The sequence below is a fragment of the Lygodium microphyllum genome, chromosome 29 (genome assembly GCF_053477565.2).
Source record: "Lygodium microphyllum isolate KBCC chromosome 29, Lygodium_microphyllum_v1.1.10, whole genome shotgun sequence".
In the NCBI taxonomy this organism is placed as follows: domain Eukaryota; kingdom Viridiplantae; phylum Streptophyta; class Polypodiopsida; order Schizaeales; family Lygodiaceae; genus Lygodium; species Lygodium microphyllum.
Genome location: NC_141163.1, coordinates 57,196,182 through 57,340,360, shown reverse-complemented (window position 1 = coordinate 57,340,360; position 144,179 = coordinate 57,196,182). Strand labels below are relative to the sequence as shown.

Below are 144,179 nucleotides of genomic sequence, written 5' to 3'. Positions count from 1 at the left end.
ATATCATGTGTGGTTTTTTCAAGTACACTGGTCACTGAGATCAGAGGGATGAGTGTCATTGTACTTTCATTGGAGTCATAAAAAAAAATCATTGAAATCATAGACCGTGTCCAACCTAAGATTCATCCACTAAGCCATACCACAAGCAGGAGCTCGAAGTCTAGTCTAGGTTCACATCATTAAATCCTAAAAAGACCATTAAATCTCGGAAGAAGATTGCACATAACAAAGGACCACCAACGTCACATTTTGAAATATTACATATGTATGATTTTCAGCCATTCTCATCATTACAACTTTGATATCAATTGTTTAATTTCCTTCTGCATTCAATGGAAAGGTTGTAAGGGACTAGACACTACCCTTGTTCTAACAAGTGGTAAGACCTTCCCAATGGCCACAACATATGCTGGTGCCCATCCTCAAATTTGGAAATTTAATGGAAAAGATTTCCATGCTTGGCAAGTTTTGGTCAAATACAAAATGATGGAAAGAGGATACTAGCCCTTGACAAAAGGGACCAAAGTAATTGACCCATCCAATCCCCTTGATGTAGAAGATGATGAATGGCCTCAAGCCATTATCATGCTTCATTTAGATGAATCTTCAATTCATCACATTGACCAACTCTCAACTGCAAAAGAAAAGTGGGAAGAGCTCGAAAGGCTCTACGGTGCTATAGGGAAGAACTCCAAGATATTTCTCAAGATTGAGTCTTTTAGCTCGGAATACAAACAGAGAGAAGATTTAAGCAAGTTCATTTCACATATGAAGGGGCTTATGGCACACCTTGCCTCCATTCAAGCACCTATCCATGATGAAGATGCCATTTCCATCCTGCTAAAGTCTGTGAAGAAGGTCTTTCCAACCCTTGTGACTACCCTAACTAATATCCCGAATCCAACTTTAGCAAGTACCATCCAATCATGCCTGGATGAAGAGAAGAGAAACAATACTGAAGGGTCTTCAGCATTTACTTCCCATGAGCAAGTGTTAGTCCATACAACTTCCACTAAGTGCTCCTTCTGTCACAAAAAGGAGCATATTATGAGCAATTGCTACAAGAAATATTAAATAAAAAAGACGTGCAATAAATGCTACAAGAAATATCCTAACAAAATGAAGTGCAAAAAAATCAAAAAGACCGGGCATATCACTAGTAAGTGTCCCGGTGTTCTAGAAGTACCTAAGGAATTGGAGGTTAACTTTGCCTCCCAATCCACAAGTGACCGACTCTTTTGAGTCTTGTAACACTCTTTACCTATAACCTTTTCTTGTAGCCTGATTTATAAAGGCATCTCATTGAGAGTTAAGGGGAGGCATCCTATTATGTTTTATCCAATGCCACTTGGCATTGAAGGGGGATGTTGAAAGATAAGCATAGGATTTCTCCTTACACTAGAGAGGATAAGGGTAGCTAGGTGTAAATGGACTAGAGGACAAGGGAAACCCTAACCCTAACTCCTCTAGTGGCTATATAAACAGCCTAAACGACACACTCAAAGTAGAGGAGAGTGTACTTGTTGTACTTTGAGCAACTGAATAAACAAGGTCTTCTTCTTGTACTTGAGCTCTCTCTCTCCTTTTTGTGCACACTCTCTCATGCTTTCAACTCTAATTTGCAACAAGTAAGCTCAAGGGTAGGTTCATAAATATAAAGATCTAGGTATTATCAAAAGTAGTACAAGTAACTCCCATTGGAATAAAATAGTATGTGAAATGAGCAATACAAGCGGAAAACATCAAATACATGGCATCTGAGTATGCAGGATATTGGAAGTATAATCCAGAAGCTTAAAACCTAGTAGATTATCCAACTTCTTATGCCGAGTTTGCTATTCAACAATAATAGCTTTGACAAGGAGACTCATGCTTTAGATGGTTTGGAGGCTAGTGTTTCTTGATATGAATGCCATTGAAGTGTCTAGTACTTTCCCCTTCTAGATTTTTGAGTTTTACATTCATTAATATAATGATTACATAGAAATTATATGGTTTGAGGCCTTTCTGTTTTATCTTTTGTTTGTGGCCCTTGATTGAATATAGTAGCACTCGATTGCCTCTTCCAAAGTTTCTCTATTGCAAATGCTTATCATAACAAGGCTTTTGTCTATCCTTTTCAATGATCTAGGTGTGTATAGCCAAGAGATAAGTCTCAATTAATCATTCAAGCTATGTTATAAGTGGTGGTTCCTCAACAAGTATCATTGCATCTATTCCATACATCAATGGGGATGGATTTTGGCACATTAAGGTCTTGCACAAAGCTAGTGGGTCTTATAAAATTGATACGCCTATTTTCAACGTTCGATGGGCTGTGACTAGTGTGTTAAGTTTTCTTTTTTGTGTTTGGATTTTCACTTTTCTATGCTAGCACTTGTCATAGTGCTTGACAAGCCTAGATGCATCTTTATATAGCATAGCACACCATGGCTAGGATTTAAACACTTTTCTTGTAGTTGTGTTAATGTTTCCTTCTCACTTGCTCTAATGGATCCGATTTCCCTTAATCATCTGATAGTGTTAGGTATTAACCAATAGATGGGTGAGTCTTGCCTTCTTGATTGGGCATTTAGTCTTTTCTCAATAATTTGCACAATGTCTTCTCTCAAATAATGTGTGATGTTAGCTTTGAAAGATGCATCTGTTGGTTTGATTCTAAGTTATGTAAATTGTTATCAACAAGAGTAGCATTTTCTCTATTAAACAAGGTATGTGAGCAGCCATATGATATTGCTTTCCCTTGTACATAATTGCTTGAAGTCAATTTCAAACATAAGTGTTAAATACAAACCCAAATGGGAAATTGGCATAAAGAAATTGGCAAAAAACTATAAATGACAAAGGGAAAAAAAGGTAGAAATGGCAAAAGAAAAATGGTACATAAAAGTATAACCCTAACAAAGATACAAAGTACCACGAATATTTTAGACATTAATCCATTTAGACCAATTATGGCATCCGTGCAATATTTTTGGGTTAATGACATAACATTGTAATCATTTGTAATATTATTTTGAGAGCTAAGCTTAATGCGTATGGAAGTTGTAATATTCTTTGATGTTGGACATGAAAATCTACAACTCAACCCTCTCTTTTCAGCCCTCTCTTTCTATTCACTTTCAAAAAATTAACCAATGTAAACTCAACCCTCTCTTTCTATTCACTTTCAAAAAATCTACAACTCAGCCCTCTCTTTCTATTCACTTTCAAAAAATTAACCAATGTAAACTAAATATGTGTGCAAGGAGCAAGAAAGATTGGCCAAGAGCCAAGAAGGAGAGATAGATGCACAACTTTAAGTGAAAGCCTCAAACCCAAAATCCTATATAGAAAAGCCAAAAAGTGAATGGATAAGCTCATTCTAGTGTAGTGTACAAACTAAGGAAATTCCCAAACTCAAAACCCTATGTAGTATAAAAGCCACAAAGTGAATGGATAAGCTCATTCTAGTGGTGTGGAAACTTGAGAGCTCTCTTCTTTTCCTTCTTGGTTTTAATCAATCTTCTTGTACATCATCTTGAGAGTGAGGAAGAGTGAAGTGTAAGAGTAAGGGAGTTGGTCAGTGAACCTTGTCTCTTGCTTCATTCTTCTCTTTTTTCCCTTCTTCTAAGGTAAGAGGTTGAGTGGATAAGAAGTTTGGTTTCCTTTTCTATTCTCTACATTTCCTCTTGAAGCTCGAGCACTCATGAATCCAATTAAAAGCTATGGAGTAGCAAAGGTGGATTGAGAAGCACCACTCCAATCCTAAAGCCTCTTGTGAGTCTTCAAGTCATGGTGTCAATATGAAGTTAAAGAGATGAGCTCACTATGTCTTTTATTGGTTTGTGCATTGTTTCTTTCATGGAGATTAAGAGAAGTGAGCTCACTGCACATTTTGTCAATGTACACATTCTTAATTCCATAGAGATTGAGAGAGGTGTGAATAGATCAGTGAAAGATAGAGATATATTGGTCAGGTGAGAGATAGCCATGGTTAATGTAAGTGAAGCTCTTGAGAAAAATAAGAGATCCATCAAGTCCCACCCTATCTGCATAGTTTTAGCAAAGGTGGCAACATTTTGGTTCTGTTCAGGAACTTGACAAAATTGATCGTTATAGCATATATACTATTCACGGTACAACAAAATAAAAGTGCATGATCCAAAGCAAAATAGGAGTTGCACTCTAAAACAAAATAGATGTGCGAACTTCAAAACTTAGCACATTTTAGCTAGAAAAAAATGGTAAGAGAGGAGGTTAATGTGATGTTTTTGTGACTTGATTGCTTTTCTAGGTGCGTACTCCATTTATTGTTGCTAGTGTTGTAAATGATGGTTCATTGAGAGGAGCAATTGTTTTTAATGACTTGGGGAGACATGATCCATTGATTCAGTTATCTATTTTTACCTACATTCACTTGGTGAAGATTTGAGAGGACATGTAGTTGAGATACCTTGAATGATAAAAAAGTGTTCAAATCATAGAATCACCACTTATCTAGATCTAGTTGAATGGATATTGGCTCCTGTTGTGTCAACTTGATAGACATGGCTTATATGGGGTGTGTGGGGTTTTTCTTGCTTAATTTTATTTGTGAGACAATCATTGAAAATTGTAGTTTATTTGTGTACACATTTATATAGTATAGTTCTATGTCACTCCTCCAAGGTGGTAAAATCCACTTTTAGAAGTCAAAATTATACTCAAGTGTGGCACAAACATCAAGGAGTCATGAAAATTTTACCAACAAGGATAAACATTATGCAACATCAAGTAGTATTATTCCTCACCCAAGTCTTCTTGCAACATGTAGCTCTTCCTTTGTAAGGATTTTATCAGCACAAGGGATATTCTAAGATTGGTCCAACTAAGTCCATACCTCACACAATAGCAAGTATGCAAAAGGAGATAGGGACTACATACACCAGGTCTCTTTGAGACTATCACATTGCCTGTCTCTCCTCCTAAATAGTCATTTGCTAACCTCTAAGCTCAACACCATTCAAGCTTGATTATTGCATCATGTCTCTTAAATTGGCCTTGTCCTTCTATCTATTGTTTTATCTCTTACAAAGTACATGGAATGTGGAAGTTAACTAGTTTTCCTCAGCTTTTTCATCTAACATGTGTGACATGAGGTCATCTCCAAGCTCACCATAGTGTTCATTGAGATGTTATTTCTCCTCCCATGTTAATTCATCATGCTCCTTTGGTAATGTCCACATGTTAGCATGGTATAAACATGTGGAAATAACCTCAATCTAGTGTTAAATTCCATGAGATGCTCCATGTTAACCCTCAAATGAACAAGAAGGAAAAACCAAAAAATCTAAAGTAGAAAACGAGGCCAATGCAAAAGTGAAACAGAAGATGAAGGCTCACCAAGAAGAATCTGGAAACACAAGAAGTGCAGAAAAGTCCTAAATCAAGGAAAAAGGTGCACGAGAAAAAGCGTGAGTCTATACTTTTATAAAAAAAAGTGTAAGGTGTACCATTATATATTTTAAAAGTGCCAGGCTCTCACCCGTGCAAATTGCAAAGGTATATGAGTGGTGGAAAGGAAGCTAGGAAGATAAGAGAACAATGAGAAAAAGGGCCAGCCATGTAAAAAAGGGGATAAGGGGATGACTGCCCAAAATGGATGTAGAGTTTTATATATAAAGTTGAAAAGTGAATGAGAAGCTCATTCTTGTGTGTGGCCAAAAGTAGCTCTCCTCTTCTTCTTCTTCTTCTTCTTGATTGCTTGCTTGAGCTTGTGCTTGAGAGAGGGAGTGTGAGAGTGTGAGGGAGTGAGTGTGTAAGGGTGAGGGACCGGGGTGGAGAAGCTCTCATTATTCTCCTCTCTTCTTCTCTTCTCTTCTCTTATCTTATCTTGCTCACGGCGATGGAGCTTGGAGCGTGGAGCTTGAGAATGGAGCTTTCTTGAAGCTTGCACTTGGATTTTGGATCTACCGGAGTGCTCGAGAGAGGAGGTAACTTGATCGGACATGGAGGTAACCTCACTACACTCGTAGGGATGGATAGCGTGTCGGCTATGTAAGAGGTAGCCATTAGTGCTCGGCTTGGAATGTTGAAGCAATAAGCGGTCTGTGGGTCTTAACGGTTGATCGTCTTTACAGAACCAATTCTAGCTAATGCGCTATCCATCCCTACAAGTTTAGTGAGCTTACCTCTATGTCCAATCAAGTTACCTCCTCTCCTGAGCACTCTGGTATCTCCATGATCCAAGTGCAAGCTTCAAGGTAGCTCCATCCTCCTCAAGCTCCATGCTCCAAGCTCCATTGCCGCGAGCAAGAGAAGAGAAGAGAAGAGAAGAAGAAGAGCTTCTCCACCCCGATCCCTCACCCTCACACACTCACTTCCTCACACTCTCACACTCCCTCTCTCAAGCACAAGCTTAAGTAAGCAAGAAGAAGAAGAAGAAGAAGAAGAAGAAGAAGAAGAAGAAGAAGAAGAAGAAGAAGAAGAGGAGGAGGAGGAGGAGAACTACTTTTGGCTACATGCAAGAATAAGCTTCTCATTCACTTTTCAACTTTATATACAAAATCCTAGATCCCTTTTGGGCAGTCATCCCCTTATCCCCTTTTTTATATGGCCGGCCATGGCCTAGGCCCTTTTTTTCATTGTCCTCTTATCTTCCAAGCTTCCTTTCCACCACCCATCTACCTTTACAATTTGCACGGTATTGTAGCGCGTAGGGTTGAAGGTCACCTCAGGGGTTTGGCAAGAGAAGAATGTATGGGGTTTCAAGAGCTTAGACTTCAGAGATGGTAGAGATAAGAGAAGGATTGAAGGTTTCAAGCCAAGTTCTTGAAGATAAGAGACAGCAGGGTGAAGGTAGATTTAGGAAGAGGAGTAGACGGAAGAGAAGGGGTTCGAAGAAATTGAAGACATAGAAGAATACTAAAAAAAAAAGAATTAGAAAATGTAGAAGAATACTAACAGAGATTAAGCCTGTCAGTCTCTTTCAGCTTTATGAGAAGATATAACTCTAATAGACAAAAATGTATACAAAATGATACCTTCCTCTATGCTACTCAGATTGCCTATCTGATGCCTCTATTAGCTTCGAAAGGGGGATTAAATAGTAGGACACCTAGCCAAAATTCAGCCAGATCACTCCTTCATCTCCCACTTCGGAGTGTTGTTCATTGCCTGAAAATAGTGATCGTGCATTGTGCAATTTTTTCAATCTCTCTTTTTATATAAAATCCTCTTAAATTGGCTGAAAGCTACATGCTTTCTTTTACTGTCATCCTAATCTAGAAGTTATCTATAGTTTTATGGATTTTTTTACAAGGGATAATATCTAGAATATGAAAAATTGACTAAAAACTTGTCCAAAAAAATCTAATATTTTGAACCATGGACATTAACACTAATGCCTAAAGTGGGATTGGCTCTCTAAACCTAAAAGGAAGCCACACTCTAGATTTTTTTACAGGGTGTGCACTTAGCGGCACAATAACTCTTAAAATACATCATGGTGCACCTTGCGCTTTTTTACAAAAGTATACACTCGTGCTTTTTCTTGTGCGTCTTTTTCCTTAATTTAGAACTTCAAATTTAGATTTTTTGGCTTTTTCACCTTGTTCGTTTGAGGGTTAACATTACCCCCCTCCTAGATGAGTACTAGCACTCATCGTCGTAGGTATCAAGCTTTAGCATGCACTGAAGACGTGGTTGGCAGGGACATCTGTGGTGGTTGGCTTGGAGGAGTTCTGGTGGTGGGGTGGATGAAAGACGTTGGGGCCACATTATTAGCATGGGTGGCTGGTGGTAGGGTGGTTGGAGTTAGGGATAGAGTTATTCATTGTTGGGAATTGCATTGGGGGCTGGCATAGGTGGTGGTTTGTGGGGATTCTACACAGGACGATTCTTTGGTGGGCTTGCATGATGGGAATGGTCAAGAGATCAGAATGGACTGATAATGAAGAGATGACAACACATTTTATGGAGTCTTCAGCGCCTACGATTGAAAACCTCGCATATGTGGTCTCTCCATGGGGGTAGTGCTAGTCTTCTTATCATGCACAAGATGTAGTTTGATTAGTTTGGGAGACAGGTGGAACTCCAAGCAATATTGAGAGTAATGTCCTTCACTTAAGGACCTAAATTGTGTATGGGTTGTGGTTCAGATATTATGTGTGTGCATGTGCATACTTAAATATTACGTAGTTAGAAGACTATTGATCGAGTGCCTCGCAGCAACGTGTGGATGAAGCAAGGGGTCAGTGGGGTGGAAAAAGTTATCAAGGTTGAGGACAAGTACACATGAAGGCGTATGAGACTTAATTTGTGATGTGATAACACAATGTAGCATGGTTGAGCTTATCGGCACCTTACTTTGGTAGCGGGTAGCTACTTGTATTGCTTGACGAGCACAATGTACTTTCCATGGCGGTTCATGCGTTGCTTACCACGATCGATTGCAATGGTAGTGAGGCGGAGTGCAAAAAGGAATCGTGCAAATGGGTCAAGGTGAAAGGTCTAAACATAGGCAAGACAAGCTTCCTAGGTATGTCTTGCCCTTGATGTGCCCTGAACAATTGTGGGGGATGTGTAGAAGGCCAGGGGACTGTGGACAGAGCTACTTGACCAACATCACTAGGCATACCTAATTTGAGGAACCCTAGTTGTCGTGATGTGATTGTGGATTCTTTTTTCTTGTTTCTTTCTTTCTTTTATTTTATTTTTTTTAAAGAATAACATGAGTACAACCATTGCAATACGTTGAGGCTATCAGTCTTTCAATTGGATTGGGAAATATCAAGATTTGAAGGCTACGAACATGGATATTATATCGATGATTGTGTCCTAGCCTCGTTTCTAGAGAAACTGTTGTTGAGATGGGGAGATACACTGGAGGTTTCACGAAACCTCTTTCTAACGTGTGATGTTTGTACAATTGAGGTAATAGCTACCGTGAGTGCTAGATGTAGAGTTTGACCCAGAAAGTGAGAGAGTGGCTTTGGGCCATGCAATGTGGGCGATTGGAAAGGGTGATTTTTGCTTTCGGCAGTGAGGCTTCCGTCATGGCTCTTTGTGAGGTTGGTGGTCTTGCAAACTTGGGCCTTGAACACTTTCCTACAAAGGCATGTGTCATCCTACATCCACTTGATGCTTCGTGAGAGTATATGCAAGTCACATGCATCAATTATGATGAGTAGATGCAACGCAAAAAGATATTACTTCATCTAAATCCTATGGTGTTGACTGTGATGCATCTCATCGACGCTTGTTAAAGACGTGACTTGTATTAGTAATAAGTAAGGAAGGTTTGTACAATTGGGGGACTTGCCCCTTTAACCACTTAAGGACAAAAAGTTATGGCAAGATGGCCTTTGTTAAGCAACTTATACAACATAGGGGCTATTCTATTTGTATTACGTGGGGTGAGTTCAGGTGATTGGGCGACTGGAGTTGTATCAGTGAGAGGGGTTCTTATCAGGTCACGGGGCAAGGAATATATCAATTGGGACCTGAATGGTGTAGTCCCTGGCCACTGCTATTTCAAGAATGATTTTAAATAATTCATCAAATTTCCTCTTGTTTCTAGCTTCTTTTTCCTCTTTCAAGAACTTGGTGCCCTAGCATCTGGGGAGGGCCTACAGTATAACGTGCATGCTCCTCAAATCGCATGACATGTCTTAGCAGTCCAGCGAGAGATATATCTAGAAGATGCCACCCGGCACTCCCAAGGAATGACACGGGGTTTTCCAACTAGGGTCTCTCTATCAAGATTGTGGGAGAGAAGGAAGGAGTCTCACTTGTAGCTTTCTTGCTTGCACAATGGGGGAATACACACAAAGATGGAGGCTAAAAACAGTTTTCCTCTTCTTAGTTGTGTAAGCCAAAAATAACTCTAGTACATAGAAATAGAATAACCCTATATATGGGTCTCAAACCAAACTCAACTAACTAAGGTGGTATACTAACTGAGCCACGAACTAGAGTAGATAAGGATAGCTGTCATCTAGCTATTATTCATGGGTGGTGTACCAACCGCATCTACAACTAACAAGTCAATGACATAAATGCACAACGGTCACCCTGGCATATCATGAGTGGAGCTCGATATCTCAACACTCTCGAGTCTGCCTCACAACGGAACTTATCCGGCCGTTCTCACTAGGATCGACCTGAAGTCCGAATTCCTTGTAGTCAGGTCTTCCTAACAGCCGTTTAGTGTCGGTCTGCACAACTGCTCCACTTGTGCAGATACAACTGGACCAAAGTAGACTCATACTGCACTTGGTTCAAAGAGAATGGGAAATGAGAGGGATGCATCGCTCGACCTCTCTGCCCTAAGGCATAGCCCCATTCCGGTCCCCTAAAACCGCATGAATCAAGTTTTTAACTTACAAGTTCTAAGGTCCTTGTCTATCTAATGTTTGCATCAAATAAATTCCATTGAGGAAAGCTCTCGGCTAACCGAGACCACCCTTCCGTAGGATAGACCCATTGGTCACATCCACCACGCTTTCCTCGGGGGTTGTTTTAGTTATCTAATTATCTACCACATTATGTTTGACACATAAAAGTAGCTTCCTTAATTAAGATGTTAATCACAGGTTTATTTACATAATTTAGGGCACAGACAGGAAGACAAGATAAAACAAGATCAAATACTTCCTTAACTTATCTTCAGATTAATGTTTGTCTCCCGCCCAAACAGGAGAATTAAGTGTCCCTTTCTACCTCCACAGAAAAATCCTTTCGTCTCCCGGCAATAAAAACCCAAAGGTTTATCCTACCAAGATTCTGCCTTGTAACTAGTATCAAGGCCTCGAGATCCCATCTCGAGTCACATAGAACACTTGTGTAGGGTTTGGAGGCATTGGGATTTACCCCCCTGGCACCCAAGAGTCCTCCTACGCCAAGTAATTTCCACGAAGAGACCTCTCATGGCGGGTTTGGTCCACATTCCCGATGCAGATTCATAACCCCCTTGGTTAGGGTTTGGCGTTTCGTGGGGGTAGCTAGCACCATCCTTCCTTAATTATCCCTTTAGGAAATCATCCACAGTTGAAGCAACCAGCCTAATAACATTTACTATATTCCAGCTAGTAGCAAATGTTTGCTCACTCCCAGTTGCATAGACTGGTTGTGATGGAATGGGGTAGGGCTCATCCCCAAAAGGATGGATCAGAAATGGGGAAAAGCCTGTAGAAGGGAATGGTTCCCTGTGTACACCCCCAGAGCTATTGGTCAGGGGTTCCCATGGCGGCCATGACGACTACATGCCCTCTACCCGAAGGTGAGAATGGTCACATGACTTCTAGACATGTGGTGAGAGAAGGACCCTATAGGAGCTCAGCCTGTCAAACCCAAACTTTTCTCCCTACGCTTGACTATCATTGCTTGTGTGTGTTCTTGCTTTGCTTTTTTTTTTGTATTGTTTATACACAGTCACAAAATACATTGTTCATTTATTTACAATTTATGCATCCATGTCACTTCATGAGGATAAAAACCAATTGTAGAACGAAGTACTCGTGGCAGCTTACTCAATAACAATAGATATTTTACAACATTGAGTAGCATGGTACCTTGTCCAAGTCTACTTGCAACATGTAGCTCCTCCTCAGTGAGAATCTTATCAATGAGAGCATTTTCTTGGCTAGTTTCGACTAAGTCCATACCCCTAATGCCAGTTAGGATTCAAAAGGAAGTTGGCACCACATACGGTGGGTCTCTTGGAGTCTGCCATTTAGCCAATCGCTCCTCTGAGACTATCATAATCTAGGCTCCCAGTTTGGCCATTGTAACATGGTTTTCAAACCAACGTTTTTTGAATTGACTTTGACCCTCTGATTATCGCTGTAGATGCTCTATCTCTAAGAGATTTGATTTGCAAAGCACATCTTGAATGTCACAGTTAAGCGTAAGTCATTGGTCAATGCAAGTTCTATTGTCGGTAGATTGAGTGTTGCAAGCAACCATTGATGGTAATGGTTGCTTTGACTTCTCAGAACACATGGATGCATCTGAGGTTTCACCGCTGCTAGGAGAGATGGTAATGGGCTCATTGGTGGATGGACTCGATGCTTTATTCCTTAGCTCTTCAGCACTCTTGGCCTCAATGTGCTCTATATCTTTGGCCACTAGTAGCTGCCATTGTTTTCATTGTTTTATCCTCTTTTCTTGGGAATTTGTGGTGTATCCTTTAAGGACTCAAGACCCTGAAATAGGCGTTGATGTGCTTGGTTGGGCCTCAGTGTTCTCTTTCTCTAGTGTGTCCTTATGGGGCATGGCTACGGCCTACTAAATAGCCTCGCTAGGTTGTGAGGGTACAAGCTGTGATTCCTTATTGGAAATAGTAGTGGCTAGTTCAGTGGACTGGCCACTATTGATAGATTGCGGTGTCAAGTCCTTAAGAAGAACAGAAGTGGTCGTGTCTTTTTGTTGCCCGCTGAGTATTCACTTGTGCAGGTTGATCATTACTTGAGCTAGTCACAATGGATTTCACAGGCATATCCTTAGGCTAAGAGCTAAGGATGGTGTCATGTCCCACCTCTTGGACATTCGCAAGCTTTAATAGAGATAGAGATTGGAATTGAGTAGCCGCATTTGATGGCTCCTATTGTGCTTCTTGTGTCCATTTAGGGAAAGAGGGTGTAGGAGACTTGGGACTCCTAAGTGGCTTTGACACTGACTGGAGGGTTTGCTCATGGCTGTTGGATAATTTTGCCATTTGCTTTGTTGATGAGCAATTAGCCTTACCATGAGCCACGTTGTGCCTATGATGTTTGTTATCCTCTTGGGAGATCAAAGGCTCCTCGAGCACTAGTGGCTTTTTCGTACCCTCAACGATTATATCTAATATTTTCTTGTCAAGCACGCTAGGCTAAGGATCTACCCTTCAAATAGTCTCGTTTAGTTTCTTGCTTTCAATCGTGAGGGGCTCGTTCACTCCAACGTTTTTGACTTGAGACTTAGTTTTTCATTTAGCGGTGTTGTGCTAGCTCTCCATCGATACCTTCATCTATATGGCTTGGGCTTCTTTCGTGGCCTTCTACGATATTTATGAGTCCAAAACCTATCATTGGCATTGTCTCCTGACCTTCTTGTTTCAAGCATGGCCTTGCTCATTGGTTCTCTCTGTTCAACATGTGCTTGTATCAACTCTTCCAGCAAGTCCTTGCTCTCAGTAGGCTTGCTTGTTGTGTCAACACATTCCTTGTCTTTCCCTCGAGGTTGGATGAGGTCACCCTTGCTAAAGGTTATGACTATCCTCACAACCATTAGTGTCAAGTGTATCCTCTATGCTACGTAATCAGCCTCACACTTTGTCATCCTTTTAAAGGGTCTTCCTAGGAGCGTTTCTTTTCCACAATTAGCACTATTTGAAGGAACATGGAAGAGGATAGGCAAGCTTTGTATTTCAATAGTTACAAGGATTTTGCACTTTCCTATAAGTGCTTGTGAGTATCCCCCATAAGGACTAAGAGTTGCATTAGTCAATGTGAACTCTAGTTGGCCTAGTAGGGTCCATGCATCATAGGTCAAGATATTAAAATCAGCTCCTTCAGCAATGAGAGCATCGACAGTGTGCTCTCTTTTCGCAGTGAGTTCAACACTAAGATAAGCAGGTGGTACTATGTCTTCATCTTCTAGGTCTTGGCTTGTAAATTTAAGCCTTATGATGCATACCTTTGAGTCCCCAACTACACGACCAGATGTGGATTCCCCACTGATGTATTGGGTCATTTGTGTAGTGACATTCAAGGTGCATCTATCGTCAAGACCATCAAGTCTAGTCATCCTCGCAATTGTAGCTTGATGTTGTTCTATCCGCTTTGACTAGATGCAGTCTGAATGCGACCTATACATGTTTTTGTGGTGTGGCCTTTTTGCCCTTGTTGGCTAGATTGGCCCATTGAGGTTCTAGGGTTTCTTGCTGCATCATCTTACTCATTTTAGGTTCATTACTGGGTCTATGACTCCATTGGTAGCCATTAAGGTGTCGACTCTCTCAACAACCTACTCAAGTTGGTAAACAGCTGCGTCTTACAAATTTGCCTATCCCTTATGCCAGAATCAAGTTCTGACACAAGTGTCGTGATGGCTCACAAAAGTTTGCACGATTGAAATCTAGCTAGTTCTAGTGCAATCTTCCAAAGAATTTGCAAAAATCTGACTCGGCCCAACTCATCCAAATTGCAGGGGTCAAGTGGCGAGTAGGAATGTGACCAAATTTGCGGCTCAGACAGCTGAATGGATGTGGTTGATGGCAGATTCATGTCAATGGGCCGAGTCGATCGTTCGGACGAGCCGAGTCAAAAAGAGCCAAGTGGTTTGGGCTAAATCAAGTTAGAATCCAAACATAGCCGAATGGTATGTTCAAATGGGGTCAAGCTACGAGGGACAAGGGCCGAATTTAAAGGTGTTGGCTGAGTTGTCCATTCGAACGGGCCGAATTGGCCAAATGCAAGAGGGCCAAGGGCCAATTCTGGGACTTGGCCCAGAACCAAGTCACTTGGACGAGCCAAGTCGTACACGACTACGGCAGCGCCGAGGATAATTCTGTTAAATCCAGTGTTCCAAGCAATCACAAGGCACACAAACTTCTAGATCACAATAAGGACGTAGGAGGAAGGGTTTGATATACGTGACGCATGCGAAGAACTCCCTGATGGCAAGATCGAATCGAATCACCAATGGAAGCTCTCTCTCTCTCTCTCTCTCTCAATGCTAGGGTGAAAAATGAGCTCTTCTATGGTCTACTGGCTCTTAAACCCCTACCGGGGCAAGGCCTTGCTATCCCCAATCACTCACTTGTCGACATTAACCATTTCAAACACTCTTTTTTTCTCGTTTACCACAATTCGTGCCCTGTTTTGCCCTCTTTTATAGCTAATAAATCCTACTCTTTTCCAATCCAATTTTTTAATCCTAACATAGGCTAAATGCAATAATAATTAAAAGAAAATAACTTAAATGTTTTCCCCTTCTTTTCCAATCATCAAACAACCAAAATACTTACTTGTATCGAAGATCAAAAAACCCAAACTTCCTACCTATCTCAATCTCCATTTCGAGGATGAATCCCTTACTTCGATGCTCGATATGAGGCACGCAAGTGCTCAAGCTTGAATCCGTTGGTCCCGGCAACAATGGAACCAAAATGTAGAGGTGGTCAAGACCCATGGACCGATTATTGCTTCAAGTGTTCCAAGCCCAGCACTAATAGCTACCTCTCACATAGCTGATGTATTATCCATCCTTACGAGTATAGTGAGCTTACCTCCATGCCCCCGATCGAGTTAACCCCCTCTCCCAATCACTCCAGTAGCTTCACGATCCAAGTGCAAGCTTCAAGCAAGCTCCATCCTCAAGCTCCATGATCCAAGCTCCATTGCTATGAGCAAGAGAATATAAGAGAAGAGAAGAGAAGAATAAAAGTTAGTTGGTTAGTTTGAAAGTTTGTTAGTCAATTAGTAAGTTAGTAAGATTACTAACTAAAGATTAACTAAAGAAAAAAAACTAATGTTAATAATTAAAGATTTTTATTTAATTAAAATATATGTTTAAAAATTGAGAGTTGTAAATCTGATATTTTTCTCAAATTGACAAGGATCGTAGCCATCCTTCACGTAAGTTACAACATGAACGAGACTTATGAGCTATATTAATCACTAATATTAATGTATATAGTTTGGATAGTCCAAAAATATTAGATTTTGGGCAAAACTAGCATATTCTAGATATTTTAGATATTATCTAAAAAGATATGGAGATGTCTAGAACTGGATGTCATTTAAAAGAAAAGACAAGTGATGTTTTAGTTAGTTTTTGATATTTTATAAAAAGAAAAAAAAAAGAGATTTACGAAATTGTGTGCGCCGTGATCGCAGTCTACAGGCAAAAAATAACACTTTGAACATTGAAAAGAAGGAGTGAACTAAGAGCTTTCTAATCAAGTGTCTTGGAGTTTTACCCCCCCCAATGGAACCATCATATTTATGATCTGAGCATCAGATCACTGATCTTTCCAAGATCCCCCTCCACAAAGAACTCCACTTCTCAACCACAAGCCCTCTTCTCTAATTCACTATAAATATGAGGCATGGGGAGGCACAAGAGAGCATAAGGAGACCTCGAGAGGCTGCAAGAGAGAGGTAGAGAAGAGAGATAGAAGGATACCCCTTCAAGAGGCTGCGAGAAGAAGCTAGAGAGAGAGAGAGAGAGAGAGAGAGAGAGAGAGAGAGAGAGAGAGAGAGGAAGAGAGTTAGCTCAATTCCCTTGTCTCGATCTTTAACTGAGCCATATTCTCTTACGCTCTCTCATCTCAAATCTATTCCACCTTCCCTATCTCTTGAACCACTCTTGGACGATGGTTCCAAAGCGACGAAGTGGAAAAACCATGGGGACCAACACAACTGGTCAAGCAATGAGTATTGCCAATGATACGAGAGTGCCCGAGGTTGCAGGAGTTGCCACTACCAATGGAACATCGGGTGTGGCTAATGCAAGTGCGAGTAAAGACAAAATTCCTAATGTCGTCATGCTGTCAAACCAAGTTATTCATACTAGATTATTATATGATATAATTATATAAGATATTAGCTTCCAGATTCTTCACTTACACAAATTGATAACTCATCTAGAAAACTTATTAGTACAAGCATAAACAATTAATTGCTATGTTTTGCAGCTAGGTTAATTGAGTTTCTAATTCATAGAATCGTGTTAGAATTAATTGCCAAAGGTTATTGTACATATGTCTTTATGCGCATTCGATATAGTTATGGTCAAAGGCGACAAGGTTAAGAGTTGACTAGAGATAGTTATAGAAATTGATTGTCTATTTGAGAGTCCTATAGGTCATCTCGTTGAGTTATTGGCACAATATATTTCTTTAAGAAATTTCTCTTATGTTGGGTAAGATAACCCAAATGGGAAATTCATGCCGCTTAGCATGTTATAAGAGATGTACTCAACACTTCTTTATGGGGAGGAGAATCCTCATTAGAATGTAAGTTTACCTTAGGATAAGGTCTACCTTGGCTATGTGAAGTTGTGAATTGCATGATGGGGTGATTGTCATTGCATTATTTGATATACATTTGAAAGGACCGTTTGTGTTTGCTAGAATCTAGATCTCTGATTGAAATTATTGTCAAATAGAATAAAACGAAGGATCGCACAAGGCTACTCCCAAGCTAGCGGCGAGACCCTACTCCAAGGGGGTCATGATTATCACTAAGAGAGGCTTGGACCAGCTTTGTAGGCGAAAGGTCTATCAATAGGGATAGTCTCGAACAGTAGGAAATGTAGGTGCCAAAGGGGGCTCTGGTTGTAAATCTTGCATTGTTCCTAGAATCTGACGAGCCCCTTTATGACCCAGGATGGGATCTTGGAACCCTAAATACTAGTTACAAGGGTGGAATCTTGGTGGGAAAAATACCCTCCTAGAATTCTATGTATCTTCTGCTGCGTCGGAAAGATATGGAATTGTGGTGCCATGTGATTTGGACCAGTTACTTTTGTTGGACAGAAGGGATACATAATTTCTCCTGTATGGGTGGGAGACAAAGATTAACTTGAAGATAAGTTAAGTAACTTTTTTGAACTTGTTTATCGATAGATTACTTTACTCTATTTTGGTGTCTGTGCTATAAGTTATGCAAATGAACCATGTTCCCTAAAAGGCTTAATTAATGAAACCGACTTTAAGTGTCACACATAAATGTGATAGGACCTAATTAGAAAACTAAAGCTATTAAGGAAAGCGGATGGGTGGAACCCCCGACGGGTCCGTCCTATGGCAAGGTGATCCTAGAGAACTAGGAGGCTTCTCACAAGGTTTATCGTCTTTGACCTTAGGAATTGTTAGGATAGAATCCCGATGCATGCCATTTTAGGGGACTGGAATGGGACTATGCCCTACGGGCAGAGAGGTTGATCTCGCATCCATCTCGTTTCCCGTTCTCTTTAAACCAAGTGCGGTATGGATTTGCTTTGGATTGGGTATCTTTGTGTAAAGTAGGATATCCAAAACCCGACGCTAGAATATTGTCAAGAGACCTTGATAGCTAGGAACCTAAATTTCAAGTCGATCCTAGTGGGTTCGGCCGTGAACATTCCATTGCGAGGTGGATTCAGAAAACCCTAGGCAAAAAAACTTAGAATATTCCGTGGGAGTGCCGGGCAGCAATGCTTAGATTTATTTCTCGATAGACTGCTAAAAGTGTGCCTGGACAGCCGATGGGCAGGCACCTCACACTCCACCCCTGTCCCTCGCCCTCACACGCTCACTCCCTCATAGTCTCACACTCCCTCCCTCAAGCACAAGCTCAAGCAAGCAAGAACAAGAAGAAGAAGAAGAATAGGAGATCTACTTTTGGCCACACACAAGAATGAGCTTCTCATTCACTTTTCAACTTTATATACAAAACCCTAAATCCCTTTTGGGCGGTCATCCCCTTATCCCCTTTTTTACATGGCCGAGGCCCTTTTTCCCATTGTCCTCTTATCTTCCTAGCTTCCTTTCCACTGCCCATCTACCTTTACAATTTGCATGGGTGAGAGCCCAGGCACTCTTAAAATACATCATGGTGCACCTTGCACTTTTTTACAAAAGTATAGATGCGCTTTTTCTCGTGCGTCTTTTTCCTTGATTTAGGAATTTTTTGCACTTCTTGTGTTTCCAAATTCTTCTTGGCACGTCTTCATCTTCTGTTTCACTTTTGCCTCGGTCTTGTCTTCTACTTTGGATTTTCTGGCTTTTCCACCTTGTTCGTTTGAGGATTAACACTCCACAAGGTTTCTATTCTCCATTAAATCTTGATCCACTACCATTTCATTAAGAGTTTCAACCACTAATTTGGGCTTAAGTTTAGCTAGAGGTTTGGGCCCAAATGAGCACGATTAGTAGGGTGCCTATCCTAAGGCACTATTCTTATTCCTTATTGGATATGACAAGTGTACTTGAAACTTGTGGTTGTAACTACTTTGAGTCCACTCTTGATTGGGCACTAGGGGCTTCCTTTTTGGTGTAATGAGTATTGTCAGTAGTTGTTGAAGGTAATTGTTTCTTTGAACCTTTACAATCTTTGGAAATATTTTTAGTCTTATTGTTCTTGGGGAGATTAAGTGTGGAACTATTCATATTTTGGCTTTGTGACAAGTTCACCATCTTACCCATGTGCTTCATTTTGGTGCCTTCTATTTCGCTTGCAACCACTACTCCTTCCTTTTCTCCTCTCTCTTTCTTTTGGATAATGAAGGTTTGAACTTAGGATATTTGGAACCCTCCACAAACTTAGTTGAGTCACTCAATTGCTCGTTAATGGTTTTTTTTCTCTTGCATCTCTTCATGGGGCATCTCTAGGTAACATTAAGGGACATTGCTAGGCTACGATGACTCACATACCTCTTGATTTGGAGATTCTAGTTTTTCAACCATTTCTCTTCCATTAGGTGCTTTGTCCATTGGTGATTTCTCTTACTTTCTTGCAGGCTCTAGGGTGGCTTTCTCTCAATGGATTGGGTTTTGTTTATCTTCATCTGTCTCAATCTATGTTGTTGTCCTCATTGGTTCACTTTTTATCTAAACCAACTCTTCTTTTTTGTTTGGTTCCTCTTTATTCGGGGACCATTTGGGCTCTCATGAGGTACAATGGAGGCTAGAGATCAAGCCAATATTGGCCAAGCCTTGAATTATGGAGTCTCGAACTAAATGATAAGAGCACCCCTACCTTGAATGACAATATGGTTTAGGTAAACCAACTAGATTGTTGGTAATAGTAATTAAAAAGGATTTTTTAATTCTATTTAAAACCTAAGGTGATGGGCGGAGGCAAGTAGTAATAGGTTTCCTTCTATTAATAGAGAGCTCAAGGGACATGGTGGTTAATGGAGGGCATGAGATGATTGAACCATCTTGGATCTACTATGCTCACTTGATGTGTGTCAAAGGAGAAAGGGGCTAGATTGAGCAAGGTCACATCAATAGAGATGGTGGGGAAGAGGGGGAGATGCTCAAGGAGGAATGAACAAACATAGGGTGGAGGCCAAGAGACTAAGCACTCTATCTAAGTGAAGGGCCTAAGTGTATGTGCAACATTAGAGACTTCTTTGTTGAACCCATATTGTTGCTTCTCCTCCTCCTTCTCTTCTTATTGAGCTCCCCACTTCTTTGGAGCCCTCCCTACCCTTTCCTCAACATAACCAAGAATAAGCACACTCTTCTTTTTCTCTCCATAACTCTTCAAAAAGCAATTTAAAACAAAGTTCCTTGCACTCTCTCTTTTTCCCACACTAGAAAAAAGAAAAACTAGAAAAAAGTGACTCCTTTCTTGTCTTTCCTCTCAAGGAACCAAGAGTGACACAAGGATGTCAAACAGATAACTAAAAGATTAAAATTCTTTTGTGTTTTATAAGGTTGAAGATTGTTTCTAAGGTTTGTTTCTTTCTTCCTTTTTTTTCTTTGATTTCATTCTTCAACCAAGACTTAGACTTCCAAGAGCATAATCTACAAAGTCCATCCTCCAAATGCAAGCATAAGCATGCCTATTAGCTACTTTTTCTTTCCACAATGAATGCCTAAATCCAATATGCAGACAACACTTCATCAACAACAAAGATTCTTCCTCGACAACTAGGTTTCAATCTGCAAGGTACCCAAACTCTTGTCCTAAGAAATAGAAAATCAATGCCTCTTCAAGATTGGCCAATGTTATTCTTTATTAGATTCATGAAGTCAGAAAACCCTCTTGTACTACATTGTAAATCAAAAAAATGGAAAGAAAACACCACATCTAGGGGTGCTCAAGTTAGGTATGTCCAATGGCCTTAGTCAATCAGCTTCATCGTAACCCCTTTCCCCCCTTAGAATTGACAATACTTTCCATCCTTTCCCTATCAATTGATGCTTTACCTCATCAACTTTTGATTAAGAGGAAACCATAATATTGTCTTCTAACTATGTAATAGCCTATGTAAGCACATGCACTCACTTAATAATGCACCATAACCTATACATGAATTGGATCCTCAAATGTAGAATAACACTTCAAGATTTCTTGGAGTTCAACCCATCCCCCAATCCATCAAAATTTTTTGTAAAAAGAAACCAAACTAGCACACCCATAGGGAGAGAATGCACAAGAGTTTTCCCTTGCAACAAGTACTTGCAAGTACAAGTGAATATGGCGGCTCACAACTTCTTTCCAAAACTAAAATCTTTCATCAGTGACCAACTTCAACCATTACAACCAATCTCATGACAACCCATTAATGCCAATCACCACTTCTACTTGATATGTGACAAGGAAACTCCAATAACAACATCGAGCCTACTCTCCTCACAATGACAACACCACTATCCCAACATTCCTCGTCCACAATTTTTGGGTGTTGGATAATGTGCCAAGCACTAGATGGACAAAAGGGTTGCAATGTATGTGTTGGATAATGTGCCAAGCACTAGATGGAGAAAAGGGTTGCAATGTATGTGTTGGACCTACAAGGAAAATGGAGATTGCACAATGATGGAGAGAGAGAGAAAGAGAGAGAGAAGATGATATGTCTATGGTGCCTCTGATAACTATGTTATGAGCAGCATCTTGTTGTATGATTACACATAAAATAAAGAATAAGTGTGGACCTATGAGGAGAATGGAGATTGCACAATGATGGTGGAGAGAGAGAATATTCTATGTTTGTGGTGCCTCTGATAATTTGCTTATGAGCAGCATCTTGTTGTATTATTACACAAAGAATAAAGCATGAGTGTATACATAACTCTTGTGAGTAGCACCTTATTATCTTATCACTTAAAGAATAAAGAATGAGTATATAGATATATGGTTAGATTAGTGAGTAAAATTAAAAAAATGGCCACACTGACCTTTAACCTAACCCCCCACTTAATGGCCAATGTGACATTAAGGGAAACAAAGAATGAGAGAATGTGTGAGGTATAATATATGCAAATTACCCTTACCCAATACCCATCAACTCCCTACGATGTATAAACTTTTTGGAGGGTTGACTCTTGGTGAGAAAGCTTATAGGGTTATCATCAATGTAAAACTTTGATAAGCCCAACTCTCTTGTCCTCAAACACTTCATCAATTAAGGGATACCTTACTACGTGCTTGTTTTTCGCATGAAACACAAGATTTTTTGCCAACATGATTGCATCTACTCTATCACAATGCAATAATGGTATGTCTTTGTTGAGGCCCAATGTAAGTGCCCGCCCATTGGCTGTCTAGGCACACTTTTAGTGGTCTATCGAGAAAAGAATCTCAGTGTCACTGCCCGGCACTCGCATAGAATGTTCCGAGTTTTTCCACCTAGGGTTTCCCAAATCCACCTCGCAACAAAATGTTCGCGGTCGAACCCACTAGGATCGACCTGAAATTGGGCTCCTAGTGGCCAAGGTCTCCTAACAGCATTCTAGCGTTGGATCCTGGACATCGTACTTTACGCAGAGATACCCAAGCCAAAGTAGACCCATGCCGCACTTCTTTCAAAGAGAATGGGAAATGAGAGGGATGCGTCACTCAACCTCTCTGCCTGTAGGGCATAGTCCCATTCCAGTCCCCTAAAATGGCATGAATCGGGTTCTAACCTAACAATACCTAAAGATCGAATGACGGTAAAATCTTGTAAGAAGCCTCCCAGTTCTCTGGGACCACCCTGCCATAGGATAGACCCTGTTGTATTTGATATATCCGAGTCTTGATTACAATATAAAATTTGTTGTAGTTACATCTCATGGATATCTTCTGGGTGTTGAGCTTGTACAACTTCATTCCTCATAAGCTCGTTCTCTTCAAATTTTGTTGGAACAATTGATGTAGTTATATCCAATGTTGTGGCACTCGGAGCATTGGTGTTTAGGGTGCTTTGGACATTCCCTTTTGAAATGACCTAGCTCCCTGCAATAGAAATATCACAAAACTTTATCACTTGTGGTCACAAGATTCTTGGTTGTCCTTGGTAGGATTTTCTTCTTTAGACCAAATTGTCCTAGGATCCATTTAGTGGATTGGAGTGGTCCTTTATCTTGGAGACTATGTTCCCAGATTGTCCTCTTCTTAGTTCGGGACTGAGCTCCATGGACAATGGGCTTTGCTTGTAATACTAAAGAATACTTCCAAGCTTCGACATTTTGATGAGACCCAATCTATATTAGTTGAGAATGAACGACTAAATAAAAATTCATTGCAATTTATAACTATCATTCCTTGCCAGTGTATCTCTAATCATTTACAAGTTCTAGGCTCAAATTAGATGCAACTCATATTACTCAGGTTAACTGTAGTTACAAGAGTAAAATTTTTTCCAATACAAGTTGTATTTCATATCGACAAAATTTCTAGGATTTCTAGTCATCCTAAAGAGGTGTTGTTGGTTCTAAGTCTTTGTCTTCATCTGATTCCTCTATATATCCATAGACTGCACCTGTGTAGCTTCGTTTTCTTAGAGACTCAATGTCTTCTGGACTTAGATCAAGGTAGTCTGCTTGGATGTGTCCTAGCTCATTGCAATTGAAGCATTGACGGTAGAGACATGTCCTACAGATGTGCCCTATCTCTCCACACATATGGCATCTCTTACCCAGATCTTGGGAGTCATCTTTACTACAATTGCCCGATTTAAGTTCTTGGACGATTGGATTTGCTTGGAGTAATGCATCTTGCAAGTCCATTGGACGCATTGCTTTAAGACGGTGGTTTAGAGGAGTGTTTAGGCCATGGAAAAACTTGGATACTTGCTGCGCAATATCCATTGGTGATGCATATTTTAGTAGGGTTACAAACTTTGAGTAGTAAGCTTCCAAGTTTAATTGCAACTGTTTGAGATTGAAAAATTCATTCATCCTCAAAGTCTAGTAGGTTTGCGAAAGGTATTGTCCACATATAGCATCTTTCAGCTGAGCCCAAGTGACAGCAGCTTCAAAAATACCGTGATCCTTGCACCCTTGCTTCCACCATAACCGAGCCTTGCCAACTAGCTTAAGTTTGGCTATCATTGCTTGATTCATGGAGGCAGTTCTTGAAGCAGAGAAATAATCATCCATCAACTCAATCCATATCTCTGCCTCTGCTGCGACGTCTATTCCTTCTCCATCAAACTCGGGTGCCTTGATTTACTTAAAAATAAATTTTGTCTTTTGCATATCAGCATTTGTGGGTGCAAGAGGTGCCTAGCAATCAAGCCATATCATTTAGGTTATTCTATTTAGGATATGTCTTTGAACCATACATTAATCAATCATGCATCATTATGAAGTTAGGCTTTGATACAAATTGTAAGGTGCCCACCCATTGGTTGTCTAGGAACGCTTTTAGCGGACTATTGAGAAACGAATCTAAGTGTCACTGCTTAGCACTACCATGGAATGTTCTGAGTTTTTCTGCCTAGGGTTTTCCGAATCTGCCTCGCAACGAAACATTCATGGTTGAGCCCACTAGGATCGACCTGAAATTTGGGCTCCTAGTGGCCAAGGTCACCTAACAACATTCTAGCGTCGAATCTTGGATATCCTACTTTACACAGAGATACCCAAGCCGAAGCAGACCCATGCCATACTTGGTTCAAAGAGAATGGAAAACGAGAGGGATGCGCCACTCAACCTCTCTACCCGTAGGGCATAGTCCCATTCTGGTCCCCTAAAACGGCATGAATCGGATTCTAACCTAACAATACCTAAAGGTCGAATGATGGTAAAATCTTGTGAGAAGCCTCCCAATTCTCTGGGACCACCCTATCGTAGGATGGACTCATCAAGGGTTCCGCCCACCGGCTTCCCTTAATAGCTTTAGTTTTCTAATTAGGTCCTACCACATTTATGTGTGACACTTAAAGTCAGCTTCATTAATTAAGCCTTTTAGGAAATAGGGTTTGTTCGCATAACTTACATCACACACACGAAAACAAAGTAAAGCAATCTGTTGACAAACAAGTTCAAACAAGTTCCTTAACTTATCTTCAAGTTAATCTTTGTCTCCCGCCCATACAGGAGAAATTACGTATCCCTTCTATCCAACAGAAGTATCCCTTATGCCCTACAGAAGTAACTAGTCCAAATCACATGGCACCACAAACTCAATCCTTTATCTAGAATAGGATCTCCCAACATACCCAGACGTTGGGGGCCACGGGTGTCCAGAACTCCAACTAACTCGCAAGCTGTCTAGGAGCAAAACATCATTCCCGTGGTTGGCCTTTTCAGCACTCGACCTTCAGCCCATGAATCGAGCAATGCCATCTTTGGGTTAATCCGCAGTGCGATCGTGGAGGTGATTCGCCCATGCAAAATATCCTTCCTTATTTAAATCCTTTAAGAATCAAGCACAAACAAGGCATTCAACCCTAATATCATTTTCCAAGAAAACATTCCTTTATTCCCATGGCGACTTGTCATCACAGACCCTTGCCATGCATTTACCATAAATCACAAGCACTTAGAATAATCATCCAAACAACAACTAACAACCAGTTGAATGTAAAAGCATTTAGCATGTTGTTTGATCAACCAACAAAACCAATTGCATTCTTCCCAAACAATGCAAGAATAGTCACGATAACATTTCCATCGCATATCTGCTCTCCCCCTTAGGATCAATGAGCAATTCTATATAAAATTTACTTAACACTTGTATGCAAAATTTTTAATGTCATGATTATGCCATTCATAACCCTTGACCAATTCTTCCTTCTAATTGCTCTATCAATGAATAAGCCATATGTAACTAGGTGCAATTAACTTTCCTTAATGCATGCACTTTGCAAGCTCAATCTTTTGAATATGTGAGATAAAATTTATCCCTTCCGATGACCTATACTCATGCATCATAGTATGGGGCCTAACGTATCTCATACAAGAATCAAAAAAAGCATCTATCAATTTGGAAATACATTACTTATGATCGGTACCGCAATTTGGATTAACGGTGATGCCTTTATCTAAAGCTTCATTGCCGGTTGTGGGAGTGCCATCCGCATGCAACATTCTTCACTTAGAGGCCATCGTCCACAAATAGACTCAAGAGATTAAGAAGGCGAATAGATTCAAGGTGGGAGAGTGTAGGAGAAGATGGCTAAGTTGAGGATCGAGATAGAGGGAATTGTGCAACCTCTTGGGGTAACTCCTCTCTCTCTCTCTCTCTCTCTCTCTCTCTCTCTCTCTCTCTCTCTCTCTCTCTCTCTCTCTCTCTCTCTCTCTCTCTCTCTCTCTCTCTCTCTCTCTCTCTCTCTCTTGGAGGGTATCCTTCTCTCTACCTCTCTCTCGCAGCCTCTCGGGGTCTCCTTATGTTTTATTGTGCCTCCCCATGCCTCATATTTATAGTGAATTAGAGAAGAGGGCTTGTGGCTGAGAAGTGGAGCTTTTTGTGGAGAGGGATCTTGAAAAGATCAGTGATCTGATGCTCAGATCATAAATCTAATGGTTCCATTTGCTCAAAAAGGGGGGGTAAAACCCAAGACACTTGACACTTGCTTAGAAAGCTGTTAGTTCACTCCTTCTTTTCTCTATTCAAAGTGTTGTTTTCTGTCTATAGATTGAGATCGCGGCACACGCGATTTTGCAAATCCCTCTTGTTATTTTTTCATTTTTATAAAATCTCCAAAACTAACTAAAACATCACTTGTCTTTTCTTTTAAATGACATCCAGTTCTAAAAATATCCATATCTTTTTAGGATAATATCTAAAATATCTAAAATATACTAGTTTTGCCCAAAATCTAATATTTTTTTACCATCTAAACTATACACATTAATATAAGTGATTAATATAGCTCATAAGTCTCGTTCACGTTGTAATTTACGTGTCGTGAAGGGTGGCTACGATCCTTGTCAATCCGAGAAAAATATCAAATTTACGACTCTTGATTTTTTTAACATATCTTTTTAATTAAATAAAATCCATTAGTTATTAATGTTAGTTAGTTTTTACCTTAGTTAGCCTTTAGTTAGTAACCTTACTATCTTATTAATTGATTAACTAACTTTCAAACTAACCAACTAACTTTTATTGTGTGGAAATATTACACCCAAGTCTCCCACTAGATGAGTAAGCCATATGGCTTCTTTGCACACTTTTATGGATGCAATATACTTAGCTTTACTAGTATATAAGGGCACATTTTTGCAAGCGATAAATCCATGAGATTGCACCTTTATAAAGATAAAAATATATCTTGTGGTTGGTGTTGTGTTATCTATAGTTCTTGCATACTCTACATCTGTGGACCAAAGTATAGCACTGTTACTTCTCCCAAAGCATATGCACATGTCTCTTGGGCCACTCAAGTACCTCAACATTCCTTCCATTGACTCCTAATGCTTCTTTACAAGATTTGACATGTACCTACTCACTATTCTCATTGCAAATGTATTGTGCAAGGGAGTAGCAATCATAGCATATATCAGATTACCCACACATGATGAATATGGAACCTTGGCTATGTTAGTCTTCTCCTCATCAGATTTGGGACAATCATTAGCACTAAGTCTTACTTATGGAAACAATGGAGTAGTAATTTATTTTCCCCTCCATGGTAAACCAGTTCGTTGACATAATCCTTTTGGGACAAATAGAGTAATCTATTTGTCCTATCCCTAATTATGCACATGCCAAGAATCTAATTTGCATCTCCCAAATCCTTCATCTCAAAGGTTTCAATTAAATTTTTCTTCAAGGCATCAATCTCACACTTTTTTTTCACAACTATCAACATATCATCCATGTAAAGGATCAACACTATCAAGCTACCATCTTTAGCCTTTCTAGTGTATAAGGAGTAGTTTTTACACCTTACTTCTCTTCTAGCCATGAGACTTATGAAAGGCATCAAAGTTATTGTGCCATTTTGGTAGGTCCTACTTTAATCCATAAAGACGCATGCAAAAAAGTTTTTCTTTGTCATGTTCCATAAAACCCTATGGCTACTACATGTAGATCTCATCATAAAGATCGCCATGTAAAAATATTTTTTACATCCAATTGTATAAGGTCCATGTCATTCTTAGACACCAAGGCAAGCACAATGCAAAGAGTACTTGATTTCACCACAGGAAAAAGACCTCATCAAAATCCACATCTTTTTCTTACTTTAAAACTTTTGTGTGGATCACTTGTAGCCTTCAACATATAGATCCACTTAGATAGCAAAGTAGATTGAGGCAAAGGAACCAACTCCCAAGTCCAATGCTTAATAATGGAATCCATTTCAAACCACATAGCTAGCTCCCACTTAAGCTTATCATCATGATTCATTGCCTTTTATAATAAGATGCCTCCCCACAATCTACCAACATCACATAGTCAACCCCAAGCTAAATATACAATAGTCACCATTGCTTCAACCCAAAATTCTTGGACTAGCATTAGACAACATACTCAACATCCTTTCATCTATTATCCCATATTCATACACTGTATAAGACCATTTTGGGTAGGATTTTCAGGTATTGCTAGTTCCCTTTTCATCCCATGTGCTTCACTAAAATTTAAAAACTCATGAGAGATGTATTCTCGACCATTATCAATTCTAAGACACTTAAATCTCTTATCAAACTACTTTTCTACAAGTCCCAAAATTTTTAAAAAACAAGACAAATCCTCATTTTTTCTACCCATAGTAAAATCCCACACTTTTCTAGTTGCATTAGCAATGGATGAGATAAAATAGGATCCCCCCCCCCCCCCCCAATACACTTTATAGGCATATCTCCACATATATCACTAAGCACTAAGTCAAGCAGCTCACTCCTTTTCTTATTTAAGTTTTTCTTTTGGGTTCAACAATTCTCACAAATAGAAATATTTTAGAAAATCAAGAGAAAGCAAATAATACAAATGAGGTAGCATTTCCATTCATTTGTTATACATATGTCTCGATGCACTATGCCACCACAAAGATATATTTGATCGCTCAGTTACTATAATTATATTATTTTTGACCAAATATATATGGAGGGTATATAAAGTGCCATATTTGGCTCCTTTAGCAACAACAAATGATTCCTTGTGGAATTTTCCACGACTGACTTCCAAAAGTAGTAGAGTATCCCATGTCATCCAACTGATTGATAGATATCAAGCTCTTAGTAAGCTTTATGTACATGGTATATATTTCAAAGAGTAAAGGTTGATCCATTCCAAAACCAAAGTACACTAGCTATATCATATACAGGATCATTACCAAGATGGACTAATCCATTCCTACTATTTTCATAACTAGCATATGTGTAGGAAGAGTACAAGTAAATAGCACCTCACCATCATCATTATGCATAATCATGGCATTGATTTCTTCAATATTTACCCTTCCTTTATCTTCTTTCTTGTGAGTACCCTTATCCTTCTTCTTCTTATCCTTTTTCTCTTACTTTCATTTGTAACAGTTCTGAATATGACGTGTTTTACCACAATGGAAATATTCAATGTCTTTTGTTGACCAAGATTTGCTATGTGACCATCCATGGTTTTGCTTCTTGCCTTCGTACTATTTTCTACCTATTTCCTCTTGAGTTTCCAATGTGTGAATATTTATGCCTTGGTCCATGGATTCTAACGTACCTCTTTATCTAATAAACTATCCAGAATATCATTAAGCTTCAACTCACCATCTAGTGTCTCATGATGTAGGCAAGAAGCACAACAAAAAGATTGCCTTAACCTCATCTTCGAACTTCAACTTTTAAGCATGCATATGATAAATATAATATTGAATTCATTAAGGGGGAAAGCAATACTAGAGCCCCCCTTTATCTGCAACTCAAACAATTTTTTCATGAGATATGCCTTATTAAGGCAATTTCTCTCTCATAAGTAACACAAAGCTTCTTCCACGAGTCATGTGTAGTGATCTTATTCACAATTGTAAAATACAAAAAATTTTATAGCCTAATAGTGGATTTGGCCAATGCATCTATCCTTAACAAGTTATCTTGAGACATATACGTTGATTTTTCATCTATGCCTCTTATGGGATTTAACTGCTTCTTCTAAATAAGAATATCTTGGATCTACTCCCTCCACAAACAAAATTTGATACCATCAAACTTCCTAATATTATACATTTCCCTATCCATTATAGATGATAAAGCCATTTGTGCGAAATAGTAGCAAACTATCAAGCAATAGCAATCAAAAAGTCAACAAACTATGCCACATAGGTAGCAAATTTTTCGTAACACCTACTCAGTATAGCTAGAATAAGAGAAGATGGAAAATGATCCACTACTCAATAATAATATATATACAACATTAAAATACTATGAAAATAATTGCATATAGTTAAAGCATGGTATTACAACATTGAGTCCTCACAAATATAGCAGCATAACAACATTTAATTGTTCAAAACTACATTAGAAGATTGATCTCTCTCAAACCTTTGCAATACATTAAAGAAGAGTGTTCTTGCTCACACACAAGTACATATGCATGGATAGTATGGCAATATATGTAGCTCAAGAATTGCTACAGCATGTACTTCAAAATCTCTACTCCTGTAACACTTATTGCATACAATAACAACCAACAACAACCTTCAAAACTCTGAAATTTCCAATATATAGCAAATGTTAAACAACTTGCAACTTGAAATTACTTGTTTCTAATAGTCTATTTCTAGTTCTACTACTCAATAAGCTATATACAATGTGCCTACAATGGACGATGTAAGCTTTGACTTGCTTTGCAATTTCAAAATAACCCATGTAGAATTGCAAAAAAAGATGTAGTAGCATTTGCAACACTTACAAGTTGAAAATGGAGCTAGAAATAGCCCCAAATTTAAAAAGGGAGGCAAACAAGTCATTATGGGATTAACCCAAGGATTTATTCACTTCTTTGCACATGTTGAATCTCATCCAAAATAGAGATCGTGAAGATTTCTACTTTTGGCATTGGCTAGAGACTCCCTCCTACTTTGATACCAGTTGTTGGAGCTATAAGGAGAATAGAGATTGCATAGAGAGAGAGAGAGAGAGAGAGAGAGAGAGAGAGAGAGAGAGAGAGAGAGAGAGAGAGAGAGAGAGAGAGAGAGAGAAGAAGAAGAAGAAGAAGAAGAAGAAGAAGAAGAAGAAGAAGAAGAAGAAGAAGCAAAAGCTAAGCAGCACCTTATTGTATTATCACTCAAAGAATACAGAATGAGTGTATACATATATAGTTAGGGTTAGTGAGTAAGATGAGCGGCCCGCCATGTTGGCCTTTACCCCAACAATATGGTCAATAGTCATGTATCAAAAGATGTACCTTTTTGGGTTTACCAATTGGGCAGTATAGCTATAAACCACAGATGTACTTCTATATATTCACAATTATCATATGTCATGTATGCAATGCTAATAAATGTATTTTAAGGCTTAAATAAGGGCAACTTTCATTCTATCTTATTTCTATATTTAGCATTTTGTACTTGTCCTCGTTGTATACTATATTGCATTGTACGATTCATTATAAATGTGTATTATTCTTCATTTGTCAAGTTTAGATATGTGATTGTGCTATTTAATGGTTATATTTGTACTCAATAACACTACACAAAGCTTGATGCAAATACTTGTCCTAGTCCTTGGGATGGTCCTTCACCACTTTAAATAGAACCTTCTACAAAATCCTATTAAATGCTTGAACTAGCCCATTATACTAAGGGCAATAAGGGATAACAAACCTATATTTCAAATCCAACTTCATTGTAATTTCTTTACTAGCTTATTCTTGAAATCAATATCATAATATGTTACTATCTCCGATGGTATCCCAAGGCTACAGCATATATCCTTCATTAGAAATTGGATTACATTCTCTTTCTTATATTCTTGAAATCAAGATCATAATATGTTACTATCTCCAATGGTATCCCAAATCTATAGCATATATCCTTCATAAAAAAGTGGATTACATCCTCTTTCCTAGATTTCCTAGTAGCCTTAACTTCAGGCCATTTGATAATGTAATTTGTTAGGGCTTGAATTCCACCATATATTAAATGTTATTTCATACCTTATTGTTTGTGTGTATGTAGTCATGTGAGATTAGTTTATGTAAAAATGACCTTACATGTCATATGATATTTTTACATGAAATACATCATTGCATCTGTCTTGAATTCGGGCAGTTGTATCTTTTGATATCATATGAATAAAACTGAAAATGCAAGATGGCAATGCCACGCTTTTGCTAGTCGTTGATGGTTGATCTTTATTGTCATGTTTTGTTTCCCTGAGTATTGAAGTTGTTGATTATGAATTCTTATGTTTCAACAAATCTATATGTTCTTGTATTTTTTGTTATGGTTCTGAATGTCCTAAACACTTTGGTGAGCTTGCCAATTTCATGAAAATAATTTTTCTAAATTAGGCATCATGCCTAGAACCAACTCCCATAAGTTCAAGTGGCAAGATCAGGCTACAAGAGTGTTGATGGAAGTGAGGGCATATCATGTGCCTTTTATGGGCAACATTTATGTTAGACGACTACCCTTATCCTTGCAGTCCTATCCTTACCAGGAGTAGATCCCAAAAATTTAGGGAAGCCGTGGCAACATAGGAACATCTAGCTATATGTTTGGATGATAGAAGTGGAGCATAGGGATTAAGCAGGCTGGATGAAGAGCTGTTTACTCATGCAATATAAAAGCCACTTGGAGTGCATACCTGTGCTAGTACTTCAACGACCTATCACTCTCCTGTCACTTCTACAAAATCCCCTCCAATGCCTTCAAATAAACTTACTTTGTCAGATGATGATGAAATTGTATTACCAACTAACTATCATGATACTCCTCCTAGTCAAGCATTTGAAAGATTGTAAATATAGTGTTAGGGAGAAAATTCCTTTTGCATAGTGCAATGATTCCAGCTAGAACATCTTTGTTGCACAAAGAAGGAGAATCCTAACTATCATGTTGCTCAGTTTGAAACTAGATGGACAGCTAGTGGATTTAATCACATGTATGGAGATCATGTTAAGTGGTAGTAATTTGTAGCCACTCTATAGGTAAAATCAATGGATTGGTTTTCCAGCTATGGCATGGCAACACTTAATACATATGATGGCTTAAGGATTGCATTTTTTGGTGGGTTGCGAAAGGATAAAACACCTAGAGATATATTGAGAAAGATCAAGAATATAAAGCAGAAGAGTATGCTGGTTGAAGACTATGCCCAGAATTTTAGGAACCTACTAAATAGGTTGAATGTTGCTAATGCACCATTAATGGAGATGCAAATAAATTATTTTATTAAGGGCTTGAGGGGTAAAATCAAGAACCCCATTGCTAATGTGGAATTAGGTCCAAATGGTACATTGGATACTATGAGGGTTGAGAGAAGGTTGCTATGAGGGTTGAGAGAAGGTTGGGTACTTCACGATCAAGGAATCATAAGGATGATGATTCTTTCGGGTCAAATTTTGATATAGATGCAGATTCCAAATCATAAAGTGATACGAATGTTAGGATAGTCATTATAGTTCAGACTCAAATGATGATTCCACTAATTCAAATGATGAGTCTAGTAGAGGAAAGCATAGGAGGAAGGAAAAGAAATCAGTTTCAGACAAATCTAAGAAGAAGAAATCACAAAATAAATTAAAGAAGAGGATGGTACAAGAGAGAAAATTGAATAAGAAGATGAAACAAAAGTTGAAGGATTTAGGTCTTTCTGATGCCAAGAGAAAAGAAAAGTACTACGAGATATGACAAAGAAACGTCCATGAAACCAGGACTTGTTGGTACAATCCTAATGTTAGGATGGCCCAATAGATACCAATGATACAACCTAGACCAAGATCTCTATTTAGCCAGTTGCAATCAACCAGGTTATTATTGACACAATTCCTCAGAGGCCCTTCAAGGGACCTAGAAGAATGCAAGCAAGATAGCCTTGGGGAAATGTTCATCCACAGCAGCAAACTACCCAAATGGGAGCATGCCTTTATTGTGGAAGTCAAGGACATCTTGTCATCCCAAACTATGAACTTTGGGCAAGGCATAGGATTGAGAGAGGAATGCCAGTAGTAAGGACCTACAATGACAAAAGACCTATGGGAGCACCTCATCCACATCATCACCTACCCCAATTGTAGCAGTCCTTATAGAATTACTTGACCAACATGATCAAATGCAATTTCCTACTGGTACATGTGTTGCTAGTTATGAAGAAATTTAATGAGAATAGTTTCAAGAAAGCAGTGAGAAGGTGTCATGTAATTTGAATATTGTAAGTATGAATGCTGAATGTGATTGTTCTAATTGTATTAAAGTTTAGGATTGTCTAGATGAACTTATGGTATTAGCTATTACTAGAATTTAAGCAGGTCCGAAGTTTGATTGGCGGGAACAAGAGAAGACAGCAGGGAAAAAGGCATCAAAGCAAGTTAGGAAGTTGCAAAATCTTGCTAAAAAGCCACAATTTAGTCAACTTGATGATGTAGGGAATTCATGTATTCAGAAGCCTAAACTACATGAGAATCTTCATTAACAAGGGTAGTTTCTTGAACATCAAAATCAATTCTCTAATCAATAGAAATAGTTCCTTGATAGTGCAATTTGTGGAAAGTTACAACAATGAGGTTCAGAAGAGCTATTTCAAGCTCTAGCAAAGTGCTCTCTACAATTAATCCTAGAGTAGATCTTGGATTCAATATGAGGGTTTAAGGAAAAGTTACTCTTGAAGATCAAGCAAAAGCAACATGAAGTCCTTCAATGTATAGCAGTTGAGGATCAAGCAGTTCTTGACTACCATGCAATTATACCAACCCAACAAGAAGTTATGGATTATCAAGTGCCTACCATTCAACTTGACTATTCAAGAAGAAACCGTGATGATGTCCTATTTGATGGGGATTTAAGAGTTAATATACTTCTTAAACACACATATTTGGTAATCAAGCAAGAGGAGGTACTACTAGCTCCATTTTAGGTCAGGATGGCAGATCAAAGGAGATTACAGCCCTTGGGTATCGTTAGGAATCAACAAATTACAGTAGTTGGCCTGAATTTCAAAGTGAGTTTTGTGTGTTAAGAATGTCAAAAATTGGGGATGCTTATACAATGTGTTCGGGTAGACCATGGTTTAAATTGGCCAAAATTGAAGCAAGACGGGGAATCATTATGTATGTATCCCTAGAGGACTCAAGGAAATCAAATTCTCAAGAGTTAATAAGGTAATATCAAAGAGCTCCTCTAGACCTATAGTAGCTTAGACTATTAACCTTGCAGATGAAGTGGAAGATGATGAGGAGGAATTATTTCTTCACGAAAATCCTTCTGTGGTTCCAGTCTTTGAAATAGATGTTGAGAATATTATTCACGAGTACCAAGATCATTCTATGAATGCAAGAAATGAAGTTCTTGAAACATCAAGTTGTTCAAATCGCAGTCCAAAACCAGTCAGGAGGATAGAATCTTGAAAGCTTTCCTAAAGGTCAAGAGCAACCTAAATTTTAGGACAGGTCAGGGAATGAGTAGTATAAAATTATTCAAGACTGAGGAATTGGTCATCCTTAAGATTCTTAGCAAGAAACACCTAAAAATCAACAAAACGGTGTGGAAAATTCTATGGACAGTTTTGATGTATTAGATGTAGAAGGGCATGAAGCCATTATTCAAGCTGAGCTTAGATATGAGCATACAATGAGAAGATCTGCAAGCGCAATTGAAGATGAGGTTCAAGAGGTTAATTTGAATATGGAAGGGGAGGCCAAACCCACTAAGATCAGTATTTTTTTCGAAGAAAACTTCAAGCAAGATCTTATTAAGCTATGCAAAAAGTTTCATGACATTTTTGCTTGGGATTATATGGACATGAAAGGATTTGATCTAGCTATGTGTCAAGACAATATAAATGTAAAGAAATATGCTAAGCCAATCATTCAAAAAAGATATAGAAAGAACCCTAACTATGCCAAACATGTCAAGGAAGAAATTGACAAGCTTTTGACAGTTGGGTTCATCAAACTGGTTAATGAAGTTACTTGGTTATCCCCTATAGTGTTGGTGCCCAGTAAGAATGGGTAGACTAGAGTCTGTGTGGATTATAGGAAATTAAATGCAACTACCATTATTGATCCCTTCCTAATTCCCTTTATCAACTCTCTCCTATGTACAGTTTATTGGATGGGTTTTCAAGATATAATCAAATTAGGATGCAACCAAAAGATATGGATAAGATAGCCTTTATCATTGACTAGGAAGCATATGTTAGCACAGTCATGAACTTTGGATTGAAGAATGGATCTCCTAATTTTGAGAGAGCTGCTCATAAGACATTTAAGCCATACCTAACAACTTTTATGAGGGTATTTATTGATGATTTATGTGTTTTTGGCAGTAGCATAAGAGAGTGAGAGATGCAGAAGATTTGGCATGCCCTCAAACCCTTTCAAGTCAATGTTTGCAGCAAAAAGGGGTGTGCTTTTAGGCCACATCTTTTCTAAAGAAGGCATGAGCATAGATCCAAGAAATATTTTAGTTTTTCAAAAAGCTAAGGATCCAGCTAATGTGCAAGAAATTATGAGGTTTATGGGGCAAGTGAACTGGCATAGTAGGTATCTAAGGTACCTATCACATATTTGTTCTCCTTTTACAACTTTAACCAAGAAAGGGGTGCAGTTTATTTGGAGGAAAGATTAGGAGAGAGCCTTCAATATTCTCAAGAAGATGTTAGCTATAGCTCAAATACTACAACCTCCGACATGGAATTTACATTTCCATGTCTTTGTTGACACTTCTAACCTAGTTGTGGGAGCTGTACTTATACAAGATAAGGTATCTAGCTCGTATAGACCAATTTATTATGCAAGCATGAGATTGAGTGTTGCTGAAAAGAATTATTTAATCACAGAAAGAGAAGCACTTGGGACGGTATTCTTTGTGCAAAAAATTAGGCATTATTTATTGGGTAACCAAGTAATCTTTCATGTGGATCATCATGCACTTTTGTTTCTAATTAACAAATCTCAGTTAGGTTGGCTAGGTGGATGTTGTTGTTGCAAGAGTTTGATTTCAAGGTTATTCACAGTCCTGGTAAAGAACATGCAATGGATAATTATTTAAGTAGATTGGAGAATAATGAAGTTGAAGTAGGAGTTTCAGATCAACTTCCTTATGTTGAACTCTTTGAAGTTTAGGTTCTTGATCAGGATTCATGTTATGATCAGTTGTTGCATTTCTTGAAGGAAGGGTTTATGCCAGCACACCTTACAACTAACAAAACATGGAAGTTGACATTGAAGAGCAGATCATTTCAAGTTATTATGAATACTTTGTATAGAAGGGAAGTAGATAATGTCTTGAGAAGGTGTATTCCTGAATATAAGCAACCAATGGTTTTTCATGAAGCTCATTCTGGATTGTCAGGTACTCATTTTTTTGGTGAGATTACAGGTAGGAAAATATTGCATGCAAGTTTGTGGTGGGCTACTGTGTTGAAAAATCACATCAGTATGCTAAAGAGTGTTTGCAATGATTGAAAGAAGGTCAACCTCTTGACAGGGATAGGATGTAGGATTATCTTGTGCTTCCACTTGAGCCATTTCAGAGGTGGGGGATTGATTTTGTTGGGCCAATTAAATGGGAAACTAAAAGGATAGGTAACATATATATTTTGGTTTGTACATGTTATTGTATCGAATGGGTAGAAGCTCAAGCACTAAAGGATAATAAAGAAGTTATCGTGCCCAAATTTCTATATTCTAACATTATGACTGGGTTTGGATGCCCTATAGAGTCAAGGAAAGCATTTCTTAAATCAGGTTATCCAGGAACTAACTATCAAGCATCTTATTTTACATAAGAAGTCTACCCCCCCCCCCCATATCATACTCAGGGCTAATGGACAAGTAGAGAGCTCTAATAAGATTTTACTTTGGATTTTTAAAGAAGATTATTGAGGATAACAGGGAATATTAGGATGCTAAACTTGATTCAGCACTGTGGGCTTTTAGGACAGCATATAAGGTTACAATAGGGCTTACACCCTTTAGACTGGTATATGGATTATAGGCTATGGTGCCTATGGAATTTTTGGTACCAAGCTTGAGAGTTGTTGTTACACATCAGTTACATCCTGAGAAATCGATGTAATGTATTTTTGAACAACTCCTAAAGTTAGAGGAGGATAGGGTGGTAACTGCCTACATTTCAGGAGTTACACAGCAATGGAGGCAGTCTTGGGCAAATAGGCATATTAAAAACAATTTTTTTAAGGAAGGATATTGGGTGGCTTTTTTATAGTTCTTGACTTTGAAAATAACCTGGACAATTAAAGCTTCGGTATGCAGGCCCATTTGTAATCTTCAAGGATCTTGGTTAGGGCACGTTTTCATTAAAGGATTTACACATGAATTTTTTTAAGCCTACAATTAATGGGTTTAGGATGAAAAGGCTTATGCAACCTTATTATTCAAATATTAATTTAATTGTACCTTGGTATACAAACTTATCAATGACAAGTAGTGATGACAAGGAGTGGTTTTCTATTTCTCATGGTGATGGGACAAGTGGCACAAAGAGTCCTCAACACAAAGAAAACTTCTACTTGTGGGTTCAAATGGAGAAGATGATTATTTCATTTGTTTCTTCTTCTTTTTCACCATCGTGTTCTATGAAGAGGTCGGTTGTCATGCCATGACTCATACATGCTGCAGCTCTGCTCGACAATTGTCTATGTAGAAGCGCACTAGATCGAATGATGAAAATGATGATGATTTTGACCCGTCTAAAGAGGAGCAGTCTGAGCAGTAGCATAACATCAATGCATTACCAAAAGTTCCACCTCAAGTATACAGCCCTAGTTTTGTGCAAACACCATTTGTTGAATTGGCATTGGTGCCTGATGTTGAGCATGCTACCAATAAAGCATGGCTGGAAAAGATTGGTCTATATGATTTTGCATGCTTGCCTTGGGCTAAGTGGGTAGCCAATGTGCATGCCTCAGTTCAATTGGACATTTTGAGGCAATCTGAAGGCAAAATAGAAAGTCGAATTGAGCTTACTACAACAATAGTAAGCTGTCTGTTTGCATTACCAATGAATGTGAATCCCACGTTGTGGCAATGTTTTGAAGATCAAATGATTCAAGCTTTTGGGGATTCCATATGTCCACATAATGTCTATGTTTTGAAGAGGATTGACACAGCCAACAAGATGCAACTCTCAGATGGTTCATGAAATGCTTCATGATGTTTATTAAAACCGATTGCATTGCTCGAGAGACATATGGTCCCATATACTATGGTGAAAGTTTGGATATACCTAATTGGGCTAGTATAATGCATGATAAGCTCACGCCTGAGATTAAAGTGCTAAAAACAAAGAAGGTGTTTCACAAGTCTCATATGGGATGCTTTTTAGCTGCTCTATATGAGTATCCTAGATTGCATTTTCCTAATTTGACTACGGATAGCTTGTTTAAATGGACCCTTGATTCTATGTCAGCTAATGTGGGTGATGCAAATACTATTACTAAGGGTAATATCCATGGTAAAGATAGTGAGGATATTAATGCTCTTCTTGGGGGTGATAAAGAGAAGTATACAATCTATAAGGATTTGATTTAGGTTGGGTATCAAGAGGCCTATGATAGGTAGGTCGCTTTGGAATTTGTTAAAGAGCATGGGAAGCATGTGGGTTTTGATCATGTGGTGGATGTGGAAAAGAAGGATAAAACAAATGCTTTGTGGTCTTTGGATCATGTAACTCCAATGAGGAAGAAGCAAAAGGATGGAAGAATTTGGCTTTGTAGTAGTAGGCCTCAGTCCGAGTATAAACCACCACATGTTTTTGATGATGCTTATGTTTCTATGAGGAGTCCATTGAGGGGAGACCTTGGGACAAATCATATGTCTGATGTTCCATTAGCTTTGGTTCAGGTAGGGGTAGATGGGTTTATGGTTAGTAATATGGCATATGTTATGATTGTGATACAAAAGGTTATGATGTACTTTAAGCAATATGAGCAGGTTGATTTAAGAAATGCAGCAAAAGCTACAAAATTGCAGGATCGGTTGTTGCAGGAGGTTGAGAAGATAAAGTCTGAGGTGTTGTCTCAGTAGTTGTAGTAGAAATAGGTTGTTTATGATGCATTATTGTCACAATATTATGCTAAGGTTGCAAAGTTGCAATAGGTTATATATCATAGTAATATTTCTATGCTTTTGTTTGAAAAATGGACTAAAGAGCTTATGTCAAAGTGTTTGGATGAATTGCAGCAATTTATGGATATGCATGTCAAGTTGCAGGTTGATCATCAATTATTATCGAAAAGATTTAATCCTTTGAAAGTGTTTGAACAGCAGGTATTGCAAAATTTGGAGGCGGAACAAGCATGGAAAAAGGTGGCATAGAATTTGGATATCTTGGTTTGTAGACCTTATACTATGTTTAAATATGTCTTTGTGCTAGAACAACAGGATGTTCATTGTCATGAGAAAGAAGCATTGGTTCAAAAGGTGTCTATGTTGGAGGTTAAGCATCAATAGTTGGAATTGAAGTTGTAGAACGCTTTGGAAGCAAAGAGGCATAGTGAAGATTATGTAACCACTTTACTGTAGAGCAAAAGAATTTTCATGTAGTTGATGATAGTGATGTAGTCCAAGACGTGGTTAATAAAGTTCATGAAGAGTTTCATGTTGTCGAAAATGATTTAAATGCAAATCATACTAGCTAGCATTCAAGAGTTTAGATGTCTTCGTGCAAAGACATCATTGTTTATGTTCCTATCTCATTTTATTTTGTTATACTTGTCAATTCTTTTTTGGTTCTTAACAATTACTATATCTTTTTTTGATTGGCACTTAGAATTGGTTATGCAACTGCATGAGAGGGCTCTGAGTATCCTAGAAGGGCTCTACTCATTATTTCTCGGTGTGGCTTGTTAAGGGGTGAAAGGCCTCTGGCAAGGCATACCTATGTTCTTCGGGTCATGTTGCATGTTACTTAGTTGCTTGTGGTTTCGGTGCTAACTATCCCAGACATCCACTAGGCTGTGCCAGGTGTTAGGGCTTGAATTCGACCATATATTTAATGCTATTCCATACCTTAGTCTTTGGATGTATGTAGTCATGTGAGATCAGCCTATGTAAAAATAACCTTATATGTCATATGATGTCTTTACCTTAAATACAGGCGTCTTCGGGCAGTTCTATCTTTTGATATCAGACGAATGAAACTGAAAATGCAAGATCACATCGCCATGCTTTTGATGGTTGACACTGTCATGTTTTGTTTCCCCGATTATTGAAGTTGTTGATTATGAATTCTTGCATTTCAATAAATCTGTATGTTCTTGTATTTTGTGTTATGGTTCTAAATGTCCAAAACATAATTCACTATAGTGAAAATATAAGATTTCCTTGTTGAAAAGATCTAATGAAATTCAAATCCTACTCCTTGAATGGTCTGTAAGTAATTATAGCTTTAGCAGTTCCAAAATCAAAACCCTCTTAGCAAATGACTAACTAACATGACAACTTTTACACCATTGAGCAACATCAACATTCAAACTAGGCCAAGTAAGCCCTACTAACATGATGTCTCTTTTAGTTAACTCAAAAAAAAAAAGACCACATCCTTCCTCGTGATAGAAACACAAAGAAGCAAGAACTTTAGAGATGTTTAGGATCCATCTAAGTACACATTGTGAGCCTCTCTCATATATATTATTAGTAAGCATGTATGACCTAGACTTTCTAATAATTATATGTCTTCTGTATTTATCAATCAAGATCTCAACTCACCAATTTTAAGAAATTTTTTTATCAAATAAGGCTTTCTCTACCCTTATATGCAGAAATGTCTACCCTCATGGCAACAATATAACTTGAAAGAGCAATTTAGTCTAGCTCATGAAATCTACTATTATTGTTTCTATCAAGATGCCAAATTTCAAACATCTATAGCTTCTTAATCAACCCCTTTGTCTTGAACAACCAACCCCTCGAAACTTCCTTGTTAACTTTCTAGATATTATGGGCCCCTTTTGGGATTTTTTGACTATTAATATAGCACCTCCTTTTATAACTATATTTTTATAATCGAAATAAATCAGCATATAGACTTGCATATTGAGCCTCATTCTTACTTTATATCTCCTTGATTTTTATACTTCCAGAAAAGAATTCATGACCTTCAACATTCAAAATGGCACATTTTCAACTTTCTTCTTTGTGGTTTCCACCAAAAAACAAAGTGGCATCTTTATCATTCATGTCCTCATGGATCTAAGGAGGTGAAATCAACTTTCTTTTTAAGATAGTAACACTCTCAATAGGTTCTCTATAGTTCAAGATGTCGACCAAATTATCTCTCACAATATCCTCTTTTAAATGTGTAAATTCAAATTCTTGCAGGGCCAACAACCATTTAGACAATTAGATGTGTGTTGTGTGAGTACATGGACCATTTTCAAGTGACACCAACAAATATGTTTTTGCTCATCCCATGTCAACAGCCATTCTAGGAACTTATTCTTCAACCCAAATTTTTAGATTGGTGTGAACAATCACATATATAAGGAATTGCATTTCATTATCAAGTTGCTTGTGGCACTCCATTACCAATCGATTCTCATTTTGCACCTTGTTTTTTCCATTTTCATTATACATATTTTTATGGGTCTAGGCCTCAAGTGTGCTAGAGGTTTTGATAGAGAGAAGAAATTTATAGTAAGAGTTGAATTGATGGTACTTTAAAAGTAGTGCATGTGTCCCATTCCATTGTAGCACTAGGGCTTATTCCCTAATAGAGTTTATTAGTTCAATCATCACTAGCAGTTGTGACTTTGGATTAAAAGGTAGTAGGGATAGGGTTAGTGGACTTGATTGTATTGGCAATTGAGGGAATTTTCTTATTGGGTATTGGGTATCAGGCCATTTCAGAGGTATTCTTGGGCTCAATGGTTTTGGGAGTGCATGTGATAGTGCTTTTCACTTTCTTCTATTATGTGTATAATGGGTTGTTATCTTTCTCCTTAGGACCTATATTAGTGGATTGGCCAACAACACAAGGTTATTGTTTTGTTTCTTGTTTTGGTGATGAAATTTGTTTAAACTTAGAAGACTTGGGATGTCTTAGTAGATTAGCAACTATCTGTGGTTTTTATTTCTCAACACTTGACTGTTCTCTCATCTCTTGCCTTTGATTACTTAGCATTGTGAAAATGTTGTTGCTCTATTCTCTTTTCTGAGTAGGAATTTCTTTAGACACCTCCAATTTCTCTTACAAATTGGCACAACTACTTGAGCTAATTGCACTTTGATCATCATACATTCTAATGTCTCTTTCCAACCAATAGATAAGCACTGGTTTTTCAAAGACTAACTTGGCTAGTTTGGGTTCCATTGTTGACTTAGCTTTTGATCGAGGTTAGTTCTAGTTGGCTTTCTTTTTAAAGTTTTGCATTTGTATTAATCAATGGAGATGGTTCTGTGAATGGTTTATCCAACCAAAACCATTGATTTTCCACATAGTACCCTTAAATAGACAAGAGGATTTTGGGGACCAATCACCATTTTGTGCTAGCTCTCAATCAATGGTTGCAATTATTACATCTATGTCTCCTTCTTCATTTGATTGATGTCTTTTAATGTTTGATCATGGCAACACCCGATGTTATTGTGTGCCCTTAGCAGTGTTAGTTGTCATGTCTATTCTAGAAGGAGTCATGCTACCAAGTGGTTCTAGTTTTTCATCTTGCACTTAGGCAACTCCTTGAGCAATTTCTCACATGCCACCCTATGTTTTGCATGTGATTCAAAGACTTGTCTTTTTCCCTTTTCTTGGAAATTGGAAATATTACCATTATTAAAAGCTATAACTATCTTGACTTTTGGTAACAACAAGTGTATCCATTTTGCTTTATAATCAACATTGCATTTAGTTGCATACTTTCAAAGATCTCCTAAATAGAACTTTTTTTTGTTCTTATGATTGGCCAACATGTAAGATACAATTAGCAAGCTTTCAGTTTCAATGGTCTGAGATTTTATTACCTAGGAGAAAATTTGGAGATCCTTTGTAAAAGGACTGATTGTCGCATTTTTCGGCTCTAGCTATTCAATTTCAATCCATGAGTTGTAGGTTAGCATGTTAAAGTCTACTCCTCCAAAATGAGAGAATTTGTGATGTTCCCTAGGACTTTATCTTTGATGTCAATATTTACAAGCATGGCCTTTCAAATGCTAGGCCTCGTAGTTCAAGTGGGATACCACTATATGCATTTCGTCTATGACAAACGTGATACATATGAGAGATATTGCACTCAATGCATCTTAGCTCAACCACATTGAATTTGTCTATTACCATCATGTTCACTAGCTCTCCATGTGTTTCTAGTGTTGCTAGTTCCTTCATTTTGTATTTTTGTGGCTTTCCCCTCTCCAAAAGTTCATTTTGACTTATTATTTGAAGTGTCATGACCTCTTTATTTGATTAGATTTGCATACACTGAAACTTCCATATTCTATAATTGTCGGTATGGGATTTCCTCAACTCTTTGTCTAACTATACCAATGATTTTATGAGAACTTGATTTCCACCTCAATCGTTTCCACAACTTGATGGAATTCAATGTGGCTAACTTTGTGTGAGGACAATTTATTTAACATGTCTAGCTTTCTTGGCTCTAGCTCATGTGATCACAAGTAAGCTCTCATGCACAACAATTATTTTCAAGTTGGGACTTCACATTGACTTAGCTACTACTCTTTGCATAGCCACATGGTCTTAATGCTCCCTAAAATCTGATCATATTGACATAATGTTTTTGGCAACCTTCAGTACAATGCTTTTGGCAATTCAATCATCCTATTTCTTGCAATAGACTCACTATAATGATGTGTACAAATAAAACTACTAAGATGTGTGCCCAAATACACAAGTGTGTGTCTATGTGCATTGTTTCTCACAATAGACTCACTAGTGATGTGTACAAGTGGAACTCCTATGGTGTCTTCTTGAGTACGCAAGCGTGAATCTACATGCACAATGGCTTGTGGGTGCAACTACCTAAATGTGAGTACAATTAGTGTTCATAGCACATGTGCACGTGAGCGAAAACCATGTGTGCCTTGCATGGACAAATGTGATTACTACGTGTAAGGATGTAAGTGTTAGCATTTGAATGGATATCCCCCATGCCAGATGCCCTTTTAGGGTTTGATTTAAGGAAAGAAAGGTCAATTTTGGAAGCTCGTAAGCATTATGTTTTATGGGAGTCATGAACTTGGCCCCCTCTCTTTCACGATGGGAGTCAAGAATTTGGCATAGAATCTAGTTGTGATATTGCGTTCAAGACGAGGGCCATCAAGTGGCTAGATTGGGGTTCAAGTCTATCGTTGTGGTCAAGCAATAAGAATTGGGTTGGTTGTGATTCTTAATGGTTGGTTTGGTCGTATGGATGATTGGTGGGAGGATATTTAGATAAGTTGTGAAAATGACAATGAAAGTTGGGCAAGTACAATGAGCTATGTGCTCAATCACGTAGCTTTAGTGTACTCAATGGCTTATAGACTCTTGCACTTTGAGTGCTAGTGTGCAATTACACTCGAGTTAGCACAGCTTGAGTGCTTTGTATCTTCTTTCCTTGCTCTTTACTCATAATCTTGAAGTGGTTCTGACATTAATTGAGGCATTGTTCAACTAAATTCTTCTAAGAAGATTTTACATTTTCTTAGCCATTAATAGGTTAGAGGCTAGATGCAATTATGACTCTCAACATGAATGTTTAACCCCTCCCCAAGAGTTAATGCAAGTATTCTATTTTTTTTTCACTTGCACATGTTGCACATATTAAGTCTCTTAGAAATTTCTTTTCTCCTCTATTCAATTTTCACTCAAATGCTTTGTGACTCTCTCTACCCCTTTCTCACTTACCTTGCACTCGACTACTTACAAAGGGTGGTTATCCAAATAGTTATTTTGCCTCTCTTTCTCTCTCATAAGCCAATCTAATTATCTTTCCAAGACACATAATAACATTTGAAAAAGTGATTCATTATGAAGCACAACCAATCTAGTGAAACATTTGTTAATTGTGTGTAAACATAATTAGTACTAAAAAAGAGTAGTGGATTATATTTTTCTTGTGCTTTCCTAAAGGTTTGTTTTTTTCTATTTGATCTATAATCTATTCTATTCTAACAAATCAAAACACAAAATTTGAATTAGTTCCTCATCAATCCGATCTCTTACTCTAGCCTATTCTGTTGAGATATTTGCAATCACATCTATTGTAGCCTCTTTATATGAGGCAATTTAGGCTTAGGACATGCAGGCAGCCTAAATCCCATATGCACAGAGAGGGAAAACTGCTACCCATCCAGCAACTATAAAACATTATACATGACTACCACTTTTCATATGGAATGAATACAATGTCATGATGCTTTGTACTTTCAGTTAGGTGTCTTGTCTTTGTCAATCCTACACAAGATTGTGTTTATGAGTCCAATCTGCCATCTTGGAACATAATTCACTTGTGTAATAGTTTGTCTCTACTTGTCTATGTCATCATGAGTTTGGTCTTCATCTTCCATACGCCATAGATTCTTGCCATGCTCTAGATCCGCGTCTTTTGGCATGGTATCAAGAGCCCAGTTAGGCATGGCACTGCTTTTTCAGCTCTCTTTCAATGTCATGTAGCTTGGCTTGAGCTCAATCCCCAGCTCAGGACCTCATCTCCCACTTCTTCTCCTCACTTTACCTACTTGGCAGCCATAGCCAAGCAGCTTGGAGATTTCATCTCTCTCCACAATCAATATTTTTTTATACCTTCTTCTAGGCATATCTTTTGTGACTCAAGGCGCCTCTCTCTATTATGTTTCAGTAGGACAGAGCTCAACATTGTCAACTCTTACAACTTTTGCCCTGTGTGTGTCTGCTGCCATAGCCAGACCCTGCCAGCTTTGAGAAGCTAGATCTTACAATAGAGGGCATAACTCTTCATGGTTTCTTCTACATAGTTGTTCTCTTCTCAAGGCGCTTCAGTGTGGCACAAAAATTGACTTGATTAATGTAGAATAAGCCCATCATTGTGACTGTATCAGAATCAAGTGCATTTTGGTTACAGTAGTAGGTCGTACAGCATCGCCATCATTTTGCGACGAATTTCATGCTACAACCCTAGGGGTTTTTAAGATCATGACCTAAGCTTCATCCCCATGAAATTTTATGGCAAATGGTTCAGTATATATGAGCTACTACAATTGTTTTATTAGGCCCCTGTCAAAGCCTAACATAAGAACATCATAGCCATTTCACTTCAAGCTTTTCTCTCACTTCATTTTCTCTCTTTTGACACTCAAACCAACCTACTACCACTCTGATTCACTGACGTACTCAGTGACAAACATCAAGGAGAAGAAATTTGTGAAGTATTTGGAAGACTTGGAATATTCAATAAAATGTCATCATCAAGCTCCTCTTCTATCTCACTTCATTGGAAGGTTTTTCCACTCTGATCTGAGCTCCCAGCTCAATTTCCAACAAGAATTCAAGTGTTACCAGCAAGATTTGTCCATCACACTAGCAAGGAGGAGACTCAAGCAACCGGTTTATCAAGCAAAGCAACAACAAGCATCAAGAATCGTCATCTTCAAACCATAGTATCTCTTGATACTAATTCAGTGCTTCTTGGCACTTTTGCTCTTTAGCACATTCAAGATCAACTCTTTACTAGTCATTTGGAGCTGATACCCTATCATCCAAATGTCAAATAAGTATATTTTTATATGGATACCTCCCATGAAGAGTAACACATCTCTTGTTGCTCATTTCAACCACATAGAAGATGTGCTTGTCTTATTTGCACGGAATGATGGAGTTGTGAGCCTTCAAGTGCTATCACTATTTCCATTTGAAGAAATGCCTTCTACCTTGGAGATTGTGCAAGATTTTGCAGTCATTTATGTTCCCTCAAATATAATTATATCTTTGCTTGAGGAGAACATGAATACTAGTGCAAGCAAAGAAGACCGTGAAGATCAAGAGGACCAAAAGATCAAAGAGAAAAAGAAAAGGTAGTAGTAGTAGAAAAATCATGAAGACTCTAAAGCTGCCAAGCAAAGTGAAGAACAAGTACAAGATCAAAAAGAGTAAGCTGGACTACATTGACAAGAAGACTTGTAATAAATTGAATAAAAGAAATGCTCAAAACTGCAAGGGCCTGACGGTCCCTGGCCCAATTTTTTACTAGACTTTTTTAGTCTTGTAATGCCTAGCCCTAATGCTTCTGACATAAGCTTGTAAACTCCAATTGTAGCCTTGTACTATAGCCTCTCTATACTTTGTGAAGCCCATGTTATAGCCTTTGGATGACCATCATATTTGTGGTACCCACACTTAGCCTTTTCTGTGATAGTCCCTTGTTTTTTGCCATATTTATGGTGTGCCCACACTTTGCAGGTGTTGCTCTCACTAAAGCCTCTACACACTTTGTACTTTCCGATTGTTGTGATTGAGGAGGGGTGTTGAGATATTTGCAATCACACCTATTGTAGCCTCTTTGTATGAGGCAATTTAGGCTTAGGACATGCAGGAAGACTGAATCCCATATGCACAAAGAGGGAAGACTGCTACCCATCCTACAACTATAAAACATTGTACTTGACTACTACTTTTCATAAGGAATGAATACAATGTCATGATGCTTTGTACATTCAGTTAGGTGTCTTGTCTTTGTCAATCCTACACAAGATTGTGTTTATGAGTCCAAGCTGCCATCTTGGAACCTAATTCACTTGTGTAATAGTTTGTCTCTACTTATCTATGTCATCATGAGTTTGGTAAAAGATCTTCCATCCTCCATAGCTCCCTACCATGCTCTAGATCCACATCTTTTGACATATTCTAGCCAAATAAGTTTCAAATTAAGGAAGCCACAAAAATGGAAGATTATTTTTTCACATCTTTATTCCTTTGTCAAGCATGTTAGCCTTCTATTCTATCATCAACAAGAATGCAATAATCGTTGAGCAATTGATTTTTCTCTTTTTCTTGACAATGAAACTAAAATTTTTCAGCTATGTTCACAATAGTTAGACATTGGATGGACTCTTCATGTTTTAAGAGCTTCAATGCTCTTCAACTCAACCATCTATCACATGGTTGGCTCATGTTCCAATATCATAGCCATTGGCTCTCTCCTCAATATCATAAGCAAGCAAGAAACTAAAGATAAGGTGTTCGTAGTAGACTCACCTTCATGCATTGTAGTCTAAATGCCTTCAAAGGTTTGTCAATAGCCTTACAATTCAAACATTGCCCTTCTATGTGCTCTACCACTCCATTGGGACTAATCCAATCCACAAGTACTCCAACAAAAAGAGAAAATTATAGAGAATAAGAGAAATGCTAACCTTGAATCTCACTCTTTGCCTCTCACACTCCAAGCTATAGAAGAAGAATAAGAAGAAGTGAAGAAATTCAATAAGAGAGAAGAGCTTCACACTTTAAGTTCCTCCCTCATACTCATACTCTCTCTCTCTCTCTCTCTCTCTCTCTCTCTCTCTCTCTCTCTCTCTCTCTCTCTCTCTCTCTCTCTCTCCCTCTCCCTCTCCCTCTCTCTCTCTCTCTCTCTCTCTCTCTCTCAGCAAGGTGGACACATAGAGAAGGATTGCTCTCAAAGTTGCATACACAACAATGACCTGCTCTATTCACATTTTGAAGTTTATACATAGGGTTAAGATTAGGATTCCATCTTATAAGTTGGACACCCTACCTAATTTTTGGGTTCTTATGCGAACCTTTTTAGTATATGGATACACCTTATGTTAATTGGATCAATCCTACCAAAAGTGAATAGAAACTTAGTACCCACAACCTCACATAGTTGTGGACCTTCTTATTTGATTTTGAGATATTTACAATTTACAAAGGAGCGAGATGAGCCCTGGGATTAATATTACAAAATAGTAAGATAATCAAATTTAATGCTCATTGCATATGATGGCACCTAAAATACTATAATGTAATCTAAGTTTATACGTTCCAAAAGAATTCCAACACTTTGTATTTGCATGCTTCTACCTTGACTTTGCATCCTTCTTCACTCATGAGGTTAACACCTTGCTAAGGTAAAGAAAGTTTATTAGCAAAATCATAAGAAAATGGACTTGGTCAATGTAATAAGCAAATTCTCTTTCTATAGAAGTCAAAGAAAAGTCACTAGATGTACTTGCTTGGACTTAAAGAGAATTCGTAAATGTGTTTGCTTAGGCTTATCAAGGTATAAAAAGAGTTCCTTTGAATATTTGAAATGAGATAAAGCATATAAAATGTGTGTCCAATAATGACCATTTATTGAATGTGACAAAATCAATCAAAGCAAGTTTCATAAACAAGGAAGAGCATGCAAAATAGGTATCAACAAACTGTTGTGATACAATTTACAAAGGCAATGTACATGTATGTATGGAATTAAGATGTATGCATCTACTATCAAAAATCAGTTACCTAATGCATTTTAGTGCAAATCACAATAATGGACCTTGCAACTTCTTTGATCAATTCTCATAATACCAACTTTGCGACCAAAATGCATATTTGCAAACACTATTGTGCCATTTGGCTTTAACAACACCCTAGCAACATTCCAAAACTCCTGCACATAAGCTTTGTATATACTTGAGAGACTAGAAGTCGTTCAATAATCTTAGTACTCATTCAACATAAGAAGGATATCTAAATTATCCTTTAAAAATGTTCTAAAAACGACACCTAGAATTATTTTCAAAGAGTGTTCTTAAATTTAGAAGCATCAGAGCTCCCAATTACCACCCAATGGTATTAATATGGGAAACTAATATGGGACATGTTTCAAAGAATGGCATATCAAATTATGAGAGCAAGTCCCAAGTCTCCTTTAAAAGTGGAAACCCAACAAAGAAGAAAAGGAAAGAGCATTGCCATAAAGCTTGTTTAAATGTCAAAAACAAAAGACACAACAATAAGTGAAGAAGGAAGGGGGATGGTGAGAGACCTATCCCTTACATCGCAATCAATAGGCATGCATTAGATAGCAAGTGACGTGTAAAAATGGAAATATAACATGATTCATAGCATTATTGTAATTGATGAAACATAACAAGTTGACACAAGGGCATTGCTAATTGTCCTATTTGAGCTGAGGTTTTTCAACCACCATCAAATTAGAGTATACATTATGATGGCCTTTCTTGTACTCTTATGTTGATTTTGATGATTGATAAGGGACATAATCAAACCATTAAATAGGAAAAAATATACATTCTCAAATCATTTTATTGTGGATTTTTAATTGCTTTTGTATTGAAAAGAGGCTACATTCCTCTTATCCCTCATTCAATAATATACTTTTCCATGAATCCCTCCATCTAAAATGTAAATTTTACCATTCTTCATTTTGTTTTCAAAATGTCATTTTTGACAACAGTCTTGTGGTGCCTACAATGGCATCCTTCCTTTTTTATTTATGACTCTTTTGTGTATACATAAGCATTTGATGATTAATTGTAAGTTATACACATAAAAAAATATTTGTACAAGTTTATGTCCCCCTTTATCTCCAAGAGATGTATTCCCATACTAATGTGTTGAGAACACATACCCCATCTCCAAAATTTATAAGTATATCATGGAACTAAAGGACCAATAGGTATCAAAAGCTCATATAAATATCAAATATTAGTGAGCTCCCATTCATGAAAAGGGGCATACAAACAAGCACACATTAGGTCCCTAAGGATGAAGACTCCACCTCACAAATTCACTAGCAATCCTAATAAGAATTTGCAAAATATATAGTAAGAAGAGCATTGAAACACTCTTCAAATCGCGCAATTCAATGCCAAAGGTGGAGCATCCTTTCAAACACTTAGAAGACAATATAATAATCTGTACTTGCATATATCTTATCACAAAAATGTGCACAAGTGCAGTACATGTAATAATATATGCAATAGGGAAAATTCAAAAAACCTTCCCAAATGCTAAGAAAACTACATAGCAGAGTCATCGCTCCAAACCTCTTCATTACAACTATTCTCACTACACTACTAAGAGTTAAATTTTAGAGCTGAATTTGAAGTGCAAAAGTAGCCTAAGATCCATAAGAGAGGCGGTTTTGGCAAAAAATGTGTTGATCACGAATCAAGGAGCTGGAGTCTTTCTAGGTGCATTTCAAAGCTGGGAATCCAATGCAAGTATCAGTTCATCAAGATCGGAGTCGACCCCCCATTTAATGGTCGCAAGGTTTGGAATTATGAAGCAACTACTAGATCCGGAAGCTGAAAAGTGTGTGACAAAGGCCAGCATAATAGATTTCGATGTTAAAAAGTTGCTCATCTAGTTGGATCGCAAATCCGAGGTCATTTACCCTTCCATTCGACCCAAAACCACTTGCGAGAGAGTATGAACTCAAGAACATGAACCATTTATTTTAAAGGTTAAGTGTTAATTAGAATTAAAAGAGACAAAAACTAACAAAAAAATATCGTGATGAGGTAAGGGACGTAAAAAAATTTGCACCCCATTTTTTATGCATTTTTTGAAGATTCACAACCAATGAAATCATGCCTTCTCCTGAGGCTAAGATTCTTAATTTCTTCGCTCCATATCACAAAAAACAGCAAGAGATTTTATGCAGTGTATGAAAAGTTCAAATTTTAGTCTTTCTTTTTCATCTTTCTCTCGCCATAATTGTTGTTCATATACGTTAAGAGCATGAGGGAGAATGCATACCATTTCATGACAAGATGTAAGGAATGGAACAAGAAAGTGCAATGGTAAGAATCAATGGCTCCATCTTTCTGAAATACGTGTGGCGTATGTGGTTTATAGAGTAAGCGATCTTTTATTGAATTTTATAATGAATCTTTCCTTCTTAATATGAAAAATGATTAAAATTTATTTGAATATACTTGAATATCTCAAAAATCATAGAATAATCAATCATTTCGAGCAATTCACATACTGAAAATCAAAACCATAAAACTTGTAATGCAAGATTTAGTAGAAAAATGATAATTACATAGATTATTATGGTCGAAATGGTATTCTTATGGAGTTATATTGAATATAATGCCAAATCATAATCCACATAAGCTTGATAAATCTGAAAATTAAAAAACTAGTAATTAATATTAAAATAAATAATAATTATTTATTTAAATGAATTTTTCATAAAAATACTTTTTATGCATAAAATTTTACTATAAATTAGGTATATGTATGTGGATGTATAATGAAGGTAGAACATGGGGATTTGCCTACCTCCATCTTTATGTACAAGTGTGTATTTACCACTTTTCTACATTGAAAAAATAACACTAAACCAATGTACAATTGCAAAATCTAAACAACAGTAGGGGAAAGGGGTTGTGAAAAGTTATCAATTAAATTATGATTTCCATGTATATCATGACATGTAAGACTCGCTTCATTTAAGTTTGAAGGGACAACAACACGAATTAGTCCGATGTTGTTTCTGAGCAATGAAGCAATATGTTAGAAAGAAGATCATTGAAAGAATGGTTTTTCACACATGTTGGCTGATTTGTGGATATTTTATTTGAGCACTATATGGCATACACCTTGCATTTTCATTCTTATATATGGTATCAAGAAAGATGAAGTTTCTTAGATGCATTGCAAGAGCATCGTAGTGGGGGACTTCGAGACTGATGCCGAGGAATTTTCGGAGGTCAATTCAGAGGCCGGACGCGGGAGATAGGCCAGACGGGACGCCAAGGGCCAAAAGAGCCAAGTGTAAAAGGGACTTAAGCCCAAAAGATGTAACCTTTCGGGCCTCCCTTTGGGGAGGCCTAACTAAATTGATTTCATGGTGTGGGGCGGGGGGGGGGGGGGGGGGGGGGGGGGGGCGTTTTTCTCGACAGATGTTGCAAGAAATGGCGCCTTCTTCACGATGATTTTGATGAGGGGGGTTGGAGAGCTTAAAAGCAACCCCCCCAACTGATTAGATGTCATATCTACATCTTATCTACGCTTCCTATCGCTGCCTTTGGCCTCTGAAATGACTGCCCGGTTGCTAAGTTTCAAAATCATACTTTCTCTCTCCTCCATCTCTCTCTTACAAGAGGCAATTCGTGGGAAGAATCAAGAAGAGAACCAGTTGAAGGATACTTGTCCATGGTACCGGATCACTCTCGGATTGATGGAGGGCTAGAGTTGGCTGTTCAGAGGTGGGCTAAGCCTTGAATGAGAGCTGATCTGCAGCCCCGCATCAGATTTTAAAACCCGCAAAGAAGGAAAAACTCAGTAATTCTATTTTACAAAGGAAATTTGCTTGTTTTTTACATTTGATTGAGCCAATGTTGTTCTTATGGAGTGAAAATTGGTAGACATGTTGTTTACTATTTGTTCTATACTTGCATGATGAAAAAATCAGAAAACATAAAGTTAAAATGCTAAAAATATTTTTTTAAAACCCGTAAAGCATAGTTTTTATGAGAAAAATGAGATTTTTGGTATTTTCGAGTGGGATAAACCAATACACATAGGATAAAAAGCTAATAAAATCTATATTTCTGCTGTTCTAAGAATCAAAAGTCACAGCTCTGAAAATATATCAATTTTTTATTGGAAAAATAGAGAAAATTTAAAAAAATACGAAAAAAAATAGGTATATGCCTTAGAAAACTTTGGCCTCAGCTTGCCCTATTTTTTTTGTCACTATGTGTGCTTTATTGCTCTCCATATATTAAACCATGGCAAAACAACCTCTATACACCTATGCAACGAAGCAAAACTTAAACAGTGAGGGGGAGTAGGATTTTGTGCAATAGTTTGAGGACTGAAATAATATAAATTCTAATTGGCTTTTTCTATACATAGCATTTAGGAAACTACCTATTTGGAAATAAGGGATCTATTAGCACAAGGTTCGCCTTAGTGCTAGATTCTTGCAACGAAGTATATACGTATTAGTTGGAATTCATGGAAAGACTGTTTGCGTAATTCTTGCAACGAAGTATATACGTATTAGTTGGAATTCATGGAAAGATTGTTTGTGTACTAGCACATAGGCTGATTTCAAAACATAACTGTTTGTGCACAATGAGGCATCCACTATTGCATTGATCATACATGTGGTATCAACTCCTGAAAATGCATACCAATTGTTTGAATTATAGTTGACCCACGCTTGAGAGGGTGAGATTCCCCTTTCCATAGGTTAGCCGTTGGTTTCTTGAGGGAAATCAATGGTGAGAAAACATGTATCTCATGGATCTTGCTAACAAAGAGAGGAGTCTTGTGCGAATGTGTTTATATGAAAAAGCAGCGCATCTAGGGGCTAATCCCCAAGATGTAGGAGAGCTACACTCGAACCACGGCAATCAGCCGGTGGGGTGCCTCCTATGACTATGATACGTGGTACTTATTGCCAATATGTGTGGGATACCCCCTTTGAAGGGTTTTGGGGAAGGTGCCATTGGACTCTTATCCAACTACAAACGCAATCTTAGATGTATATAGTGTGCATTTAGTTATTACAGACGCTCCTGGCCTGTGAGGCCATGTGGTGGTGGAGTTGTATGTTGTATGCATAAGGTCCGGCTAGTGCTATAGGCAGTGTTGGTCCATTTTTGGTCCCATCGGTGGTATGTCTGTCAAGAGCCAGCTTAAAGTGGCGATTTTTGAATCTAGGGTCTCTTGGGACCTACTTGTTAGTTGATGTTCTTTGAAAATATCCGTTAAGCCAAACTCCAAAAACATGAGAGACCCGAGAGGGCTAGACGGAGGGCTGACATCAATAGGCATTATTCTCCTAAAAGGAGTAGTCCTGAACCTATTCAAGAGTGGGGTCTTAGTAACCTTAGCCTGAAATCAAAGTCTGTCAGGAGGTGAAAGTTCTAGTACTTCCCCCCTCCCAATTAATCTGCTCACTTCCAGTGGTGTGACAACTTTTCATGTCCTCAACAAGCAAATCCGATCATTGCCATGGTGCAGCCTATTGCAATTCCTGCAGGAATGGCGAATTTGCCAACCTTAGGTTTTTCCCTACCTATTTTTAATGGGTTAGTGGAAGAGGATGCAGAGCTTCATATAAGGGAGTTCCAAAAGCTGATGTTTAACTACCGCATCCAAGAGGAAGGGCATGTAATTATGTTCTTCAAAATGACCCTGAAGGGAAGGGCAAGCTATATGGTATCATGGCCTTGAGGTCAAAACCATAACCACCGTGGACTTACTTTATGAAGCCTTCCGAAGCGAGTTCGCCCCTGAGAGGGGTGGCCAATATTGGTTGCGCGTGTTGAATTTGACACGCCAAGAACCACATGAAGATATACGAGCATATGCCAAGAAGATTAAAGAGGTTTTTCGTAAATTGGATGCATCTATCCCTATCCCACCTATTTCCCAATTACAATACTTCTTTCATAGTCTTGATTTTAACATCCAAGTGCCGCTGAGTAGTGTCACCTTGGCGGATATAGACACTGCCATTAGACGAGCGCAAGAAATAGAGTCTCGTCTGCAAGCGGCCTATGCTTCTTGAACAAATCCCAATATGGGACTAGCATCAAGAAATAGTTTGCAACTAATCAATGGCAGTAGAAGCAAAGGGATAGGGATGGCCAACCCTAACACAAGAGGGAATGGGGTGGCGAATGTGCCTTTATTGCCAGATGCACCTAGTGTGACTATGCCTATGGCTAGTTAAATGCCTCTAAATGTAGGAGGCCAAGAAACAAACCCTAACATCATTCATGTGGGTCAGCAACCAATGCCTAATCAAATTGTGCGGCCAAGGGACCGACGGGTAGACGATCAGGGCTATGAGTCGAGTTTGTCAAATGTCCTTAGCGAAGTCAAGGACATGATGAAGCACTACACGGCTATGTGCTTTGAACAATATCGGCAAATAGTCGTCGACGCCCCGAAGAGGGTGCACCCTCTAGGTTCAGCTGCAAATGGTGTGGTGGGCAACATTATCCACGTAATTGCCCAAATATCAAGTGCGACATTTGTGAGAAATTCGACCATTTAGTAGCCACCTGTTGGAGCAAGATCAGTTACCTCCAACAAGGCAATCGTCGGCTACTAAATGGCTACTAAATGGCTACTAAATGGCCATTTAGTAGCCACCTCCAACAAGGCAATCGTCGGCAACTAGGGCCTATTAATCATTGTGCGCAAGGAAACAATCTTCAGTAGAATGATGGGCCGAAACAAATGTTCCAAAGGGGTAAGGCTATTTTCAAAGAACTTCCAGGCGGCAGTGGGGTAGTGAGCCTCATCGAGGCTATGCAGGTTAATAGCACTAAAGCTTCTAGCCTACATGTCGTAACAAGAGGCCAAAAACATAGAGAAGGCGACAAAGATAATGTAAAACCTGTCGACGGAAACCCTAGGCAGGATGATAAAGGAACACAAGTTCTAAATCCTGACAAGGAAGGGGGACCTTTGAAGCTCGTAGAGGATAAGGCTAACGCCAAGAGAGATAAAGAGGTATCGAGAAAGAATGTGAGAATTAAAAAAGAGGCAATAAAGCCTACGCAACGTCCTAAAGAACTGATGGTTTGGCACGAGAAACGAGCTTTAGTGAATTATCATGAATTTAATTTAGCTAGCTCTCTTTGCAATGTCAAACCAAACGTGAATCTCTTGCAACTAATCAAGCTGTCACTAGGAGTACACAAAGAATTTAAAAATATCTTGCATACTTGTTATATTATAGAACCCTTGGAAATAGCTCGAGTAGGGGATGATTGGTTTGAACATGCTGAAAAACAATGCCCAAGGGTTGCAGCCTATATTGATGGGATTCTAATGGATAATGCTATCGTCGACACAGAATCCTTGGTTAATATTATGAGTTCTGAATTGATGGAGAGGTTGGGTCTTGTGATTTAGAAAGATGCCTCCACAATCCTTAGAATGGCTGATGATAATCTAAGACAATCGGAGGGCTGCATTACTAAACTCCACATGACAGTTGCGAACGTAGAATGCATGTTGGACTTTATGGTAATCCAATTTTGAAGGCATCCGAGTTACCAAGTATTGCTTGGTCGACCTTTGATTTTGCAAGCAGACTGTCAAGTAGATATACCCACTGGTAGATTGATATTTGGCAGAGGTGCTAGACGTGTGGTAGTCGATGCATATCCTAAATCACCTCAAAGTGAGCAAGCTCCCTTGTCTTCTACAGAGTTAGAGACAATGGAAGATGTGTCTAAAAGTGAGACGTCGTCGACAAACGAATCCAGAGGGATCGACCACAGAAGACATCTATCAAGTAACGTTGAACGAGCTATTAGAAGCTCAAGATAGAATAAGAGACGCTGATGTTATCGAGCTAGACCTTGGTATGTGAGACGATGAGCAGCCAATAAAGCTAGGGTCCATGTATAGTGCCGAGGAATGGGAGGATTATGTCACTCTGATCTAAGAGTTCCGTGATATTTTCACTTGGAGTTACAATGAACTTAGGGGCATTCCTCCCAACCTCGCTGTCCATACAATTCCATTGAAGAAAAGAAGCCATCTTATGTGACAGAAAGTCAGGCGTATGCCGTTTGAGTTGCGGGATGGGTTGTTCGAGGAGTTATAGAAATTAAGAAAAGCGGGTTTGATCTTCCCTGTGTAATACACTGAATGGTATTCACCAGTTGTGATCAGGAAGAAGAAAATAATCAAATCCGGCTATGTGTGGACTTTTGAGAGTTGAATAAGCAAACAGTTAAGGATTACTACCCACTACCATTTATTGACCAGATTCTGGATCAATTGGTGGATAGGAAGATATATTCATTCATGGATTGTTTTGCAGGCTATAATCAGATGGCAATCGCAAAAGAGGATAAGCTCAAAATGACATTCATAAGAGTCTTCGAGACCTTTGCATATCATGTGATGGTATTTGGTCTATGCAATGCCCCTGGTTCTTGGTAACGAACTGTCGATAAGACCTTTGGTGACATTTTCCCTAAGGAGATGAAGGTATTTATTGATGATTTAGGGGCAACCACCGTGAGAGAAAGGCAGTTGATTATTTTATGAAAATGTTTTGAGCGATACATACAATTTTTCATAGCTCTCAATTCGAGAAAGTGCGTTTTTGGCATACCTTATGGGCTCCTGCTAGGCCATGTATTTAGCTCGGTAGGGATTGCGATGGATCCTGAAAAGATCAAAGCTATAGTCGCCATGAGTCCACCATGCACCCCCAAATAGGTCCACAACTTTCTGTCATCAGTTGGATATTATCAACCGTTCATAAATGCTTTGGCAGAAAGAACGTTACCATTGACAAATTTGTTGTCCTTCAACTATTTGTTTATGTGGAGTTTCCCTTGCAAGGTGGCTTTCAAGGATGGATAGCAGGAACTCGTAAGAGCACCTATGCTAAAAGCACCGAAGAGGAGCGAAATTTTTTATATCTTTTCAACAACTACCATGCATAGCATTAGTTGTTTAGCGTAGATGTGGGAAGAGAAGGGGTATCACCCAATTGCTTTTGCCAGTCGGAAGCTGGGTGTATCCAAAATTAATTATACTTATATGGAAAAGTTGTACCTTGCGATGGTCTTTGCGACTAGAAAGTACAAGCAGTACATCCTTATGAGAAGGTTGTCCTTTATACAAAGACAGAAGGGCTATGACTACTAATGAATAAGCTACAACCGCCCGACCGTTTAGCAAAGTGGTTAATCACTTTGCAGGAGTTTGATTATGAGATTAAGAGCAAGCCACCCAGGTTGCAGGGTATCGTAGAGTGCCTTGTGGACTTTGGGGAGCCAAAGGAAGCTCTGGCTGAAGGCAATGACTAGGACTCATTGTTCAAGATTAAAATGGCATATATTCCCTCCTGGTATGCGGCGATAACGCATTGTTTGTTGATGGGAGAGACTAGAGCTAGTCTATCGAAGTCAGAAAAGTGAAAGATCAAGCAATAGGCTTTAAAATTCACAATAATCGCAGGCATGTTGTATCGGCAAGGGGTGGACGATATCTACCATCGATGCGTAATGCCTAACGAAGCCCCTTTCATCTTAAAAGAGTCCCATGACTCTGTTTGCAGAGGTCATTTTGTTGGGCGGCTAACTATGCAAAAAGCCTTAAGGGAGGGATATTAGTGGCCAGCCATCTTCCAAGATGCATTCGAGTACGTTAAAAGATGTAACATCTGTCAACGACATGATAGCCGAGAGAATAGGAAGCAACCACTCACTCCTATTATGACGATCCTTCCATTCAAGAACTGGGGGATCGACTTTATGGGCCCTATTACTCCATCGTCCACTGCACAGCACTGCACACAAAAGATTTATTATCGTAGCAACTTATTATTTTACTAAGTGATCAGAAGCACATGCAACACAGAAAGACGATGCAAACGAAAACGCCAGTTTCCTATTAGAGCAAATAGTATGTCGATTTGGTCCGCCAAAAAAAATAGTATCGGACTGGGGGACGCATTTTTTGAACAAAGTGATAAAAAGCCTGACTGAGGCTTGGCACATCAAGCACAATAAAACAACCCCCTATAACCCACAAGCCAATGGGCAGGTCGAGAGTACCAACAAGCAGCTTGTGGGCATTCTATCAAAGGTAGTATCGACAAAGAAACGAGATTGGGACAAAAATTTGTACGTGGCAGTATGGACATACAATACGACATTCAAACGAGCTACTGGTCACACCCCATTCAAGTTAGTATATAGAGAGGAGTGTGTCCTACCTCTAGAGATCGAGTTGCTGACGATAAGATTCGCGATTAATCACTCTTTGGGTGATGGGAATGCCCTCTTGGAGCGCTTTACGACTCTCGCACACCTCGATGAGATTAGATTGTAGAGCTTGCTACATCAGGAGGTGACCAAGCATCGGATGAAGTAGCTCCATGACCTAAAAGCAAAGAAATATACTTTTAAGAAATAACAGCTAGTGTTGTACTATGATGCACGTAGAGAATTATTTCCAAGAAAGCTGGAGCCCAAATGGGACGGTCCTTATAGGATTATCAGGATCGAGAAGAATAAATCCACAGCATTATTGGCAGATCTTAAGGGTGTGGAGTTTAAGAATAAGATTAATCTTAATAAGATTAAGCCTTATTATTTTTGGCTGCATAAATGACATAAGTCCCTTTTAGGTTTATGCATGTTTGATCAGACATCTACAAGGAAACAGCGATAGAGATTGATAGGTCAACTGATCCCTTATTTAGAGCACCCATATTTAGAGCAGCGATATCCTCAGGGAAAGCTCATCTAGTCGAGTAAAGGTTATAAAGTGACTGAGCAAGATGCTGGGACATTTGTTTGGGAGATTAAGGTCTTATGTCATCACTGTTTGTAGATTTTGGCAAGCATCCTTGTAGTCTTTAATGAAGAAGGTGGGATGGAGCCATCAGTTTATCCTCTAAATATGTTAAATTTTGACTATCATAATTACGAATAGGGGAGGTCTAGATGGCTGGCTGTGTGGACCAATTGTGGACGTACACATTATATTTTGATGGGGCATCCAGGGGCCCTAATAAGTTATCCGAGATCCGTGCCATAGAGTTACAATGAAGTTGTCTGCTTATCTCAAGGTAGGATTCACTAACAACATAGCAGAGTATAAAGCCTTGATTATGGGACTAAATATTTCCAAAAAAGGGGGTATTTGACAATTGTTAGTAAAAGGGGATTCCCAGCTTATCTTAAATCAACTCAATGAGACATACACAGTCTAAAATTCTATCCTTCATATGTATCATCAAACTACTATAACCCTACTTGATGAATTTGAGAGCGTATCTCTTCAGCTGATTCCACATTCTTGGAATCGATTTGTGGATTCACTAGCCAATTTTGCTTATGAAGATAACCTCTTCTTCAATTGGGGTCCTAGTCCGAATGTTGCTCTTGATAATGAGATAGGACCTGGTCATTTGTGGGGAATGTTATCAGACCATGCGTTATATAACAGGTGATGGTTGATATGGATAATGCGAAGAGTAGCTGAGACCCATCTACCACTGTTATCCTGGACCCATAGGTTGGTTAGACGACATGTTATGTATGCGTACGCCTCTTGCTATATATGCAGGAGGTATGGGTCACAACTTGATGCATTTAGTTTAGGGCTGAGAGCCCTATTTTTCCCCTTAGAATAGAGTGTATTTTTGTATATCTGCCTTCTTCCAAGGAGGGATCTATATGAGCTAGTTTGTTTGATTTCTTTAGGCCAAGAGGGCTAGTTGTTTTAAGGTTTTAATGTCTGATTTCTTTAGGCCAAGAGAGCCAATTAGTTTGCAGTACAAATGCGCTATTTCTTTAGGCCAACAGGGCCCTATGTCTGTTTGGTGCATGTACATTTAATGGTTTCTTATTGTAGTGATTGCATCATACAGATTGATGATGTCACTGGAGGAAGCCTTTGCTGCGAAGAAGCTTCTTGTGGCCATTCCAAGTGGTTTTGTCCCCTTTTCGAATCTTTTTTTTCCCTTAAGAAACTAATGATACATGTGTAAGAGGGTACTTTCTTTTTCTTTGTTGGGGACCGGCAATCAAGGCATGACGTCCTAGGTTTAGATTCGGTATGTCTGTCGGAGGTCTGAGTAGTCATTGCCTACTGTAAAGGCATTGTCAAGCATTGAAAGACCTTCTTTCGAAGGGAGCTCTAGTGACCCTATTCTACTGACCTGTTAGGCGACTGTTCTACGAGTTTTTGTTAGTTGTAAGGCAGTTAGAGAAGCCTACACTTAAATATCAAGAGAAGAACAAGTTCTGAATCTAGCTAAAAATACATATACGAAGGTGTGTAAAAAGGGTTCTGACCCCTATAAAAAATTGACAAGGGAAGTAAGAAAAATCCTTAAGCAGTTGTTTATCACCTTGCGAAGGCCTGGTAGGTTCCTCGGGGCGAGTCAACCCAGGACCGATGCCTTGTCTTCCTAGGGGTGGCATCTAGTTGGAAAAATAAGAATAAAAGAATGTTAGAGCGAAAATAAAAGTGAGTGTTAGAAAAGGATTAAGTGTCGCCTCGCAAGGGCTTGGTGGATTCTTGGGTACCGAGATAGGACCTAAGGCCAATGCCTTGTTCTCCTTGGGTCACTATGCTCAGCTCCCTCCTTTTTGCATACCCGAGTATGGAAAATAAGAGACTAAAGGACAAATGTGCTAAAATATAATATTTGTTGATCATGCTATAGGAGTCCTCGCCTAGTAGGAGCTCGTAGTTAAGTTGTCCTTAGTTAGGTAAGTAGTTTAGACAACCACTTAGGATGCCCTCTTTGATAGTTCTTTTTAGCTTGGCTGTGTTGGAACAGTTGGTTAGTGACTTACTTTAGGCTTTTTATCAGATTATGCTAGGTCTACTCCCCGTGGATTTCATGCCTTGGTTTTGTCAGGGGGTAGGATGAGAGCTGTGATGTGTTTTGATATGTATCTATTTTGTATCAGCTTGATGCTTCCTTTGGTTGTGTATGTGCACATCTGTTTGTGGGATTCGACAAGCTCAGTCACCATATCCCGTGGTCGCCAATGACAGATGATTTTTAACACCCAAAAGTGCTTAAAAATAGCCAAAAAATTTTAGTTTTAGGAAAAAAATAGACTTCCTCAAAGGCGACAACTGCAATCAATACGATTTTAAGCGGCATTGCCCAAAAGTGCTTTAAAGACCCACTGGACAATGGTTGGTGAATTTTCATAATTTTTCAATATGTCAAACAGAACCTTTGGAGATACCCAGCAATGGGGGACTTTGAGGTAGACACCTAAGAATTCCCAAAGGTCGATTTGCAGGCCGGACGCGGGAGATAGGTCGGATGGGAGGCCAAGGGCCAAGTGTAAAAGGGACTTAAGCCCAAAAGGTGTAACCTTTGGGGGCTCCCTTTGGGGAGGCCCCTAACTCAAATGATTTCATTGGGGGGGGAGTTAGGAGGGGGGGGAGGGGAGAAAGGGGAGCCGTTTTTTTCAGTGGATGCTGCAAGAAATGGCGGCTTCTTCACAATGATTTTAATGAGGGAGGTTGGAGAGTTTAAAAGCAAACCTCCCAAGTGATTAGATACCCGATCTACATCTTGTCTATGCTTCCTATCGCCGCCTTCGGCCTTTGAAATGGCTGCCCAATTGCTAAGTTCCAAAATCCGCCTCTCTCCTCCCTCTCTCTCTTCCAAGAGGCAATTCATATGGGAAGAATCAAGAAGAGAACTGGTTGAAGGATGCTTGTCCGGCATGGTATCGAATCACTCCCGGATCGATAGAGGGCTAGAGTTGGCTATTCGGAGGTGGGCTAAGCCTTGAATCAGGGCTGATCTACAGCCTCACATCAGATTTTAAAACCCGCAAAGAAGGAAAAAATTGGTAATTCTATTTTACAAAGGAAAATTGCTTGTTTTTTATATTTGATTAAGCCAATGTTGTTCTTATGGAGTGAAAATTTGTAAACTGCCAATTACTATTTACTCTATACTTGCATGATGAAAAATCAAAAAATATAAAGTTAAAATGCTTAATATAATTTTTAGAAACCCGTGAAGCACGATTTTTATGAGAAAAATGAGATTTTTGATGTTTTCGGGTGTGATAAACCAATACACATATGATAAAATGCTAATAAAATCTATAATTTTGTTGTTCTAAGAATCAAAAGCCACAGTTCTAAAAATATATCAATTTTTTATTGAAAATTTAGAGAAAAATAAAAAATAAGAGAAATAATAAAAATATACATTTAAAAATACGAAAAAATATAATGAGCGATTAAGGATGTATGGTAGAGTAAAGAATGAGGTTTTGCCTCAATCTGCCCTGTTTTTTTTTATCACAGTGTGTGATTTATTGCTTTTTATATATTAAACCATAGCAAAACAACCTTTATACATTAAACCATGGTAAAACAACCTCTATACACCTATGCAATGAAGCAAAACTTGAACGGTGAGGGGGAGTAGGATTTTGTACAATAGTTTGAGGGCTGAAATAATATAAATTCTGATTGGTTTTTTCTATGCATAGCATTTAGGAAACTACCTATTTGGAAATAAGGGATCTATTATCACAAGGTTCGCCTTGGTGCTAAATTCTTGCAACGAAGTATATATGTATTAGTTGGAATTCATGGAAAGATTGTTTGCATACTAGCACATAGGCTGATTTCAAAACATAACTGTTTGTGCACAATGAGACAGTCACTATTGTATTGATCATACATGTGGTATCAACTCCTGAAAATGCATAGCAATTGTTTTAATTATAGTTAACCCACGCTTGAGAGGGTGAGATTCCCCTTGCCATAAGTTAGCCGTTCGTTTCTTGGGGGAAATCATTGGTGAGAAAACATGGTATCTCCTAGATCTCACTAACAAAGAGAGGAGTGTTGTGCAAATGTGTTTATATGTAAAAGCAGCACATCTAGGAGCCAATCCCCAAGATGTAGGAGAGCTGCAGTGTGGCCACAGCAATCAGTCGATGGGATGCCTCCTATGTCTCTGATACGTGGCACTTATTACCAATATGTGTGGAATACCCCCTTTGAGGGATTTTGGGGAAGGTACCGTTGGACTCTTATCCAGCTACAAATGCAATATTAGATACACCTAGTGTGCATTTAGTTATTACAGATGCTCCTGGCACGCGAGACCATGTGGTGGTGGAGTTGTCTGTTGTGTGCATGAGGTGAGGCTAGTGCTAGTAGGCCATTTTCGGTCCCATCAATTATACTTCAATATCCAAGTGCAATTGAGTAGTGTTGCTCATACTAATATAGACATTGTTATTACACATACATAGGAGGTGGACTCACATTTACAAGCGGCCCACGCATCTAGGGCTAATATAAATTTGAGTCTAGGTCCTAAAAATAATTTGGCATTGATCAATGGAAGTCAATGTGAGACTAGTACACCTTTGACCAGATGGAATGGAAAATGAAGCATAATGTAGAATGTGCACGTACTGCTAACTCCTCATAATGTTGCTATGTTGATGCTTAGCCAAATGACCTCACTAATTAATGAAAGCCAAATGACAAACACTAATATCATACCAACTAATCAAGAGTCAATCCTTAAATCAAGTGGTCAGAGCAGTTGAACAGCAAGTGGATAATCACGGCTGAGTCTAGTGCATCAAAAATATTCATGGCAAAGTCAAGGACATAATGAAGCATTATATCGATGTGATAACAAAATAGTATAGATAAGTAGTTGCAGATGTTGATTTCCTAAAGAAGCAGCAAAACTTGTTAGGAAGTCGATGCCCTGATAAGGGTGATCCATCAAGATTTAGTTGTAAGTGGTCTGGTGATCAACACTTTTCGAGAAACTGCCCTAATGTCAAATGCAACATATCTGTGAAGTTCAACCATCTAGCTAGTACTTGCTACAGTAAGATCAACCCTCTTCAGCAAGGGAGTAGGCAACTAGGTCCGCACTAATCATCGAACACAAGGAAATAACCTTCAGCAAGATCAGGGATCAAAGCAAATATTATAGAGAGGAAGAGCTATCATAGAAGAGTTCCCTAGTGGTAGTGGTGTCAACCTTATCAAAGTTGTGCCTGTTAACACCACTGAGGCTTCCAATTTACGAGTCATTACAAGGGGACAAAAGGTTAAAGAAGATGATAGGGATAATGTAAAATATGTTGAGACAAACCCTAAATATGATAATAAGGGGATGCAAGTCCTTAACTCTAATGTGGAAGACGGTCCTCTAAAGGCTATTACTAGCAAAGCTGACTGCTGTAGAAACTACCAAAGATAAAAGTAAAAGAATATACATCTAAGCATATTCAACGAGCAAGAGAGAATGGTCTAGCGAGAGAAGATAATCATTGCTAATCATTATAAATTTGACTTAGTGAATTCTCTTTATGAGGTAAAGCCTGATGTGAATCTCCTACAATTGATTTAAGTTATCTCTAAAAGTGTGTAAACAGTTTAAGAACATCCTTTGCCCTGGGTATATCGTTGAACCCTTGAGAATAGCCCATCTGGGAGATGACTGATTTAAACATGCTGAAAAGCATTGTCCAAGGGTGGTACTGGGACTAGAAATCTAAAAGAATGCCTCCACAATCCTCCAAATGGCTAATGACAATTTAAGACAACCAAAAAGTTGCATTACCAAAGTCCACATGACTATTGCTAATATATAATGCATTTTGGACTTTAGGGTTATTAGTATTGCAAGGCAGCCAAGCTATCAAGTATTATCAGAAAGGCCATAGATTTTGCAATCCGATTATCAAGTTAATATGTCCACTACTAGTTGTTCGATTCTTGGCAAAGGTGCCAGATGTGTAATACTGAATGCATATCCTGAATCTCCTCAAAGCAAGAGAGCACCCTTATTTTTAAAAAAATTAGATGCATTAGAGGATCCTTTTGGCAATGAGACTTCATCAAGCAATGACTCAAGAGAGGAATCCACTAAAGAATATATCTACCAAGTGACTTTGAATGAACCAATAGAAGCTCAAGAATAAATTAAAGATGTAGATGTGATTGAGCTAGATCTCAATACATTGAATGAGCCACAACCAATTAAATTAGAATCTATGCTTAGTCTAGAAGAGAGAAAGGACTACGTGTCCTTAATCTAAGAATTCTGTGACATTTTTGCATGGAGCTATGAAGAGCTTAGGGGTATTCCTTCTAGCTTGGCTATACATACGATTCCCTTGAATAAGGGCAGCCATCCTATTCGACAAAAAGTCAAGCATATGCATTTTGAGCTAAGGGACGAACTTTTTGAGACACTACAAAAATTACGTAAGGTTGGCATGGTATTTCCTATACAACACATGAAGTGGTGTTCACTAGTAGTTACCAAGAAAAAATTAATTAATTCCAATTTTATGTAGATCTTCATGAGCTCAATAAATAAACGGTCAAAGTTTATTATCCGCTATCATTTATTAATCAGACTGTAGATCGTTTGGCGGATAGAGATATCTATTCATTTATGAACTGCTCCTTTGGTTATAACCAAATGGCTATCACATAGGAAGACATTGAAAATGGCATTTGTCACTATATTTGATACATTTACATATCATGTTATGCCTTTTGGATTATGCAATGCACTGAGGTCTTAGCAATGTACAACTAATAAAAATTTTCGTGATATTTTTCCAGAGAAGCTGAAAGTCTTTATTGATAATCTAGGAGTAGCTACCACTAGGGAGAGCCATCTGATCATTCTAAGAAAATATTTCGAGCAGTGCATGCACTTGTGCATTGCTCTCAATCTAAGAAAATGCATCTTTGAACTACCCTATGGATTGTTGTTAGGCCATGTGGTTAGCTCAACTAGTATTGTGACCGATCTTGAAAAGATAAAGGTTATCAATGCTATGAATCCACCATGTACTCCTAAAGAAGTGCATAGCTTTCTCTTGTCGATCAAATATTATCAATGATTTATTGATGCACTGACTAAGAGGACATTGCCGTTGACGAATCTATTGTCCTTTAAGTGTCTATCTGTTTGCAGTAATCTATGTCAAATATCCTTCAAGGATGTGAAGCAAGAATTGGCAAAAGTGCTAAACTTGAAAGCACCAAAAAGAGATTAGATATGTTATATATTTTCAACAACTATACGATGTATAATATCAACTGTTGTTTAGCCCATATTTAGGAGAAGTGGTACCATCTGATTGTATTTGGTAGTCGCAAATTGGGAGTGTCCGAGATGAATTATATCTACATGAAGAAATTGTACCTTGGGATGGCCTTTGCAATGAAGAAATTCAGATAAATACTACATCCTATATAAAAAGGTAGTATTTTACATGAAGGCAAAGAGCCTTGGGTTATTGATGAATGAGTTGCAACGGCTTTTGACCACCTAGCAAAGTGGCTACTTACTTTGCAAAAGTTTGACTATGAAATTAGGAGTAAGCCACCTAAGTTATAGGGCATCATTGAATGTCTTGTGGATTTTGGAGAGCCGAAGGAAGTCCTGGCTGAAGGTAGTGACCTCGAAGGTCTATTCAAAATCCGTACCGTAATACACTATTTATCCATAGGAGAAACTGGAGCCACTTTATTGAAGGCTGAAAAGAGAAAAATTAAGCATTAAACCTTGAATTTTGCATTGATTGTAAAAACACTATATCAGCCAGGGGATGTTTATTATCGATGTGTCATGCCTGATGAGGTTTCATTTATCTTGAAACAGTGTCATGACTCCGCTTGTGCGAGGGTACTTTGTCGGACAGTTGACTACACAAAAAGCTTTGAGAGCAGGATATTAGTGGCTGTCCATTTTTCAAGATGCATTTGTGTATGTCAAGAGATGTGATATATGACAAAGACATGACAATAGGAAGAATAGGAAGTGCCCACTAATTCCCATCATGGCTATACTACCGTTTGAGAAGTGAAATATCGATTTCGTTGGACCTCTATATCCTTCGTCAACTACATGAAAGCGTTATATCATTATGGTGATAACTACTTCACAAAATGGTTTAAAGTTCGTCCTACGATGAAGGATAATTCCAAAAAAATGACTAGTTTTATTTTGAAACAAATTTTTTGCCATTTTCGTCCACCTAAGGACCTTGTGTCTGATCGTGGGATGTATTTTTTTAAATAAAGTGATCGAGACTTTGACGAAAGCTCTAAATATTAAACATAATAAGACCACGTCGTATGGCCCCCAAGATAATGGACAAGTACAGAGTACTAATAAGTAGCTTATAGGGATTTTATCCAAGACTGTATCCGGTGATAGAAACAAGGTATATATGCTTGTTTAGGCTTATCATACAACATTCAAAAGAGCTGCATGCCATACCCCTTTTAAATTAGTACGTGTAAAAGAGTGTGTTTTACCTTTGGAGATTGAGCTACCTACAATAAGGTTTACCCTAAACCATTCTTCAAGTGAAATGAAAGCATTGCAAGAAAGACTCACTTCCCTTGCACATCTTGATGAGATTCGGTTGCAAGCCTTGTTACATCAAGAAGTAGGGAAGAAGTAAATGAAAGAGCTTCACAACATTCGAGCTAAGAAGTATAAATTTTCTAAGCATCAATTGATCCTATATTATGACACCCATCGTCAACTCTTCCCAAACAAGTTGGAACCCAAATGGAATGGTCCTTATAAAATTGTCTATATAGAAAAGAATGTATCTACAATGCTTTTACCAAATTTGCAAGGAGTAGAGTTCAAAACTAAAGTAAATTTCAATAAACCGAAGCTTGATTATGTGTAAGGGATGGCATTGGACTTGGTGCCTTTGCAGGTCCTTAAGGATCCAACTTAAACTTGCAAAGGTTACCAAGACTATTGGATAAGAGAAGTCATCCCTTATCTTGAATGTCCATATTTAGAGTAGCTTTACCACCAAGGCACTGATCTGGTGTAGTACAGATTATGATATTACTAAGTGGCAAGACGACTCTTTCATGTGGCATATTCGAGTCTATTGTCATCATTGTCATCGAGTTCTTACTAATGTCCCTATCAAGTTTAGTGAGGAAGGAGCAATTGTACTTGTCTTACACCCTCTTTTTAGGTTATATTTTGACTATCATACATACAAGTAAGTTGATCGTTATGGCAAATTATATCAATGAAGTTGTGGTTTACACATTATATTTTAATGGAGCTTCTCAAGGACCTACTAAGCATGCGAGTGTAGGGGTTATCACAAAAGACCCCCGTCATCAAGTGGTTTTAAAAATGGGAGTGTATTTATGCACTACTTTTACAAATAACATGGAGGAAGATAAGACCTTGCTTATAGGATTAAATCTAGCGAGATGTGGTGGCATTCACCGATTATCAGTGAAAGGCAACTCGCAATACGTGATCAACCAATTAAATGGGACCAATAGTGTAATGGATCTTATTCTAAAGATGCACCATCGTGCAACCTTAGACACCCTTGAGATTTGAGGCAGTGACTTTCAAGCTAATTCCTTGACAATGAAATCACTTTGCAGACTCCCTAGCTAATTATGCCTTTTGTTGAAGATATCTTTCTTAACTTTTCTGAGGGGCTTTTACAATTGTCTCCTAATGTTAGTCTAAGACTAGTATTAGAATCGTTTACTAACATGTCCTATTTGGTCCCCTAATGGTTAGTATGGATTATAAGCTAGGTAGCGATCGATCATATTCATATTCTGTCATGGATGCATCATATCGTTCATTGGCACATTTGTCGAGCACACCTTGCCATTTATAAAGGGAATTAGCTTTAATCTGATGTATTTAATGCAGGACATGATAAATGGTCATCACCTTAGTCTAGTTTTGTGCTTCAGTAGGATTTATATGGAAACCAAGGATTCACCTTCAACAGTGGGTTGCTAAATGGTGTACTTTATGGTTACATTTCGTTAGGCCAAGAGGAACCTTTGTTCTTGTAGAGAAATTTTTTGTTTTGTTAAGCCAAGAGGGTCGTTTGTTTGTTTAATGTGGGTGCAAGTAATGGATTTTATTTTAGTGCTACACTAAGAAAATTCGATGGAGCACCTAGAGGGAGACTCTTGCTATGCAAAAGCTTCTTGTAGCCAAGTCTAGGTGATATCCTTCATTTACGAGTTCTTTCCCTTTATGTTATATGTGCATATGTATGTGGGGTATTTTTCTTTTAATTAGAAACCAGTATTCAAGGTATAAAATCCCTAGGTTAGGTTAGGTATATCTAGGGAGGTTTGAACAGTTGTGTACCTCTTGTAAAAACATTGTTAGGCACTTTAGAAACTCTTTTGAGTATAGTCCTAATGACCTTGTTTTGCTAACTTGCTAAGCATTTGTTTCTAAGAATCCATGTTAGTTTAGAGAGGCAACTAGAAAAGCTGAAAAATAAAAGAGAAAATACAAAGAATATATTTAAAGTATATAAGATACAAAGGTGTGTAAAAAGGGATTTTAAATAGAGATGGTTGGAGTGAAAATAAAAATAAGTGAACAAAAAGAAAGATTGTCACCTTGTGAGAGCTTGATATATTCTTGCATACCGAGATTGGACCTGAGACCAATGCCATATTCTCATTGGATCACAATACACTCAAATCTCTCCTTTTTATATATCCGAGTACAAATTAATAAAGAATAAAGATTTTGCTAAAAGAAAATATATATGACAAGCTATATGAGTCATCATCTAATAAGAGTTCCTAATCTAGTTGTCCTAGGTTAGGTAGATAAGTCAAATCACCACTTAGAATGACTTTTTCGATAGCTCTTTAGTCGATCCATGCTAGATCAGTTGGTTAGCGGCTAGCTCCGCCTTTATCAAACTATACTTGGTCTATCTCTCGTAAACTTCATACTTTGATTTTGTCACAAAGGATAAGATAAAGACTATGTTTGTGTTGTGTTATGTCATTTTATTTAAAGCATCTTGATGCTCTTTATGGTTTGTGTGCGCACAAATCAGCTCATGGGTTCAACGGACTAAGTCACCCTACCCCGTGGTTGCCAATGAGAACTAAATTTTAGAGTCGAATTTAAAACATAAAAGTGACCCGAGATGCATAAAATGTATTTTTAGTGAAAAATATATCAATCATGGATCAAGGAGTTGAAGTTTTTCTATGTGTAATTGGACATCAAGAATCCAACACAAGTGTATGTTCATCGACTAAAATCTATTTAACCCCCCATTTAATTGTCATAAGGTTTGGTATTATGAAATAGCTACTAGATCTGAAAGTTGAAAAGCCATTAACGGAGAAGTTCTAAATTTCAATGCTAGAAAGCCACCCGTCCAGTCGAATCAAGAATCTATGGTCATTTGTCTCTTTGTTCGGTTGGAAACCACTTATGAGAGAGTATAAACATAAGAACATAAACTAATTATTTTAAATATTAACTATTAATTAGGATTAAAATAGACAAAAACTAACAAAAACATATTATGAAGAGAAATTCATATTTTTGTGCTTCATTTTTTAATGCATTTTTTAAAAATTCACAACTAATAGAATCATGCCTCCCTTCCTAGGACTAACATCCTTCAATTATTCACTTCATATCACAAGAAATAGCATGAGATTTGTTACATTGTATAAAAAGTTCAAATTTCAAACTCTCCTTTCTCTGTCCATAATTGTTATTTGTATGGGTTGAGACAATACATGAGAATGGGTGCTTATTTGTGACAAGATGTAAGGAATAGAACAAGGAAGCGCAAAGGTGAGCGTCAACAACTAGAAAATAGCATCAATGACTATTTTTTCAATATATGATGTGTAACATCTATGGTTTATAGAGTAAGTGATCTTTTATTAAATTTTATCATGAATCGTTCATTCTAATTATGAAAAATCGTTCAAAATATTAGAGTATACTTGAATATGTCAAAACTATAAAATGATCAATAATTTTAAGTAATTCACATAATCAAAATCAAAATCGTAAAATTTACAATGCGAGATTCAATTTAAATAACAATAGTTTTATGGATTTTTATTGTTCAAATATTGTTCTTATGGAGTTATGTTGAATATAATGTTAAATCATAATTTATGTAAACTTTACAAATCTAAATTTTTAATAAATAAATACTTGATCTTAAAATAAATAAATAAATAATATTTAAAATAGCTTTTTAATTAAAATAATTAAGTTTCATGCATAAAACTTTAATATAAATTAAGTATATGTATATATACGTATGGTAAAGATAAAGAATAAGGATTTGCTTCAACCTACCTCTATCTTTATGTAAAAGTGTATGTTTATTACTTTTCTACATTTAAAAAATAACATGAAACACTATTAAACCGATGTACAATTACAAAATCTAAACGCTAAGAAAAAAGGAGTTTTGAAAAGTTTAAGTATCAATTAAATTTTGATTTCCATACATATGATATATATGACTCACTTCATTTTAGTTTAAAAAGACAATAGCACAAATTAGTCCAATGTTCTTTCTAAGCAATAAAACAATACATTAAAAAGGAGATCATTAAAAGGATATTTCTTCACAAAACACGTTGGCTAATTCGTGGTTAATTTGATTAAGCACTATATGATATTTCACATTGCATTTACATTCATATACATAGTATTGAAAAAAATAAAGTTTTTAGGATGCATTACAATTGGCTATTAAAACTATTGACCAATGATAAATGTAAGAATCCCTAAGCTATAAGATAGTACGATTTTCTTTGGGGACTAATTATCTGAGGAAACCAAAATATCTCCTGAAACATGCAACTTGGAAAAAGTGTTGATAATGTTATGATTGTGTTTTATGTTTGAGACAGCACATCCTAGAACCAATCCTCGAGACGTAAGAGAACCATAAGAGCCACAACAATCAGTTGGGGGTGCTTTGCATGTACCTACAACGAGATGCTAGTCACTTGTATGTGTGGAATACTCCCTCTGTTGGAGTTAGAAAGGAACAAAATTGTAGGACTACAAATCGATGCAAATGCATGATTTAGCCAAATTAGCATATAGCCTTCATATGCTCCTAGCTGCGAGATCATAAGGATGGTTTGGTGAGCATAGGAGCCCAGCTAGAGCCCTAGAGTCAACGTAAAGAAGATCTAGATTATGATCTATAGAGAAAGAAGTGTAATTGTGAAAAAAAGTCATAAAGAGGCTTTCTAAACATACACTTGAAAAACAAAGCCCTATACTAAAGCTTCCATATATAACATGATACTTTGTTTACTTACTTCATGACTTCTAAAAGAGGACACACACACACACACATGAGAGAGAGAGAGAGAGAGAGAGAGAGAGAGATGCAATGGTGAAAGGTAGTGTTAGAAGCACACCATAGACAAGCAATTAGGGTTCATTGCAAACAAAGTACAATTGCAATGAAGCTCAACTGTAAAAATTTCAGAGTCTGTGTGGACACAATTAATGATTGTATTGTAATCTATTAGAGGGAGAACTTTAAAGAGGCAACGAAGGAGAGTCTAGTTTGAAAGATACACAACAATGTTTGAAGCATGATAGAAGTATATAGATTGATTAATTTGCAACAAACAATACACAATGGGATTTTCTCACAGATATGGAGAGAAATCAATATGTTAAATCATTTGAGTATCAATTTAATTTGGTCCATCTATATCTACTTGGGACACCCTTTTATATATGTAAAAGTTTAGTCATGTATACAAAAAACACATCAAATGCTTTAAAAACTTGTTATAAATGTAAAATCCTAATCGCTATAAAACATATCAAGTTAATTTTTTCATTTATTAAAAATAACACATGTTGAGGAATGCGATATACGAATGTTATCAAATTTGTATAACTATTCGTTGAAAATGTAAAGTTGATAGTGTTGATCCACAATAATGTGCAATGTTTTTTGTAGATTTATTAAGTGGAGAAACAACAAAAGTACAAGTTTACCTTCATGATCAATGGGAGAGATTACACACTAACCATTTTTCATACTTACAAGTTGATTACTAAGCTAGAATTATCATATTCAAATATTCTGCGATATAAGCTTCCCTACCTTGGTTTGGTAATGCAAGTAACATCTAGCTACTTCTCAATTCTTCATTTCTATGAAAATATTAGAATTAACTAGCGCTGCATTTGAAGACTCTAAATATGACTATTTCAAATTGTTCATAGCTCATACACCTAATGGAGATAGTTCTAGGAAACTGGGACTCCATGTATATGGAGACTCTTTATATGACTCTTTCAAATTTGTTATAGCTCACACATCTAATGGAGATAGTTCAAGGAAAGTAGGACTGTCTACCACTTTGAAATTCCCTTTTATGGTTGTTTAGGAAGAAAAGAATGCAACTCAAGGAAAATACAATATGTGCGAAGGTTGAGGCTTTAAGACAAAAACTAATATGGTTTTCATTAAACCATACATATTATTATGTTTTTAAAATGCAGAGCAAGATGAATGTCAAAATTGGGATTAACTCTTGATTATTTAAGAACAAGTTCAAAGATGACTAAATAGAGTTAAAACATATTCAAATTTATCTAAAATTTAGAACATTTAAAAACTCAATGAATTCACAAATCATAAGAGAGTATTAGTTTGTTTTCATATTCTACCTCCCATTTTGAAAGAGGATCAAGAGCATGTATGAGAGCACACAAATGTACTTCATAATTATCAACATTTTTCAACCCAAATTTTGATAGCTAAGAGTCGTTATGAGATCTCAATTTGATCTTTCACTTCATATTCATCTTGATGATATTGCTTATTGATTAATACCCAATTCTTCGATGGCTCATATTACATGGCCATAAGCTTTTTAAGAAACACCAATAAAATGGTTTGGTTGGAAGGTATTAAACATTTCATTATGAATCTAAGTAGAGGACAACCCTTGTATACATGAATCTAAACTAAGATCAACTTTATCATGGATCTACGCTACGTACATTTCATTAGCCCTATAAATACTACAATCCACTCATTGTATCATGTCGCAACACCCTCAAGAAACGAAGGCTAGAGAAACTCCTCGTCATCACATATGGATTTCATCACACTCTTTGAGTGCTTGTGTTCACTCACTAATCATTGTGTCGGTGCTTTTGCTTTGTGCTTCTAGTTTGAGATTTGAGTGCTTTTGTTCACTCACTAATTATTGTGTTAGTACTTTTGCTTTGTGCTTCTAGTTTGAGTTCATTTGCACATTCTCAAATATATATTATAATTTTTTTTCCTAAAATTAAGAAGAATTCAAAAAGGGTCTTACATAAGAAAAACACATTTGTAAGTAAACTTGTGTCATTTGTGCTTGATCATATGCATACTCTCATGATTCTTTTAAATGAGTTTACACTTCTCCTTAAGCAATCCTTTGGGCTATTGCCCTACTTTGAAAATAGTCTCTCATGATAACTTTTCTACTAGTTGGTGAACATCACAAGATATTTTCCAAGCACCAATACATTGTAAATAAAATATTCTGGTGATACGTGTAGCATGCCATCACTCTAATATCTCATTTATAAGAAGAATTGAATAGTATAGAACTACTCCAAGAGAACACATATATGATACTTTTGGTCATACATCTAATGGAGGATAGCTAGATTTAAACATTGATATTTGATTTATTTACAACCCTAAATATACCATGTATGATTGATTAAGAATGAGGAATATATTTATGAATGGTGTGACCTAAGGTTTATAGAGTGTGCAATTAAGGTATCCAATCAAACAATGCAAACAGCTACTACAATAAGTATGGAAAATACAAAGCCTTTCATGTAAAGGATCTCATAATATAACACTAGCTTAATGTGCCACTCATGATTATCAAATGCAGGAGCAATGTCATCTCCAATTCCATCAGACGTTATATTCATGTTGTGCTTTCAATCCATGAAATCAAGCAAACACGAAACAATCCTGCCAACAATATACAAAATCAAGCTTGAAAGCATGTTTGAATGAAAATCACAAATATATATTAGCTCATATGCACATAGATATGGGAATATTAATATTGTGCACTTCATTAACATGATGTTAACTCCAACAATTGGAACCAACTTGTGAAACATTGATGTTTCCACACCGGATATACATATGAACTCCTACAACTTTGAAAAATGCAAGGTTGCTCAAAAGGCCACTTTCTCTTCATTGAGTAGCAAAGAAAGATGAAGAGATAGGGGCCAAAGAGAGAAGCAAGGAACAAAACGTGGAGAATGGCAAGAGATATTTGTCCCCCAACCACATGCACCCAAGGAACTAGCATCTCCACTTTTTTTAGTTGACCCACAATCCAAGACGATCAGCAGCTCTATACTATACAAGTGAGCAAACAAAAACCTAGGCATGCTCTAAATTAGAAGACAAGATAGATGTGACAAAGCAACTGTGCCAAGTTTAGGCATACACCATGAGGATCCACTCTTGGCATGTGTGGGGCCTTGTTTCAACAAGAACAATGCCTCATGAGACAACATCTATAGAGTGTTCCTGAGAGGATCAATAGACTATCTCATGCTCCAAGAGCATCCAAAACACCAGAATACCAATATATGAAATTGATTGCCTAAAGTTTCAATAATGGTGAAATGAAAACATTTCGAAACCATAAAACAAAGGTTTTGCCTTGATTGAAAACAACAAAACAAGAACCAAAAATTTGTATACGTTTTAGTATGAATATTTACTTTGTAATGCAAATTACTACATTAGCCTTTACATACTTAAATGCTTCAATTGCCAAACATAATACAATTCACTAACTATTTAGTAGCTCTTAAATACCAACAAAACTCGAGTTAGTACCATCCCCATAGCTATTCAAATCTTTGTGTGACTCTTGTGTATTGTAAGAAGCTAGGAAGAATAGTTGTTTAGAGTGAAAATATTAGTAATACCATATCACACTAACATAGATATAAAAGGAAGGAACATGTAATTTTTCTCATCTTTTGAAACATTATACATTACTGTCTCTCTCCTCATTACCTTGCTCTCAGCTTCAATGGCTTCTCACCTCTTTTTTTCTCTCTATTTTTAGTCTTTCTCTCTCCTCGTCACTCTCTTTCTCTCTCTTTTACACTTTCTCTTCTCTCTTCTGGACACTTCTCTCTCCAATTGACTTCTTGACAAGTGGTACCATAACATTAATCTTTGATCCATTTTTCTTCTATTTCAATCCAATTTTTCATCATAAAAACCAATTTCAAACAAGTATTACAAGTGCAAGACATCAACAGTGACTAGCAGTGGCTAGCAAGACATTTATAGTTAGAAGAAGACTATGTCTTGAGATCTTTGGGACAGATATGGCGCTGTAAGAACAAAATAGCAAGTTGTTATCAAACTTTTATGCAATTTTGAAGGTAACATGGTCAAATGGGAGTTAACTCTCTCAAACCCTTGCTCTTCCTCACAAAGTAACACTAGACCAAGCTTCCTCACTTCAAGAGCTTCAAGTTCATTACCTATCAACCCCAACCAAGGTCCATCATGGTGCATAGGACAACCTCGAAAAATGTGATGCATTTTTCGGGCTAATTTCAGCCTACTCTCCTTGCCCAATCTTCAAGTCCTGATACTTCAATTGATCATTCGCAAGTGAAATCCTCCAATAATCATCAAGATTGCACTCCATTCTTCATCCTTAAGCTTTCTTGAAAGCCCTAACTATGCAGTCCATAGACAACCATAAAAGCTTCAACTCAAGCTATCATTTCTCTTCAATTTCTTGAATATTCTTTATCATTTCAACCCATGGAATCATTTCAATAAGAATTCTTAAAGAAATTGCAAGGATTGAGCACAAATGGCTAAAGATTGAAGCTCAAGAGCTTCTATGGAGTTAAAATTTGGGAAAAATGGATTTAATGCTTCAATCTTAAGCATTTGAAGCTTCAAGATTACTTCAAAGCATTAAATACACAAGCATTGAAGATTATTTCAACAACATTGGGCAACCGGAGGCTTCATCAAGCATTTGCGGATCAATCAAGTTTTCATCAAACATATAGAAGGTATCCTCCTTCAATTCTTAATCTCTCATTCATCCAATTGGTAAGCTTTATCCAATTGCTTGAGAGATTAAAAAATTGTATAATATCCATCAAATCTCAACGAACTATTGCTTAAATCAACCCATTCATGTAATGCAATGTTTGCTCGATGCATATTGGATCCAATCAGTGAATTAGAAGCTTCTAACTGAAAATGCCAACATTACATTCAATCCAATTGATTAAGCCTCATTGATTGATAAAATTGCTTACTCTAATCCATTTATTTGATAATGATTGTTCATTCATGGCAAAATATATCATAGACTCGTTATAAAAGGATACGTCAGCAACAATGAGTCACTGCTTGATAAGACTCTCTTCCCATCCATTTTGCCGAAATTTCAATTCTCTTGCATTTCATGAAAAAGAGTTGAATGGACATTTCGGTAATACATCTCATAATGATTGATTAGAGTAGCATGCCACTGCCATGTTGATATTCCCACCAAGAAAAAAGGTAGATGTCGAGGAACATAGTGAGACAAAACAGAGATAATCCTCCCTCACTATTAAAGATCCCGAAGGGGTGCAACAAACCGATCCGATGGGAAACTTTGCCCACTCTCTGTGATTCTGAGCACCTGTAGGGAACCTGTCTTGCTATCCTATCCCTCACACAGGTACAAGGAGTGGGAAATTGAAGATTGAAGCCCAAGACTCAAGTACCTTTAAGAGCAAAACAGGGTAAAACGAGAGATTTATAGAACAGTACAAGGTATATACAAGCCGTTACAGGTACCATCTTCATTACTGAAGTACAAGTGCAAGTACTACAAGGTGCCCACATATCGTATCCAACTTCCTACAAGGTTTTGTAGCCATTAGACACTACCATTTTGCTTTTACAGGTGGAAAGAAGATACTTACATATTAAAATATGGTGCAAGCCCGGACAGTTCAAACTCAGAGATTGAATTGTATAGTTGTTTGTCCTAAACATGTTATGACGTACTATAGCTCATGTTAAAGAGTGTACCGTTGGCTTTCATTTAAATCAAAAAGTTTGTGAATCGAAGTCTCCTAGCTCAAGTTATAACCAATTTTCTAACATGGAATATTACAAGACTGCACTACCATGACATGTCATAAAGGAAAGAGTAAGACTTAGGATAAGTATGTACAGCAAATCAAAGATTCCATGTTGGATAGTACAACTCAAGAGGGCTCTGAAGAGCCTCAAATGCAAGGTGAAATCAGTACACTCGATAATACTATATGTGAACATGAGAATAGTCATGCTTAAAGGCATATGGAGTTGTTATCTAGAGTGGAGCACATGGTATTGCTTGCTAATCAAATAAAGTCTTCCATTGAGGAGGTCGTGGATTCCACTACCCAAATAAAGGCTTCAATTGACAAGTTAGTAGAATCTAATGCTCAAAATAGGGCTCAATTCTCCCAATGGATGCAAATGCAAATAGAAGCCAGTGAAGCTAAAAAGAAAGCTCATTCAAATAGTGAACCTTCAATCCCACTTCAACCACCTAACCAAAATGGTCAAGGTCATGGTATCATTGGACAAAGGAGTATTCCAAATAGTCAATATGAAATAGGTGAGACTTCACAAAGGCATAATTACTATTTAAGCAATTTCAATGGTGCTAATTCTCAAGCTTTTGAATTGAATACCCAACTTCCTAGAGATCCTCTACCAATGCGAAGGTTTCATACTAATTCTCAACCACCTATTGGGAGAATACCATCTTATTTTGGGGGTGCCTCATATCCATTAGTAGTCTATTTTGGAACAACCCTTTTGTGAAAGAGAATTAAAGGATAAGATCATTTTGGCACAGTACAATGGTCAATCATCTTCACCATCTCATCTAGAGGAATGGATTTCAAAATTTGAATCTTACTTTGATATATTCTCTAGAACCAATGATATAAAGATTCATTTTACATCTTTATATTTGGAGGGATTTAGGCATACTTTGTGAAGATACATAAAGAAAGAGAACATACTTGTAGAGAATTGGAATGCATTTAAGACACTTATGGCTAAGGTCTTTGTTTCTCCTCTTGAAAAAGAGGAGTTGACGCGAAGATGGTATGGATTAGAGCAAAGAGGCCTAAATGTACGAGAATATACAAACTAATTCCTCAATCTTACAATGTATGTAGAGAGCATCACTAAGAAGCTAAACTCCACGAGTATATGTATGGGTTAGAGTCATCTTTATCAACTAATGTTATGGCGCAAAACCCAACCAATCTCTTTAAAGCTATTGAGCTAGCGGAGTGCTATGGAAGGAAATATAGAAGAGAGTCCCCATTTCAATCTAGTTATGGATAACCAATGACTAGTTATGGATAACCAATGACTATTTTAAAACAGGGACAAGTTGGCAATATTTATGGCAGCAATCATGCACAAGTGGGAGCTTAAGAGTGTCAACTTATCCATCATTCAATGCTTAAGAGTGCCAACTTATCCATCATTCAATGCTTCAAGACCTCAAAGCAATTTCAAGATAATAAACAATCCAAGAGAAGATTTTAAACAAGGGGACATCAAACCTAAATCTATTTCAACCAATAAGAATCCAAAGTTTATTCCTATGGACCTCTACAAAGAAAGAAATGAAAAAGGCTTATGCTTCAAATGTGGGAAAAAGTATACAGCTGACCACACCACAAATTGTGTATACAAAAATGCAAAAGCCAAGATTCATAGTATGTTAGTCTTTGAGGATTCTGAAGATAACATTGATGAGGTCAATGCATTTGTACCTACTGCTGAAAATGAAGATCTTGAGGAAGAAGCTGGGCAAGATCATTTTTATGACCCTGTCGACACTTTTCCTTTTGATCCAGGTGATAGTATTCCTTTTGATCCAAGAGGAACTTTTGATGAGACACTTGTTGCCACTAGTTGTTCCATTTTCATGGATGCTTTGACAAGTTCTAAGAGCCCTAATACACTTCGTATGAAGGATAATATTCATGGAAAGAATGTGTTCATCCTGATAAATAGTAGCAATACTACACACAATTTTGTGAATAAGTCCATTATATATAAGTTGAATTGTCTTCCCACTGACTTACAGCAACTCATAAGAGTTCAAGTACACAATGGTAAAGAAAAAACCAGTACTCAAATATGCCTACAGGTTTCTTTACAGATTGTTGAAAATAATGAAGCAAAAGTAAACTTAATAACCTTGGAAACGAGGCCTATAGATATTATACTTGGTTGTGATTAGTTAATGACATTAAGTAAAATTACTTTGGATTTCTCACAATTGTATATAGAGTTTATCTTTAATGGACAATTCATCTATATATAGAGAATTCTTAGTAAATCAAATTTTCAACTTATTACCATTCAACAACTCAAAAAGGAGTATAAGAGGCATTCACAGATCTTTGTTTTGCACCTGAATAAAAAGGTTGAAGATCAATCCACAAAGTCAATAAGTCATCCAGCTTTGAAAGCTCTTCTTGAGAAGTACAAGGATTTGTTTGAAGTGCCTACTTCATTGCCTCCCGAGAGAGCAGTACATCACCCAATTGATTTGGAGCCCAACTCAAATCCAATTAATAAGCCACTTGGTAGATTTTCCAAGTGTAAGCGTGAAAAAGTAGCCAAGCAAATTAATGAGCTTTTTGAAATGGGATTCATTGAATCCGGTTCTTCACCTTATGCATCTCCGATCTTGTTAGTTTAAAAATACATGGATCTTTCAAAATGTGTATTGATTACAAGGATCTTAACAAGATCACAATAAAAAACAAATACCCAATACCCAAAATTGATGATTTGCTTGATGAACTCAAGGGGGCTAGATTCTTTACGAAGATTGACTTGAGGTCACGGTATCATCAGATCTGTATATGAGAGGGTGATAAAATCAAGACTACTTTTAGGACTGATCAAGGGCTCTACTATTTTCTAGTGATGCCATTTGGGCTTACAAATGCTCCAACTACTTTTCAAGTCTGATGAACAAGATTTTGCAACCTTTTCTCTTTCAGTTTATCCTGGTCTTCGTTGTTGATGACATTTTGATTTACAGTAATACCCTTCAAGACCATTTATCACACATGAGAAAGGTTTTTAATGTATTGAGACATCACAAACTCTTTACTAAGGAGAAACAATACTCTCTCATACAGACTAAAGTGAAATACTTGGGACATATTGTCAATGAAAAAGATATCTAGGCTGGCCCCAAGAAGTTGTATTGTGTAAAAGATTGGCCAACACCTATTACCACTACTTTACTTAGAGGGTTTCTTAGTCTATCTTCATTTTATCGTTGATTCATCAAGCATTATGCGGCTATTGCTACTCTTTTGATTGATAAGTTAAAAAAGGAAGCTTTCTTTTGGGATACTCTTGTGGATAGTAGCTTCAACCAATTGAAGAAACTCCTTACTTCTGCTCCTATTCTAGTATGCCTGAATTTTTCAAAGAAGTTTACTATGCAATGTGATGTTAGTGGCCGAGGCATAGGGGTTATTTTATTACAGGAGCATGGAGTGATTGTCTTTAAAAGTCGCAAGCATACAAATAAGAAAATGGCTATGAATGTCTATGACCGAGAGATGTTGGCTATATTACATGCAATAAAACAATGATACCATTATTTGTATAGCAATCGGTTTAGAGTTCAAAGTGATCACATGGTCCTTAAGTATTTTCTCACTCTGTCCAATCTTACTCCTAAGCAGCGTAAGTATGTAGATACAGTGCAAAATTATGATTTTAGCATCACTCATACGAGAGGCAAAGACAATGTAGTGATTGATTCTCTTTCTCGTATATGGACCTGTAAAGTTTCAACTATGATTGAGCTACATAGTGACTAAATTGAAGAATTACAAAAAGCCTACCTTCTAAATGAAGAGCTCAGCCATATTTTTCACAAATTACAATTAGAAAAGCCCAACACTCGATAAAGATCTATGCAAATGAAAAGAGGCGGCCTTTAGAGTTCCAAGAAGGGCAATTAGTTTAGGTATCCAAGTCTCCGTATTTTACTTTGAAGAATAGATCCAGTAACAAGCTTGCTCACAGATTTTATAGACCCAACAAGATCCTGAAGCGCATTGGAGACTTGATATATAGATTAAAGCTGCCCCCTTTCACTAAGATTCATAATGTATTCCATGTTAGCTCAAGCCTTTCTATGGTGACCCTGTTGATACAATTGATGAGCTACCACATATTGATGAAGGTCTTATTCAATATATCCTTGAGACTATCATAGGTTAGCATGAGAAGAAGCTTTACTCTCGCTCCGTCATTGAATATTTAATCAAATGGAGAGGTTTGCGATCTAAGGAAGCTTCTTGGAGGCCTGATTCTATACTAGATGAGTTTCTTTACCTACGGAACACATTGATGGCTGAAGCATACTGACTGGAGCTAGTTATGATACTGATGGGACCTGACAGCAACCTATTTTAGAACAGTTTTTTTATTTTGCCTAATTTTCAGAATTGTGTCACCTATATAAGGTCAAAGTACTCTTCAAGAGCTACATTTAGACATGTGACACGCTTCGTTTGGATACTTCTACCAGAAGTTACAACAGACTTGGTTCAACAAGGTCCGTTCATACAACAAGCTATCTACTTCATTTTCATTTTGAGTCCATCATTTCAAGACTTTAAGGCTCCAAGCACTTTTGAAGTGCTCTGAATCATGTATTTGGTTGAGACTTGCTCTTATCTCTTCATTTCAATCCATATATCTTTAATCTTTTATTGATTTTCCTATTTGCATAGCTAAAAACAGAGTAGTACTCTATTTCATACATCCTTTTCCAACCCTTGTAAATTTGTTTTCCAAGGCAAAAACCTTTGGGACGAGATGGATTATAAGAAGCTGGAAATAATAGTTGTTTAGAGTGAAAATATTAGTAATACCATGTCATACTAACATAGGTATAAAAGGAAGGGACATTTAATTTTTCTCATCTTTTGAAACATTAATATAATATTGTGTCTCTCCTCGTTATCCTTACTCTTAGCTTCAATGGCTTCTCACCTCTTTCTTTCTCTCTATTTTGTATTTCTCTCTCCTCGTCACTATCTTTTCTGCAATCTTCTCTCTCCTCCTTATCTCTCTCCAATTCACTTCTTAACATGTATTCTATTATTGCAACTTGTGTTATAGTGGACTGCATGAGCATGCAATCAAATTGGAAACTTAAGGCTAGAAACAAATGTTGATGAACTAATAAGGCACATTAGTGCCTTTCAAATTGAAACACTGATGGGGCAAGATTTGGAAACCCTTCCCTTCAAGTATAAGTGGAAAACTAAAAACCAAAATTCAACCACCCCACCACAAAGAAGGGTAATAATCACATAAGTCACCTAATCACACATGTCACATAGTTTGAAGTCTTTAGCAATAGCTAACATCTAAGTGGTGGAATGTGAAAGAGGCTTGATTGGATGGTTTATTCATCTTGCTAAGTCAATTCGAAGATAGTCAATGGACTTTTGAAGCTTATGTTCTCAACTTTTAAATATATACATTTTGATAAAACGCATTTGACCTAGAAACTATGACAAACCCTACATGTGAGAAAATATGTCACCGAAGGAATCATGCAAGTTGTCACTTAAGATTTAGTTTGTCTATTGCTACACCACATTTTGCATTTTGACACCTCCAACAAATACACATGTTGAACAACACTATCATGCAAAATTTTGGAACCTTCTTCGCCTACTTGTGTTTATTTTGATGTGTTCTTTCTTTTCTATAGCTACTTCGTACTGTTGACTTTTCAATATTTGTTTCTACCCTTCACTTTTGCTTGGCACTCCCATGTAGACTACAATCTAAAGATGCTAATGTATGTTTTTGCTACAAGGTGAGATCCCTCAAACTGCATTGTGCGATCTGCTCTCCTTGTGTTATTATTGCAGTCCTCTTTTGCAACGGATGCAACTAACACAATACCACAAAAGAGAGAACACCGCAACATAAACTCCCTCTCACTCAATGAACCATCGTCGCATGGGAAGGGAGAAGGAACAAGAAACAATAAAAGTCTTCAAAGAAACAACACTCTAGTAATACCTTTAAACCTCATATCCTCCATGAGTTTGCTTTAAACGATGATAGTAACATGAAGAAAAAGAGAGGAGTGCATCTCTAACTCTTCTCTTGACACTAGTTCTTAGTTAGATTTTTCTAATTCTCATCATGATTCCTCAACTCATACAAATTGTAAGTAGAAGAGGAAAAAAAATAAGTAAGAGAGTTTATTGGAGCTCTGATGGTTTAGCAAGTTCACATTAGTTTGAATTGGTGTTTCCATATGCGCACTTCTCGATACAAAGACATGGAAAAGTTTCAAGAAACAATTTTGTCACAATTCTCACATATGAAGTTTGAGCAGAAAAAGGATGGTTTCTAACGTTGTGAAGGTCTAAATCTAGGGTTTTAGAAAGCTGCTCTTCACATGATGTTGTCTAAAGATCTCTGAAGTGAGAAGGTTGATAAGTTCATTGCAAGGCTGCACTACCATAAGCAATGGATTCAGCTGATGTTTCTAAAGATTTGCAGACTAAGGGGTTCCCAAGAAAGATGAAGTTTTTAGATGACATGGCAAAAAGCAAACAAAAGGTGGATCACATTCACGCATAAAGGTAAATTTGCATCACGCAGAGGATGAGAAGAAAAGAAAGTTGAACAGCAATCAATGGAAAAAGAGTTCAAATGAAGAAATATATATTGCTTGTGATAAGAAGAGACATGTCCATGTTGACTGTATAATAAATCCACTTCAGAAATCAATTTTTAAAAAATGAGGACAAAAGAAGGGTCATTTGGTTGTTACCACTATGAAAAACAAGTCTAATAATATTCCCAAAGAGAGCCAACTGATATATAATTTTACCTTTGTTGGCTGTGCTCATAAGCCAAGTATTCCACACACTTAGTTGAGGCCAAAAATGAGCATTGATTATGCTTTTGTGAAGGGGTGCAAATAGATGCACAGCCATTGTTAGACAGTAGAAAATCAATGGATACACTAGTTTTTCTTTTCCCCCCCAACCACATGCACTAATGGCACTAGTATCTCCATCTTTTACAGTTGACCCACAGCCAAAGCTCCAAAACTAATCGTCCGACTTACTCAACAGCTCCCTATTATACATGAGAGCAAAGACAAGCCTGGGCATGTTCTAAAGCACAAGACTGTCCGACTTACTCAACAGCTCCCTATTATACATGAGAGCAAAGACAAGCCTGTGCATGTTCTAGATGTAGTACAGTGTAACCATGTCAATTATAGACATCTATCATGAGCCTTATGAGTCAACATCTACACGTAGTGTTGATGGGAGGATTAGTAGACTGAGGACTTTCTCATGCTCAAAGAGCATTTGAAAGACCAAAGTCCAATATATACAATATATCAAATCAATTGCCTAAACTTTCATAGATGGTGAAATAGAAACATTGCGGAATAATGTAACAAAGGATTTATCTTGTTGGAAACAACAAAACAGGAACCTAAATTTTGTATGTTTTTAGTTGTGTGTATATACTTTGTAATACAGGTTACTACTTTGGCCATTATAATCAGATGCTTCATTCGACAAACACAATACGCTACACCAACTATTTAGTAGCTCTCAACTACTGACAAAAGTCTAGAGTTACAATTACCTCCATAATGTGTGACTTTATGCACTCTCTTGTTACAGCAGGCTGTATTGGATCGCATGTGTAGGCAACCAAACCAAGAATTCAAACAAAAGCCAGTGAACTAGAAAGACACATGAGTGTTGTTTAAACTGAAATACTTATCGAGTAGGCTTTGGGAGCCCTTCCCATTACCCTTCCCTTGAGCTACTACAAACTGGAAAACTGAAAACCAAAAGTCAAACTGTTGGATCGAATGTATAGCTTGATAGACAAGAAGTGAACAGAGAGTGAGAGTGAGAGTAGACACACAAAGAAGCGTACAAGAGGACCTTCACTAAAATGAATCACAAGAATGAGAATACAAGGTACAACCTAAGGTCATATAGACCTACACACTAAAGTAAACGGGGAAAAAACCCTCCCACGTAAGAGGATAAAAAGTACCCATGGATTCACACCAGAACCACTCGAAGGAAAAGGGTGTATTTAACAAATCCCCCTAGAGTGAATGATGTGAGTGAAACATGTATGTCACAAATCAATCCTAGAATGGAAGTAGGCCTAAAGCTTTGCAAAAAGCTTCAAACTTTTCTCTAGATAGAGCCTTGGTGAATATGCCTCCTATGTTATCCTATGTAGGCGCATGGAGCAAATCAATCTCCCCTACATGGAATCTCTCTCTACCATAGTGAAAATGCACCTCAATGTGCTTTGTTCATGCATGAAATACTAGATTTCATGCAATTGCCAATGCACTTTGACTATCATTGTAGATACATGTAAATGACGGAAATGCAATATGTAGGTCTAGTAAAAGACATCTGAGCCAAGCACACACAATTGTAGCTATATAAGCTGCCATATATTCAGCTTCACAACTTCAAGTGTCCACTATAGGTTGCTTCCTACTAAGCCAAGAGATGGAAGCATCACCAAGTAAGAAACAATTTCCACTAATGGACACTCATATCAAAATATCCTGCCTAATTACTATCTGTAAAAGCATGCAAGGAAGTAGAGGTGCTACAAAGATAAAAATGCCCCAAAGCCTGTGTGCCTCTCAAGTATTGGAAGACATGCTCAACTGCTTGCCAATGCTGTGAGCATGGGCGTGAGCATGGGCTATGCATAAATCAGCTCAATTGGAATACAACATACTGAATGGCCAGATGTGTATTGCACAAACAAATTAAACATCCAATTGTGTTGAAAAAGAGGTGTCAAAAGAATCACCATCATCCTCAAGAGAAAAACAAAAGCCCGACTCCACTAGAGTAGAGACAAGTTTATAGTCCTCAAACTGAAAACATTGCAATAACTATCCAACCTACTTGGACTACCTCAAAACAACACCCCCCTCAATAGTATCAAACATACCAAGATAGTAGTACAAGTGGCAAAGATCTTTGATAGCAAATGCTTGCTATAAATCTGAAAGTGCAGGAAAGAACGTGAGAATGACAATAGTTTGAACTTAACCAACTTGATTAATTATCACCATGAAAATCGGAAGAATGCGTCAAGGGGAGAGAGAGAGAGAGAGAATCAACACTGCATTGAGAGGGGAATCAGCCCCTCTCCCTTTACATGAATTTATTGAAACAAACCGCAAGCACCCAAGTGCTTGAACTATATACAAAATGACTGATTTGCTACAATTCAGAAGATCAGAATTTTGAAACCCTAATTTTTGCATACTCCAAGCAACATGCTAATTTTATTCTCTAATGCTTGGACAAGATTAAGCTAAGTAGAAAGTGCTTCTTGGATAAGTGATAGATAGAAAAATACAAGCATGTGGCTAAAATTACAACGTGAGAGCTTATTCCAAATGAAGAGAGAGGCTGTCAATATGTAGAACGCTTGGGTGCTTAAAAGTAGAAAATAGAGGCTACAAATGGCAAGAGTTTACTGAAAAGAGACAACTATAAGGACACTTGTCTCTTTAAAATGACATGTATCCTATTCTAAATGCCACATGTCACATTTCTAGAGAAAGAAGCTTTTAAACTTTCTACTCCAAAAATCTCTCCAATGGTTAAGAATATGAGATAATCATTGAAGACAAAATTGTTTCTTTTAAAATTTAATAGCCTTTGACGTGAACAAAATTTCCATCTAAGCAACTTTCAAAAATAGTAACCTCCTAAATTTTAGGAGTCCCCAAATTTAGATTTTGGAGAGCTTAATTGTATAGGTTCACCGGTTCATGGTTTGTTTCTTTAATTATAAACATTTAGTTTCACTTTTTAAAGCACTCATTACATAGGCTTTTGGTCAATGTCACTAGCCGAGTTAAAAAAAGTCTTAGTCATCTAGGCTTTTTGGTTAATTTGACCACCCAACTTGTAATTGCTTTTGGACATCTTATCAATGACAAACCAAGTATAATTCTAAGACATTCTAGCCATTGGCCACTTGACTCGAAAGAATAATTAACCATACTTTTGAAACACTTAAATAATATAAATCACATTTCAAAGTAAAAGAGCATCAAATTAATTTGAGTCATTGAGTCAATATGTCATGGTAACAGTTGATATATAAAAGGTTGGTTACATCCCTACCTCTTGAAATCCGTCTTATCCTCGACATTATTTGAAGTATTTCAAGTCCTATAGCTTTTTCATAAGCTGTAAGTATTTCTAAATAGTCTTTAAAATACCTTTCAAGTATCCATTTAGAGTCTAAATGAGAGTAATTTTTAAATTTCAAAATGAACTTTTTAAAAATGTTCATTTCTCCCTTCTTGATCATGTGAAAGACTATTTGCTCAAGTTTGAGTATATCTTCTTGTTCATATACTTTGGATGGATTCTCTATTACAAGTTTCAATAGTAGAGGCCCTTCATAAGGCTTCAAAAAATGGATATAAAAAAATATTAGGAATTCTTCAATTCTTTGAAAGTTATAACCTGTAACAAACATTGTTAATCTTTTCAGAGATTTAAAATGGACCATGATTTCTTGCTATGATGAAGGCTTGTTAGAGCTTCTTATACAAGCTTTCTCAAATTTCAGCCATACCCAATCCCTTTTTTGTAAAGCCAAATGCCTTCGATACTTATCTGTTGCTTTTCTTTGTTTTTCTTAAGATCTTTGGATAGCTCATTGTCAGAGTGAAGCAATGCAAAAGCAAATGACCAAGACAAAGAGTGAACAGAGAGAGAAGAGAGAGAGAGAGAGAGAGAGAGATAGAGACAATGAAACGCAGAAAATCTGCAATGAAAAATATTATATAGGAATGCAGAAATATATACGGGTGCAAAGAGAACCCATGAAACAGCACCAACACCCAAGGTAAAACAATAACCTATCGTCGACCTCTGATGATCCACATCACTAGCCCCCAATCATAATCACTCCAACCTATGAGTACCAAGTCCGTAACACTTGTACCAGCAGAATAATAAATCCTAAAATCAAGAGTCCCCCGTAGAAACTGCAAAATCCTTTGAGGAGTCTGTCAACACCCAAGGTAAAACAATAACCTGTCGTGGATCTCTGATGATCCACATCACTAGTTCCCCAATCATAATCACTCCAACCTATGAGTACCAAGTCCGTAACACTTGTACCAGCAGGATAATAAATCCCAAAATCAAGAGTCTCCCATAGAAACTGCAAAATCCTTTGAGGAGCCTGTCAATGCACCTTCTTGGGTTCACTCATAAACCCGGCTAGTATAACATAAGTCAACACAGGTATTAAGAAGCCAAATCAAGGAAGTAACCAATTGCCTATAACAAATATCATCCGCCAAAGGAGAATCGGAATGAGCTATAGCCTTCCAATTCGAGTCCATAGGAGTCGTAAGAGATTTGCATCCCTCCATCTCACACATAGCCAAGAGCTCCTGTACATACCGCTGCTGGGAAACAAAGATCCCCCTCGGAGTCTGATAGATCTCATGACCTAGAAAGAAGTGTAGGAGTCCCATATCCATCATCTCAAACTTCTCATTAAGTGTTGCCATTGTCCGCTTGACCATCTGAGTATGGTCACCTATCACAATCAAGTCTTGTGTAGGACTAACAAAGACAAGACACTTAACTGAAAGTATAAAGCATCATGACATTGTATTCATTCCATATGAAAGTTCAAAACAATCTGCTACTAAATGAAACTAAACTAAATAATAGCAATTACACCCATTGGGAATAATAATAATAATGAGCTGATAAAGATTCAAATCTTTTCCTTTCATCTCAGCTAGCTTCATATATGCTAAGCATATTCGGTTACTTGGTTCCTTTCTTTTAACCCTCCAAACGCAATATTTCCGATGGTTCTTGTTTCTTTTGTACAACAAGTGAGGAGATTTATCATCATTGGTTTCTTTCTTGCCTGGTAGTGAGAAAGATACAATCTCTTTTGTCTTAGGTTTGATGTCATGCAATTGGCCCTACCATGCATCAGTGGGATTGAGTTTTTAGAAAACCCAAATTGATAACTTGACTATCCAGAATATATTCATGTTTGATTCTCTTTCTAGAGTGCACAATCACTTCACCCATTTGAGAGGTTTTCTTCATTGGCAGTTTAGCATCATCTAGTATGCATGTATTAGACATCCTTCCTAGGAATGAGTTTCTTTCTTGGCATGCTCCAGTTTCTTCAGTTTCTTTGTCAATCATATAGTTCAATTGTGACTCTTGTATTTCAAGTTTCTAGTAATTATTGCAATTACCCTCTATGTGTGTGTGTGTGTGTGTGTGAGAGAGAGAGAGAGAGATGATAATGATGAGTGGCAGGTCACCCCTCACACCCCCGCGTGCGCACGTACACACACTACAAAGTGTGTGTGTGTGTGTAAGAGAGAGAGAGAATTCTTAGAGAGAGATGGCGGTGCGAAGCAATGGCGGATCTGCCCCCCCCCCCCCCCGACCTAGCGACGAGCTTCTGCCCTGTGCGCTGCGGGAGATCTCCCCGCAGACCGACAAAGGGCAAACAACATAGGACATCCACCTGAGGTGTGTACATACAATTGAGGGTTGGCTTTGGAACACCAATACACTAGTTTCTCCTGGAGGAACGCGTCAATCTTCTCATTCCAAGCATGTGGAGTTTGCTTAAGGCCATAAAGAGCCTTCCACAGCCTGTACACTTTACCATCAAAAGAACCGAAGTCGAGAGGCTGCTCAACATAGATCTCCTCCTTCAATTGCCCATTCAAGAAGGCAGACTTCACATCCAGCTGATAGACCGTCCATCTCCTATGGCTAGCCAAGGCAAGAACCACGCGAATAGTAGCCATCCAAGCTGTAGGGGCAAAAGTATCATGGAAGTCAATACCTAGGCGTCGCACAAAACCTTTAGCAACAAGGTAGGCCTTGTGCTTGTCCAATATGCCATCACTGCGATACTTAGTCTTGAAGACCCATTTGACTCCAATGATCTTCTTATGAGAAGGCTTTGGCATGAGATACCAAGTGTCATTCCTCTCAATCGACTCCACCTCCTACTCCATCGCTTTCCGCCAATGATCATGTTGTAAAGCCTCCTTCATGGAAGTGGACTCTTGATCTTGCATGACACAAGTCATCAAACAGTAATTAATGTAAACAAGCTCAGTGTGGTGTGCTTGGTTCCTCTAAGATGCCGCAAGCCATCCTACCACTGCCACTCATCAAGGACCCCCTCAATCCCTGCATCACAAAGAGTGTCACAAGCCCAATGAGAAGGAGACCGGATCTTGCCGTCACTCTCTATCTACTGAAGTTTCGGGAGGATCCACCAACGGCGAGAGGGCAGTCAAGGAATCCAATGGCTGAGAACCAAGCTTCTCATCCAAAGAAGAGTCCTCAAGAGGCTCAAGCTCCAGAGGAACAATCGCTGGCACCCAGCTATCACCGAGATCTCTGAGAACAAGGTGTTTCTCATCCCCCTCTAAGGCTGTAACTTCCACGAACCGAAGATCACCGCTCGTGTAGACATCCCGCTTAACAGGATCATACAATATCCATGGCCTTGAGACTGCGAGCTATAGCCCACAAAAACCTATCTTTTGGAAGCCACTTCAAATCTATCACGTTATGTCTTTGAGATGTGAACATAAGCATCCTACCCAAACACCCTAAAATAAGAAATATCTGGCTTAGACCCAAAGTATGCCTCATATAGAGTCATACCAGCAACAGCGGAAGTAGGGGAACGATTAAGGATGTGAACTGCAGTAGCCACAACTCTAGCCCATAGACATTAAGGTATCTAATGATGCTCCATCACGATATGGGCCATCTCGATCACACTACAATTCTTCCACTCCAAGATTCCATTTTCCCAAGGAATGTTTGTATAGCAAACTCTTGGTGAACACCAAAAACTACACAAAAACGAGTAAACTCATTAGAAACAAATTCTCCGCCCTTATCCAATGGTAAGGTCTTCAACTTCCGACCTTATCAGTTATCCTCAAAGAGAAACCAATCCTTAGAGTTGGAGAAAGCCTCTGACTTCAACTTCAAGAAATAAGCCCATGTCATCCTGTTGTAATCATCCACAATTAGCATGAAATACAAGCTTACTCGAAGAGACTCCGTCCTCATCAATCCACAAAGATCGGTAGAAACAAGCTCCAAGGGTGCAGAAGACTGCCTCAAAGCCTTGTGGGGAACAACATCACAGGTCTACTTCCCATGGATGAAGAATATATAAGGCTGCTAGCTCACCATAATATCCGGCAAACCTTGAACAAGCCATTTCTTTGATGCCTTCCGAAGGTAGTCATAATTAAGGTGGCCAAACCAAGCATGCCAAAGCTCGGACTAAGTTTGGGAGGTAAGAAGAAAAGAAGTCAAGGCAGAAGAAGACCACAACTTGTAGACTCCATTCTCCTCATATCCTGAAGAAAGAACCTGTCTCGATCCACGATCAAGAATCCAAAAAGAATCCTCATCAAATTTAACCAGAAGATCAAGGGTACAATTCTTGTGCACCGAAAGAAGATGATATGCCAAAACCAGCACATAAAGTACCTCGGATGTATAGGCACCACCACGTCCATCTGGAAAGAGATGCATGTTTCCCTGCCCTTATATAGGAATAGACAAACTATCACCAATGAGAATCTAGCCATGCGAAGGCCACAAATGAGTAACACCTGAAGAAAAAGTCATATGCCGTGAGGCACCACTATCCACAATCCACTCCCATGACAATCTTTCTCCTTATTCAACTAATCATAAGACTGCCAAGAACCACCTCGGCCTCTAGGTAATCTTCTCCTACCTCTAAAGAATCCCGATCCTCTCTGACCTTGTACATTTTAACTTTGCCATGCATTCTATTACTGCTGTCCATAGGCATTCCCAGTGTCACCGCGACCTCAAGAAGCTCCATGAGCTTTGCCACCTTTAGCTCTCTAACTAGAGTAAAAGACTATACCTCTACTCTAAGGTACTCAAACCTTTGCCATGCATTCTATTACTGCCGTCCATAGGCATTCCCAGTGTCACCGCGACCTCAAGAAGCTCCATGAGCTTTGCCACCTCTAGCTCTCTGACTAGAGTAAAAGACTATACCTCTACTCTAAGGTACTCAAACCTATTGTCCATAGGCATTCGGAATGTCACCACAACCTCAAGAAGCCCCATGAGCTTTGCCGCCTCTAGCTCTCTGACTAGAGTAAAAGACTATACCTTACTTTGAGAGGTACTCGAACCTATATTCAAGCCAAGCTTAACTTCCTCATGTAACAACAATGCAAGTAATTCATCCCAATCAAGAGGGTCTACTCTCACAGAAATCGGTGTCAAAGGCTTTATATTCCTTACCCAAGCCATTTAAGGTGACTACAACCATGTCATCCTCCTCAACTTTTGAACCAATAAAAGCAAGCCAATTTGCAATGGTTTTAATCTCCATAGCATAAGCTCGTATGCTCCTGCCATTTCGTGTCATATATTTGAACTATTGCTTCAGCTGAATTTTTCATGCATGAGTAATATTGCCATAATTCTTCATAAGAATGTCCCAAGCATCCTTCAGGGATTGACAACTCATAATCTACATGGCCATTGCATCCGAAATACATAACAAAACCCAATGTAGCACTTTGCTTGCTTTTTCCAACCGCTGTTTGTGAACCCTCTACTGCTCAAGAGTCGGATTTCTCTTAGGGAATTTTGGTTCAGCTTCAGCCCCGATACATAGATCCCAATATCCTCTGCCAATCAGGAAGTTTTACATCCTAACCTTCCATAGAGCAAAGTTCTTGTTGTCAAGCTTCTCCCTCGTAACCTGAGTGATATTATCAGTACCTGTTGCATTTGCCATATCTATAGCTCTAATGTATTTATTGTAGTATGCAAATTGTCAATGCTTGACTCCCTACAGTCCAAGATGCCTTTTCACTGATAAAATGCTTGCATAACATTCAAGCACACATTTACATTTGTAGCTACTCAGTATCCCGTTCAGTCCAGCTCATTCCAAACATGTAGCAGACATCAGTTCATCAATTAGAATCCCAAAAACTTCAGTCAAGTCGCATAGGTATGCCACTGCTCAGACAGGACAGTTTCAGTCCTACAGTAGACTGCAACAATCTCTGCAGTAACCAGTGATATTTCAGCTCAGAAACATGTCAGACATCTCCAAACATCTGTCATACCTTTTGGGGATAGTAACACTTCATGTAGACATAGCTGACTGCATAAATGTCATGCAGATATCTCCCAACACCTAATGACAGACAACAGCCTGAAGCAACCAACAGTGAAATCTCTGCTATAACCAAGGTATTCTCTGCTCATAACAGCCTCAAAGCATATTTGCCATGTACCATAACCTTTGGAAGTCAATATATGACATATAAGCATCAATGGTTGTTCATACAACAAGGAACAGTGACAAACAAGCTACTCATAGGCTGTAGCCAGCCAACCAACTGTGTTACCAAGAGTAATTAAGTCCTGAACTTATCATTCACTGCTCATAACAGTCCATAAACCATCCTACAAACATGTGGCATCATCCAAGCATGAGTAAACCTCACTACATGCTTCTGTAGTCTTCAACCAACAAGAACAGGCTGTCTCAGAGTTTATGACAGCACCCTGCCCATCACATACATCCAGCAGATGACTTCCAATCCTCTCCACAAATGCCCAGGTATAATATGAGTATGAAGCTATGCCCTTTGCCAAGCATCCATTGATGTCTAAATGTGTCAATACCAAGCATTTAATGAGAACTTCTTGACAGTTGCAAACAAATGCAGACACAATTCTCTGATGATTCATGATGATTACAGATGTTGTTTTCGCTGCTACTAATGGCTCTTTGATGAGCACTCACAAGTGCTATATAGGCTGTTGATAATGAGCTTCAAGTGGCCCTCAATGGTACCAAGTATGCCAGTCACATTAAATGCAATGATCATCAATTGATGCTGCCCTTTGACCTCCAATAAAACAGGCACAGTTCTGGAAATGTCATGCTGATAGGCTGATGTTGATACTAGTCACAATGAGCCCAACCACAAGCTCCAATAGATGTGTAGAGGCTTCAATAGGATTTGACAAAGGTAGAGGCAAGCAACCATTGATACATACCACAAGAACTCCAGGATATGGCTGCCAATAAACCTCTGCAGGGTTCTCCTACACAGGCTGCAGGGCACAGTCACCCTCCAGCTTCCAGTTCCTTCAAGACTGAGTTCTAATACCATGATCAAAGAGAGGGGGAGAGACAGACTAAGGCATGGAACTCACTGTAGAGGCCTCAATAGGATTTGACAAACGTAGAGGCAAGCAACCACTGATACATACCACAAGAACTTCAGGTTATGGCTGCCAATGAACCTCTGCAGGGTTCTCTTCACAGGATGCAGGTCACAATCACCCTCCAGCTTCCAGCTCCTTCAAGACTAAGTTCTGATACCATGATCAAAGAGAGGGGAGAGACAGACGAAGGCATGGAACTGCCAACAAAGAGCAATGTACTATCTTGTTGTCATTATTCATTCATATCACTAAGTGTAACCCACATAGTGTAAGTCACACAAAATTGTAATAGACTAGGTCACTAACTGATCACACTACCTAACTGTCGGTTTGAGTCTAACCGACTCATTTATTTCAACACACATGACTAGTAACAGCTAGCTACAGCTACCAAGATAAAATCAATCATAGGTACAGAGGTCCAAGCTTGAATATCAACACCACATACTCCCACTTTACCACATCCTTACACCTTGGGAAGGCTGTGATAGGTATCCCCCTCACTACCCCCGGACACTCAGAACCCCCTTGCATGATCTTTCAAACGCAACAATATCCATCCTCTACTTATACACTATTGTCGCCCAACCCTTGGGTCACTCCTGCACAAGAACTTCCATCTTTTGCTCCACATGTCCCTATTCTTCCACCCTAGGCTCTTTATGCGGTTACCATGCCCATACCCAATCCGCCCATGGCCACTTTTGGGGCCACTGTGCACACTTCTCATATGCATGGTGGGCACTCTTGGATTCCTTCCAAAGTGTACTCCACTCCCCCACCCTATTGACCCTATCTCCCTTGCACACCTCCATCACAACTCCTAAAGGATTATATGATTGGTCTGCTAGTGGCTCACCTATTGCACTTTACGAATCCATTCCTAGGGCATCCACTGCACCTTTAGGACCACTTCACCACCTCATCAGGTGTTTCGTTGGTAGAGCCCTACTACTGGGCATACTCGATGGTGGCCACACACTTGGCCTTTCCCATTTTTGACTTCCACTACATACTCATTGCATTGCACTACACTTTGCTTTCCTCGTAGTTGTCAAGTATGAAAGGTACGATATAGTACGGTACTAAATGGTACCTTATAATTTTATAAGGTACGGCATGATATTAGTACAAAAAAAAATAACTTGATTTCTTTAAAAACCATAAATCATTAAATGATAGAACACATGCTTAAAGTGGAGATAACCATTTCATTACAAAATAAGATAAATACGTAAGGGTGGCCCTCGTGGTCACATGTATTGTGCACAACATGCGATACATCACACAACTAGAGTCTAAAGACTAATACATAAATGGATAATGGATCGTAGTGACATGTGGATACAATGATAGTAGATGCAAAAAAAGAGAGAGACCTTTGAATCTATAGACTATGACGAGGCATCACTATCATGATCATAATTATCATCAAAACCATCTGAGTGCTCATCAAGAGAGTCCGAAAATGACTCCTCAGTATCGGATGATAAAACACTCTTATATTCATTCTCATTGATGAGGTTACCAATCATCAAATGATGGCTCCCTAGGTGCCGGCTGTGTAGGCAAGGGGGGAATCTCATCATGGGGCATGGAATGGGAGCTACTAGAGCCTTGCCTTACATATATCTGCAATCCACTCAAACCACCCCTTCTTGATGTCGGAGAGTGCCAAATGACCATGCCCTTGCTACTACCTACTCAAACTCCTCACCTACGAGCATGCTGATTGTCAGTGTCACGAGTACTTGCTGCTATAAGCTCTCTATAGAGCTCCACAAATATCATCTCCTCCTTATCATCCATCTCCTAATATACACTCTGATGAGTGTCGCTCATCAACTTGAATATATCCAACATTTACCTACACAATGTATATAAGATTGTAACAACTGAAGTGTAAATTGTAAAGTATAAACTTTAAAGTTTAAAACAACAAATTTTAAATTTTATTGTTCAAGTATTTACCTGCCTTGGACTACCCATGCTCATCATAGCCCTCATCATGTGTAAGTTAGTGCAACAATAGACTAGCCACTCTACGTCTATTGCCACATTAACTATCGTGTGCCAAGCCGATTGCAAATCTTTGTGTGAATGAGAAAATAGGCACTCAAGTTTCTCTCACATGCACCCAAAGAGCAATCTTGAGCTAGGACTCTCCTGGCTAAGGACTAAAGGGTCTCCAATGTGTATCCAAAGTTTTGCCACCAAAATAGAGGCGTCACAAGTGACTCTCCTCTCCAACAAGTGGGAGAAGCAAAAGCCACATACCCTCTCTAATCCGCATAGCATTCTAGCTCCTCTAGCACTACATTGTGGTCATCCATAGGAACCACACGAGTCCAACAAGCAAGCTTATCTGGACGGAGCTCTCTCTACCATCCATGAATGCCGGCAACTTATGGCCAAATATACCAACGCAACAAAACCATGGATGGGCTTATGCATCCATGCCCATCTTCTCTCTACTATCTCTAGAACTTATAGGCCAAATGTACCAATACAGTAAAACCATGGATAGGCATATGCATCCATGCCCATATTCTCTTTGCTATCTCTAAAACATGTGCATATTGTGTCTTTGTGATCACCATGCAAGCACATGCCTCCACCAATGCTGCTCTAAAGAAGTCTACGAGAAGACCCATGGTGGACCCCTCACAATTACTCATGCATAACACCCTATAAAAGGAAGTCATGACAATGACAATGGCACAGACTTTCTAGCAAAGTTGCTCATTAGACGTAAGTGTTGCATGGCTTTGGCCTCTATCTCATGCTCAGTCCACTCATTCCATAGAGTAGATACCACTATCTAAGAAAACCACACCTCATAAAGGTGCTCGAGCAAAAACCACATATAAGCAAACCAAGTCAAATAAGGCTTCTTCAACTCAAGTGTGCTATGCTCATGATACATCACAAGCAACTTTACCTTTACTGTGAAAAAGGTGGCAACTAATATAGCTTTGCAAACCACCCTCTTCATCCATTTGAGCTTCCCAATGTCCCAAACAATGACTTTGCACATGGAGTCCACACAATCGTGGAAAACTCGACTTCAAGTAAACAACTCGTGCGCAACAATTCAATGCATTGTTGATAACAACTTGCACCACATTCAAGGGGCCCACCTACAACCACAAATTACAAGTAACAATACATGGAGGTTAGAGAGAGAGGGTTGAGCAACGACCACATATAAGCAAACCAAGTCAAATAAGGCTTCTTCAACTCAAGTGTGCTATGCTCATGATACATCACAAGAAACTTTACCTTTACTGTGAAGAAGGTGGCAAGTGATATAGCTTTACAAACCACCCTCTTCACCCACTTGAGCTTTCCAATGTCCCAAACAATGACTTTGCACATAAAGTCCACACAATCGTGGAAAACTCGGCTTCAAGTAAACAATCCATGTGCAACAATTCAATCCATTGTTGATAACAACTTGCACCACATTCAAGGGGCCCACCTACAACCACAAATTACAAGTATTAAGAGAGGTTTGGGGGAAAGAGAGAATCGAGATAGATATTAGAGAGAATAGGGAGATAGATAGTTATGCATAAATTATAATGAAAGAAAGTGAAACACATTTAAAAGGTAATGTATATCTCAATGATGACTTGCTGAATGTGGTGGTAGATGAATGCGTCCGCGTTGTTCCCTCCCTCCCCTTCTCGGTGTCTATGGCCCACAAAAAGTAAGTGACAAGTGGACATGAGACAAGTATGTTGATGATACTTCGTTTCTTACAATCAATGTATGCAAGGGCTCTATCAATCCTCTCATTCTCTTTATCAAACTTTTTCGTCCTCGTGCTGTTATATATGACACAGGTCATCCTTCACATGGATCCACATTGACAATTGCTTTTATGATCTTCTTCTATTGCTCTTGCTTTAGGACATTGAATGCAAGATTGCACTCAATCACCATGCATGCAATTTCAATGTCCAAAAGTCATTGCCTTTCTCTAAGAAAGGTAGTCAATCCACGCATATGACCGAGAGCTTGAGAGAGAGAGGATTGCCTTTCTGGTGCCGCATGAGCCTCCACTCTTTGTCTTTTGTTGGAGCTAGATGTGGATGTGGAGCCCCCACCACCAACGGTAGAGACCTCTCCTGCATCGGTTGAAGATATGCTCACATTTGATGCTTCCTCATTAGTAGCACGAAAGTTTGTGCCGGTATGCCACTTCCTTCTCTTGTGGATCCCTCTCTCACCTTGGTGAGAATCTCATCTACGATATTTTGATGGATTTCCTTACATGGAGCAACTTGCTCCCCCCTTCTTCCCAATCTTGGAAAGATGTTGGAGAAGCCAAGTTGCATCACTTATACAATACTTCAACACAATACTTACTCATACAATGGTGGGAGTTGGACTTCTTTATATCCCTCTCCACATGGATGGTGTGCAAATTGAAGGCCTCGTACTTCTTGCAAGTCATGGTACTAATGTCAGATGGAGAGGCCCAAGGGAGAGTGAGAGAGAGATGAAGAGTGAGATACTCGAGTCTCGACTCTTAAAGTTGAAAGAGAGGGACAAGGTTGGGGTAAAGTTGAAAGAGCAAGAGTAAGAGAGAGGGCATGGGGGAGGCTTAAGTCTTGAGCCTTGATAGGGTGCAAGACAGAGGAGAGAGTGAGAGTGAGAGGCTAGAGCTTCATGAATCACAATCGATTCAAGATCCAAGAGAGCGAGATGAGAATGAAAAATGCTTGTTGAATTGGTGTGGAAGCATGGAGGAGAGGAGAACCTTTTGTAGATAAGAGAAGGGTCAAGCAATCAAAGAGGGATCAATAGTCAAACAGATTGCAAGCTACATGGAATCCAAGGGGGGCCGGAGAAGGAGTGTATAGCTAGAAAAGAAGGTGGTGCCACATAGGATGACCGAACACAGAAACCTACAGGTGAAATGCACAAGAACACGGAGAAACGTGCCAAACGCTATGGCCAGAAACTGTAAAGAAATACTCTGACACAAAAACACAAATAACAATTGTACGACAAAGCACAGACTGATAAAAGAACACAATTAGAGTTAGGGTAGCTCAAAGACAATGAACATAGTAAATAACTAAAGTGAAATAATTGCTGAATATACAATGTTCATGCAGCAAACACACTATACAATGAATGAATACTAAACCTCGAACTCTTGTATCTCAAGGATCAGGGCAAGGGTAATGAGCTGGAGAGTGTGTCATACTCTAAACAGATCTCAAACCACAACAAGGCAGCCTCCGGATATCGAACACTAGCAAACGCAGCAATGAGAAGTTGGATCTGATGCAGACAGCAATGAGGAGAGAGAAAGACTAAAAATGTAGGCAGGACAACCTGCAAGAGAGAGAAATACTAAAAACGCAGGCAAGACAACCTGAGGAGAGAGAAAACTACCCAGATAGCTTAGCGATAGCCTACAGAAGCTGGGTGACAACTGGAGGAGAGACAAAACTGCCAAACGCAGGCTGCAAATGACGTGGCAGGCAGTACGGCAACAGGTCTGTGCAGGAACAACAATCATCTGGCTAGGATCAGCTCCAAACTGCAAGAAGAGAGTTGGAAATCAGGCACCAACTAGTGTAGACAGCAATGGACAACTTCGGCTGAGATGTCCTCCGCAAACAGGGTGTGGGCAGCAAGCTAAAACACCTGAAATTTGTAAAACCGAGATTGTTAATTGAATGGAGGGCAGCATACATATTTATAGAAAGTTTTGGCCCTCGCAAGTAGGTTTATGCTTATGGGACACAAAAACTCTCTAGGATTACATTTCTTTTAAATAAACAAAATTTCTTCATTAATTAAGCAAGTTTTGGGGCTGTTTAAGTAAAGCTAATGCATTTTTAGCTCAACACCCCCTCTCAAGCCCAACAACAGTGCCGCGAGAAAGATCTTTTATCCCAAGGCATCCCATTCCAAAGCAGCCAGAGCATCGGACAAAGGGTGCGCGTCAACTACCCAATGGTCTACTAAGACTACAAAGGCGATATTATCTTACCAAGGGAGCCCAAGTGATCGCCTAGAGAGAACAACACATCGGACAAAGGGTGCACGTCGGCTGCCCAGTGACCTACCAAACCCTACAAAGGTAGATGGAATCAACTATGGACTTTTGTATTTATTTTTTTTTAAGATTTAGCATTAAATGTAGGGTTCAATCAATTTTCGTCCTATTGAGTATCAATGCTCCAAACGAGAGAATGATAGAGGATGGTCAGACCCGAGACCCTCACAAAACAAGCATACTATCCCTACCATTACTGGGTGTCGGTGAAAAAGAATAAGGCTAAGATGTGGATATAGCAAATAGGTGAAGCAAGCAAGACAAGCAAAGCAAACAAGCAAGCGAAGGAAAAACTGTCTTGGAGAGTGTTATAGGCAATGCCATGAATATGGTGAATCCAGAGTCCACCACTCCAAAAGACCAAAAAGGGATAAATGCGCACAGATGCAAGTTTACATGAACAGAATGCCAATGCATGGGGTAATGCAAAGGGTGGTGCAAGATATCATGCCCACGCAAGATGCAATGCAATGGTGCCACCCGGATAGTGCCCTCACAGGGAAACTGTTCACTTGCCCAAGTGCCATTTTACAATCATATCATCTTGACAATACAAATGAAGTTACAAATGTCCATAATACAATAAATGAATGAATGTCTAAAAATTGTAAGCATCATCACTCTCACTATCAAGAGTAGAAGCCGTCCCCTCTCAAATTGGAAGGGAAAGCAAGAGCGAAGCACCCTCTTCCCGTCAAGTTGAAGAATTAGGGGAGGGTATACCCAAACCGATCCTGGGTAACAGATACTGAAGAACCAATCGGTAAACCGCTTTGGTCAAAATATTTACACAATTGTCGGATATAAGTACAAACTCTAGGCAGATAGTGTCTAGCTCAACTTGCTCTGGAAAAATGAAAGTGGACTCCCACGTGCCGCGTCCATGGTATAATGATCGAATTGCCAGCAAGGGCAATGGCACTCTGGTTGTCCCAGTAGACAATAGTGGGAGAGTCGCAAGGGAAATGAAGTGCCACCAGTAAACTCCTCAGATAGATGGCCTCGGTGGTGCCATCGAAGAGAGCTCGGTACTCGGCCTCGGCCATGGAAGCCGCCATCATCTCCTACTTACGGCTTGACTAAGAAATGAGAGTCGTGCCCAAGATAAAGAGATAGCCGCCATAAGAATGCCAGGTGTCGAGATCTCTTGCCCAATCAGAATCAGTGTACCCCTGCAAACATAAACCAGAACCATAAGTTAGGAAATAAGAATAAGTACACCGTAAATAACGCAACACACGAAGACATGCAATCCAATGTGACATCCTAGGTGCTGTGAAATACTGGCTGAGTATGATGACTGAGTAAGCTAAATTTGGCCTAGTATGAATTAACCAAAGAAGTTTTCCTATAACAGAGCGATAGGTATGTGTATCGAAGAAATTTCCTTGGGTATCCTTTAACAAGTGGACAGTAAGATCGAGAGGTGTGGCCACTGGCCGTGTCTGATCCGAAGTGTGATATTCCACTAGCTGAAGTGCATACTTCTGCTCTGACTCAAAAATACATCCCACAAAACGAACTACCTTCATCCCCAAAAAATAAGACAACAAACCAAGGTCTGTCATCTCAAAAGTGGCACTAAGCTTTGCCTTGATGTCTGCTATGGCAGCAGAATCTGAGTCTGTGATGAGTAAGTCGTCAACATATATCAGGATATAGCTGACCCCCTTTGCAGTAGATCGAACATATAAGTTCGGGTCATAAGGGGTAGAATGGTATCCATGAGTCCGTAAAAACTCACCCATCCTATGGAACCAAGATTGTGGTGCTTGCTTCAACCCATAAAGAGCTTTCTACAAGCGAAATACCTTATCCCTCAAGTTCCCTAAAGAAAAGCCCAATGGCTCCTCCAAATAACCATTCAGGAAGGCACTCTTGACATCCATCTGATATATCGGCCAACCATAGTGAGTGGCTAGCACGAGAAGCAACCAGAAAGATGTCAACCGTGCAGTAGGAGCAAAGGTCTCTTCATAATTAATACCATGCTTCTGTCGAAACCCTTGCACGACAAGGCGAGCTTTGTACTTATCTAAAGTCCCATCATCTTTTAGCTTGACCTTGAAAATCCACTTTGTCCCAATGGCTTTCTTGTGGCTTACACAATCCACAAATGTCCAAGTCTCATTTTGGTCAATACTCTCAAGCTCCTCCATGGCCTCTCGCCATTGAGGGTGCTGAAGAGCCTCTTGCCATGTATCCGGCTCAAAATGCACTATGTAATCACCTGTAAATAGTGACGCAAATGAAGCCTGAGAAGCAAGCCAGGCAGATCTTCTAGCTCCCTCCGAAGTGGAATCCAGTTATAGGATCCCTGAATCTCGCATGGTCTGCTGGTACCAACAAGATAACGGGTCTCGCGGAAGGGGCCTGGAAAATGAAGAATCTACAAGAATGTCAAGAGCAAAAAGTAGACTAGGCTCAGTGCACGATCTCCGATGATGTGGAAGAAAAAATAGGATCGGAATCCTATGCAAAGGATTGCACAATATCCCTCTCATCAAAAACGAAATTCCTCCTAACGATCACCTTATTTATCGAACAAACGATAGGCTTTCACTTCAAAGGAATATCCAACAAAAATAAAAAGATCGGCTCGGGAAGTGAGCTTTCCTAGCTTATCATCAAGCGCACGCGTGTCTGTGTGTGTAGGCACGACAAATGAAGACTCTAAATTGGAAAATGACAAGCCGAGAGCCAAAAAACGCCTCATACGGGGTCTTCTGAAGAAGAACCACAGTCGGACACCGGTTGAGGATGTACACCGAAGTGTTAACAATCTCGACCCAAAGGCGCTCAAGAAGCTTTATTGCAAATTGTATAGAGCGTGCCATTTCTGTGACTGTCCAATTCCTATTCTCTACGACTCCATTCTGAGAGGGGGAGTTAGTAGAGGTGAGCTAGCGAGAGATCCCATGCTTCAATAGAAACTCAAAAAACTCGTGGGACATAAACTCACCACCACTATCACTCCTCATGCAATCAACACGATGTCCAATCTGGTTATGAACCACCAACACCCAAGCAGAAAAATAGGTAAAAGCATCCAACTTATGCTTAAGGAAGTACGCCCACATGTATCGAGAATGATCATCCACTATCAAAAAGAAGTACAATGTGCCATTTAAGGCGGCAGTGGATGTCAACTCACAAAGATCAACATGAATCAATCTAAGAGGCTCCTGAGCACGATGTGTGGACTGTTGGGGGAATGGGATACAGTGCTGCTTTCCAAGCTGACAAGCTTTACAAACATCGCGAGCTAGTTTTAGACGAGGAAGGCCCTCAACCAGCTGACGGAGGGATAACTCATAAAGAGAGTCATAACCAATATGCCCTAATCGAAAGTGCCAAAGACGCTCATTGTTCGTAGACTCCCGAGATGTGGCTAATGCCTAGAAGCTGTGGAACATGAAGCCCTCGGCTGTTGGCTTGGTCAAAAAGTGAGTCATGTGGTCAAGGCCATTAGGCTATACCTCACCACAAGCAATCACTAAACCAATGTGAGAGTCAAGGATCTCGACTGAGGTTTCTGTAAAGAAAATTGCTCCCCCCAACTAGCAAAGCTATTGAACAGATAACAAGTTTACCCCAAGCTGAGGGACATGGTATACATTGCCCAGCGAAGCCAGATCCGGACCCTTGTCCATGGCAAAACTGATGCTACCTTGAGCCTTATTTCCGATGCAGACCCGCCTCGCTGCAGGGGCTCGGGTACAAAAAATGTCCTATATAGGAGTCATATAATGTGTAGCTCCATTGTTCATAATCCAAACAGGAGCTGAAGTACTCGGATGTGACAAGTGGACCTCTGCGGTAACCTTGTCAGGAAACAACTCACAGATATGGACAAGACTCGCATCCAATGTCTCTATGGAGACAATGTGAGCCTTTGCAAACCAATTAAACAAGCCCTCTGGATTTGAGAACATTGTCGACTGAGATGGCGGCTGAGCAATGGCAGTATGAGTCTGATCTTTAAACTGCCCCTTCTCATCACCTTGCCTTCCCTGCGAGGGGTTGCCCAACTAAGGGATGGGGGTCTGAGACTTAGATTTAGGTGCTATGCCTCTCACCTTTAAACGACACTCGTCATGAAAATGACCAATCTTTTGACAATGTTGGCAATACCTATTTTTTTTAGGTACATTCTGCCACCCTAGCTTAAGTTATGACTAGGTGTTTCCTTGTGATTCCTCACATTGATTTTGTTTTTTATTTTGAGTAGAGGTTTGATTTTGTTTGTCCTTCCCTTGTTGCCCCATCTAAGAATGAGAGCAACAAGAGCCCCCTTTGAGAAAGAGTTCATATGAAATTGATCGAACAACCGTGCGTAACGCAACAGCTAACACTCAATTTTATAGAAAGTAAGCATGGTAGGCTTTGAAACTATACCTTCCACAAAATTGAAGTATTTCTTGGAAAGTTTGTTTAAAAACAATGTGACTTGATCGTCAGAGAACTTGGGAGTCCTCGTAGTGGAGAATTCGACAAGAAGTCGCCGATACTCGGCCAACATGACTTTCAAGTCATCCCAATCAATGATTTTAAAGAGTTGGAGCTCATGGTCAAGATTTATACAATGGGTCCTATCCCGAGCCACATAGCGGTCAGTCAAGTGTGCTCGTCGTTTTGACGCTAAGTCAAAATGTTGAAGCTGAGAATGAAACTCAAGAAATAAGCCCTACATCAACTCGACAATAGTGAGGTATTCCTAGCCTTTCATGAGCAGACAACCTCGTATGGTACAGTGCGGTATCAGGTTGGGGTTCCAATCTCTGCACAAGATCCCATAGGTTCTGGGAGTTAAGCACATGCCTCATCAAGTTCGACCAAGCGGTAACGTTTGACCTATTAAAACGAGTCTTATCATTGAAAGCATACTTAAGATAACCACGAGGCATCGGGAAAGTGGGATAAGATGGAGATGGAGGATAAGATGGTAGTGGTGGGTGTATCTGATAGGAAGAATGAGGGGAAAAAGGTGGGTAGGCAGAAATAGGCTAGGAGTGTCCAATGAGTGTCGATTAACGCGGAGGCACTAGAACATGAATATTTCCATAAGGCACCGATGGAGGTGGAGGCACTGCGACACAAAAGCCCTGTTCAAAGCTTGGTTGGGACATAGCAAAATGACCAGGAGATCCACTAGATAATGCTATAGAAACAAGCTGTGGTACCAATTGATCCACACTTAGAAGAGACTGGGAAGGGTACCCAGGCTGCAATGATCCCGAAAGTATGTGAGAAGTAGGTGGAACACCACCCGATGGAGAAAAGGATGAGGTCCTATTTTGTTCATTTTTATCATTTAATAATTGAAAATGAAATGATGATGATGATGATCCAACATGCAATGTAGAAATAGAAACACCAAATTCATTCTGATTTTGAGAAGTAAACTGAAAAGAATGAAGGTTAGAAGAAGAGGTACTTGACTTTTTCTTATAATCCCCACGACGTGTATTAATATACATAAATTCGTCCTCAAGAGAACCTTTTTCCTAGACAACTGATTGTACTCTATCTTCCTCATGATTTCTACCAGTATATTGCAAAGTAGAAGAGGTAAAAGACGAAGAAACAAAAGACGAATCTAAAGTACCTTGCACCGAAGTGGATGGAAGAGGATGAAGGAATGGAATATACTCCGGATCTCTTTCTCCAACAGGGGGGTCCATCCCCGAGGGAGGTCTCGACAGTCCTACGATATCATTAGATTTATGCGCAACATCTAAAGAGAGAAATTCATGCATACTTTCATTGAGTAGCTTCTCTTGAAGAGCAATCCTCAGCAAATGCAGCAATGAGAAGTTGGATCTGATGGAGACAACAGTGAGGAGAGAGAAAAACTAAAACGCAGGCTGGGCAGCCTAGTGACAGCCTACAGAAGCTCGGCAACAATTGGAGGAGAGAGAAAACTGTCAAACGCAGGCTGCAGATGACGTGGCAAGTAGTATGTCAACAGGTATGTGCAAGAACAGCAATCGCCTGGTTGAGATCAGCTCCAAACTTCGAGAAGAGGGCTGGAAATTAGGCGCCAACTAATGTAGTTAGCAATAAACAGCTTCGGCTGAGATGTCCTCCGTGAATAGGGTGTGGGCAACAAGCTGAAACACCTAAAATCTGCAAAAAAGAGATTGTTTACTGAATGGAGAGCAACATACGTATTTATAGAAGGTTTGGGCCCTCCCAAGTGGATTTGTGCTTATGGGACACAGAAACTCTCTAGGATCGTGTTTCTTTTAAATAAAGTTTCTTCATTAATTAAGCAAGTTTTGGGGCTGTTTAAGTAAAGCTAATGCATTTTTAGCTCAACAAAAACCACCTCTTTTACCATACGAACTGATATGGACAAGTACAGTATGCACAGTACCGTACAACATACGGATGCAACTATGGCTTTCCTTTATTTTAAGTATTGTTTTCTAGAGCATCTCACTACTCACCTCTGTACTTCCAGATTTTAACCTCTTTTGCAAGGTTTTGTATTTCAATGCAGGGCCAACATGCAACTTTGCACCACGATCCTTCTTGAGTTGAAGACAGAATATGCATGCCATTCTTTTCATGGTTCCATCTACTTGGAGTTTTACTCTTCTACTAGCATGGAGGCTTCTCCTCCCACGGCACATAGTGCAGCATCTCTCTTGATGCTATCATGATGGTATCTTCTATCCTTGCCCTTCTAGTAAGAATATTTTATCATTTTCATCCACATGATTCTACACACCACGCCAAGACCAACATCCTTCAGCTCCTCTTTCTTCTTCGGCCTCAACATCTAGGTTGAGAGGGGATTCCTACCCTTCTTCATATTCTACAAGTTTCAGCCCTTGTCTTCGCCATCGGCCTTTCTCCCATGTTGTACCTTCCCCTATGCATTGCATGATTTCATCATTTTTATACTAGGGCACTTGGGCAAGTGAACAATTTTCCCACCAAAGAACCTATCCAAGCGGTATCTATTGCATGAGCATTCTTCAGTATGTAGCATACTATGCATCCCATTGTGCAAAGCACCATTGAAACGAATCCCAAGTTGTTTCCACCGACAGATTACACCACCATTCTTGTTCACATGATACTTCATCACCTTTCCCTCCTCATCAACATCCTCGAGTGGATAGGTCAACTTGTACTATTTTGTGATGTATTGGGAGTACCATCCCTACTCCCATCTTTTGGGTCACTGTTACTTAATCGGCCACTACCTCTCAAATTAAGTTTCCACCAAAAAAAAAGTTTAATGTTGTTCCATCCGTCTTAGTAGACCTTGGTATACTACTCAACAAGCACCCTTTGTCTCATACCCTATCCTCTCTAGGGTGCTATTTGAACTCCCTTGGTAAGATAACCATCGTCTCTATAGTCTTGGTAGGCTACTCAACAGCCAACATGCACCCTTTGTCCGATGTTTTGGCTACTTTACAATGGAACACCTTGGGATAAATATTACAAGCCTTCCCTTTTACGCTCAATTGAGAGTGTTGAGCTAAAACACACTTTACAACTGATTAGCATCTTTAAACAACCCCAAAACATGCTTGATTAATGAAAAATGCAAATTTGATGTGCACTTCGAGAGAGTTTCAGTGGTCCCCCAAAACCCTAATTTTTTGGGACATCCTTCAACATCTATAAATAGATAGGCTCCCCACCATTCAATTTCATTCTTCAATGCAAACTTCAGCCTCCAACCTTCACCCATGTAGTGGTCTACCCTTCACGACTACTACCACTCCATCAGCCCTTCAAGTGCCTGGTGCCTTTTTCCCTAGTTGTCGCCCACTATCTGGCAACCTTCCTCCTATATTGTGTTCGATCCCATCAATCATCATAAGCAATCAAACTCTCTCCTATAGCTTGCGTTTAACCCTCAACAACTAGGGGATAGTTGGCAATTCCCTTCCACAACATCAAGCGACCTTCTACACCCTACATTTTACCCTCCTATCTACAAGCGACAACCAATTGTGCTTTTCCTCCTCAAAGTGGCCCTTCTACTATTGCATTTACAAGTTTTTACTACCACCCTTATTATCAAGCATCATCCTACAATTGCCTCTGTTCATGACACTTTCGAGATTAGCATTTGGTGTTTCCTGCACTCTGCACTCCAACTGGTGGTCACAGCACTTGGGATCCGTCTCTAGTGGACGTCACTTTTCAACACTACATAGCTCTACTCTTGGACATTCTGTACATTCTTACATTCATTTACGGCATTTTTATTCACTTCAGAGTTTTTTGAAAGTGTTTGAGTATTCAGTTTTTGTGTTTTGCATTTAGGATTTGACTCATTGAGTTTTGCTTCTCTCTCTAAGTCTTTGTGTTTCAGTCTTGGTCATACATGTGTTTCCTCAGTGCAAACCCCAACATATCTTCACAAGGATGACATCCTCTACCTTGTTGAAAAGAGGTGGAAATGGATGTAGAGGCTTATCCACAGCCTAGCAGCTCTCTTGCATCCGGGTTACAAGAGCCCTCTCTCTTCATGGACCAGGAGCTAGCCTCGGATAGGGATGCTTATGTCAAAAGTGGAGCAGCAATGGAAGCGTAAATATATGCTGTAATAAACTATTGAAACACAAGACAAAAGAGAAAGGGAAAGAAAGAACATTGAAGAACACAATACAGATGAGAACTCAGATGTATGCTCAGGAAATGGAATCCATATATCCAACACAAGACAATCGCATACAACGGTGAGTCACTTGTTGTGTGGGCACTAGCACTTGCTCCTTTCCCCAGCAAAAGATCGACAAGTGATGATGAGTGACTGATTGACTAAGTTGGAAGAGCCTGAATAAATAAGACAAAAATATGTCCTCAAAATGATCAGGTCGGCCAGCAATAAATGCCCAATATGACCATAAAATGACACAAAAAATGCCCAAATATCCTAAATAATGTCCCCAACCTCTACATACACAAACTCACACATGAGCTACATATATACTAACACCCTCTCTCAGATCAATGGTGATTTGATATAATACAATGGTACAATGATAATGAATCATAAACCATACAACATAGAACCATCAAGTGGAACCATGGATATCCAAGCAATGGGTGATTAAGCCACCACCAAGGTGTCTCAAAGAGAACTTGATGTCGATTTGGATCGTAGCAGCTCCTAAAAATAGAGAAGATCATAGCATATCTCTGTCTGTCCCAATGTCTCTCAGTAGCATACATAACCATCCTATCAAAAATGCCTTTGGAACATACGTGACCATGGATTCCCCACCTTTGGCCACCGCCAAAGTGTCCCCTCATGTGAGCTCAAGACTAGAAGCCAAGCCCACTCTCTATCAAATAAACAACTCATCATGAACCTGGATGTTAATCCTAGCTCCACGATTTGAACCTACCAAACTTCAATCGATGCATCAGGGACGTCCCTCTCTGGATCTTGTGCATCTGTATAAATGTATAGATAAGGCATAGCTGCCCTATCTCACCTCCCTCTCACACTCCCTCTCTGGCATTGGAGAGCCGTGAGGGATGCCATCATCACCACCACTAGAAAGCAGCTAAGGGGCCATCAAGTCCTTCTGGCAATCCATAGAAGCTGATCCTTTCCGCACCTTGGACTTCTCCTTGGCCGAAGGATCGGAGTTTGAGTCTAAGGCAAATGATGACTCGTCAGAGAAGTCCACCCCACTTCGTCTTCTTCTCCTTCTTCTTTTTGGAAGCTGCTAACTCTTTGCAATCCTTCTGTAAATTACCTTTCTTCCCACTGTAGTAACACTGGATCTTCGACTTCTTTTTCTTCGAACCCCTCTCAGAAGCTCCAAGAGCCTCACTAGAACCTAATGAAAGCCTCCCCTATAATAGTGACTTTAAAAATGGTGACTCAAGTATTTAAATTTTAAATCTTATAATTATGTTTTTTTGTAAAGGTTCTACTTTTCTTATAAATTTTTAATTTTAATGAGTTAAAGACATTTTGTTAACTTGAATAGGATAGTTCATCTAGTGCATGAGAGAAAAATTGGTCAGTCTATTCTCTTATACACACCAAGATCCGAAATAAACTTAGCACTAAGCAGTTATAACAACTTATCTATTGCCATTCTAACTTGCGTATGCTTAGGGACATACATGGATACTAATGGCACGACAAGTAATTTTAAATGTGAGTCCATACTTATTTTAAAATTTAAATTCATGAATGTAAATTTTTAAGTCATCTTATGATTTATATATCTCAACTTCAATATTCACATGAATGTAGATGAGTTCAAGTTAACAGGGGCCACACTTAAGTGTAAATAGAGAGAAAGAGACAAAGAGTAGGAAGCCATCTTCAGAGAGCTCAGCATGAAGCTATAGAAGATTGACCCATCAAGTGTCACGTACTTGTAGAGAAAGGCAGGCCACTACTCGAGACATTGCAGTTGGTAGCAACATATAGGTAGCAATCAAAACCTATGTGAGTTGTGGTTCTGGAAGCTCTTCTACTCCAATTAGTCATGTTTCAGAGAATGCTCCTAATCGAGAGCTTGTATATGATGAGCATAGCAATCTTCTTAGTGATGGGAATTTTGTTCCACATACATCAAACTCATCCAATAATGACCGTGAGTCTCTTTTGAGTGATAGGTCAGGACTCATCTCAGTAGTAGCCTTAATAAGTCTCTACTATCTAAATACTTTTTGCAGCTTGACATTTGTATATCTTATTTTTTTGTACTTTAAGTCTTACCTATGATACTTGTCACTTATGACTTACCCAAGACTCTTTTTCTACCTTTATACATGTCTTCAAACTGAAAAATAAAATTGGATGTAAAGGGAGCTCTCGCTCAACCGCAAAGACCCATAGACCGCTTATTCCTTCAAGCGTTTCAAGCGAGCACTAATGGCTACCTCTCACATAGCCGACATGCTATCCCTCTCTACGAGTGTAGTGAGCTTACCTTGATGCCCAATTGAGTTGCTTTCTCTCTCAAGCACTCTGATAGCTCCACAATTCGTAATGCAAGCTCAAGCATCCTCAAGCCTCTTCCTCCATAGCCACGCGCAAGATAAGAGAAGAGAATAGAAGAGGAGAAGAAGAAGAAGAGAGGAGATGGTGGAGGGCTTCACCTCCAAGATCCCTTACCCTCACACACACACTCCCTCGCTCACTCACACTCCCTTCCTCAAGCACAAGCAAGCAAGCAAGAGAATACAAGGAGAGAAGAAGAAGAGTCTACTTTGCAATGCACCAAAAAATGACCTTCTTATTCTCTTTTTTAGTTTATATATAAAGCCCTCATCCCTTTGGCCACCCATCCCCTTTTTTACATGACCGGTCATCATAGCAAGGTCCTCTTTTCCCATTCCCTTCTAGTTGCCCTTTCTCTTTACCCATGCCCTTCTACCCTTTACAATTTGCACAAAAGGAAGCCTGGCGCTCTTTTGCAAAATATTGGTGATACCTTTGCATTTTAAAAATATGCTTCTGCCTTTGACTTAGCTTTTGAGGCCGCCCTTGCACTTTCGTCGATTTCCCTCCTTGCTCCATCTCTTTTAGTCAACCCAACTTGCGCTTTTCCGCTTTTTCTGCTTTCTTCTTGTGCTGAGGTTAACATTACCCCCCTCCTAGTTAAGTACCAGTCCCATGGCATTGATGTGTAGTAGTTAGAAGGTGGAATGGATGTAGCCGGATGGCTTTTTTGAGTTTATATACCAGCCCTTGCGGGGGATGGTGTGTGGTGGATCTGTCCTTGAAATTTAATATCGTGTTGGATGGATCCCTGCTTGGAGAATGGCGGGTGGACGGATCTATCCCTGAAATTAACGATAGTGTTAGATGGATCCCTGCGTGGAGAATGGCGAGTAAAAGAATCTGTCTTTGAAATTGACGATAGTGTTAGACGAATCCTTGCTTGGAGAATGGCGGGTGGACGGATCTATCTTTGAAATTCACGATGGTGTTGGACGGATCCATCTTTTGGCCCTCTGCGGTTGCCTTCTCCTACATTGTTCCAAATGAGCTTCTTCATTCACTTTTTAACTAGGGCTACCTCAGTCGTCTTTGCCTTGTTTCGCCTGCATGGTGACATTGTTGCATAAGATAACCCCTCTCTTAGGCATGTGCTAGTTCGAGGACACTTGCGGTTTTGAGCTAATGAAGGTTCAATGAGAAAGGGCGGACATGTAAGTTGATGATGATGGGGTCTCAGGGGAATTGGTCTTGCGAAGAAATGGATCACTCGATTAAGGTGGTGGAGACCGGAAGCACATTGTATGGATGATGGGGCCTCCGAAGTTAGAGGATTGGAGCCTTGTTTGTACCTAAAAAGAAAAGAAGATCCACTACCTTGGGGTGTGCTTGCTTTGCCGTGTGGTGCATTGTGCTTGTGCTAGTAGGACTGGGAGTTGGATCGCAAGCCTGGGTGTTGTCCCTCACTTGAGGACCCAATTTGCGCATAAGGAAGATGCGATGCGTATAGCTTAGGGTGGCAGATCTAACCATAGGCAAGTGTTACCTCCCTAGGTATGTCCTGCCTTTGATGTGCCCTAAGTGTGAAGTGAGGAATCAAAATGAGGCTAGGGGGTTAGGGGCGGAGCCGGCTAACGGAAGCCACCGGATGCACCTAACTTGAGAACCCCTAAGTGCAGTGACTGTGGCCTATGTGGTGTAAACTGTAGTTTGTTGTGATGTCGTCGCTTATCATCTTTGCTTTCTTTCTTCTTTTTCTCTTTTTTTTTAATATATTTATAAATAGCTATGGTGGCGCTCCTAGACTGTACCTCGGTCCTCTTCTAATGATGTATCACCAAGTGGCCTAAGGGATTTGCTCAAAAAGGCACGATTTTGTATGTAGCGCGTGAGATTAGCCCGGATGGTTAGAGGTATGGTTAACAAAAAGGGATATCCACACCTGGTAAACCGGCTATCGTTCATGTCTTCGAGCACCTTCATACAAAAAGAGGGTAACAAAGTAGCCTTCATCATTAGCCACAACTATCTATTCCTAGGTTGAGATTTAAAAAAACTGTCTTTCGGATTCGGCCACAGCTTTTATCTCCTCCACCTCCAGTTTCAGATCTTCTAGCTCCTCCTGCAGCCTTTGGGTTGCTCGCTTGATGGCTTCTTTCCTCTCTTTCTCCAAATGTTTGATCTCCCTTTCCAATCTGCCTTGCTCCGCCAACTCTAGGGCAGTCTTCCTTTTCAAGTCTTCTATTTCCTTTTGGTATCTCCGTGCCCTCTCCTCTATTTTGGCCTCTAGCTCTTCTGTAGCCTCCAAGATATTATTCATATTCCCTTGCAGCTCCTCACCCAACTTTGCTAGTTCCTCATTGAGTTGTTGTAGGCTTATGCGGCTCCGTTTCTCCTCGGCCCAATTTGTTTCCCACTCTCCTTCTTCTCCTTTCTTGGCTTCGAGTTGCTCTTTCAGTTCTTGGATTTCTCGTTGATGCTTTGCTACCTGGCGGGTTGCTTCCAACTTGAGTGCAACTCAGGCTTCTCTTTCGATCTCCAGCTTGGCTGCTACCACTCTCCTCTCCTCCTTGGCCTTCTCGAGCTCCATTAGGAGCTCTTTGACATAGTCATTGTACATTGTAGCAACAGGTATTGTAGGGGATGATGTAGTCGTGGAGGCTTCTAGCTTGTGCCTCTTGGGATCTTGCCTTGATTTAGATTTAACCACGGCCAATCTTTTGGGTCCTACAAGGGGGGGCCCTGCTTCTGAATCTGGAGCTATCTCCTACAAATTTTGTTACCAAAAACTGCATCATGGACATCAACTTACTCGTGTCCATGATGGCTGCAGTTTCTTGGGTAGTCGAGGCGATCGGAGCGTGGGACATGAAGATTGGGGGGAGGGGGTGCATTGGGATCTTACCCTTGCCCATTACAATTGGGATTGCTTCGATTTTTGAGGCCTTGGCACTGTTACTTGGCTCTCCTTCCCCTCAGGGCCTCATGGTGCTTGGTCCTTCCATGCCCAAGGTCTCCTCCACTTACCTGTGTATAGCCTCAGCCTTCCTTTCTTCTCAGCTCTTCTGTCTCTTGCTCTACTTTTCTCTTTCTCTCATCTTCGGCCCTCTTGAACTCTTTTTGGACCCTCCTCATCTCAGCCCGTTCCTCCCGGGCCTTAGCTTTGGCTCTAGTGGTTCACTCGTCTTGGGGTTTGGCGGGTGGCAACAAGACACGACCCCCCTCCCTAGACTTCATGGTGGGGTTCTCTACCAGTGGCTTTGCAGACTTTGAAGGAGTCGCACGCAACCCTTGCTGAAAGCGGTGACTATACGCACATTGCCTATGGTGAGGTGAATGCGTTGGGACTCATAATCTATATTGCGATGAGCTTGCTTTTTAAACGAGCGTCCTAACAACGAGTCTATATCTGCATCTTTAGTGTTTGGCAGCACATAAAAGATCATTGGTATGCTCTCACACTCCATAGAGATTGCAATTTTGTACTTTCCCAAGAGGGCATATGATCGGCTCCCAAATGGGGTGAGTTTGGTGTTAGTGGGCTATAACTGCAGTTTGCCAATTTGGGTCCAACGCGCGTGAGATAGGACATTAAAGTCAGCTCCCTCATCGATCAATGCATTGAGGGTGGTCGTGTGCTTGGCAGTGACTGTAATGCTTAGGTAAGCCGGTTCTACCGTTTCCTCGTCTTCGTCTTCAATCTCTGTAATTGTGGCCACTCGTACGTTGACAAGGGGCTCCAGCATTGGAACCTCATGTAATGGGTGCTGGGAGGATAATACTTCTTGATGCGACTGCCATTGAAGAACCCTATGCCCTCTCCTTCCAGGGTTTCGAGTTCCACATTACTCGTTTTGCTGATGGCACAGACCCTAAAAGGCCCTAGCCCTCTAGACTTCATCTTCTATTGTTTATGACCCTTGACAAAATACAAGAGTACTAAGTCTCCCTGTTTGAAATCTTGTTGTTTGACATGCTTGTCAAACCAGCTTTTGCGTCTTGCCTTCTCACATATTAGCCCATGAGTGGCTAAAAGTGGAGTTTCTGATAGGCGTTCTAGCTCAACTAGGGGGGTTCTATCCATGCCTCCTTTCCATCCCATCTCTCTTGATGAGCAATTCTCAAGCTAGGAACAAAGAACTCTACAAATAGAATTGCTTCAGTTCCATAGATCAATCTGAAGGGAGTCTGTCCCACAACCGTATTATAAGCTGTGTGGTAGGCACATAAAGCTACCATGAGCTTGTTATCCCAATCGTTGTGCGAAGCAGAGACTACCTTGGTCACGACGTTAACTAGATTTTTATTCGTAGACACTCGGCCTGGCCATTAGCCTGAGGATAGTACGGTGAGGATTTCCGAAGGATGATTAGAAAGATGGATAGAAAATGAGTGATCACTTCATTGATGAAGTGTGCGCCTTGGTTACTAACAAGTTTGATGGGGCAGCCGAATCGTAAGATCACCTGCTCCCCAAGAAACTTGGCAATGGTCCTAACGTCATTCTTTCTTGTAGCTCGTACTTCCGCCCACTTTGTGAGAGAGTCTATGGCAACAATGATACATTTTGCTTGTGAGTATTGTGCTGCGGAACTGATTGGCCCTATGAAGTCGATTCCCCATTCTCGAATGGTTGCCTTGAAATGATCGGACTTAACTCCATTTTGTCATTGCGAACTGGTACCTTGGTCCTTTGGCACTCATCACAGAGCTTTACAAATCGTGTTGTGTCTCGAAAAAGAGTAGGCCACCATAGCTAAGACTGAGCCTGCTATCAATTGATAAGGTTGGACTTTGAGAATAAATCGCCTAAGTCGGGCTTTCTCTATTGCTCGTTTAGGGAGTCCGTGTTCAAGCACTTGGACTATGTCATCTGCCCAGTAAGGCGTCAAATCAGCTCTAAACAAATCTCTTTCACTGGATAGACTGAATAGATGTGCATCAGGTAGTTTGTCTACAATACCTTGCCCAGCGGCTTCTCCTGTGGGGATGCGAGACATGTGGTCAACCATATAATGTTGCTTTCCTTTACGCACGACCACGGAGAAGTCGAATTCTAAAGGCAGAAGTAACCATCGAGCTATGCGTCCTGTGGCGCACGGTTTATTAACAAGGTAGAGCAGGGCTTGATGGTCAACAAAGAAGTTAAAGGGCGTAGCCAAAAGATAATGCCGAAACTTCTTTATAGCAAATACTATGGCTAACCCCTCTCTCCATTGTCGAATAATTCATTTCCATATCTGTGAGTTGTCTGCTAGCAAAGCTCACAGGATAGTCTAAGTTGTGTTCACTAGGTTGGCACAACACCGCTCCTACACCGAATTTAGAAGATATTCATTGTTAGAGTTATCTTCATCCGATTGCTCATCGTTTCCCAAGTCTTGATATGTTTCGTCCTTCTCGTCGGTGACTAAGGCCAAATTGTACATCAAGTTTAAGTCGTGCACTTTGGTCCATCACCACTTAGGTTCATTTAAGAGATCTTCGAGTGGTTTAAGATTTGCTGATGGATAGCCAATTAACTTGTTGGTCAAGTGTTCCAAGATCTCGTGGAGCTCTCGTCTATTGTTTGGTACTTGGAATGAGACCGGGTTGGTTCCTCTCTGCGTGCTCCTAACCATCATGCGGATTGCCACTAAAGGCTCTTCTGGGTCTTACTAGCTGCTTTAACAACTTGCTCATATTCCTCGTTGTCCAAGAACGACAGGTCGATTGTAGCAAGGACATACATCCAGTGTCGCTCATCCTCCGAGCAAGGGATATACTTAGCTAGTGGCCTGTAAAATTTCCTATTCTGGCCGTCACCCTTCAGCATAGAGGAGATGGCATCTAGGTCGACCATCATAGTCTTCCAGGTGTTCATCTCTACTCTTAGGGCTTCCATTCGATTGCCTAGGAAGATCAAACCGTTGCTCAAATCTTCTATGACTCTCGCATTGTGCATCTAGGGTCAACCTAGCAAGATATCATAGTCCACTTCCTTCATGACTTTAAAATCAACCAAGAATTGGACTCCTACGATCTTTACTGGCCAATTCTTTAGCACGCTGAATGGCTTCACTTTCGTTCTATTAGCCATAGTGACGTTAAAACTAGCCGTCTCAACTAGTGGGTTACCCCAGGTCTAGAGCATTGCATAGCTCAACGCACTAACTTCCGCTCCCATATCTATGATTCATTTCCTTGTGGTGTCGTCTAGAGCTAAGACCAGCAAGACAACATGCGTTTCAATGTCCTCCCAGAAAGCATTGACGTGTAAGGATTTTGGCACTGAGTGCAACGTCAGACCCAGTATCTGCATTTCTATGTCGTGTTCGTTTAAGTCAGCGGCACCTTGCCTCATTGGTCCTTCAACCCACTGTTTCACCTCCTACCACAGCAGCTGATACTGGCTAAGCAGATCTCCTAGGCTTAGCGTCACAGGGGTGGTTACCAGTGAGGTAAGGAGATTGCTAGCTGCTTGCCGCACTCCTATCTCTGTGCTTCCTAACCAATGGTCTTGGCTGATTCGCATAGCGTTTAGGCTTTGTTTATGTGGCACTATTTGTGGTGCCACTGCATCTCTCAATTTTGGTCGTGGAGGTAACACCGGCATGCTTACGCTTGAGAGATCATCGATCTCCTCCTCCAATATGGGCTCGACGTCTTTTAGGTGTTCCTAGGCTTCTTTCACCCACTCCTTCACCTTTTCGATGGCTTTGAGTTGGCGCTTTGGGTTGGGGTACTTCTCAACCCTCGCACTTCCTTTCTCAGTCATCCTTGGGGCTGACATTTCTGCTTCTACGTCCGTCACTTTCTTTCTCGCAGTCACAGTTGTAGTACTCTATTTTCAGAGTGACCTTTGCGTCCAGTTTCTTCCTCCTTCTCTTTCCGATTGAGGTTGCATCTAAGTGGCTAGGCCCTAGCAATGATATGCCAGCCTACTTTGTCTGTGTATGAGTCATGGCATACAATGGGATAGGCGTGGCCTCCCCATCGAGTATCTCCACACCAAACAATCCTAATGGGGCTGAGGGCTCATTCGCCGAGTTAGAGGAGGGCTTTTGTCTAGGGCAATCAACAAAGAGGTGAGTGATTCCGCATTCAGCACATCTCTGATCGGTCTTGTCTCAATTTGCTTGCTCCGGTTCAAGGCAGCGCGGAGAGATACGTCTTGGGTGACCGCAAGTCCAACATGTGATTGGTTCTTGGGTCTGCCCTTCTAAGTCTCTATCTCTCCCTCTACCTAACACTATCATTGGTACTGGTCGATAGTCCATAAGGACTACATTACCCTCTTTGTCGTACAAGACGTAAGGGTGTACATAAGGCGTAAGGCTCTTCGTCGTTTGCCTCTTCCACGTAATGGATTGGAGCGTCACTTGGTGGATGGGTCACATTGGGTGCCGGGAGAGCCAATGGGGCTCCCCTTCCGAAGAAGTTTGGCGGTCTATTCACTAGGTATGGTTGATTATATAGTTGCGAGTACGAGAGTCTGTCACTCAACTGACAAGTGGTTTCAGCCACAATATACGCATTGGACGTAAGGGCGTGTCAGTCATCTCATTATTTCTTGTAATCTAGCTAGCTCCATCCTCATCTTCGCTAGCTCCTGGCTTGACTCAATACCCTTGCCTTTACCCTGAGTACTTGGGCTTGAGCTTTCGCTTGTTGTTGAAGCTCTCTCGGGATTCCTAGAGGTAGTCTCTTCTCAACTCAAGCTCCTGGAATTTCTCTCCTTGAGCTAGTCGTCCACTCTAATGGCCTCTTCAAAGACCCTCGTCAACGCGTCTCTCTATAAGCTTGAGTTGCCGGCCAAGGCCTTGTAGAGTTGTTCGCTTCGTATTTAATTAATGAATATTGTGAACACTACTCTCTCAGTTAGTCGCTTCGCCAATAGGGATTCTCTTGAAGAGACTCCTCACATGGATCATGTAATCCCGGTTACCTATCCCTCTGCTTGGCATTCATCATCCATACTATAGCAAGTTGTCGAAGTACCCAAGCTCAAAGAATTTCTTAATGAAGAGACTCTTGAGGTTGTTAAAGTCAGTTCGCTCGGCAACGTCTAGACTCGTGTACCAAGTCCTACCCTTATCTCCTAAGCACAGACCAAAAGCTTGCGAGCGCAAAGTATGATCGGTAAGACCATTGGCCTCGCAGACTTGCTCAAACTGCTCTACGAAGCTATATGGATCATCGTTAGGTTGGTACTTATCTAGCTGCTTTGTGACTATCGGGATTTTAGACTGGCTCTTGAAACCTTGGGTAACTCCTAATTCTATAAGCAACAAGGTTACCATTGCAGTGGCACTTTGCTCAGTGGAAGCGTTGTCTAATAATCGCTTCATGAGAAGCTCACTCAACGTAAGATCTCCCTCTAGCGCTCTTTCCCTCTTGGCATCAAGACCCGTCCTATTTCTACTTGCTAGCACTAGCACCTGCTGAATTTTACGCACTTCCATGTTCTACCGCAAGCTCCTGGCTTACTGTTCCTGATTGTAGGTCACTAGGCTTCACAAAGCTTCGCGCACTAGTCTCCTCTCCTTTCCTAGGTCTTCTATGATATCCTCGGACATCTTGCCATGGTCTGTCCAGGCCTATAGGTCGTAATTGGAGACCAGTCACTAGATTTCGGTTGGGAGACCTCCTAGGTTGAACTCCTCATCCCGTCCGTGGTTAGTGCTTATCTCTACCCATGTCTGCAATCTCTCTCTCCACCAAGTTATCGATGAGATTGATTAAATCGGATAGATCAACTCCTCCAATGGTGATTGTTCGTCCTGGATTCCTTGCTATGTCTTCTACTTGGTCCTACGCTTAAGGTTTCGATCACCTGACTATGTCTCCAGATCTCCTCCTACTGGTGAGTTCGTTCTTGGGTTATGTCTAGGTGAGTTTCTTGTAATTTACAGACACTCCTCAACTTAACTCCCTCGCTCAATGTGTGCACATGCTCTCTTCCATGCATTGTGCAAAATCAAGCTCTCAGCTTTTCAATGCATGTTAAGTGATGAAATCGATATGGGATGTGAATGCAGAATGCAAGATGCAACTCACGCTATCCCCCCTTTTTGTTCGCAGCCTAATATGGCTCTAGGTGCATTCCTTAGCTGCCCGTAATAATTGTCTAGGGTCTCTACTGCTCCCCTCTGCTCAGTCAAGATAATCCTATGGTCTATGAGTTGGTTCTGGGGTTAATTCTAGCCGGTTCTAGTCAAAGACTAGTAAATTTTCCCTATTTCTATTTTGCCCTGTTGGTCCAATTCCCAAAGTCAAACGGTCCGACTCTAGTGGTCCTACAATTCCTCCGACTCGGACTATCAGAGTCAGTTGGTCCGACCGGGGAATCGGACGGTCTGACTAGTCCAACTTTGGAAGTCGGACACCGACTGTTGGTCTGCAAACATAACCCCGAATACCAACGCAATCGATGCTGGCGATCCCTAGGGTTCATCGCCAAGCCTAGTCCTTCAGAACTACTAATTAGACACAAGGCCGGCCTAAAACTACTTGGACTGCAAGATCGGGCTCGGAATTAACACGCTCGATCCACCTCTCTCTCAATGCAACAGTTGCAAATGAGCTCTTCCTTGACCTCTTGGGTTATAAACCCTTCCCCGCCTAAGGCTCGACATTTCCAATTATTCTCCTAGTGATGTAAATCCTTCATGTACTCTCTTTCCCTGATCTATGCCTTGTTTGGGAGTGTTTCATAGCAGCAAAACCCTACTCTTTCCCTACAAGTTATTAGTTCTAATCTACTTTAAATGCAACAAAATTTGAAAACAGAAAACTATAATGCTCCCTTCTACTTACCTAATCATCAACAACACAAAATACTTACTTGTTTTGAAGATTAAACTCCCAAATCTCCTACCTACAAAGAGAACTGGTTCAGGGGTGAACCTTACTTCGACGCTCGATTCGAAACGCGCAAGCTTAAATCCGTTGGTCCCGACAACATAACCAAAATGTAAAGGAAGCTCTCACTCAACCGCCAAGACCCACGGACTGCTTATTCCTTCAAGCGTTTCAAGAGAGCACTAATGGCTACCTCTCACACAGCCAACGCGCTATCCCTCTCTACAAGTGTAGTGAGCTTACATTGATGACCAATTGAATTGCTTCTTCTCTCAAGCACTCCGATAGCTCCACGATTCGTGATGCAAGCTCAAGCATCCTCAAGCCTCTTTCTCCCAGCTCCATCCTCCATAGCTACGCGCGAGACGAGAGAAGAGAAGAGAAGAGAAGAGAAGAAGAAGAGAGGAGAAAGTGAAGGGCTTCACCTCCAAGATCCCTCACCCTCACACACTCACTCCCTCACTCACTCACACGCCCTCCCTCAAGCACTTGCAAGCAAGCAAGCAATCAACTCATTACTTTTTTTTCATTTTATTCAATTGTATTTTATATTTTACAATCACCATGGAATCCTTTTGAGGGGACATGTTAGGATCAAAGTATAGTAGGATACGATATTTATTGTAAAAAGATAAGGATATGCAACATGTAAACAAAGAAACCCATAATGATTCTCATTGTAAATATCTAAAATGTTAGAAAAAGCAGCTCACCTACCCCATTCAATGTATCATATATATGTACAACTGCAAGTAATGAAATGAGCATCTACAGTTCACTATACTTTTCATACTCCCATTCTCACTCTCTCTATCTCTCTTCATATATTGTGCACATTGTCTTCTCATCCTCTTATCTTCTAGCCTATTGTTTTTGGTTCATGGTGTCAAAGCATTAGGTCCTAAAGTATTGTTTTCTATTGTTACATGTCTGCCAACTACTAATTTTAATTTTCCCTGACTACCACTACCCATGCAACTTGTGTCTACTATAAAATAGCTTGATTATTGCCTACAGCATCTTGTGTTTTGTGCTCAGTTGCCTACATTTTCTTTTTTTTGCATTATTTTATTCTTAGTTTTTTGCATTTAGTACCTAACCAATCTATGTTTTGCTATACAGCTACTATGTTTTATGCATTTAATGTTCCTTTCGACTAGGCAACATCATTTTCAAGCTTTTGGCAATGATTATTGGTTGTTTTCTTTGTATCGATTCTCTATTTATTGTGTTTGATCAAGTTTCCTTATTTCAACAATCGTTTTGATGATCAGATATCCTTCCATCACTAAGTGTAAACTCATGATCTATGCAATCTGTGTTGTATTTTGGTTGTCCTCTCTCTCTCTAATTCTCTTCTTTGCTTTATCTTCTAATCCTATCCTCTCCAAATGGCACCTCCTAGTTGCTCCATTGATGTTAAACTTCATGGCCTTGACTATCTCATATGGAGTGGTATCATGAATGATAAAAGAATGGTCTGTATAGAAGCGATTATGATATATTGTTTCAAGAGCTACTGAGAAACCACGGACTCCAATTCCTCTTCGCAATGATTGGGACACTGACAACTATAAGGAAGTTGTGATTAAATGGAATACATGCATTACTCATGTGCATTTCCGCTCTTCCCCAATGTCTTTCTAAAGAGATTCTATCAATAGTCATCTCCTACATGATAGATTCAAAGGTGTGGGAGGAGCCACAAATGTACAAGGCTCCATCAACTATGCATACAATAGCCCTCTATGGAAAGCTCCAGCACATGAAGTTCAAGTCTAAAGATATTGTTAAGCCTTTCTTGCTTCGTATAACACAAGTCCAAGATTAGCTTCAGCATATTCAATTTGCACTTCTAGAGACTCATCCACTAGGGACTATACTCCAAATTTTAATAGAGCAGCCAATGCTTTGCAAGCCTAAATCCTCAATAGGAATACCACTTCTGGCTATGTGTTCACTTATGCTAGAGGGGCTATCTCTTGGATGTCCAAGGCACAGAAGTGTATGGCTCTTTCTACTATAGAGGCCGAGTATATTGCAACCACAGAGGCTTGCAAGGAGGCTATCTAGTTAGGCCGTTTGATTGCAGACCTTGGTATGACAGCTACTATGCCTACACTGAATTCGGATTCTATGAGTACCATTCGGTTGGCCAAGAAATCCGGTCTTCCATGCAAAGAAGAAACATATTGAGGTGAGGTATCACTTCATTCGCGAGGCCGTTGAGGACTGTTTTATTGACCTTGTCAAGATTCCGACTGAGCAGAATCCTGCAGACTTGCTTACGAAGAGACTCACTACATAGTGCTTTGCCTTCCTCAGGAGATTGATGGGCGTTGGATGAGATGATGTCTTTTTTCCTCGTCCTGTTTTACATCTATACTTCTTGTACTGTCTTTTTCTTTTCTTTTCTCTCTCACTGGGGCAGATTCGCCTTTAAGTGGGAGATTGTTGGGGATAAAGGCGCCTCCGTCTAGCCGCCCATGTATTACTACACTGACAGTACCCACCACTGCACACTGCAAGTGGCAGACGCCTGTCACGGTCACTTATTGTTTCTTCTTTTAGTGACAGTTTGAATAAAGGAAGGCCTCCGCAACACATTGTGGTTGTTGGAGTTTCCACTTGTGAGTCTTTCCCTCTCTCTCTTGCTCTTGCTCTCTATCCGCCATAGCTCTCACCGCCAAGCTTCTTCCTCCTGGGTTCTACTTCCCTTTTATTACTAATATTTTATTTATTGACTGACTTGATCCAAATATTGGTATATTTCTAACTATTTGTTCAGTGGCTTTCTCCTTCTAAGTCATTCATTCACTCAGTTTTCCAAAGCAAGTCATGTTGGAGAGAGTAAGTCCATACCAATGCCCACATAGCTAGTGATTCACTATTGTATGCAATTGTCTCATGTTTGATATATGGATTCCATTTCCCAAGTATATCTTTGAGTTCTCTCTTTGCAGTGTTCTTGTGTTCTTTCTTTTCTCACGGTCTCTTTTCTTCTCTCTTATGTTATGTGATTGGTTATAACAGTCTTATAAACTTCCATCATTATACTCACTCTTGATATTGGGTTAAAATTTTGGAGAAAACACGAGGTGTTAAGCTAATAAGAAACTCACTCTAAACTTAAACACTCTATTATCTCTTTAAAACACCCCCAAAACATGCAATTATCAAACTTTCCTAGACATCGTCTATGTTGCATATGCAAAATGCTAATTTTGAGATAATCTACATCTATAAATAGAAGGCTACCATCACTTAGCTTAAACCTTGTATTGCAAATGGTTGGTACATTGTCTACTACTGTCTACATCCTTCTTTAAGAAGATACCTCGGTGCTACAGTCCACCAGCCACACCCCTATATTCAACCTCTTCCACTACTATATTTACTTCAGATCATCCATTTTCGACCAATCTACAACCAAGAGCCACTCAAACTATCATAGAGACGTGGAATTTTAAGATGCTTTAATCTTGTCGATAACATTTGATTAAGTTATTAATCGAATGTGCAAGGCTGTTTAGAATATGTGATACACATGGCAATTATTTCATGGTAACAACCAAGGACCCCGAGGATGCGTGCGTATTAAAGGTAAAAGTTATAATAAGTTATGCCAGGTAGGCTTTGGGAGTCAATTCATATCAATTTCGACCCTATAACAATTGTTTGGCCAATAAATATAAATGGTGACACTAGGAACTAGAATTAATTAATTAACTATTAATTAATTAATGTCAATCTAAGGATCGACAGAGATCGGGGACCACTGTAGGTTGCAAATGGCCTAGTCAATTTAATTATTGATGGGCATATTTAATTTTGGACAAGGTCAAAAGGACTGAAATTAATACTCAAGATTATTTAATTTTAAAAATTAATTGAATGGATGGGTAATACTGACAAATAGATTTAGAAGGCTGCCACTTGGCAAAAATGCCCATGCAAACTGAGAAAATGTTTTGAGGGGAGGGCTAGGTCTTAGCCATTCAATTAGTTTATAGCCTAGAACAGAGAGAGGAAGCTGCTAGTTCATTTTTTATCAAAGAACAACAATTTGCTGCAGAAGATAATCATCTAAGGGCCTCAACAAACAAGGAATAGCAAGGAAACACCTTCCAGGGGCTGGCAATAGCATTGTTGATCAAGTGATAACATTTTGAATGTGTTTGGTAATAGGTAACTACATTAAATACAAGTTGAAATAAGCAACAAGTAAAATTTTAGGATTCACCAAAGCAACGAGACCTTAAAATCTAATTTCTTTGATTCACCGAAGCAACGAGACCTTAAAATAAGCAATTGCTTCTCTAAGAGTCAGTAGCAGAACGTTTTGTTGATCCAGGAAGATAGTTAGTGACAATAATTGGAGATATTAAAAGTAAGAATGTTGGCATGAGTAATGAAAAATCATTTAAAATCTCATCTTGACTTTCTCTCACCTTCTCCGGTAATTTCTCAAAAGAACTCAACACTTCTCAACCATTCTCAACAGGATCTCGGTCAGATTTGGTGGACATCAAGAGGATTTCTACTATAAACTCTAAAATTTTGCAAAAATTAGGGTTTGATAGCCACCTTGGGACCCATGCCAATAGAAGAAGGCATCATGTACTGAAATCGGCACTTAAAATTTGTGGAATTGACAAGGATTTCAAACAACACTTCTCAACCATTCTCAACGGACCTCGGTCAAATTTGGACAGCAATAGAATTTCTACTAAACCATAAATTTTTGTAGAAATTAGGATTTAACAGCCACCTTGGAACCCATGCCAATAGGAGAGGGCATCGTACACTAAAACCAACACCTGAAATATATGGAATTAACAAGGATTTCAAATGCCACCCCATCCATTGTAAATTGGGGTAGCATTTGGCTAGTTGGTGGTTCCATTTGTGCAAGTTCTAGGTCAAAATCAAGGGGTAATTGACCCAAATTGCTTGTTGATTATATACACAATAAGGGGCTTTTGGATGAGCAAAGAAGATTGTAAAATCTCAACTTGTACATTGTCCATTAGCAATCAAAGTTAAGAAAATATCAAAAGGGATGCTAGTTTTGGAGCCAACCAGGTGTCTATTGTCCAAGATTGTTAAGGTAATGTGTGCATTTCAGTTTATGCTCAATTGTTCATAACTAAGTTCTTGATTAAGTTTTACCACCCTATCCAAAGAGGGCGGCTTAGTCACAATGTGTTTTACAGTCTAGTCTATTTGTACAGTTGCCATGTCAGCAAATAAGCTGCATTTTGTAATCTTGGCAGTCCATACTGCTCGCACATCATCAGATCAGCAACCACCATGTGATTTCTACCCCACATCTACTGGTTGTAGTTGCCACCCTGCTCTTCCACTGCTGTGAGGAGTAGTCGACTGTTGTTCCAAAGCTTTCATCTTCATTAGTGTTGGGGGTAAAGGCGCCTCTGCCTAGCTACTCGTGTATTACTACACTGACAGTACCCGCCACTGTACACATCAAGTGGCGCGCGCCCATCACCGTCACTTTATTCTTTATTCTTTTAGTGACAATTTGAATAAAGGAATGCCCAGTCACACATTGTGACTGTTGGAGTTTCCATTTGTATCTCTCTCTTCTTGCTCTTGCTCTCAGCCATAGCTCACTTCCAAGCAAGCTTCGATCCTTCTCACCTTTCAATTGGTATCAGAGCTTTGGATTAGAGCTTGATCATGGAGCTTAGCCCGGCATTACTTCAGCCCGGATTGAAGACCTAGAGCTTGGAGCTTCAATGCCAACCATGGCTTCTTCCCCTTGAGGTAAGATTTCATCTCCCGCCTCTCCCCGACCCTCATAGGCTCTTTGCAAGTGTTCCTTGGCTTCATTGGGTACCTTGTATGCCCCCATTTGCCCCCTTATCCTCAACATAACTAGCAGGCCCCACAGTCAACTCATGTTGTTTTTGCGCATGTTTCAAAATCTAGCTCAAAAATCCCATTTTTTCTCATTTTTCGAGCATCCAGAACCCAATTTAGGCAAGGTAAGAATCTAACTTGGGGGTTTTGACACGCTCTGGATACGATGGCAACGTCAGATTTGCCAAATTCTGATCACAGCATTTTCTGCAACAGATCTCAATTGATTTACAACAAGAAAATGTCATGCTCTTAGCTTATGTGATGCTCCCGAGCCACTAAGGATGGATGGCAAGCAGCCTAAAACTATGACTGATGACGAATGGGATGAGCTTGATGAGTTATGCAAGTCCACTCTCATCTTGTCTCTCACTAAACAAGTGCATTACAATGTGGTTAAGAAAGCACAGAGTGCTTGGCAGCTTTGGAATAAAATTAAGAACCCCTATGACAAGAAAAGTCCAGCAAGTCAGATGTATTAGCTGAAGCAGCCTATAGATCTACGCATGAAGGACAATATGACAATGTCTACTCATTTGAGCCAGTTCTATGCTATTCTCAAGAACTTGACTTCGTAGGGTATTACCTTTAATGATGAGGCTACTCCATTGTTTTTGCTTGGGACTCTAAGTGTGTCCTGGGATGTATTCCGCACTACCTTATATGCTCCTGCTACTATTTTGAACTTGCTTGATGTAGAGAGTACTCTTCTGCAGGAAGAGATCAATCGTAAGAGCTTGGATGCCTCTCATGTGTCGCATGCTTTGACAGCTAGAGACAGAGATGGTAATGGCAAGAATGACTGTGGGAATGGCTGTGGCAGAGACTCGCAGAAGTCTAGGTCTAAGTCGCGTGGTAAGTCGCGCAGCAAGTCTTGTGAGAGAAATGCTAATATGACATGTCATCATTGCAGCAAAAAGGGTCATATACGCCCACAGTGTCATGAGTTGCGCAATGAGAAGCGCAAAGAGAAGGGGAAAGACAAAGTACAGGAAAAGTTCTCTGATCGTAGCATTATACCTACGAAATCTAGTGTGAAAATCGAGGAGATAAATGTCATGCTAGACTGATGACTCCGATGAGAAGTACATACTTACAGCTAGTTCTTGTGATGCTACGTCGTTGACCGATATTCACTCTATGTATGCACAATGCTGGCTTTTGGATTTTGGTTCTTCATTTCATGTTACATCATGCCGTGAGTGGTTTCACTCCTACCGCATTGTTCAGTTCGCTTGGGTGATGACAGGTCACTTGCTATTGTTGGCATTGAAAATGTACGACTGCAGTTCTCTACTGGAAGTATTTATTTGTTACAAGATATACGTCATATACATGTGCTTACACACAGTCTTATGTCTGTAGGGCAGCTTGATGATGCTAGGTTTCATGTTTCTTTTGGGGATTCTATCTAGAAAATCACCCATAGCAAACTTGTGCTTGCTAGAGGTGCCAAAGCTAACAGCCTCTATCCTCTTGCAATTAATGGGTCCTCTGTTGACCATGTTTTGTTAGTGGGTTCCATCCCACATGTATCTCTTTGACATGTCCATTTGGGCCATATGTCCTTGAAGGAAATGAAAATGCTTTCTAGTTTGCAGTACTTACCGCCCCTTGACTACGTATGTTTTGATTCATGTGAGCATTGTCTTTATGGCAGACAGACTAGGAATACGCATAAGTTTGGTAAGACACGCATGAGTGAGCCCCTGGCATTGGTACATTCGGATGTCTGTGGGCCCATACCCTGTCGGTCTATGGGTGGTACAAAGTATTTTGTGACGTTCATTGACGATTTTTCGCGTAAAGTATGGGCTTATCCCATTAATCTTAAGTCCGATGTCTTGGCTGTATTTCAAAGATAGCTTGCATTTGTTGAAAACCAGACTGGGCATAGGCTGAAATGCCTTAGGACTGACAATGGGGAAGAATATATATCGCGTGCTTTTAAGCAACAATGTAACAAGAGAGATATTAAGCATCAATTGACCATCCCCTATACCCCATCCCAGAATGGTTTGGCTAAGCGGATTAATAGAGCCATCTAGAAGCATGTACATAGCATGTACATAGTATTCTTAGCCATACAGACTTACCACGGAGCATTTGGGCTGAGGCAGTCAGTACAGCTGTGCATGTCATAAATAAATCACCTTCTAGTGGTTTGGATTTCCAAGTTGCAGAGGAGGTATGGACTGGAAAACCTCCATCTTATCCGCATCTACGTATCTTTGGATGTGAGGCATTTTGACATGTGCCCAAAAACAAGCATACTAAGTTGGATCCTAACAGTGTCAAATGCATTTTCCTTGGCTATAGGAATGTAGGCGAGATGGGTTACCACCTCTGAGATCCGCAAGCACAGAAAGTCATCCATAGCCATGATGTAGTATTCCATGAAGACAAGATGCATAGGCAACCTGAGAGGGTGGTAGAGATACGCAGGGTTATATTCCCAGAGGAGTTCCGTGATCCTGCACAGCAAGTTGGATAGCCTGCAGCAACAGTTGGTACACATGGTCAAGGTGCTGGACCAGTCGCAAAGCCTACCGTGAGACGGTCTACTAAAGCTAGACATCCACCAGATAGATTTGAGCCCTCGATACATTATGTCTTGGTTACAGATGCAGAAGAGCCTCTCACCTATGATGAGGCTATGCGCAGGGGTGACAGTCACTCCTGGGAGAGGGCTATGCAGTCTGAGATAGACTCCCTGCACAAAAATATGACTTGGAATTTAGTTGCACTGCCTCAGGACAAGAAAGCTTTGTCATGCAAACGGATGTACACGCTGAAAAGTACCTCTAGAAACCCCAAGTCAGCTTATAAGCCAAGAATTGTCGCTAAGGGTTTTAAACAAGAGCATAGAGTTAGACTTTGATGAAGTCTTTTCTCCTGTGATCAAGATGACTACCCTACGCTTGGTTTTGGCCTTAGTTGCGCAGCTTGACTTTGACTTGTACCAGATGGATGTCAAGACTGTATTCTTGCATGGGAATTTGCATTATGAGATATACATGGAACAGTCTAAGGGCTTTGCAAAACCTGGCAAGGAGCGCCTAATGTGCAAGTTGAAGAAAAGTCTTTATGGCTTAAAGCAGACACCTAGAAAGTGGTATCATAAGTTTGATGTCTTTATGCAGTCACAAGGCTACAACAGAAGTACTATGGATCCGTGTCTTTACACTAAGAAAGCCTGTGATGGCTCATTGCTTATTTTGGTACGTTATGTGGGTGATATGCTGATAGCAGGAAAAGCTCATGATGAGTTGGATGCTCTTAAATCTCAGCTAAGAAGAGCTTTCAGTTGAAGGATTTGGAACAGGTCTCTCACATTCTTAGTATGCGCATTAAGCGCGACAAGCATCAGGGACTACTCTACCTCTCACAGAGGGAGTATATTCATAAAGTTCTTGAGCATTTCCACATACAGGACATAAAGCCTATTAGTTGTCCATTACCTTCTTATGTGAAGGTTTCACAAGCCGATTGTTCGCAAACTGATGAGCAGAGGGCCGAGATAGTCAAGATCCCTTATGCATCAACCGTGGGCAATTTTATGTATATCATGATAGCCACTTGTCCAGATATTGCCTTTGCAGTTGGTATTGTGGCATAGCCAAGAATTTGGTCTTCCATGCGAAGACAAAACACATTGAAATGAGATATCACTTCATATGTGGGGTCGTGGAGGACAAGTCTATTAACCTTGTCAAGATTTCCACTAACGAAAATCCTGTAGATTTACTCACAAAAAGCCTCACTACTGAGCGCTTTGCCTTCCTTAGGAGATTGATGGACGTTGGATGAGATGATGTTTTTCCTCGTCCTGTTGTACATGTGTACATTGTTCTGTCTTTTCTTTTCTTTTTCGCTCCTCACTGGGACAGATTCACCTTTAAGTGGGAGGTCGTTAGGGATAAAGGCGCCTCTGCCTAGCCGCCCGTATATTACTATACTGACCATATCCGCCACTGCACACTGCAAGTGGCGGGCTCTCGTCACCATCACTTTATTCTTTATTCTTTTAGTAACAATTTGAATAAAGAAAGGTCCGGTCACACATTGTGACTGTTGGAGTTCCCATTTGTGTCTCTCTCTCTTCTTGCTTTTGCTCTCCGCCGCCATAGCTCACTTCCAAGCAAGCTTCGATCCTTCTCATCTTTCACTTAGGTCAGTCATCTTCAGTCTCAATCTTGAGTTTTTGCGATAGTGCAGCCTGCACTACTGTTTACAGCAACTGGTCACTATTAAGAGACTGCTTCTTTTGATTCTTGGATCCATTTAGAGTACAACACACTCTCCAATTCATCCTTGCCTCGGTCCTTTCCAAGCCATGGGAGGTTGAGGTTTTGTATTCACTCTACATAGTGTGTTTACTACATTGAGCATTGTATTATTCATTCTTCATTCTTCCGTCTTCATTACCTGTGAGTTACTCTTCACCTCTAAGTTCTATTGTTGTCACTCTGTGCTTTGTTTTACATTTGTGTTTATCTCGGTTCGAAAAATGCCCTTCCCTTCATTACCATTGCCATCAACTACTTCTGCATTCAGTCCACATCAAAGCCCTCCTGCCAACCATCAACATGATCATTCTTGCATGCCGAACAGAGAGATCACCACTAGGCCACCCTGCTGCTTGTTGTCATCTCCCACACCAGCATTTTGATATCCTGCCCCAGTGTTTTCCCTGCAGGATTGCAAATCCCGGCAACTAAGAAAGAATACGGCACTAGAGAAGAGAGTCATCAATGTATGCATGGTTGTGCAATTGTCTCGTCAAATTGCATTTGTATTGCCTGCATTTTGACTACTGCCCCACAAGTTCCCCCCATGCAAGGATGCCCATTGTGCCATGTCGATTGTAGTATGTGTGCTGCCATGGAAATTCACCCTGCAGTTTAGGGACTACATTTTACCGAAGTATTTAGCTGCAATTTTCTGCTCTTGAGATCAACCCCATCACAAAGGACTGATCCTTGCTGCCACAAGCTCAAGACAAGTGTGTTTTTAGCAGTTCGATGCTGGTTGACACCTATAAGTTACAAACACTGTTTGCATTTTTCTTGCTGCCCACATCTGTGCTTTTCTGCCTCAAGTTTGCCCAGCGATACTGTCCTTTTAGACAAACAGGCTTTTTCCAGATGCTGGACTGAGTCAATGTTTGCATGATCAGCTTGTTGCCTTGTGTTACGAGTAGTCCTCAATGTCATAATCCATTGTCTTCAGTTCAGCCCTGAAGCTTGGTTTTAGGCAAGGTTTGCTGCTCACAGGCTACAACAGGGGAAATATTCCCATGAAGTGTACCATTCTTCATCGACAAAAAAAAAACCCCAAAAAAAAATCTCTTTTGAAGAAAAGACATGCACAAACCACACACACAAAAAAGGTGAGGCTGTGATATTCCTAATCAATGTTATATTATAGCAATAATATGGACAAAGAGAGAGATATACAATAACCCAAAACATGGCCAATGATGGATAGGTCATGGCATTAGCCTTAAACAGCCTGTTATAGCGCAAAATTTCCAAGTCAGCTTGCTTGGTAAGGTTCTGACCTTGTTAGGACTCCAAATGCCATGCAATCACATCACCATCTTCAGTAAAACTTTGTAGGCAGCCAAAGCTTTCCACAAACCTATTTCATACCATCTTGCATTTTAACTAGGTCTTCAAAAAACTGTTTGGATCGAAGGAAAACTACAGACTTTATTGTCATAATAATATTTCTTACTGCGAGACACAGTTGCGCTTACGCTTAGTCCTTGAGAATTTTTACCTTTGCTAAAAGGGACCCAAAAAAAAAAAAGCTGTGATCAAGCTTTTTCTAGTTCTACCATATGTGCAGCTCTCTGAGTTGCCAAGAGCTCTTTCCATCTTTTGAGCAGCTTCATTTGCCTCTCCAACAGTTCATCCTTCTCCTTCAGCTCTTCCTCGAGAGCCTCTATTTCCTGACCTTGCAGACAGCTTATGTTAAGCTGGGGAATTTTGACAGAATATTTTGACACGAAGCAGGATTGAAGCTACAACATGAACCAGTATCGAGGCTATCATCTCTCAGTGAAAGCTTATGTACCTTATTCAGTGCTTCCACTTTGCTTGGCTGATTCTTGTGCTGTAAAGAAATGAAGAAGATCTGAAGTTTCTTAGCTGCTTCCATGTAGTCTTTAACATGCCGTTCAACTTCAGCTGCAGAACAAAACATTGGAGTGAACGTTTTAGTGCCATTGCCCATGGAGGCATGCTATACATTTTATTATTCTCTCCAACTTGTTTTCGGCTTTCCAGGACTGTACAAGAAATTTCAGGCAATTTCCCAATATAAACCCTACACTGTGAATTACAACAACATCATGCACTTTTGCAAGGGAGGACCCGTATACCTAGCCAGGTGTGGTTGGAGGCAGGGGGCTGCGAGCTCCCTCCCCCCAACCACACCTAGCTAGGTGTGTAGTGCTTCCTGAGCAGAAGCTTATGATGTTGCAGAAGCTCATGACGTTGGACAGGGAGAAACAAGGGGAGAAAACACCCTTTTGCGTGTGCAAAAAGAACCTTGATGAGAAGGGTGGGCTGAGCGGTCAGTAGCTTGAAGCTCGCGGGCAGGTAAGCACGGCAGTAAGCTCAACTCCAAGGTCGTAACCAGGCCTAGGACCTCGCCCAAGGTCATGGGGTTTTCTTCTTCCTCTCCTTCTGCCATGGTCGCGTTTCGAAAATCAGTTGGGAAAGGCCTCCAACAAATTTAAGAGTGAATACATTAAAAGTAAGTTTGGAGGCCTCCAACAAATTTAAGAGTGAATACATTGAACACAATTTTTTATCGATATTAAAAGAAAATGTCAAACTTAAAAGAGAAAATGGTTAGGTCCTTGAAAGATGCCTCAAGGTGTGAACTCACGCCAAGTAACCCCATGACCAATAGTTTGGGGCAAGGGACATCCCCCACCCTAGCACGAAGGAGACAATCACCTTTATTAAAAAAGATACACCACGATTGACATGTCTTGAACCCTAACCAATACCTCGAAAACTTGAAACCCTAACCAATGGACAACCACATTTTGTTGACAATTTTGGCCACGCCCAGTGTGCATGGAAAATGATGGACTATTCTAAAGCCAAGTGAGGCTTTTCACCTGATGCGTAATTGACCTCAATTTTTTCTAGATAACATGTTCATTGTGTAGTGTATATATGGTCATGTCTTTATTTGAAGTAATTTGTATGGAGTTATAACTATGTCAATTTTATGTTGAATTGGACGTGTTTGAATGCCATTTAAGAACTTAGTGGTGAAAGTATTTATGTCAAATGGTGCTAGACGATTCACATTGGTTGAAAATGTAAAAATAACTAATGAGGCTAAAGTATCATCTAATGGACCTCAAAGTAGGTCGTTAACATCATGCATTCCATTAATATTGACATTAGTATAAATTTGGATACAATAAATGAGAAAACTATCACCGAGTATTTATAATAGCTACATGGTATTGCACCCAATTTGCATACAAATTAGTTAGTTGCACTTCCTAAACATCTTATAACTAACTTTATACCCTTAACTATTATGTCTAAAAGATCTAGGGATACATAGTATCTCTCTTATACATCATCCAAATGTCACATCAATCTTGATTCTATTCTCCTTTTGTATAGCTACTCTATTCCTTTTCTTTTCATAAACACATAATTACAAAAAATCTATAATGATGTTCCAAACTTCTAATGTCTCCTCATCCAAGGAACCTCCATCCCCAAAAAGTGTTATCTTAAGGCTAATGCTAGGTTTTAATCCCACAAGATGGACCCAATTCTTAATTCTAATCCATAACCCTTGCATCAAGGAACGATGCCACAAAATGTGAGGTACCATCTCCTTATTCTTGAGACACATGGGGGAACCAAGGAGAGACCTTCATAAACTTCCCAAGCTTGTCCTTGGTACTAAGCTTTTTAAAGGCCACCTTCCAAAGAGGAAGACTAAGTTTGGTTGATGGAGTGCTATCCCACACTCTCTTCATTCTATATTTCCACCTTCTCGTTTGGATTCTAAAAAATAGAGACTTCCATTATGCACTTACCTTACTAAATGGACGATCTTTCTTTTGTTCAAAGTCTTTTTGGCATTTCAAGCTTTAGATAGCTTTCAACCTTGGCAACACGGGCCACATCACTTTGAAAAGCAAATGGCTATACCTAAATAATATGAACTAGAGATGTGTCTCCCCTCTAGCTTGTCCTTCAAACCATTTAAATTCATAATTGTTTCCTTCCAACTCTTTTGTAATTTAAGAGTTGTGTTGGGGGTAAGGGCGGTTGTGCCTAGCCACTTGTGTATTACTACACTAATGGTACATACACACCTATACACTCAAGTGGTGGGTGCCCATCACTATCACTTCATTTTTTATTATTTTTGTGACATTTGAAAAAAGGGAAGGCCGGTCACACATTATGATTGTTGGAGTTCCCACAGCTTGTGTATCTCTCTCTCTCTCTCTTGCTATCGCTCCTTCCACCATAGCTATTGCTTTTGATTACATGCTTCCACTCTAGCCTCACTTTCTTTGACTGGTATCACAGCCAACCATTCAAGAAGCTTCTTTGTCCTTTGCTTCAATCCGAATTCAAAGCTTCAAAACTCAACATTTCATGGTAGCCATTGTTTCTTTCTCTCTCGAGATATGCATTGAGTCTTTCCTTTTTTAGCTTGTTCCAGCCTTCTTCACACTTGTTGAGGAGCTTCCCAAGGCTTAACTAAGCCTTGTTGAGTGCTTATTGAGTTGAGGAGCAACCATTTTATCCATTTTGAGTGGATACAGAGCATGAAGTCATGGATAGCTATGGCAACTTGATAACACTATCGTATTTTGGCCCATAACTTTTGCATATGGTATCATATTTAGGCGTTCTATAGCTAGAAATGAAGAGCATGACGAGAGCTAAAATTTTGGGCACTTATAGAGTTGCTTTTATGCAAATTTTTATTCTCTATTTCACACAAAACAAAACAATTATGTTTTGGACAATAAATAGTAAACTCCATAATGCATGTTTGATGCTTTGGGGATGCTATTTCGGTGCCTAGATGGTATGGTTATGATTTTCAAACCAATTTTTGAGCTTGAAATAGCTCAAATTTCATAGTCATTTCAGTGATATAGTAACAAGGTAACTAGCATTTATATGTGAAAAGCTTATGCCTAATGCTCATTGATACTTTACGGGATACTTAGTAAATGTACCGCTACTTCAATTCTTATGTATATTTACCAATATGCTATGGCATGATTTTGAGCTAAGATTTGAGCTCCTTCACATTGATATTAGCTGTGGTTACATGCCTTGGTTACCTTAGTGGGTCTAATGCACTTACTAACTTGAAGAATTGATGCACAGATCGGTCGCAGATAGCTCACGTGGTGAATCCCGGAAGGTCCCCAAGAACAAAAGTACTCTACCTTTTTGCACAAAAAACCATGTAAAAGCATGCACGACAAGAGGCAAGAGACAAATTGGGTTCAATCTCCCCCATGCCTTGTGTGAGCGCTTCACAAAGCATGTATTTTATGTATATTTCCAATCTTCATGCTCAATAATAGCCCAATTACAAAAATATGACAAGCTTTTTAGCTTTTGAGTTTGCTTTCTACAAAAATAGGAAAATAAAGCTAATGGACGGTGCCCATAGTGTCTGGCACGCCCAATCTCAATGTCCAAATAGAAATAACATATCCGGGCGCATAAGCGCATACAAAATAATAATCGATAATCAATGTCTCAATAGACATAACAAAATATAGGCGTGGCGCCTATCAAAATATAGTCCAAATGTCGAATACCCGCTAGACTCCAATGCTTTCCTCCGCCACTGCTGCTATCTCTACACATCAACTGAAGCATTCACAATCGTTAGTAAAATAATACAATTAAACCGACAAAAGTGAATACCTAGCAGTCTTCAGCTACATAAATAAATCAACTGGTTAGAAATAAATCCTAACCTTAATTTATTACGAGTGCGCACTCTAAACTCATAAACGTTAATTAATTTAATATGCATTTTGCGGAATCACCCGCTATGGAATCACCCATGTACACACTAAATTAATGAAACGCCCGAAAAGGACAGGCGTCCCCATCAACTTCTCGCGCAAAGAATCCTCTTTGCGTATGAGCCCCGGTCATCTAAGTTTACGGAATCCACCGTAAAACCTCATGGAATCCACCGTGGCACGGAATCCACCGTGGAATATGCCTCCTGGCATCATACCCCCGGGGTGGGATAGCAATTGACCTCAATTGCTATTAGCTCAATGTGGAGCTAAGAGAGTGGGGAAAGCATTTAAGTCTCTAGCGTGCATCCATTGTGCTTCCTCTACAAGATGGTTCTTAAATTTGACTAGATATCTAGAGTACCTTCGACCAGTTCTAGTGGTCATGTAGTCAGTGTCTATGATGGCTTATGGTTCAAGTATTTCAGTCTCTTCTTCTAGTAAAGGTGGGTTTTCATAGACAGGGTGGATAGGTAATTGGCCTCTAAATGGTCTCAATAAACTAATATGAAATGTATTATGAATTTTCCAATGAGATGGCAATTCTAACTTGAATGCATTGTCATTAATCTTATGAATAATTCTAAATGGTCCATAGAATCTAGGAGCTAATTTGACAATTGGATGTCTATCTACACTTTGCAGCCTACGCTTTTCTATTCTAAGCCAAACATAATCATCAACTTTGAAATTCATGGCTTGTCTTTTCTTGTTGGCTTGTTTGGTATATGATTGTTGGGCTTTAGCAATCATATCCTTTACCTCATCAAAAATACTGTTATGCATAATAGCAATATCATCAACACTCTGAATTCTATTAGACAAAGATGCAACATGTGTAGATAATCTATATCCATAAATAACTTCAAAAGGTGCTTTCTTTGTAGATGTGTGCGGTGTATTGTTATATGCAAACTGTAATAATTCCAAATGAGTATCCCATGTTTGAGGTTTAGAGATAGTATATGCACGTAAAAGATCTAGAATTGTGCTATTTGTGGCTTCTGTTTGTCCATTTGTTTCTGGATGAAATGCAGATGAGAAATCAATCTTTGTGCCTAGATTTGCAAACAGTGTAATCCAAAAATTATTACAAAATCTAGAATCTCGATCTGAAATAATCACTTTTGGCAATCCATGGTTAGTAAAAACAGTTTTCAAAAAATAACTGTGCTGCTTGTGATGCTGTTAAAGTTTTCTTACATGCAATGAAATATGCTTGCTTACTAAATCTATCTACAATTGTCCAAATCATGTCATGGTTAGATTTAGTATTTGGTAAACCAGTAATGAAATCCATAGAAATATGTTCCCAAGGTTTAGATGGAATAGATAAAGGCATTAATAATCCATACTGTTTACCATGATGTCTCTTTATTCTTTGACAAATCAAACATTCAAAAACGAAATTAGATACATCTGCATCCATATGCGGCCAATAAAAATCTTCAGTTAACATGCGTAATGTAGAAATGATATCTCTATGACCTTGATATGGGGGACAATGAATTTCATTCAAAACAAAAGATCGGAATGGAATAGTAACACACAGTCTCTTTTCAAAGAACATAAATCCATCATTATATGACAATGAATCAACAGGAATGAAATTATTTTGAACTAATTTTTGCCAATCAGAATGAAAAGTAATATCCTGGTGATATGTGTCTTTCATAGCAATCAAAGAATCAAAAGATATGATAGAAATGTTATGAATTGCAGGTCTTCTACTCAATGCATCAGCAACTACATTTTCTTTTCCACGTTGGTATTGAATGATAGGATGGAAACTTTGAATGAAGGAAGCCCATTTGATATGACGGTCAGAAATTTAGGGTTGGCTAAGTAGATGTCTAATGCTTTGCTGGTCGGTCTTTATCATGAATTCTGAACCCATTAAATAATGCTTCCATTGTTTTAATGCTTGTACAGCTGCTAATAGTTCTTTGTCATAAGTGGAATATTTGAGCTCAGAGGGTTTCAGCTTAGAACTAGAATATGCTATTGGATGGTTGTCTTGCATTAATACGGCTCCTATTCTTGATCCGCTAGCATCGGTCACAACTAGAAAGAATGGTCTATTAAAGTCAGGCAATTGTAGAACAGGGGCATTGGTTAATGCACGTTTCAGTAAATCAAAGGATTTATGCTGGTTTTCAGTCCATTGATAAACAATTCCTTTCTTAAGAAGTTTGGTTAATGGTAAAGCAAGTAATGAGAAATTACGTACAAACTTCCTATAGAAACTAGCAAGACCAAGGAATGAGCGTAATTCATGTATATTTTTAGGAACAGGCCAATGCAATATTGCATCAATTTTCTTAGGATCAACTTTAATTCCTTCTTTTGATACAGTATGACCTAGATATTCTATTTCTGTCTTAAAGAATTCACTCTTTTCAGGATTTGCAAACAATTGATTTTCTTTCAGTAATTGAAAAACTAATGATAAATGCTCATAATGCTCTTTTTCACTTTGACTGAACACCAAAATATCATCAAAGAAAACAATCACACAATATTGATATTTCAGAAAAATACGGTTCATCATTCTACTAAAAGTAGCAAGTGCATTAGTTAATCCGAATGGCATGACTAAGAATTCATAATGGCCAAACTGTGTCCTGAATGCAGTCTTAAATATATCGGATCTATCTAACCTCACTTGATGATATCCAGACTTAAGGTCAATTTTACTAAATATAGAAGATCCTTGCAGTTTGTCCATAAGGTCATCAACTCTAGGTATAGGATACCTATTCTTTACAGTGATCTTATTTAATGCTCAGTAGTCAATACACATACGATAGGTATTATTCTTTTTCTTGACTAAGAGCACAGGTGCACCGAATGGAGAACTGCTAGGTCGAATTAGGCCTCTATTTAGTAATTCTTCAACTTGACTCTGGATTTCTTTTTGCTCTATTTGATTGTGCCTATATGGTGCTTTGCAAGGTGGTTGTGTGCCAGGTATTAGATCAATCTTATGGTCTTCTGGACGTAAAGGTGGTAAACCTGGTGGTAGGTCTTCTGCAAAACAATCCTTAAAATATGCAAGAAATTCCTTATGCCTAGGGTGCATATGATTTTCCTTTGCATGCAATTCATTCACCCAAATGAGATATGATTTAGTATTCTTGCGTAGTGCACGTTTGGTTTGAGTATGCGAAAGTAGTGGAAAAATATGAGATGCATGCATACCAGATAATGTAATAGATTTTCCTTGAAAATTAATATTCATTGTGTGCGTAGAATAATCTATGTTTGGATTATGCTGGTGTCTCCATGGCATTCCTAGAATAATGTCGCTTGACTATAATGGGACAACTAAGAAATTTCTTCTTTCAATATATGGACCAATTTGAATTTCTAAATCTTGAACTTCTTGTGTGCCATTGTACCTAGTGCCTAAAAATGCAGCTTTTATGCGATAATGCGTAGGTACAGTATGCAATTTCAATTCCTTTACTAATTTTGCTAAAATAAAGTCATGGGTACTACCGTCATCATGCAATATAGTTCTTTCTTTTCCATGCACCATACATTTCATAGTCAACAATGAATGTGAGGTAGGCATACCTGGTAAAGTGTCGGAAGTAGTAGT

General features: G+C 39.3%; 1 protein-coding gene across 3 annotated transcripts; it reads right to left on the bottom strand.

Annotated features, from left to right (window-relative positions):
* Window positions 1–77,021: 77,021 nt before the first annotated feature.
* Window positions 77,022–137,273, bottom strand: LOC148010669 (mediator of RNA polymerase II transcription subunit-like protein). Of its 3 annotated transcripts, none has more exons than XM_087671246.1 (4): window positions 137,073–137,273; window positions 136,597–136,709; window positions 136,300–136,471; window positions 77,022–77,267 (listed from the first exon to the last, which is right to left on the bottom strand). In XM_087671246.1, exons 1-3 carry the CDS (start codon window positions 137,215–137,217, stop codon window positions 136,337–136,339), a joined length of 393 nt encoding a protein of 130 aa, XP_087527372.1. In that variant the 5' UTR covers window positions 137,218–137,273; the 3' UTR covers window positions 77,022–77,267; window positions 136,300–136,336. The 3 variants fall into 3 exon arrangements, with proteins under 3 accessions (XP_087527372.1, XP_087527371.1, XP_087527370.1); XM_087671245.1 differs by lacking the exon at window positions 77,022–77,267 and adding an exon at window positions 135,920–136,158; XM_087671244.1 differs by lacking the exon at window positions 77,022–77,267 and having other exon boundaries at window positions 135,920–136,471; window positions 137,073–137,272.
* Between the last annotated feature and the right edge of the window lie 6,906 nt (window positions 137,274–144,179).

Excerpts from the sequence above, each read along its gene's own strand:
- LOC148010669 (XM_087671246.1), bottom strand. The coding sequence starts at position 137,217 with ATGGCAGAAGGAGAGGAAGAAGAAAACCCCATGACCTTGGGCGAGGTC. Across the intron at positions 136,710-137,072 it reads AGCCCACCCTTCTCATCAAG|CTGAAGTTGAACGGCATGTT; the intron begins GTTCTTTTTGCA and ends TTTGTTCTGCAG. Across the intron at positions 136,472-136,596 it reads AAGTGGAAGCACTGAATAAG|GAAATAGAGGCTCTCGAGGA; the intron begins GTACATAAGCTT and ends CTGCAAGGTCAG.